At 33.7% G+C, this 144179-nt stretch overlaps 1 long non-coding RNA gene across 1 annotated transcript; it reads right to left on the bottom strand.

The window, feature by feature from the left end:
* Positions 1–27555: 27555 nt before the first annotated feature.
* Positions 27556–75494, bottom strand: LOC103098293 (uncharacterized). The gene is made up of 3 exons (XR_001623267.2): positions 75357–75494; positions 74635–74707; positions 27556–27923 (listed from the first exon to the last, which is right to left on the bottom strand). It is a non-coding gene; the product is annotated as an uncharacterized LOC103098293 (long non-coding RNA).
* Positions 75495–144179: the final 68685 nt, after the last annotated feature.

Here is a 144179-nt window from a genome sequence, read left to right as displayed (position 1 = left end):
GCATCACTTTATTCTAAAGAGAGATTATGGTGAAGAGAATGAAGGAAAAAGATACAAAAGCTGTGTGCTAAGTTTATTGGAGAAGTACTTTTCAGAATGGATTAATGCCCTTCTTGTTTATAAACAATAAATTACCCAGATTACTAAGATGAGTCTCTATAAATCTTTCACTTGATTTTGTGTCCAAGAAATTCAGCACTTTCAGTTCCAACACTCTCATACAATTGTCATTATAAATCACCAAAAGACCAGATGCAGCCTCTGGAAGAACATCTGCCATAATTTGGCAGATGGGTCCTGTAACAGACACAGAGAGAAAAAAAGAAAGGGGAAACATAACCTGGACCAGGACACCACTTTCCTTCCTCACCCCCACCAACAATTTTCAGAAGATTTAAACTCAATGTATATTTTAGCATCTGTTTTTTAACCAAAATGATTATTTCTCTTGATATTTATGATATATTTTTCTCTATTATCTCAAAAAGTGATATGTTTTACCATTCTGATAATTTGTGGAACCTTATGTAAATACATGAGGAATTTGTAATTATGTCACTGTAGAGGATATTCTCTACTAACAATTGGTCACGCAAATAAACTTATTAAATACCTACTATGTCCAAAGCACATAGATAAAATGATAAAGCTTAGGGAGTTTCTAATACAAATATAAATTAACTGGCATTTCCAAGGTTATGCAGTTGGTAAATATTAGAGGTAGGATTTGAACACAGGTGCTACTGATTATAAGCCTAGACAGGAACCAAGTTCATATTATGCTGTTCCTCTAGTTTATCTTTGAGTATCTATTAATATTTCTAATAGATCAATTTATTAAACTCCACTCAATATATCTTTATTTCTATCAGCCTCCCCTATTTCTCAAATTGTCCAAACTCCTTTCATGCTATGATATTATTATGTATATTTTATATTATTCTCCATCATTATCTTCTCCTTTTGCCTTTAATGTCTGCTGTCATCATATTATGTGACCACACTACTTAAGCTTTAGCTTCAGTATCCAACTTTCCAATGAATAGTCTGAATTAATTTCAAGTATTGACGGATTCAAATACCTTCTTATTCAAAGGATTATCAAAAGTCTACTCTAGCACCATAATTCAAAACCATCAATTCAGCTTTCCTTGTAGTCCAGCTCTCACAGCGGTCTGCTTTTTAGCATACCGTCCAGATTTGCCATAGCTTTTCTTCCAAGAGACTTTGTTTTGTGCCTGCAGTCACTATCTGCAGAGATGTGTAGAGCCCAAGAAAACAACATTGCCACTGCTTCCATTTCTTCTCCTACTATTTGCCAGAAAGTAATAGGACAAGTTGCCAAGTTCCTAGGTGTCTTTTTGTTTTTTTTTTTGTTTGTTTGTTTTTGTTTTGTTTTGAGTTAATCTTTTGTTTCCCATTTAAAAATTTAGAATATTTTTCCATGGTTACATGATTCATGATCCCCCCTCTCCTGCTTTTTCCTCCCCCTGTCTGAATCCAACAAGCAGTTCTACTGGGTTATACATGAATCATTGTTCAAAACTAATTTCTGTGTTATTCATATTACAATCCTTTAAAATCAAAACTCCGATCATATCCCTATCACATCACATGATGAATCACATATTTTTCTAATGCATTTCCATTTCCATAGTTCTTTCTCAGCATCTGGACATCATTCTTTCTCACAAGTTCCTCTGAATTGTCCTAGGTGATTGCTTTGCTGCTAGTAGAAAAAGTCCATTACATTTGATTGTGCCATAATGTATCAAACTCTGTGTACAATGTTCTCCTGGTTCTGCTCCTTTCACTCTGCATCAATTCCTGGAGGTAATTGCAGTTCACATTGAATTCCTCCAGTTCATTATTCCTTTTAGTACAATAGTATTTGATAACTAACAGATACCACAATTTGTTCAGCCATTCCCTAATCAATGGACACCCCCTCATTTTTCAATATTTTTACTACTACAAAGAGTATGGCTATAAATATTTTTGTACAAGAATTTTTTTTATCTCTTTGGGGGTACAAACCCAGTGGCTGGGTCAAAGGGTAAGCATTCTTTTAGCGCCCTTTGGGCATAGTTCCCAATTGCCCTCCAGAATGGTTGTACCAATCCACAACTCCACCAACAGTGTATTAGTGTCCCAATTTTGCCACATGTTCTCCAACATTTATCACTTTCTTTTGCTGCTATATTGACAAGTCTGATAGGTGTAAGATGGTACCTTAGAGTTGTTTTGATTTGTATTTCCCTAATCAGGAGGGACTTAAAACACTTTTTCATGTGCTTATTGATAGTTTTGACTTTATCATGTGAAAGTTGCCTATTTATGTCTCCACCATTTTTGATTAGGGAATGGTTTGATTTTTTGTACATTTGACTGAATTCCTTATATATATGAGAAATTAAACCTTTATCAAAGAGTTTTGTCATAAAAATGTTCTCCCAGTTTGTTGCTTTCCTTCTAATTTTGGTTCCATTAATTTTGTTTGTATGAAAACCTTTTTAATTTGATATAATCAAAGTCATTTATTTTACATTTTGCAATATTCTCTATCTCTTACTTGGTCTTAAATTTCTTCCTTTCTCCCTAATCTGACAGGTATACTATTCTATATTCACCCAATTTATTTATGATTTCACTCTTTAGATTTAAGTCATATTCCCATTTTGAATTTATCTTGGTTTAGGGTGTAAGATGTTAATCTAAACCCTAAGTTTCCCATACTGTTTTCCAATTTTCCCAGCAATTTTTGTCAAATACTGAGTTCTTCTCCCAAAAGCTGGGATTGTTGGGCTCATCACACATTAGGTTACTGAGGTCATTTACCCCTAGTCTATTCATTGATCCATCCATATAGATTTGATGATCACTGCTTTATAGTACAGTTTAAAAACTGGTACTGCTAGGCCCCCATCCTTCACTTTTTTTCATGATCTCCCTTGATATTCTTGATCTTTTCTACTTCCAGATGAACTTTGTTATAATGTTTTTCTAATGCTATAAAAGTTTTTTTGGTAGTTTGATAGGTATGTCACTGAATTAATAGAATAATTTGAGTAGGATTGTCATTTTAATGATATTTGCTGATCCTACACAGAAGCAATCAATTTTTCCCCAATTGTTTAGATCTAGTTTTAGTTGTGTGAAAAGTGTTTTGTAGTTGTGTTCATATAATTCCTGTGTTTGTCTTGGCAGATAGATTCCTAAATATTTTTATTGTCTAAGGTGATTTTAAATGATGTTTCTCTTTCTAACTCCTGTTGCTGCTTTGTGTTGGAAATATATAGCAATACTGAAGATTTATATGGGTTTATCTTGTACCCCGCCACTTTGCTGAAGTTGTTAATTATTTTCATTAGTCTTTTAGTTGATTTTCAGAGTTTCTTTAAATATACCATCATATCATTTGCAAAGAATGATAGTTTAGTTTCCTCATCACTTATTTTAATCCCTTCAATTTTTTTCTTCTCTAATTGCTGTTGCTAGTATATGGATGATATTAGAAAATATGTCTTGTTATATTAGTTTAGAGATAAGAAGTAGAGAAGCTGTCTTGAGAAAGAATTGGAGTTTCAAACAGAATTGAGACAAAGTGTCAGTTTCAAGTCTAATGGTTTTTCTGTGTGGAAGTTGGTCTCTGGCAGTTGGCAGAGTAAGACTCTCTGAAGGCTTGGAGGAGGTAATATCTTTGCTTCTCTCTCTCTCCTGTCTGAGGTAGAAGGAAAGGAGGAAAAGACCTAAAGGAGCTAAGTGTTTTCCTTTTCCAACCTAGGAACCACTAGTGAATATCTATTCCTGTTTTCATAGATTGTTTTATATCTGAGAAGACCAAAGAAAGACCTGGTTTTTGGTTTGGACTCTGAGTCTGCTAAGGCTCAGAGTCCTCACTTGGTTCTTGCTATGGCTCAGTCAAACAGCCTTTGTTATTTTTATAACTTGAAGACAGCATTAAGAATTATAAGGATAAGGGTGTTAATTTATTATAGAATAGGGAAAATTTGGGTTAGTCAGATCAGGAAGGATCAGTATAGCCTGTGGACAAAGGAGAAGCGGTTCCTTGCAAAACCAGGGAGTTTTATTTAGGTGGAGCTAGAATCCCTTAAAGTTAGAAATCCTTTTTTAATCCTTATATTTTAAATAAAAATCTTATTTTTATAACAAGAGTCTCTTTAGCATCCTTGCACCTGGTCTTGAAGAGAAGTTCACTTATAAGCTTTATGTCCCTGATATAAACTGAAGACACTTTCTAAGCCTAGCAAGCAGAGTATCTAAATGAGTTTATAATCAATAATCAATTCACTGCCTATTATTTTTACATCCATTGCTATTATTTTTTACAGTTTCTGCATTTATTTTTACACTAGCATTTCTAGAATATGTAATAATAGAGGTGACAATGGACATCCTTGCTTCACTCCTGATCTTATTGGGAACGTTTCTAATTGACCCCCATTGCAGATGATACTTGCCCATAGTTTTAAATATATACTGTCCATAATTTTGAGGAATCTGGGCTGGGACTCTGGTCTTTTCAGGTTTGAAATTTAAGGGGTGTGAGTTGGCTTGGACCAATACTTGCTGGGTAGTATCTCAGGGTCTCCTGCTTGATAGGGCTTAATCTCAGAATCTGGGAGAGCAGTTGTGGGGGGCTGGAGAGCATGGCTTGCTCTTCACTCACTGCTTTGCCTCCGGCTAACTCTGCTCCCTCTCAACCCAGTTCCCCAGATGATCTCTGCCTACCGTTTGGGTTTCTCTCTTTTGAGGTTTGTTTCCCTCTGTTTCTTTATTGATTCCTTCACTCCTGTATTTGTTTTGTGGTGATATTTTACTCTTGGTCAGAAAGGATTTTCTTGGTGAAGTGGCACTGCTCCCCAGTTACTCCTCCATCTTGGCTTCACCCCTGGAAGTCAACCTGTTTTTAGTTAATCTTCATGCTAGCTTTTACATTTTCCTCTTTCACCGTTATCAAGAAGGTTCTTAAATATTCATCACTTTCTGGTATCAGAGTGTTATCATCTGCATAACTGAGATTGTTGATATTTCTTCCAATGACTGTAATTTCAGCTTTTGAATCATTTATTCTTGCATTTCAGATGAGGTACTCTGCATATAAGTTAAATAAGGTGACAACATAGAATCTTGTACTCCTTCCCCAATCTGAAACCATTCAGTTGTTCCATATTTTGTTCAAACTTGTTACTTAGCCTGCATAGAAGTGACTCAGGAGACAAGTGCCATGATATATATGGTGCTCTCATCTCTTTGAAGATTTATCACGCTTTGTTGTAAGCCACACAAAGCCTTTAGAGTAATTAATGAAGCAGAAATAGATATTTTCCTAGGATCCCCTCATTTTCTCCATAATCCAGAGGATGTTGGCAACTTGGTCCCTGGCTCCTCTGACTCTTCAAAAACCAGAATGCACTTCTGGTCATTCTTCCTTCATATATTACTGGAGCCAAACTTACAGAATCTTAAGCATAGCCCTTACTAGTGTGAGAAATAAGCACATGTTTTTGGTAACTAGAAAAGTTGTTACATTGTTTTTCTTTAGGATAGAGACATTAAAACTATGATCCTCCATACCCCCACACCTCTGGTCTGCCAGTTTGGTGATCACCGTAGAGTTTTCCAAATTTGTTGTCATATTGAGCACATTCCTTTAACACTACCATCTACTAGGATTTGAATAGCTTAGCTGGAATTCCATCACTTCCACTATGTCTAGAAGTTTATTGTAGGTGATATTTCCTAAGGCCCACTTATCTTTATTCTACATGATGTGTGACTCTAGATAAGTAGCCATAGTGATTGTTGGTTTTATTGACTGCTTTTGTATATAGTTCTTCTGTATTTTATTACTATCTCTTCCAAATTTCATCTACTTAAGTCCCTTTAATTTTTGGGTTTTATTATGACTATTTTTGCCTGAAGTTTTTTTTTTTTTATGTCTCTAATTTTCTTGAAGAGATTTCTGGTCTTTTTCATTCTGTTATTCTATTATTTTCTTCTATTTCTTTGTTTTGTTCAATGAAGAAAATCTTCATATCTCTTCTTTCAATTGCCAGTAATGTTACATCCAGTTGGTTATATCTTTCTTTCCTTTTTCTTTTTATGTTTCATTTTCTTTCTTTACTCAAATATATGTAAAATCTCATGAGGAATCCATTTAGTTTTCTTGTCCTTTTCCCTTTGGATATAGTTCCAAAAAGAAATAAATTAAACTTAAATTATATATTTCATTTTTCCCTTTTTAATCAAACATAAAAATGTATTATTTTTTCCCAAAGCACTACATTTACTAAGGGAAATCATGGTAAAACATGGAAGTATGAAAAGGACTATCAAAAATAGGTTTTGTACAATAATATATGTATAACCCAGTGGAACTGCTTGTCATCTTCAGAATTGTGGAGTAAGGAGCAGGGCAGAGGGGAAGGTATCATGAATCATGTAACCATGGAAAAATATTGGACATTTTTTTAAAAAAGGAAAATCAATAAATAAAAGTAAAAAGAAAAGAAAGGAAAGGAAAAGGACTTTCCAAGATCATCTGATTCAACTTCTTGCCTATAGGTCAGCATATTGTTTTAGGTATAAAGTACTGTTTTGCTTATTTGTTTTGATTTGATTTCTGAGGGAGTTATTTAGTTCAGATGTCAAAAAGAGGACATCCCATGATCTTCTTTGTAGCTCATTCAACCCTTTAAAAGAATCATACAGTAAGGCTGCTTTTTCTCATATGTGTACAGAATTTGAAATGAAATTTGAGACTTAATGGATATAGAAAAGAGGTTTTCAATATATTTCATGTTTTAATACAAAATAAATACATATCAATATGAAGGTGTGGTCTGTGTCTACAATTTTATAATGTTTATGGGAAAATTATATTAGTGTAAGTCATGCAATATTTTTAATGCCTTGGTGGGATCAAATCATATTTATTTGAGCAATGATTATTATATTTTCAGAGCTCCATCTAACTCCTTACCTTCCTCTTTTTGGAATAATTATCTTTTGTCTTTAAATAATATTGCATATTATTGTGAATTTAACACTAACAAATTTTTTGACATTCAAAGAATAATAAGAAATTCATATTTGAATGAAAAGAACTTCAGTTGGGTAGTTTTTAGTGAATGTTAAACACAATAAAAAGCACAGTTTGTGCCCACTTCTAACTTCATCATCCTTCTTTGTATTTTTTAAATGGTTTATTGTTGCACTTTAAATTTTCATAGAATCTCTAACACTATTCTGTAAATACCACAAAACTAGCAATTCCTTCCTTGTACTTAAGAAATCAAGAAATGTAAATTGCATACTAAATCTTAAAACTTTTGTTTTTTCTATAGGTCAAAATCATCTTTTTTCTGATAACAGGTTTGTAGCATGACCCATTATCAGCATTGCAAAATCACAATTGATCACTACATTGATCAGTTACGCTGATTTTTCAAAGTTACTTTAGTTTACATTGTTGTGATAATTCTTTAAATTGTCTTCCGAGTTCTATTCATTTCATTATGCACCATCTAATACGTATCAACTTTGGTTTCCAAAACTATGTTGTATTCGTCATTATTTACAGCACAATATTCCATTTTAAACACATATATTGCTATTTGTTAAGTAATTCACCAGTTGATAACTATTTTGTTTTTGATTAGTTGCTCTAACAATTTTGTTTTCAATCCGTTGCTCTGTGTATGCAAAACTGTTATGTATATATGTCTTTATGTATGCATGTGTTTATGTGTAAATATTCATAGGCATGTCTCTATATGTGCATATGGCTTTTTTCATTCTCTTCTTAAACACAAGTGTATGTATTCACATACTGGATGTAGTCCTCTAACTAGTCAAAGAGTATGCACAATTAGAATGACCTTTTCTTTTTGGCAGTATAGTTGTAAATGGCTTTCCAGAATTATGAGACCAATTTATGGTTCCAACAGTGATACATTAGTTAATCTGTTCCTCTATACTTCCTCTAACAATTGTCATTTTGGCCTTTTGATGGAACAGTTCACATTTTCTTCTATATATTCATTGTTTTGACTTTTTTATGATTTTTTAAAGTCCTGTGGGGTCATTATCTTCTACTTCTCCAATTCAAATATTTTTAATTGCAAAAATTTATTTAATTAATTAATTTAGAATGTTTCTGTGGTTACATGATTCATGTTCTTTCTCTTACCTCCTCCCCTTCCCCCCCCCATAGCCAATGTGGCCAATGTGTAATTCCACTGTGTTTTAATTGTGTCACCCAATTTAAATTAAAAAATATATATATATTTTCTTCAGTGATCATTTTGGCTATTTTTTCCATTTGGCCAATTCTGCTTTTTTTTAAGTTCTTTTCCTAAGTAAATGTTTGTACCTTCTTTCCATTTTGCCCATTCTGCTTTTAAAAGAGGTCTTTTCTTTCGTGAAATTTTGAGCCTCTTTTATCATTTAAGCTGATTCTGTTTTGCATTATTTTCTTCAGTTTTTTAGTTTCTCTTTTAGTAAGATAATACTTTTTTTGTTTCATTCTTGATACTTTTTCCTGATTTTTCCTCCCCCTCAGTCTCTCTTTAACTCTTCTAGAATTTTTGTTGACCTTGGATTCAATTAACATTTTTCCTTATGGCGTTGCTTGTGGATGTTTTTATATAATCATCTTCTGTTTTTAGGTTTTGGTCTTCCTTGCCACCAGAATAGATTTTAATGGAATAGTTAATTTTTGGTTGCTCATTTTTTAGCCTTTTTCTTGTCTAAACTTTGTGTTAAATTTGGTTTCTGACCTTCTAAGGGTGGAGAGGCATGGTCCCAGACTTTAGATTATTTTCATGCTGCTATTTTCAGAGCTAGTTGTGAGACTGCAAATTTTTGGTGCTCTAAGGTATTATGATGTGAGGAGAGTGTGGTCACTCATTTCCTTGTCTCTGATATGGTATTTACCTAGAAAGACCACCTGTTCTCCTCTAGTCCTACACGCTAGGGATCCTATTGGCTGTCAAACTATGGCCAGGGCCCATACTCTTTTGTGACAAATCACAAGTGCTTTGCTGTACCATGAAAAGGTAACCCAGAATTTCTTATCAATAATAGATTTTTTTAATCACCCACTGCCAGCAAAAGGTTCCCTGTAATCTCTCTCCAACCATTGTCTGACCCCTTTAAATCTATAGACTAAAAGTTCCTAATGCTACTGTTGCTTCTGTTAGGGCTGCACTCAACACCCATTTCTAGTACTGCTGCTCATGCTATGTCCCAAGCCATTACCTACACTGGTGCTACAGATCTCTCCTGTGGATCTCCTAAATTATCTTAGGTAAGAAAAGAAAATGTCTCTCTCTGACCTTTTATTGGATCTCATGTTTCAAATTTGATGTGAAATATGATTTTTAAATTATTGGGAGAATCTATCTGGTTCATGATCATGTACTCCAGTGATACTTAGTTCCATTATTATATTTTTGAAGTAAAAATCTAATTGTAAGTACTAATCCAACATTTAGTGAAATGGGAAGGGAAATGCTAAGGACTAAAACTTTACACTTAGAGGAATGTCATTGGTTGGGGATGCAGCTATTTCAGAGAGTCTAGATCTCAGGAAGGAGACCCAATCACATTTAGATCTGTCTTCTCCCATAAATATTGGTAGTCTTGGGGAAATAAGAAGTTTAAAGTTGATTTCCTGAATCAACTTTAATAGGAAAAGAGTGCCCCATTCAGACTTGAAAGCATTATCATTTTATCAATAAATGCCAGTTTAACAAAAAACAAAACAAAACAAAACAAAACAAAAAAACCTATAATGGGTGTTAGCAATAAACTCATTTTTTTTTGAACTGAAGAGGGAGGAAATGCTCACATTGGGCAGCTAGACAGAGGGGGGAATAGAAAAATGTCCTCAGGTGCTGTGGAGAGGGGGAACAGAGCAGCCCCCTCTATGATACTAGGCACTTGTGCCATGGCTTCTCCAACACAGATATAGAGCAATAGAAAAATTGTTTGAGAATGATTACTGTATGTTCCTCTCTGGAAAAATAACTGAGAAACAGAGAAAGGGGCAAGATATAATTTTACATATACATATATCTTTTTTGTTAAATGATGCCTTATCTAATGAGGGAGGAGTTGGTAAGAAAGGGAGTTATCTGGGTATTTTAATGTAACAAACAAGTAAAAGACAAATTATAATTTAATTTAGTAAAGGCTTGAGTTCAGATCTTAACTCTGACACATTAGCTGTGTGACCCTAGTCAAATCATGGACCTCTTTCTGCTTCAGTTTCCTTATTTGCAAAATTGAGGAAAATATTGCCTACTTCAAAGGACTCTTTGGAGTATAACATGATATAGATAACATACATAAGGCACTTTGCAAAATTGTAAGTACCATATAAATACTAAATATAAATATTAGAGTTCTGGAGACTTAATTTATTTACTCAGGTTATAAAACAGGTGCCAGAAGAAGGACGTGAGCCAGGTCAGTTCTACATTCATTATGACAAATTGCATCTCTTAAAATATTGAATGAATGCCACCTATTGTTGGTAATGTAATCTATAAAAAAAAAAACCAGAGGATTAGAAGAAATTATTTCTAATATTCCCTTAAACTCTAACACCTTTTATTCTATACAATCACAAAATAGACACGTATATCACATGGAAAGCAGATTTGGAGAGATTATTAAAAATAAGTACCCTTTTCAAAATCATAATAAACTGTGTCCCTTGATGTTCTTCATTTCAGTGCCCTAAAGAGCTAAATGCATTGCCCATCTCTACTCCCAACTCTTGATTTATATTGTGTTAAGAATATGCAGATATGTGGATATGGATAAAATAACAATTGGATAACCCATGGATAAGGTAACAATTTTCCATATATTTTGAGAAGGCAAATGGGAAATTTTCTACTTTTTGCAAACACTAAATGAAAATATTTTATTATATAAATGGAGAAATAGACACAAAACTTTAGGTTGCTGATGACATTAAATCTGAATTATCAGCTACTGAAATTATTTTTAAGAACTTCCCTATCCATAAATATTACAAAATACAATATATTTATCTACAGATGTCATTGCAAAATTATTTAACTTTGCCTTATTTTTCCAATAGTTAAGTGGGACTCTTACTATGATGAAAATTTATATGCCTGTTGGGTGGGTGGGTGTAAGGCTATTTGAATGTTTCTGGTTCTTTTTCCAAGATTTCGGTCCAGTCTACAGTTTGTGAAATTTGAGTTTAAAATAAATAAACATATTTATTTATAGGAAGAAACATTAGGTATCTATGCAATTCTAATGAAACTAAGGAGGATATGAACATACATTTTTCATAAGAACAACAATTTATGATTCAAATAACTAATAAAACTAAAAACTCAAATTAAAGCACTCAGACTCAAATTCAAAAACACTAGAATTACAAAGATGATAAATACAATTTAAAAAAAGAAAATGACAATTGTTGGAGTGTCTATGGAAAGATAAGGATATTAATTCACTTTGACTGGAATTGTGAAATGGTCCAACCAATCTGGAGAACAATTTGAAACCGTATCCCATAATTCATTGTAACTCTCTGACTTGACAATGCATGCTAGGCATGAATCCAAAATATATTAAGCAATAAAAAGACATATGCACGACAATATTTATTAAATATTTTATATCAAAACAACTGAAACAATCTGAATAGAAAATTTTCTGTTCTCCAATATGGTATATAATCATAATGGAATATTATATTCCATTTTAAAAATGAGGAAAAAGATGGATTTAGAGAAACCTCAGAAAATTTGTATTAACTTACACAGAGTAAAATAAACAGAAGTAGGAAAAAAAAGATGTATGAAATATCTACACTATCATAAAAGAAAATAACTTTGAAGGACTTAAGAATTCTAATCAATTCAATGGCAAATGAGAGCTCTTACAAGACTGATAATGAATCATGTTTTCCAGCTCCTGGCAAAATAAGCTTGAGGTACAGAATAAGATATAAATTTTCTGACATGTCAAATGTGTGGATTTGTTTTACTTGACTAGATATAGCTGTTAAGAGAGAGAGCATTAATTTGATACATGGGAAAATCGAAAGGAAAGAAATATTAAGGAGGGAGAGTAACACACACAAAGAGGGAAAAAAAGAAAACAGCGACAAAATAACTTTAAAAGTACAAAGAAATAAATTAAGAGTTCTAGGGAAAGCAGAACAGTAATAACACTATGTTACTAAATTAAATACATTTTAAATATTCAAGCTGTACTTGAGATTCATTGTTTCACATGTGATCCTCTTTTCCTGTTTTTTGTTTAGCAAACAGGTTAGTCATGGATTGCTGGGCTGAGGTCACAGAGATTTCCTGTGTTTAATCAATCTCCACCTGCCCTCCTGATTTACTCTGGGCTCATTGCACTGGTATTATTTATCTTCTCAATAAGGAAACTAGGCTCCTTACAGCTTTAATTCCATTCTCACCTGGAATTATCAATGAACTATTCTCCTTTTCACCTGTATTCTAAGGGCATTCTCCAGCAAGAGGTGAAGGAAAGAAAATATTCAGAGTATAAACATCAGTAAGATCGGGAACGATGAGTTTTAAGGGGAGGGCAAAGGAAGGGAAGGGAAGGGAAGGGAGAGGATTCAGGAAGAAAGTGCAAAGAGGATAACCTCTAACAGAAGATTACTGTGGGTTCCAGGTTAAAAAACAAACTTGCCTAGCAAATTGAGAATTGATCTTTTGAAAGCAGAAAACAAAGGGAACCCAACCGGACTACCAAAGATGCTATAACCAAGAGGGGAAATGTGCACACTATGGATAGAGAAAGGACTTTGGGAACTCACATCACCAAAGTAGGGGAAGTTTCTTTAGCTACTTGTGTCCCCTAGGTTCATATCTCACTACTAATCTACTCAAGTTTGTCCTCATGCCTCCCTCTGGTATTATGTAGGAGGATATGTACAGTGACAGATGTGAGAATTGTGGGAATTACATGTCAGTATAAATCATCTTCACTTTTTTAATTAGCTGAAGATATTTTCCTGTAGGAAGTAAGGTTTCAGGATTTTGGCCAATGCGGATAAGCTGTCACATTGATCACGTTTGATGTCCTTTAAAATATATAACTAGATTATTTTTCAACTAACATGTATAAAACTGCCATATGTCTCAGTGTGTATATGAATGTGTGCATATTTCAACATGATCTAATCATCATTCATATTTACTTAAATACTTACATATGAATCGGAGCTGCTTGCGTGGGATCTGGAAACCATACAAAAAGGCCAAAATGCAATGGTAGTGGATATGCTCATGAAGGAGGTGAAAATGTTAATATTTCAGAAGCAAAAGAGAGGTAGTATCCAAGTGCTGTGTTCTCATAGTCACTGTGAGCTTTGCTTCAGTTGTTACTATTTATTCTCAAGTTTTTGCCATAAAATACCAGGAATGTAGAGCTAGTTCAATATTAGGAAAACTATCAATATAAATTATAATATCAATAAAAAACCAGCAGAAATATATGATTCTTTCAATGGATACAGAAAAGGCTTTTCAACAAAATACAGTGCCTATTCCTATTAAAAGCACTAGAGAACACTGGAATAAATGAAACATTCCTCATAATGATGAATATCATTTATCTAAAATCATCAGCAACCATTATCTGTAATGGGGATAATCTAAAAGCCTTCCCAATAAAATGTGGTGAAAATTTATTAGCAGAGACACCAAAAAGTAAAACAAAATCTCCAAGCCAAAAAGAAATAGGTTTATTGAGAGAGAGCCAGTCTCACAATAAAATTGGACTCTGGTTGACAACCAAAAACCCAGAGCCTTGTGAACAGCCTCCTTATATATCCAAAAACTTAAACAAAAGATACAATAATTGTTCAGATATATTTATAATTACACAAGAATTAATTGAGTAAAATCAAAATAAAACAGAGTAAAGGAAATGGAAAAATCAGATAACATGGGTGTGTTGAAACACAACTTCACATAGAAGAACAAAGGGAGGAGAAGTATCAGAAAACATTATGCATACTATATTATTTTTCTTGGAATTGGTTCTTCCAGAATTAAGTGATTACATTTTTATAAGTATTTAATACTTACAGGACTGAACTACTAATTGAATACTAATTTAGTTCCAAAAGTACTAAATTGCTAAAAAATTCTGATTCTTTAAAAGAATAAGAAAATGCTTGATATAGAATCATATGTGATTCAGATACATAAAATACTCCAGAAAGAATTAAATTAGGAAAAACTGCTGATTTAACATGACAAAATAACTTTATTTTGGAAAACCTGCTGATATTGCTATAACTGTGAGGCGGGGTACAGGATGTCACGTTCACAAAATCAGGAGTGAAACAAGGATGTCCATTATCTCATAGACTCAAGAGAAACATAAAAAGAATAATCAAGAAAGACAAAATTTAAAGAATTCAATAAGGTCAAATTGTTTATATTATAATGTGGAAAGATGATATTTATATTTCTTGAAATTTTATAGTGTTAGAGCAGGTAGAAGGAATAAAAATAGACTGAGGGTGTGGGATTAATATAAGATGATATGATATGCCAAAAATAAAAGCAAGGGGTGAAAAAAGGATGTACTGAGAGAAAAGGGAAGGGAGAGACAGAATGCAGTAAATTTAATCTCACCTAAAGAGGATTTAGAAAAAAAATATTATAGTGGAGGGTAGAGTGAGGGTGGTGATAGGCTTTGCTGACATTAGTCTCATCATAATTGGCTCAGAGAAGGAATAACAACCATTCTCATTCAGGGATAATAATCCTATCTCACCCTATAGAAAAGTAGGAGGAGAATAAGACAAGAGGTGGGATAACAAAAATGAGGGGGAATTAGAGGGTTGTGATTGAAAGTGAAACATTTGTGAAGAGGGAGGGAGTCAAAAGAGAGAGCAAGATTAAAAGGAGGAAATAAAATGGAGCAGGATACACATATAGTAATCAAAACTGTGAATGTGAACTGTATGAACTAATCCTTAAAAAGGAAGTGGATAAAAAAACAGAATTCCTGGATATGTTCTTTATATGAAACATATTTGAGACAAGGAGATACACATAGAATAAAGGTAAGGGGTTGGAGGAGAATTTGTTGTGCATCATCTGAAATTAAAAAAGAAAAAATCAGGGGTAGGAATCATGAACTGAGACAAAGATAAGCAAAAATAGATTAAATTAAAAGATATAAGGTACGAAATGACATCTTGATAAAAAGTATCATAGATGATGAAGTAATATAAATACTCAACATATATTCATCAAATGTTACTGTCTCCATGTTTTTATAGAAGAAATAAAATGAGCTTCAGGAAGAAATAGACATTAAAACTCTCCTAGTTGGAGACCTTAACTTCCTCCTTTCAAATCTAGATGAATTGAACCAAAAAATAAACAAGTTAGGCCATAAATACTGCACAACCAAATGTAAAAAAGCAGAAATATTAGATGCATCCTATTCAGATCATAACACAATAAAAAGTATAATCAGTACTTTATAATAAGGTGGGGGGACTCACTATGGGGGGTGGGGAATAGTACTCAATCAAGGGGGTGGGGCACAACATGAAGTGTTTAAAAGGTTCTAAAAGGTTCACCATCACAGTTCCTAGACAATGATTTATTTTAAATTTTTTTCTCATGTTTTTATTCTTTGGAGAGAGTTAGGTTGTATAGGCATAGAGTGGTTTATAAGAAGGAATAGGAAAGGAAAGAGAATGTTGGTAAAATGAATACATAAAGAATTTCAAGATTTAATGAAAAATGGCTGGGGAAAAACTGAAGTAGAAAAAAATATATAGCTTGGTTGGGATGTGGTCTATAAAAAGATTAATGAGGGGAGAGAATTCTCAACACTTGAATTCTCACTCTTGCCTGAAATGAAATCTTTAGTTTCCCCCAAAAGGAAAAAACATAGTGTCCCTTTGTTGGAGGAAGTATATGGGGAGAATAATGACACTACCTTTAGATATACTTTGTTTGCTGTATCTTATAGACCATTGGGGGAATATAGGAATTCAATTTTTAAAAGCTATAAAATATATTCAATTTGTTGAAAATTTGTATTATTCTATTCTCTCCTCACTACTATGTGGTATTTTCCTTAATTAACTCTTCCATTCCAAATTGATAATTGGTTTGCATTTGTATAGTCTTAATGTTTTCCTTGGGAATTAAAAAGCTAAGAGACTTGCTCAAGGTCAAGCAGTCAGCATATGCCAGAAATAAGACTTGAGCCTAGATCTGTCTGACATCAAAGACAACTTTTCTATTCACTACAAAATAATACCTATTCTGCTTCTTACACAAATCTAAATAGTTTCAAATTAAAATCAACTATATAATAGATAAATATATTCTACATAGAGTGGTCATTACCCAAACTTTATAATGATAGTCTGATTAATGGTAGCCAGGTATTCAATAAATACTAATATTCCTTGATGTAAGTAGAAAAAATAGTCACAGATATTTTGACATGTTTACTTGAACAAATTAAAAGAACCCCCAAGTGCTTTCAATGGCTATTTTTAAAGTCCCATCAGTCTGAGAAATGAGAGAAAGAATGTTAGCCAAATTCAAGATTAAGATAGGAAACAAAGGGAAAATAATAAATTTTAAAGATTATGAATTGAACAACAAAAGTAATTCAATGTTCCTACTATTAGTATTTGCCACTTGTGTTATAAACCAATATTAGTTTCTTTATTTCTCAATGAAATAAAAAATAGTAATTCAAGTAAATTAAAATATCTCTACAATCTGAATTTAGTCAAGGAATAAGGCTCATCAAATTTTTAAGAGAAAATGTTAGAAAAACATTGAAGTGTGGGCAATAAAAATACAGATAATCATCTATTCTTATAAAAGAAAGTTTTTATTATTCAATGTTTTATCACTGAATTTTATCTCATAAAATAGTGAAGGTCTTAAAATTTAGCTATTTCTCTTTTCTAAAATTGTTCATTCTGAAGGCACTCCATGGCTATTACCATTTAAGTGGCAATGATATGGTAGTTTATATCAGAAAGGGAATGTAAAATGCCTAAAGAGGCTCATAGCTTTTTTTCATATAATTTTGTTATATATGTCTGTCATAAATGGCCTTTGAGGGAAAAATTAGATTTAAAAAGTCAAAGAATCTTCAAGTTGGAAAGCACTTAAAAGACAGCCTAGTCCAACTTCATTGCTTGGATGCTATTTTTTGTGGAAGCTTAGTCTAGAGTGGTTTCATGAATTCCAGATACAAAATTCTTGACTAATGCTGATCAGGCCAATCTATTTCTGAAATCTTCAGTAAAGGAAAATAAACTGCTTCCGGAGGAAGCCTATTCCAACCTTTGATAACTTTAATTGTTTTGAGGGTTCATTAAATATTTGAAGACAGGTTAAATATCATCAGTTAGTTTTCTTTTTTTCCCCATTCTAAACATTGCCCTTTCTTTCAACTGACAGTTCCAAATCCCCCTAGAACCACAGGATCATAGATTTAGAACTATGAGGGGACAGAGAAGCTGGCTAGCCCAATTTCTTCATCCAACATCTAACTTAAAACCTAGAGAAGTTATGATCCACATCCAACGTTATACAAGTAGTAAGTATCAGAGCTGGATTTATTCAAACTCATGTTCTCAGAAACTGTTTCCAGCTTTATTTATATTGACACCCCCCATCCTGGCTGTCAACTTCTAAACATACTGGAGTTTCTTACTGTCTTTCATAGAGCTAGAGACAGCTAAGTGAGACTAGCACTGAATCTGAAATCACCCAAGTTCAAATTTGGCTCAAGCACTAAATAGTAATTAACAAATCAATTAACCAATATAACATCTATAAAATAAGTATAATAATAGCACCCACTTCATAGGATTGTAGTGAAGATTATGTAATATTTATAATGTGCCTTGTGAACTTTAAAGAATTATATAATTACTATGATTGTTGATTGCAGTGGTGGTGCTGTTACTATTTTACAATAAGGAACTAATGTGAAATTCGTGGTTTGCATCTGGTCTGACCCAATAATATTTGATTTTGTAATGTAATTTATTGATATTTAAATGGAAATTGTAAATATTTAATAGTTTTATACTTAATTTATCTAAATTTAAAATTAAATAATTTAAAATATTTAAATAAAATTAATATTTATGGGATATAATTATTTCAGAATTAGTAAAGGAAATATTTCCCCAAAACTTTCTGAATTGTTATGAAATGAATAATAATAATTGTTACATTGATTAATTTTAACTTAATTTTTATTTGATTTTATAAGTCAATTTCTTAATCAATATCATTATTGTGTTTTTTTGTAGACATCATTTGTAGTTGTAAGCTTCATCACTGCCTCTTGTAAAATTTTATTCAAAATCTCTGTTTATTTTAAGAAATATGTTTTGAATGGTCCTGACACTTTTCTGGTGCTTAAATTCTTTCTTTCTGGTTGTTTGCAGGAATTATTTTTAATCTAGAAGCTCTGGATTCCAGTTACATTATCATTGAGGATTTTCATTTGTGGTTCATGCTTTTCATGAAATCTATGCAGTCTCTTTCTCACTTTCTAATGATTTTTTCTTCCTTCTTTCCTTCCCTCCTTCCCTCCTTCCTTCCTTCTTTAATTCCTTTCTTTCTTTCTTTCTTCCTTCCTTCCTTCTTTAATTGCTTCCTTCCTTCTTTAATTGCTTCCTTCCTTCTTTTCTTTCTTTCTTTCTTTCTTTCTTTCTTTCTTTCTTTCTTTCTTTCTTTCTTTCTTTCTTTCTTTCTTTCTTTCTTTCTTTCTTTCTTTCTTTCTTTCTTTCTTTCTTTCTTTCTTTCTTTCTTTCTTTCTTCCTTTCTTCCTTTCTTTCTTATTTTCTTACTTTTTTCTTTTCTTCCTTCCTTCCCTCCTTCCTTCTTTCCTTCCTTCCTTCCTTCCTTCCTTCCTTCCTTCCTTCCTTCCTTCCTTCCTTCCTTCCTTCCTTCCTTCCTTCCTTCCTTCCTTCCTTCCTTCCTTCCTTCCTTCCTTCCTTCCTTCCTTCCTTCCTTCCTTCCTTCATCTCTCTGACTGGATTTCTAGATTTGTTGCTTTCAATATTATATATAGAGATAATGTACTTTTTTTCATTATTCTATCATTTTTTTCTTTGTTTTGTTTTGTTGTCACATGGAGTCATTTCTGACTGGTTTATTTTAATTTAGGGGTAGTTAATTGAATGGGCAGATTTTGGCACTTCTACTCAGCTGTATATTTTCTTTCTGAATTTTTTTTTCAGTTCTCTTAAAAAAAAAAGAAAACATTTTCCACTTCTCAATACTATGGTAATTATCCCCTTTAAGACACTAGTAACATTGTATCAACATTAAGTATTCTAGAATTAAATTTATCTACTCTATGTGGGTATCTCAAAAGCAATTAAGTACTCTCTTACTAGCTTAATAATTTTCAAAGAATTTTATTATCAATATGGTTTCTTCTTAGTTAAAAGTGAATTTTTCAGTACAGAAAAAAAGTAAAATGCAAATTAATTAGCTCTGTTTGCTTTTTGACATCACTTATGATTATCTTTACTACAAATTTTTTCCAACTCCTTATCTTAAATGCTCTTTTTTTTAAAAAATGATTTTTGTTTCTTTTGGTGTCCTTACAATTCAAAACTCATTCTGAGGCTTAGAAATCTTGACACTATATTTTTAAGTACTGTGCTAGAAATGTACATTCATCTTTTCTCCCTGATCTTTCTTCAGTTTTCTGTATATGTTTATTAAATCTAAGTTGCTTTGGCAATTTCTCTGTTTGTCTAAATTTATTTCTTCAGACAAACTACAGTGATTCCCTCAATTTAAATTATATCTTTTTTTATCTTTACAGTTTAGATATTGAAAACTTCCTATTCCTTCTTCATTAACTTCTTTTTAAATTCTTTTAAACTTTCACTTATATTGATCTCATTTTTTTGTCAAGCTTTTCTCTCTCTCTTTTTTACAAAACCCTTATTTTTCATTTGGTCAATTTCAAGCATTATTCCTTGGTTACAAGAATCATATTGTATTCCACCCTTCCCTGACCCAGCTCTTCCCTTAGCAGACCTGCAATTCTACTGGGTATTACATGAGTCCTTGATCAGAATCAATTTCCATGTTGTTGATGTTTGCACTAGGATTTCATGTAGAGTCTACATCCCCAATCATATCCTCTCAACCTATGTATTCAAGCAGTTGTATTTCTTTGGTGTTTTTACTCCCACAGTTTTTCCTCTGTATGTGGATAATGTTTTTTTCTCATAGATTCGTCCAAGTTGTTCAGGGTCAATGCATTGCCACTAATGGAGAAGTCCATTACCTTCAATCGTACCACAGTGTATCAGTCTCTGTGTATAATGTTCTCCTGGTTCTGTTCCTTTTGCTCTGCATCAATTCCTGGAGGTCGTTCCACTTCACATGGAATCCCTCCAGTTTATTATTCCTTTGAAAACAATAGTATTCCCTCACCATCATATTCCACAGTTTGTTCAGCCATTCCCCCATTGAAGGGAATCCCCTAATTTTCCAATTACTTGCCACCACAAAGAGCGCAGCTACGAATATTCTTTTACAAGTCTTTTTCCTTATTATCTCTTTGGGGTACAAACCCATCAGTGCTATGGCTGGATCAAAGGGCAGACAGTCTTTTATCGCCCTTTGGGCATAGTTCCAAATTGCCCTCCAGAATGGTTGGATCAATTCACAACTCCACCAGCAATGCATTAGTGTCCCCACTTTGCCACATCCCTTCCAGCATTCATTACTTTCCATAACTGTCATGTTAGCCAATCTGCTAGTTGATGATACCTCAGAGTTGTTTTGATTTGCATCTCTCTGATTATAAGAGATTTAGAGCACTTTTTCATGTGCTTATTAATAGTTTTGATTTCTTTGACTGAAAATTGCTATTAATGTCCCTTGCCCATTTATCAATTGGAGAATGGCTTGATTTTTTTGTACAATTGACTTAGCTCTTTGTAAACTTGAGTAATTAGACCTTTGTCAGAGGTTTTTCTTATGAAGATTATTTTCTCAATTTGTTATTTCCTTTCTAATTTTGGTTACATTGGTTTTATTTGTATAAAAATTTTAATGTGATATAATCAATATTATTTATTTATATTTTGTGATTTTTTTCTAGCTCTTGCTTGGTTATAAAATCTTTCCCTCCCCATAGATCTGATATGTATACTATTCTGTGTTCAACTAATTTGCTTATAGTTTCCTTCTTTATGTTCAAGTCATTCACCCATTCTGAGTTTATATTGGTGTAGGGTGTGAGACCTTGATGCAAACCTAATATCTCCCATACTGTCTTCCAATTTTCCCAGCAGTTTTTTTTTATCAAATAGTGGGTTTTGGTCCTATAAGCTGGGATCTTTGGGCTTATCATAGATTGTCTTCCTGAGATCACTTACCCAAAGTCTATTCCACTGATCCTCTTTTCTGTCTCTTAGTCAGTACCAAATTGTTTTGATAACCACTGCTTTATAGTATAGTTTGAGATCTGGTACTGCAAGGCCTCTTTCCTTTGAATTTTTTTTATTATTTCCCAGGATATCCTTTATCTTTTGTTCTTCCAAGTGAACTTTGTTATGTTTTTTTTTCTAATTCAGTAAAAAAGCTTTTTGGTAGTTCAATGGGTATGGCACTAAATAAGTAAATTGGTTTGTGTAGGATTGTCATTTTTATTATGTTAGCTCATCCAATCCATGAGCAGTTAATGTTTTTCCAATTGTTTAGATTGAGTTTTAATTGTGTGGAGAGTGTTTTGTAGTTGTGTTCATAATAGTTCCTGTGTTTGTCTCGGCACATAGATTCCTAAGTATTTTATATTGTCTAAGGTGATTTTAAATGGAATTTCTCTCTCTTGCTGCTGAGATGTGTTGGAGATATATAGAAATGTTGATGACTTATGTGGGTTTATTTTGTATCCTGTGACTTTGCTAAAGTTGTTGATTATTTCTACTAGCTTTTTGGCTGATTCCCTGGGGTTCTTTAAGTAGACCATCATATCATCTGCAGAGAGTGATAGCTTGGTCTCCTTATTGCCAATTTTAATACCTTCAATTTTTTTTACTTCTCTAATTGCTACTGCTAGTGTTTCTAGTACAATATTAAATAATAAAGGTGATAATGGGCATCCTTGTTTCACTCCTGATCTTATTGGGAAGGCTTCTATTTTATCCCCATTGCAAATGATGTTGGCTGATGGTTATATATATATATATATATATACATATATATATATAGTGTTTATTATTTTTAGGTAAGACCCTTCTATTACTGCGCTTTCTAGTGTTTTCAATAGGAATGTGTGTTGTATTTTGTCAAAGGCTTTTTCTGTATCTATTGAGATAATCATTAGGTTTTTTTTGGTTTGCTTGTTGATATGGTCAATTATGTGGATGGTTTTCCTAATATTGAACTATCCTTGCATTCCTGGTATAAATCCTACTTGATCATAGTAAATGACCCTCCTAATAACTTGCTGGAGTCTTTTTGCTAGTATCCTACTTAAGGTATTTGCATCTATATTCATTAGGGAGATTGGCCTATACTTTTCTTTCTCTTTTTTTGACCTGCCTGGCTTTGGAATCAGTACCATATTTGTGGCATGAAAGGAATTTGGTATAACTCCCTCTTGGCTTATTATGTCAAATAGTTTGTATAGTATTGGGATTAGCTAGTCTTTGAATGTTTGATAGAATTCACTTGTGAATCTGTCTGGCCCTGGGAATTTTTTCTTGGGAGATCTTTGATGGCTTGTTCAATTTCTTTTTCTTATATAGGATTATTTAAGAATTCTATTTGTTATTCTGTTAATCCAGGCAATTTATTTTTTGTAAATATTCATCCCCATCACCTAGATTGGCATATTTATTGCCATATAATTGGGCAAAATAGTTTTTAATGATTGCCTTAATTTCCTCTTCATTAGAGGTGATGCGTCCCTTTTCATCTATGATACTGTTAATTTGGTTTTATTCTTTCCTTTTTTTAATTAGATTTACCAGTACTTTGTCTATTTTGTTTGTTTTTTTTTTCAAAATACCAGCTTCTAATCTTATTTATTAGTTTCATAGTTTCCTCTCAGAATTGATTTCACTGAGAGAAAGGTTTAAGTATTACCTATTAGTACTCTGTTTCGCTCCTCCTTATAAGAGTATTCTTCCCCTCAACTTCCCATGCAAATCTTTGTGTGATAAAGATTATCCTATTTATTTTATTTCCTCAAGTATCTCTTGGTGCCATCCTCAATTCCCCCACTTCCCTTTTTCTTTTCTTTTTTTACTATATCATCTTCCAGAACTTATTACCCCAAACTCTTCTTGTGAATGATTCTTCTGATTACTATAATAGTGAATATAAGTTTTGAGAGTTATAAATAATATTTCCCCATATATTAATATATAGTTTGATCTAATTGTAGCCATTAAAGAAGAGAGTTTGAATAAAACGCATTTTCCTCTTTTCCCTCTCTTTCTCATTTACCTTTTCATGTTTCTCTTGATCTTTGTGTTTGGGTATCAAACTTTCCACTTAATTCTGGTCTTTTCTTTACAAATACTTGGAAATCTTTTATTTTGTTGAATGCCCATACTTTCCCCTGGTAGTATGTAGTCAGTTTTGATGAATAGGTGATCCTTGGTTGAAGACTCAATTCTCTTGCCCTTCTGAATATCATGTTCCAAGCCTTGCAGCTCTTTAGTGCAGAGGCTGCCAGGTCTTGTGTGATCCTAATTGGTGCTCCTTTATATCCAAATTTTCTTTTTTTTTTTTTTGGCTTCTTGTAGAATTTTATCCTCATCTTGAAAGCTGTTGAATTTGGCAATTTCATTCCTGTGAGTTGACTTTTGAGGATTTAGTGTAGAGGGTGTTCTATGAACTCTTTCAATGTCTATTTTTCTCCCTTGTTAAAGACATGTTTCTTTAACATGTCTTTAAACATGACATGTTTCTTGGATGATTTCTTGTGGTATGATGTCAAGATTTCTGTTTATTTCTGGATTTTCAGGTAGACCAATGATTCTCAAATTGTCTCTCCATGATCTATTTTCCTGATCTGTCATCTTCTCAGTGAGGTATTTTATGTTTTCTTCTATTTTGTCAGTCTCTTGACTTTTCTTTATTAGTTCTTGTTGTTTGCAAGATCTTTGTCTTCCAGTTGCCTAATTCTTGATTTTAACGTCTGGTTTTCCTTTTTCAGTTTGGTCTATCCTGCTTTTTGTGGCTTCCAGCTATTTCTCCAATTGGGAGTTCTTGTCCTTTAAACTGTTATTTTCTCTTTGAACTATTTCCCAATTTTCTCACCAGAACGCTTCCATATTTTTGATAAGCTCCAATTTAAAATCTTCAAAAGCTTTTGGACAATTTTCCATTGTTTGGAAAGTTTTGGTGCATTTATTTGAATTTCCTCTTCTATTTCCTCTGTAGCCTGGGTTTTTCCTCCGTAAAAATTTCCTAGGGTCAACCCCTGCTTCTTGCTTTTCTTGGTGGAGGGAGGTTGTTGTTCCTGGGTAGTATTTGCCATCACTGTGGAGGTTTTTCCTTCCCTTTTGAGTCAGAAATTTTAGTGATATGGACAGGCTCTCTGTGTATGGAGTTATAGAAGAAGGATTTTGCCTGAGGCAAGCTCTCAAATCGCCATAGCCTCCACTGTTTGCTGACCTTCTCTGCATCACCTTCCTGAAAGTGCCCACGGTCTGCCCTTCCCAGTCTGTCAGGGTTTCAGGTGTAGCTGCTCTTAGGGGTAGGTCTTTGGTGGTCTTAGTCAGCTGCCTAGGACCTAGAGGTGATTCTCACTCTCTCTAGAGGTGCCCCTCACTCTCTAACTGATTCTGGAGAGAGCTTGCTCTGACTTTCCTTTTTAAATATGCTTGCTTAAGTATACATCCTATAATTGCTTAATAGTTTCTCTTTCCCTTAATTATAAAGGAGTTAATAAATAACTTTATATTGAGAGAAATGTTTGCCTCACTTCTACTGCTCACTCAGATCAATAATGGAAAGACTTTGAGGGCAGAATTTGACTCACTGATAGTAATATTATCCTTTCTGTTAAACTTTTGAAACATTAAATTCCAAATATAAAGGGCCTGCTGAGGGTGGGGGGGAAAGAGAAGTGGCCACAATAGCCATCTCTTCTCTCTCAATCAATTCTCTATAGTTTTGTAGAAATCTGACCACAATCCAGGGATTTGATGAAATGGCTCACTATTGATAGTCAAATGAGATATAGACAAATTAATGGTTCCAATCTATACCTTGCAGTTTAAAAAAAAAGTTACATGTGAATAATTTCCTTCTCTCTCCCTCTTTAAGCAACTACAAAACAATTATTTTGTTTACAATTGCAATAATTCTGGCTAGATGCAAAGATTTAGGGTTAGACAAATTGTTTCTCCTCTCATTCCACACTTCTGTAAATGATCTCCCTAGATAAAGACATCACAAGCTGTGTAGTTAAGGATAGTCATTGTTGAAAGAATCTTATATTATTTCTTCCTTCTATAAACTTTAAGCTTAAGATGGCCTCTATCAAGGTTGTCAAGTTTGAAAAGGACTCACCTGGTTGGCATCTTCTGTGGTCTAATTGTTCTGATTTTTAGAACATATAAATGTAAGTCAAAAATGTAGTAAAAAGAGGACTAGACTTTGACCCAGCAGACCTAGGACAGACCTTTATTAGTTTTATGACCTAGATAACACATTTAAGATTCTCTGAGACTTTTGTTTTGCTATTCTGTAATACTTATCCTGGCTTGTTATAGAGAAAGCATTGCTTTGTCACTAACCAGGTCACTTTGGTGAAATCACCTATTATCTCTGTGCCTCAGTTTCCTCATATACAAAAATGAGGATGTATTATAAGATAAGCACTGCAGTCCTTCCAGATTTTAATTTTATGAGCTTATATTTTATAGCCTTTCATAAGATGATAGCTATAAGACAGATATTATTCACATTCTATCATTATTGTCCCAATTCTACTAGATGCTAATTATTCAATTTTGGGATGGGAAAATGTCACAAGTTTAATTCCCTGATCTGTAAAATGAATGAGTTGGAATAACTGACTTTGAAGAGCCTTTCCAGCTCTTCATGCCTGATGTCTCAGTTGATACCTGCACAAAGAAGAGTTGGTAGTCAAGTGAGAAAAAGAATGGGACACAGATTCTACAGGTAGTAGGGAGAAGTGTCTTAAAGGAAATTAAGAAGAAGCCTAATGAGCTTCAGAGATAAAGAGAGAAAATGAGGAGATAAACATCCTTCAGAGATGATCTTTGCCTACCTGAATGGTTTTCACAGACACAGGCAAACCATTAATTCCCATTGGCTAGAACATCTGATAGCATCATGTAATCTTTCTGACATAGAAGCATATACACATGTCATTGTCCAGGTCCCATCTCCTCTAATAGGCCTTCTTTCTTTTCACTTTTAGTCAATTTAGATGGTTTTCTTCTGCTAAATTCACTTATAATTGTCTTCAATACATGTTCATTTTGCATTTAGATATGCTCTGATTGCTTCATGGGCCTCAGCCTTGATTCTCCAACTCATTTGTGTGTTCTTTGAGAGTGGAGCCTTGTCATACCCCTTTGTGTTCTCACAGGATATGTACTGAATAAAGTTATATTACTTATTATGAGAATGATTGGCATTTGTATAGTATTAAGGTTTACAGAAGCAGGAAGGTGGCATGGGAGATAAAATGCTGAGCAAGGAATTGTGAAGACTCATCTTGAGTGTGAATCTGGCATTGGACCCAAACTAGTATATTAGATTGAATTCTAGGCCTCAAGACAGAAAGATCTGAGTTCAAAACCAGCATTGAAACATCAATGTAAATATAAAAAAAAATCCTTTAACTTTTTTCTGTCCAAGTTTACTTATTTGCAAAATGAAAATAATAATAAAACCTGACAGGGTTGTTGTGAGGATCAACTGAAATATTTGTAAAGTATCTAGCATAATGTCTGGGATGTAGTAGGTACTTAATGAATGCTTGTTTCTCTCCTTCTTTGGCATTATGGAATCTATTGAAGTAGCTTAAGATAATCTGTATCCACACTTAACTTATAATTGCATTGAGTCATTAGGATATATGAGACAATTTAAGGAAAAATCAAACCAGAACAAAGTAGTTACTACCTCAAGTGGTCCAGACCATCAGATTCATTGAAACACAAAGCACAAGGATAATAACAAGGACTGAAATAGTCAAGAAAGTATCAGAGAGAAAATGGGAATTGCACGTGGCCTTGAAGGAAAGGTAAAATTAGTTCAGATATTATGGGGAAGGTCTAGTGAGGAACAAGGGAATCTGAAGCAAGTGATCAATATGAAGAAAAACAGAAGTTTATAGGACTATGAGTTTTTCATATTAGAAGATAATCTAAAAAAAAAAAAAGAGAGAGAGAGAGAGACAATACCTGTCCTCTAGGAACTTCTGATCTAACTTAAGTAGGAGGGTAATCTTTAAGTATTGATTGGCTGTAATATGGAAGTTTTCAATTTGGTCTCTGTTCCCAGGTGTCAGAACTAGGAATAATGGATAGCTGTTATAGAGAGAAATAGATTCCAGCTAAAGAAAAAACTTCCCGAGCAATTAGAGGTGTCCAAAATTGGAGTGGACTCCCTTAGCATGTTCTCCTTGTCCCACCCTTTTATTTAATTTATTAAGTAAAGAATCAGAAAATACTTGCCAGGTATTTAGTAGATGGAGCTCTTATTCAAGTACGTGTTAAACTGGAGAGCTTCTGGGTTTCCTTCTGATCCTTGGAGTTTTTGAAGCAAAAGCCAAGAGAGTTGGTGCCTTTTCTTTCCTATGCCATGCAACCAATAGGGGAGCTAGGAAAAAAGGAGTGAAAGAATGCTTTAAAAGGAACCTAGGAATGAAAATGCAAATGCCTCATATTATAGATAGACAAATAACATAAACTGAAGGGATATAATAAGAATAAATCAAATAAACTAAATGATTTACTTTGGACAAAAACACAGATTAAATCTTTTCAATCTGAGGAAATCTTTTGCCTGTGAGGCATTAATCACAGATCAGTCAAGAAGTTCAAAAGCTTTTATTAAGTATTTTTCTAAGTGCCACATACTGTGCTATATTCCAAGAATGTAAAAGGCAGCAGAAAGGAATACCATTCCTGACCTCAAAGAGCATCCATTCTATTTGTCATTGATAACGCACAATAGAACTCTTAGAAGAGTTGGAAGAAGAATGGAAGATGAAGATGCCTGGTCACATGGGGAGGGAAGAGCAAAATGGAAAATGTCAGAGTGTCACAAGTGAAGACTAATGAGGAACGAAAATATTCCTTGTTGAGTCTTGGTCCTTCCAATGGAAGTTCAAGAAAGAAGCAGTCCAGCAGAGGGAGAAGCCACAGCAATAAAGACATTTCTAATGTATGACATCCAAGGCTGGAGAGAAATTTCAGGGTTAAGAGGTTTCTACAGTATATCTGAGAAGGTCCAAAGGCTCTCCAGAGGCCAGTCTGGAGAAAAACAAAGACATGGTTTGTAAGAGTGAAGTCTATTGTTGGCTTTTATCAAGTATCTACTTTATAAATTAGGAAACAGAAAGTTCACTAATATGATTAGTGAATATAATATATATAATACAAACATACATGTACACACATGATATATATGTGTGTACATGTATGTACATATGCTAGTGGGCCCATTCTCTAGCATACTTTTATGATACATCATTATCCCACCAGACTACCATGTTGTTGGGTTTTTTTTTTTTAACGTTTTTCCCCAAAGGCATGGTTAGGTAGAATACTTCTAAATTACATGATTCTTTTGTCTTGAAAATACTGATATAGTTCTTTTCAAATGATCTTCTTTGGGAAACACATATTGGACTCTAGGAAGATTTTTATAAGACTGAATGTTCAGATCCTACAACCTTGACAGTGAATCTAATTTTGGTCCTAGCTGTCATTAAACCTCATCTGTGATGGTACTTTGAAGGGTTATGTGGAGCTTCCAAAAAGGATTTCAAAATTCTTGTGACAACTTTAGAGAACGTGGGGAACTTGAAATGCGTTCAGCAGAGAGCAATGGAGGTGATTAAAACTTGGAAAATAGGAAATGGGGAGTTTAATGCAAAGAAAATCATTCAGCCCAGAGGGAAAATAGGAGAATAGGGACAAGGGATGCTGACCAGCTCTTCTCTGTTGAGGAGGATTTTAGAGGAGGAAATTGGATTAAATTTCAGGTTGGTTGATTTATGTTAGACTTGAAAAGGGACTCATTCCCTTGACATTAAAGGATAGTAAATATGGGAATGAGTTTCTGAGGGAAATTATGGAATCTATTTTCCTAAAGGAGATGGATTCTCACAAACCTTTAATGAAATAGGAATGGTGTTGACCGCATTACCGCTCAAAGTCCCAGTAATTGGATATTAGTCTTTGGGAAAATTTGGCCTCTAAACTAGCCCAGGTAGGGTCATTTTCATTTGAGAAATAATACACAACTGAGAGTGGAATATGTGGGTAGACTATATTATGAGTACTGACAATTAAAGGATATTGTGAAAGCAGGAAAGTTACCAATTCTAAGCCCAGGATATCCCAGAATAACTATACCTAGACTAAATTTACTTGGGCCTTTTGCAGTGGGGAGGGGAAGGTGTTACAATGAGCAGGATGCATTATAATGACTTATTTGAGGAATGATAGCTGTCAAAAAGAAAATATCTGCATTACCTGAAAGTCCTAGATTTTGTGCCATTTCTATCCATGTTATGATGAAACAAATATTGAAATTATTATGTAAAATATGAATGTTTTTCTCCTATGTTGGTTATTTCCCACAGATATGTCATATTTCTCTCAATTTCTATCTTGACATGAGACTTTCAATTTTCAAATGAAAAACAAAGTGAGTGTTTTTACACTATTCATTTATGTGTTATTACTGTAACCTATATACTTTATATTTGCAATTTAATGACTCAGTTGCCTAGTGATGATTTATTAATGAAAACTATGGGAAATCTCACTGGGAATTTTTAGTGTTTAATCTAGGGTGCTGAGAAACTGAATTCAACAGACTATTAAGCAAACATTATTCAGGGTTTATTTTTTCTCTGCCCAACATTACCTATTTTGTTCTGGAAGTAGTTGCCGATATAGAAGACATTTCTTTAAATTGTATGATTGGGTCTAAAGTATTCCCTCATGCTTAAATATTAAAAAAAAAAGGAAAATGTGTCTCAACCTGAAATTTCATTGGAAAAGAGAAGTCCTGTGGAGGAAACTCCCACTATAGATGCCATTGTTTTTCAACAAAGAATTGAAATGTTCTCTGGACACTGAAAAAATAAATTATTTGCCCAGGATCATGAGACATGTTGGTATTTATTTGTTTGTATCTATTTTTGTCTCTATCATCTCTCTATTATAACTATATTTTTATCTTTGTATCTCCATCATCAACTCTATCTATCATTTATATCTGTATTTTTCACTCATCTATCAATCTAGAAACTAGACTAATGCTCAGTTAATGGCATGATGAATTCAGCTTAGCAACACTTAATTTGTACACTCACACACTCACACACACACACTTATACACACATTTTAAAGCTGGTTGCTTCAGTTGGCCAAACCTGGGATTTTCTTTGAAGCTTTGCTTATTTGGAATCCTTCCGCTGGGCTTGATAACTTGAGTATCCCTTTTTATGTTGCTCGCTCATCCTTCTCACTTGTTTCCTAACTTTAGACTTACATTAGGGCTTGGTGCTGTGCACTCCTGAGAGAAATGCCTGAGCTAGCCCCATGGCTGCCCTCTTGGGGTTATTAAGTATCATAGAATATCCAGTGTTATCTCAGACTCCCAGAGATGCCACAGAGGGGATAGGACATGAAAGTGTCATTGCTTCTCAAGTGAACAGACAAAAATTAATGTATAATTTCTGTCCTCATCATCTATACTCTGAAATTTCTGATCTACTTTGGAGTCTCATCAGCATACCCGTCCTAGAGGGGAAAATGGAATAAAAGTAGATACTATTATTATCTCCATTTTACAAAAAAGAGAATTGAGGTTCACAAAGGTCAAGTAACTTTCCCAGGGTTGCTCAGCTAGTGATTCAATGGGAATGAACATCTTGAATGCTAAAAGGTACAAAATGTGGTCCAGGCACCAAATGCTCTGAGGACAATGACTTCATGAGATAACATAAACATTAAAACAATATCAAATGATTGAAAAAAAGAAAAATGTTAATTATTTTATACTGAATGTAATTGACTTAGAAAATAGATTGATGAATTATAATTTAAATCTCAAGGGATTAACTGAAAACTATGATCCAAGAAAAGAAGTCAGTATCACATTAAAAATAACAATATAAATAAAACTGTTTTTGATCTCTTAGAACTGGGAAGTAATAATAGAAAGAATCTACTGGTCACTTCCTGAAAAAAAAATCCCCAAAAGGAAAGCCCCCAGGAACATTAAATTCACTTCCCTAGTCAAAACCACAACTTCCAAAAAGTCAGTACGAAAAGAAAAATCAAGTATCAAGGCTCCATAATCAGAATCATAAATTGATTTACTCACCACTGTAAGGGAATGGAGAACATAGAATGCAATATTCCAGAAATCTAAGAATGCAAAGTTAAAACTATGAATAACTCAATAAAACGGAATCTAATTTTATAGGGGGGGAAATTGGTCTTTAATGAAATATAGAACTTCTAAACATTCCAGAAGACCAGAAACTGCATAGAAACTCTGAATTGCAAGCTGAGTTGTAAAAAGAAATATTCAAAGGTAAATATTCATAGATAATAATAAGGGTCTAAACAGGAATGAATTATTTATATTCTAATGTAGAAGGATGATAAATGTGTCCCCTGAGAATTTCAGCATCATCAAAGGTCAATTAGACAAGGAGTCAAAAGTGGTTTCATTATGTTGTGATTATCTTTAAAAAAAAGAAAGGGAAAACAAGTAATATAACCAGGGTTCAGGGTCAGCTAGGTGGTGCAATGGATAAAATACTGGACCTGCTATCAGGAAAGCTCAACTTCTTGATTTCAAATCTGCTCTCTGACTTTGGACAAATCATTTCACCCCTTTTTGCCTCAGTTTTCTGGAAAATGAGCTGGAGAAGTAAGTGGAAAACCTTTCCAATATCCTTCTCAAGAAAATACCAAATGAAGACTCAAATACAACTGAAAAAGGATTGAACCTTGGCAAAATCAGGTCACACCAACTGAAGCCTTTCTAAACAAAAAGAAGGGGAAGAATCACAGGATGATGAGCTTTACTTTCATCTGAACCTGAGGAAGAATACATGAACTTAACGATGCTGGTACAAAATTATATTTTATTCTTCAGGGACACAAATGGGAGAAAGCAGATGGAAGAATGGGAAAAAAGAAGCAATAGTTCTACGTACTACAAATTCTTTACTAACAATGTAAAGTATTTTATCAACTCTTATGATATCAAAGACCTGGAGACTGAATTCACACTAACCAAAGAGGGGGGTGTTTGAAGAAGTCATTGTTTATACTTTTTATGGAATTCGATTGTGCTATAAGAAAAAGTAAAGCAGGTGCTTTCAGAGAAATTGGGCAATAATTATGGCAACTGATGCAGAGTGATAGAAGCAGAGGCAAGAAAACAATGATGTGATGATGATAATGTTGTGAAGATAAATAACTTTTCAAGACTTGGGAATTCTAATCAACACAATGAGCAAACACAATTCAAAAAGACTAATAAAATATTCTCCCTACCTCATGGCAGTCAGATGATGTACTCCCAATGAGCACTGACAAAAAAAAATATATATATATATACATATAACACACACATATATATAGACATAAGTATTTATATATATATATACATGAATGCACATACATATGCATATATACACTGTATATATGATATAGTATATACACTATATAAAATTAGAGAAATACAAATGTACATGTACATGCATATCCACACACTATGTATCTATATTATGTAGATCCATGTGTCTAAAATCAAAGTCCTATTGAAAATACTCCTGAAAGATATCCCAAAATGAAAACACTCAAGAACGCTAGAGCCAAATTCAAAAGTTTTCTGGCCAAAGAAAAATACTTCAAATATCTAGAAAGAAAACTATATTGATAACTAAGTGTTTAGATTTCATAATTGGGATGATATAGGATTTTGCAGTCACCACTATAAAGGAATAGACGTGCTTGGGAGGCAACATTAAAGAAAACAAAGTCTATAAGCTTATCTCTATAACGAAATTACTCAATGAAACTAAGTATAATTATTCAGGGGGAAAATGAGGCCAAAATTGAAAGTGTGTAATCAAGCAAGACAAATTCTACATTATTTTATTGACACACATAGCTACGTATCTACATGCTCATAGATATTATTTAGACTGATATATTCCTCAGACTAGCTTAGCTCAAAGAGATAATCTCAAACAGTTGGGCACTGCTCATTCTTTTTCTTGTCATACTAACTCAAGAAGACCATCTGTTCAGGTACAGAGAAGTTATCGCTTTACTCATGAAAGTCACAATGATTGAGTCAGCTGTACTTTATTTCATCTAGTGGCCATACATAGATATTGTCCTATTTAAAGTCAAAATAATGCTATGTTTCTTTTTCCTTTTCTCACACATTCTCATCTAATTTACATAAACAATTTTTCTTCTCTTAAAGATACCTAGCCAACAGATGGTGCTGTGTGTATAATATTTTTATGATACTGTATAACAATAATATATAGGAGTGTGCGGATGTATATGCATCTGTGTGCATAGATGGGGGCATAAATCATGACTATTCAATTTAACTAAATTATTAGGCTATACACACATATATCTCTAATATATATACACATATACAAGTAGACTTATTAAAATATTTGTTAATCACTAAGAAGATGAAGATGAAAGAATGTGGTTGCTTTAAGGTTTATGAAGAACTTTACATAAAGCTTAGCAAAATCTATATACATTGCATTTTTAATTGAGTTTAAATATGAACTTCAGATCTTCTGCCTTGCCTCTCTCCTTCCCTCGTTTGTTTGTTTGTGCGTTTTTCTCAGTAAGGTATTCTTAGTCCCCTGATTTGTCCCCCAGTAGTTTCAAGACCTCATTTAGTCCCTTAGAATATAACGGCTCCTCCTGCCCCTCTTCTTTCTATATTTCCAAGCCTTGGGTGGCTTATCTACTCCAGAGGCAATCTTGTGTCTGGGAACACATCCAAGAAGGGTGATGACACGGAGAAGCCAGGAAGAAGTGAGAGATACAATGAGGACATGAGGTCTCCCCGTACTGTCTTGAAGATATCATGTTCCTGCAAGTGTGGCTTCATTGTCTTAAGCCAGGAACAAGCTGAGAAATCAGGAGTTTTGATGAGCTGCAGAGAGAAACATGGGGATTTGGGCTACATAATATGGAAAATCATTCAAGATTGTCAATGTCACACCCTTCGTCATGCGGGATTGGATGAGGCAGCTGGAATCTTGCTTCACTATAAAAAGTCTGTTTTCACACATAGGCATTGATATTCCCTTAGGCACCCAGCCTTTCTACCTAGAGAAAGGTATTAGGAGAGGGAGTTGTTTACAAAAGAGTCCAAGTTTGTCCTGTATTTCGGCATTCACTGCAGGCAGTAATGCCCAATTTCCCTTCCACGGGAAATTTTAAGAAACTATGTCTTGTCCTTGGGTTTCGACTCAAAGATTTTATACTTTCAGTGGTGGGGGTCTCATTCCCTCATTCCCGTTCCACACACTACTCCCAATTCTCTCTCTCTACCTCTTCCTCTCTACCTCTTCCTCTCTCTGTCTCTCTGTCTCTGTCTCTCTGTCTCTGTCTCTGTCTCTTTCTCTCTCTTCAGTTTACCCCACTGACCCCTGGTAAAAAGTTTGTGGACCCTTTCTGAGCAAAATGTCTAAATTGAAGAAAATTATCTTTCCTGTATTTAGAATCCTCCGTCTCCTACCTTAATTTTTAAAAATCTTACCTGTTGTTAAGAACTCAGTTGAGATGTCAATTCCTCCATAAACTTTACCAGATACTTTTCCTTTTGGAAATAATATTGTCTTTCCTGTTATTGTTCATTCATTGCAGCAAGAAAATTGCATCTTGATAAGTATTATAGAAAATGAAGTAATATCAGTGCTAAACATAAGCACCAAATGATATAACCTTCAGACTTTTAAAGGAAAAAATTTAATGAGCTATAAGAGGAAATAGAGAGTAAAACTATTCTAGTGGGAACATCATTTTTTCCCTCTCAATATTAGATAAATCTAACCAAAAAATAAACAAGAAAGAAGTTAAGGAGGTAAATAGAATTTTACAAAAGTTAGATCTAATAGTTATCTGGATAAAATGAAAGGGAATCAGAAGAAATAAACCTTCTCAGCACTGTATGGTCTCTACATCAAGAATTGATGATTAGATGATGAACCGGAGGATTTCTATGTGAACTGGAACGACCTCCAGGAATGGATGCAGAGTGAAAGGAGCAGAGCCAGGAGAACATTGTACACAGAGACTGATACACTGTGGCACAATTGAACGTAATGGACTTCTCTACTAGCAGCAATGCAATGACCCAGGACAATCCAGAGGAACTTTGTGAGAAAGAATGTATCCACATCCAGAGAAAGAACTGTGGGAGTAGAAATGCAGAAGAAAAACATATGATTGCTCACATGGTTCAATGGGAATATGATTAGGGTTTTGATGTTAAAAGATCGCTCTATTGCAAATGTGAATAACATGGAAAGAGCTTTTGAACCCAGTGAAATTGCATGTCAGCTTCAGGATGGGGGAGGAAATAGAGGTGGGAAAAATCATGAATCATGTAACCATGGGAAAATATTCTAAATTTAAAATAAACAAGAGAGGGAATTGAGTAAAAAACAATTGATATCAGGAAATAAAATCTTCACAGCCAAATGCAGAAAAGCAAAAAAAAAATGTGGCCTTTTCAGACTACAATGCAACAAAAATCATAATGAGTCAATGGAAAAGCAAACTAAAAATTAATTGAAAAAATTAATATGAATTAATAAGAAATGATAAAAGGGAACAAAACTACAAAGAAAGGTAGAAAGGAATTACATGGAATAACAGCAATAAACTCCAGAATGATTCAAAAGAAAAATAAAATATATAAGTATATTAATAAGTAAATAAGGATTTATTAAACGTGTTATGAATCAGACAGTCTCTAAACACTGGGGATATAAGATCCCAAAGATATATACATGGTATAGTATATAGGGTGATATTTTGAAATCAGATAGACCTAACTTCAAATCCGGTGTTGAAGTTCAAAATTTCTTTTTTATCCTAAGGCAGTCATTTATCTTTCATTTTCCCCAGTTTCTTCAACCATAAAATGGTGTTAATAATATCTATCTCCACGGTTCTTGTGAAGATAAAATAAAATAATAGCTGTAGAGTACTTTTCAAGCTTTCAATGACGAAGTGTTATATTATAATTTATCATTTCTTCATCATTATTTGCAAAAAAAAGAAAAAATATCTTTATTTGCATTGAGCTTACATTCTAATGGGATAAGAACAAATACGTATTAAAAACTATACAAAATATATATAAACACATGTATATATAATCATATAAAGAGCATATACAAATAGAATATATAATATACAAATGTATATATGTATATATCATACCAAAATTATTTCTGATATATGTAATACTTCATTGCCTTATTTTATACACAAATTGTAATATTTAATAAAGGAATTTGAAAAATAAGAGTGGATATGGCAAGCTATGTAAAAGTTTATAGCAATAATATAATAATTGATTATAAGGGAACTCAAATGCAGTGAGAAACTTTAATGGCAAAAGTAACACTAAGAGATTTTAGATAGCATGAATAAAAATATAACCCAGGAATAAAACAGTTAAAATAGACAAAAAGTAGAAGAAATAAGGAAAGAGAACAAATAATAACTCAGAAAATAGAATAAGAAAAGAATACAATGATTAATATATAGGGAGATTTATGGAAAATAGTTGAGATTTTGAACTAATTATTTAACTGAATGGAAAGTGAGAAGACATTGAAGAGAAAGAGAATCAAGTAATTCAATAAATAATTGAAAATTTCAAGAACAAGAGAAAATAATACAATTTGAAATTAATTTAAAATAAGTAATAAATTAAGAAAATGCAATAATTATAGGAAGTAATAAAATAACAATATGATACTTTAATGTGCTTCCTGCAGTTAGATAAACCTGACTGAAATGTTATCAAAAGGGAAAGCATACAACTAAGCAAATTACTTGATAACTTATTTTTGAAAAATGCATGATATCTGACAAATGGAATAATAAATGTAATTACCCAGCATCACAAGATACTTTATAAAAATTGAACAGATTCAAGAGAAAAAAGAGAAACCTTAAATAAATATAGAAAGATATTAAACACATCACTCATGAGTAATGCCATGAAATAATTAATGAATAAAATATAAAAGAACAAAGAACTAAACAATTAATATTAGTATCTTGATTTGTCAATGAACAAATCAGAGATATAATTAACAACTGTTTCAATAGAAAGATATTGATGTGGTAACATATTAACCTTTTTAAATGCAGCTAATGAAATCATAGGGGAAAAATTTTTCTTGCTGAAAACATTAATTTAAAAATAGAGGATTAATTAGTTGAATTGCAAATATCAAATTGAAATAAATAATACCAAAACAAAATTAAAGGAATGCAATTTAAAATTATTATAATAACAGATCAATTTAAAAAAATTAAAAAATCCATTAGAACCTGTAATGGAATTAAAAGCTAGTTACTTTAAAGGTCCGACAATATTGCAAACAAAACAGAAGAAATTATAATTATCACAACTTAATATCCATGATAATAATTCACCCACAGTAAGAATTTAGAAGAATAAAATTTTAGTTTGTTGTCAATCTTCAGTTATTTCAAATTTGTTCAATTCTTTGGGATCCCATTTGACTTTTTCTTGGGAAAGATAGAAGAATTGTTTTCCACTTCCTTCTTCAACTCATTTTCCAGATGAAGAAACTGAGGCAACAGAATGAAGTGACTTGCTCAGAGTCAGAGAGTAAGTGCTAAGCTTTTTTTTTTTTAAATTTTCAAATTAACACAATACCAAATAGTAGTTTTAAAGAATCTAAATTCAGAAAAAGAATATGAACTAAATGTAAATGCTGAAGGGAAAAATTATGCAGATGAATTCAGAGGATAATTTTCTTAACCTATCAATGCTTCTATTACAAAATTTGAAAAAAAAATTACAATTTTTTTTTCTATAAACCCTTACCTTCCGTCTTGGAGTCAATACTGTGTATTGGCTCCAAGGCAGAAGAGTCGTAAGGGCTAGGCAATGGGGGTCAAGTGACTTGCCCAGGGTCACACAGCTGGGAAGTGTCTGAGGCCAGATTTGAACCTAGGACCTCCCATCTCTAGGGCTAGCTCTCAATCCACTGAGCTACCCAGCTGCCCCCCAAATCTACAAATTTTATGAGAAAATTATTGTTATAATGCCTAGGTCAGAGAAAGAGGCAGCAATAAAAAGAGAATTGTAGACGTACATTATAAATGAATTGTCTCCTGAGAAACCTGCATATGGGTCAAGAAGCAATAATTAGAGTGGTGCAAAATGGAAAAAAAAAAGCATTAGAGCTCAGCATGGAACAACTGATTGTTGCCAGATACAAAGAGGAGTTTTATGAGGTCACTTAGTTATTTAACTTATATGCAGAGTCCATCATGTGAAATGCCAGGCTAGTTGAATCAAAAGCTGAAATTAATGTAGCCAGAAGAAATAGCAATCTCAAATATGCAGACAGTATTACTCTGATGGCAAAAAGTGAAGCATTAAGAACATACTTGAGGAAGTTAAAATAGGAGAGTGTAAAAGCTGGTGAAGCTTAACAGCACAACAAAAACAACTAAGATCATGGCACTTAGTTCCATCATTCTCTGGCAAACAGAGGGGGAAAATGGAAGAAAGGTTGGATTTTATATTCTTGGGTTCAAAGATCACACCATCCACTTACTGCAACCATGAAATTAAAAGGCACGTGCCCCTTTGAAGGGAAGGTATGGCCATTCTTAACAGTATACTTAAAAGTAGAGACATCACCTTGCTAACAAAAAACATGTAGTTAAAGCTATTTTTTTTTCAGAAGCAATATTTGGCTGTGAAGTTGGACTATAAGAAATAATGAATTAATGGTTTTGAGTCATGGTGCTAGAGCAGACTTTTGAGAATCCCTTAGACAGCAAAAAGTTCAAATGAGTCAATATTTAAAGAAATGGATCCAAAGTATTTATTGGAAAGTCAAATATTAAAGCTGAAATTTAAGAATTTTGAACACATAATAAAAGGACAGAACTCACTGGAAAAGACCTGACAATGGAAAAGTTTGAAAGTAAAAGGAGAAGGGGTTGGCAGAGGATGAAATGCATAGATAGAGTCATGGAAGCAACAGACATGATCTTGGAAAGACTTTGGAAGATCACAAAGGATAGAGGATAGTGGAGGATATTTAATAGATAAATGCATCTTATACTTATACATATAAATACTAGCTTCTTTAGTAATCAAGAACCAATAGAAATCTTCCCAATAGATTCAGAACTATAGAAAGGATTCTCCCTTTCCCAACTGTTATTTGACATAGTTCTAATAATGTTAGATGGCATATGAGCCAAGAGAAAATAACTAGACAAAGAGATGACATAATTATCACCATTTTCTAACAAGATAGTTTCTTCAGGAATCTCCAGAAAGTCATCAAAATACCTAATTGAGACAATTAGCAGATTCAGTAAAGTAACATAATACCAGCCTAGGTTTAATTACAAAACTTAAATATTTTTTAAATAAAAGAATAGAAAACAAACAAACAAACAAACAACCAGAAGGCTATTTGAGGATGACGGCTGATCTTTGTCCCACATTAACAAAAACATTTAGTTATATTCCAAGTAAATAACATGAGCAATGTTTTATATTGCTACATAAAATAGTAAAATTCATATTGAGGAACAAAAGATCTAGAATCTCAAAATGGAAATGAAAAACAAATGGGAAGTAAAGGGAAAGACTTTGAATTATACTTATAAGGTAGTAATTAGAAAAGCTTTTTGTTATGGATTAATAGTAGACAAATAGATCAGTTAGATCAGTCTACAATGTGGGAGACAGTTTGGTTACTAGAATCTTAAAAAGAGACAAAATAATCTTTCAGAGCTCACAGTTTAATGAGATTGGTGGAATAAATGAGATTGGTGGAGATAAGGAAGAAACAAATGAATTCAATAACTCAATGCTAGATAAACCTGACAATATAATTTAGGTAGGGGACAAATTTTCTATTTAGCAAGTATTATTTGGGAAAATGGAAATGAATCCAATAGAAATGAAATTAAGACAAAAGTCTTATCTTTTTCCATAATTAGCTCAAAATAGATACATGAGGTGACTATCACAGGTCATAATGTAAAGAAAAAAGATTCAAATGAGTCCATTTTCATTATTATGATTTGAGAAAAAAATCTTAAATAAGGGATAGAAATAGTCACAAAACATCAAATTGCATCAAAGAATCTCTGATAGTCATCTGATGTCTACAATGTATACAATTCTGAGAGCTATAGGAGACCAAAAGACATTTCCCAATAAATAAGAAATCAAGTATTTTAAAATATACTTTTAAAATTTTAAAAATATTTAAATGTTTTAGATTCTTGAATCTCTGATGATAATAATTCATGAAATCTCTAAAAATAAAAGAATGAGAAAGCAAAACAACTTTTGAGTTCCCCTGCATATCAAGCAAATTTGAAAGGTGAGAGAATAGATAATGTTGGAAGATTGTGGAAATATATATTGTGGAAATTATTCATTATTTGATAATCAATGACTCATGTGACCTTTCTGGAAGGTAATTTGGATTTACATTAAGAAATAAACAAAGGTATTGTAATCTATATCCCATTGCTATGTATATTCCCCAATGAGGTCAAAGATAAAATAATACATAGGAAGGTTTATATAATTGTTTTATGTAATGATAAAAACAATAAATAAAGTAAACACATTGTTCAGAGGAAGTCTAAAAATTGTTACTACATTAATGTGATAGAATATTATTATAGTATAAGAAGTAATACAATGGCATAGTAGATGACAGAGATTAGTATTAATTGAAATAAACTGAATAAGGGTCAAATATGACAGGTGATATAAATTGAAAAACCACCAATGGTGACCAAAATTCAGTGCTATAAAATACAGTGATTTGGAGCTAAAGGAGAAATAAAAATACCTTCTCTTCTATGCAGAGATTAGGGACTATGGACATTGCATGTTGCCTATAATATTGAGTTTGGTTTATGTATTGAATACTTTTGCTGAACTATGCCCCCTCACATTTTAATTATTTATTATAAAGAAGATAGCTCACTACTTATGTATATATATATATATATATATATACACAATGAGGATGAAATATGTATTTCATCCTCATTGTAGGTAGGATGAGAGAGAGATAGTAGAAAAAGTAGATGATTTAAAAAAGATAATTTTATAAGAGAATATATGAGTAAAATGTTATTCATGTTTATCAATGAGAGTTTTTTTTCATAAGTATTGATCATAGTCCACAGTTTGTAAATGCGTTCACACATCCTGGCGTAATAGAAAAAAGAAAGGAGTAAGGTAAGCAATGGCTGAATTTACTACATGCCTGTGGTATATAAATAAAATCCAGAATAGACGCCTGTCCTGTTGTCATTTAAACTTAATTCACTTTAATTCGATAAGCATTACTTTGTCTAATCCTTGCCAGTCATTGTTCCCCAAGTTGAGGATATAAAGCCAAAAACAAAATCCATCCTCAAAGAGCTTACGTTCTGCTAGTGTGTATGTGTGTATTGATGGGATAAATATCTACAAAAATAAATTATTACAAAGAAATATAAAGTACTTTCTATTTGTAGTCACAAAATATAAGACCTTTAGTCCATAATAAACATGTTTATGATTATTGAGTATGAATATATTCTCATAGAGAATATGTAGAGATTCATATATGTGCACATGCATTTCCATATTTCGAAAGCATCTTAGCAAACCCCCACACGCTATGCAGATCCCAAATCTCTTCCCTTCTTTTTGTTAAGGGTGCAAAGCATCCTCCTAATGAATGGAGCAATGAATGACTCACATGCCACACTTTGCTTAATCAAATATTTGCCCTTTGCGTTCCATTTGGAAACTGAAGCAAGTGCTGCTTTACTTCCTATCCTTCCAAGTGTGCTCTTCACAGCAGCCCATTTGGTCCCCAATAAAGATACATATGTACACGTGCAGATGTGCTGAGAAATGTCTGCAATGTGGCCTGCATTTTGGAATTTGAATACTGAATAACAAGCAGGCCTTGGAAGCTCCCAGAGCTTGGGACTCAGAACAAATGTTGTGGGCAGCTGGAAAATGTAGCGGGTCCTGGTCTGGTCTCTGATGAATAATGGAGGGTGTATTTAAAGGCATTTGAGGCGTGATTTAGGTTGCAGAATGTAATGAATTCAATCTTGAGCCATTTGATGACAATCAGCACTATTTAACAATTTTACAACACTGTATATACATTTTTTTTTTGGTAAAAGAGTAAAATACAAGACACTTAAAAATCGGCTTCCATCACAGTCTAATTGCCGTCCCATCTGTATCATTATATCCAGCCAACTCTGAATCATGGCTGAGGAACAGGGTTCTAGGAAAAGCCTGAGAAATTATGACAATTTTTTTTATTTTTAAGGCTAAAGTCAAAACCACCCATAAATTCAGAAACCCCCGCAATCCGTTATTGAAGGACTCATTACACAGTGGTTACTACTAGCCAGAATTTAGTACTTTCAGACCTAAAAAGCACTTACCAGGTATTAATCCATTTGCTCTTTGTATAAACCCTACCAAGTGGATAGTATTATTGCTCTGATTTGATAGATTTGGAGACTAAAGCTCAGAAAGGCTAAGTGACTTTCCCAGAATTAATCACACACATAGTAAGTGTCTGAGGCCAAATTTTAACTCATGTTTTCTGATTCTGACTGGTGCTTTAGGAATGGATTTTGATGATTCTGAAAGAGAAAATGGGGTTGACGACTTTGTGCAACTCTGCTTATAATTCACGAGTGATTCAAGATACCACCTCATGATGTCATCGGTCCTCTTCCAAATGGAAGGCAGACAACTTAGCTGTATTTGGGATGAAAAATAGTCTGGCAGAAATAGCCCGAACAACTTATCACTTTTCATGCCATGGTGATTTCTAAATGGGTTACATGACCCAGTAATAAGAGGTCATATAATTTTTTTAGATGAATGGGATGCGAAAGAGCATCCTTAATTTAATTTTATGATTTTGGAAAATTTTATTTGAATTTAGATTATTTTCCATGGTTACATGTTTTATGTTCTTTCCCTCCCCTCCCCCAACTCCTTTCCCATAGCTGACACACAATTCCAATGTGTTTTACACATGTCATTGGTCATGCCCTATTTCCATATTTTTGATATTTGCACCAGGATGATCATTTAGAGTGTATATCCCTCATCGCATCCTCATCAACCCATGTGATCAAGCACTTGTTTTTCTTCTGTGTTTCTACTCCCACAGTTCTTCCTCTAAGAGGTTATATAATAAACAAATTAGAGTAACAGAGAAGGAGATACTTTTTTGTACCAAGGCTAAGGCAAAAGTTTTGGGAAAATAAGGAAAAGAGAACATCATAGGTGAAAAATAGACAATTTACATAAAAATTAAAAGATTTTTGAAGAAGCAAGCAAAAATAATTAGGATAAGAAGAGGACATTAAATAGAAACATTTCTAGCAAGTTTGTTTAATAAAGGTATATTAAATCGATAGAAGTACATCATATCACATATGCATATGCATATACACAAATATATGTATGTATATATTTATGAATATGGTATTGAGGCAAAAACATAACAGAAGTGACTTTGAAAAAGATAAATGGTCTGGAGATATGGACAGATATGTCTCAAAAGAAAATGTTATCAACAACAAGAGTGAAAAAAAATTCTCTGATTAACTAATAAGAGAAAATAAAATTAAAGTAAATCTTAGTTTCTGCCTTACATTTTCCATAGAGCAGACTTCACTTAGTTCATTAGGTTCCTAATTTTTTCCCCAGATTACTTGTCTGTGCAATTTTCGATATGCTTCCTCATTTTTCCAAGAAAAGATCTAAATGATACATTTATGGACTATCCCCAATTGATAAAGAGGTTTATTTACCCATAGTAGGAGGATATTCATAGTAGGAAAAGAGTTATTCAGAAAGGATATGGTCTTGAAACAACTGAGTACAGCTTCCCTGAGTTGTTGTTGTTGAGCATTATTATTTACAAATTAGAAGTCAGGGTGTAGAGATTGGAACTCCTCATGGCCTGGCATTTTTATCATCTGTGGATCAGGAAGCTGCAGCATGAATCTAAGCCTTCAGTTGCCAGATCTAGTTTAGTCTTGAAGTTAAGACATCTTAATGAAATGAAGAAGCATTATTGGGAACTGGGGGGGGTGTCCCTTGATTGGGAAAGGGCTAAACAAATTGTGGTATATGATGGTGATGGAATACTATTATGCTGTAAGTAATGATAAACTGGAGGATTTCTATATGAACTGGAAGAATCTCCAGGAATTGATGCAGAGTGAAATGAGCAGAAGCAAGAGAACATTGTACACAGAGATGGATACATTGTGGCATAATCAAATGTAATGGACTTTGCTACTACAAGATACTACTGAGGGACTTATGAGAAAGAATGCTGTCCACAATGAGATAAAGAACTGTGGGAATAGAAACAGAAGAAAAACAAATGACTTATCATTTGCAAAATGAATAATATGGAAATAGATATAAGTAATAACATTTATATATCCCAATGGAAGTGCTTATTGGATCAGGGAGGTGGGGGAGAAGAGGGGAAGGAAAGAAAATGAATTGTGTAAACATGGGAAAATACTTTAAAAGTAAAATAAAATAATAAAAAAAAAAGAAACGAAGTAGTTTTCAGACAGGCAATCAGCATTTATTAAGTACTTAGTATGTGATAGACACTGTGCTTTGTACTTGGAATATGAAACCAAAAACAGGGGTGCTCAATTGAATACATAACATTAAAACATAGTAATAGATGTATGGATTTATAATATGTGCATATCCATGTGTGTATAATATACAAATATACACACACTCAGATTTTCTGAGAAGCCACCACATCATTAAAGGAACTGGCTGAGTGGAGGATGTAATGGAACAGCGAGACACTTGAGTCAGAGAGATTAGACTAGATATTAGGGGATGAGGAGTTGCATCAGAATGTTAGGAGTTTCATAGGAGAGAAAGGAGCTTTTACCAGAGATATTTTGAAGTTAGAATCAACAGGATTTGGTGACAGATATGTTAATAAATCTAGTTCTTTTGCATTTGAATCAGTTCCTTATAAATAATAGACAATAGATTTTCTTCAGAGTTTTTTATAAAGATTTCTAGTAGTTAGCTTTTCCTTCTAATTAAATTACATTGATTTTGTTTCTTCAAAAACTTGTCATTTCTATATAATCAAAATTGTCCATTTTACATTGTCACCCACGTTTTTTTCATTAACTTATCCACTACTGTGAAAGTATCCATTACTGTTAAAGTTTTTTCCTTCCTTTCTCTGTTAATTTGTGATGTGACCTTATATTTTTAGATCATGTATTTAACTGGTTCTTATCTCTATAGATGGTATTAATATAAGTCTATATGTAACTTCTACTAGTTTTCAGGGACAGTTTGCATTTGCAAAAGTCATGGATCCCTAAATCACGGGCCTTCCACTGACTCAGGTTTCTCCAAATCACTGTTTTCTCTTCATTATAAGATATGATATAATGTTGAGACTTCAAACTGGAAAGCCTGACAAATCATGACCGGGATATTTATTTTCTTCTTGACTTGAGCAGATATACTTAGACACCAAGTCTCCATTTCCTCATCTACAAAATAGAAATAATGCTAGCTATTCTCTACTCCACCATTTTCTGAGGTAAATGCTTTGTAAAAGGGCTATCTCACTATATCCTACAAATATTCTCCAAGCCCTTAAGATTATTCATCATCCCAGAAAGACAATTCTCTGTTATTAAAGCTTATACCAAGACAGTGCTATCTATACAAGTCTTTGTCAACTGGAAAGATTTCAGTTATAGGAACAGTGATGAATGCTTACATATTATGGAAGATTTCCAACAGAATCATCATTGGAAGACTCATTGCTTAGGGATGAATTATTTGGCTACAGCAACCCATGAAGCTCTTTAGAGAGGAACTGAAAGGTTCCAATTTGCAACACAGAAAGGTAAGTGCCAACTCTGATTATGTCATCTTCTGAATTATTAAAGTCTTATTATCATAAAACCATTTGGTTGGATTATGATTATTGCATTCATCATTTCTTCATTTTATTACCAAATACTCCAATTAATCAAAATATATCTATTGTTGCCATCTAAGCTGGGAATTTCTCTTCCCAAAGCATCTCTTTGTCCAGACACATACTTAAACCAAAAAGCCAAATATGGATTTATCTTTACTACCAACCTTCCTTTATCAGTAGGTTTAGAGAGCTTTTTTATCTTCTCCTTGGATTTTGCCTCTGAGTATCCTCTGCGTATTCTGTCAATTCATTACCACATCAAAAATTTCATCTTTGGATCCTCCATTGCAAGATATTATATGCCATTACAGAATATCATTGATAAATCTATAACATATCTCATTTTGTGTGTGTACACAGATACTCGTCTTATTTTGGACTATTAACTAATAGAAATGATTGACATCTATGGACAATTAAAATGATTCTACTCAAATGCCTAAGAAATCTGACTGGAAGTAAAATCATTGCTTTCATATGCTTCTGAAAAAGTGATAGGTTCCCTTTTGTGTCAAAGAATTAGAGAACATCAAAATCATTACAAATCTAAACCAGGATAAGATAGTGAGGACTCTCTTATATCTGAAAAAAACAAAATAACAAAACAAAAAAACAAAAAAAACCCAAATGTTGGGAAGACAGCTGTGTGGCCAGAGGCCAACCAAAACAATGTTGAAAGTGGACAACTTAAGTAAGAAAAAGTCCTTAATGTGTCATTTTATCAATAGAACATCAAAGAAAACTGTATTGCCTCAAAAGGACAAACCTTGTTTCTTAGAGAAAAAGACTATGCCCAACAAAGGAGATTTGGGTCTTGACTAATGAAAAGATATCCATGACACTGAGGTACAAACCGGGTGCCTCCTGCAGGTGACAACAGGGATTTGCAGGCAAAGAGACAACTCCATTCCTGAGAGCCACATAGAAGTGCAGAGGATTCTAAGGTGCTGCAACCAGAAGGTGACAACAGATATGTCTGGCAATACAAAACCGGGGCTAAGGGGAAGGGCAGAGTCTCCTTATCCTAGATTGTGGATAATTAAAACTTAGAAGATAAGGAGGTTTCTTTTTGTTGTCCAAATGTTCTACTTGGGCATCTCATGTTTTTTAACATGATTTTCCCATTGTTCCTTCAATAAAACTTGTCACAATTTCAAAGATTTCAGAGCAGAAAGGAACCTCCTGAACATCTAGCCCAAGTCATCATTTTACAGATGAGAAAACTAAGATACAAAATATAAATTATATTTAGTAACTGAATGTTGAGATTGTTTCTCATTTTTCTCATATTTAAGAGGTAATAATGTCTTCTATTATAACTGAGCCTATTTAAATGGGAATCCCAGTGAAATTATATTTTTTGTCTGATGTTTTACAAACTTCTATCCCTCAAATTCTTGAAATTTAGCCACCTGAGCTTCTTAGGTCAGAAGCCCTATCCTATGTTATTGCTCCATTTTCTCATCCTTAAGGAACTCAACCTTAACCATTTGAAGATGCTATGATTCTCCACCCACATCTTTCACTGTGTCCCCTGGAAACTTTCCACTGCTAAAAAAACTATTCCTTTCATCTTTGACCTTTTTCCTCTCACACTTTTTCCAACCTCTTCTATTTTTAGAAACCTAGCTCTCCCCCAGAAGATATAGTATCTCTGACATTGAATCTCTTATATACCCTTTCTATAGTAACTAATAATCTTCGAGAAGATGTATTTCTTGTTATTTACTGATTTCAGACCCTCCTGTCCTCATCATTCAGCAGCTTCTCCTGTTTCAAGTTTCACTCCAATCATTTGTGTTGTTCACTCTATATCTTTGCTTCTCTTTTTATGGGGCCATTCATATTGATGTCCCCTCAAAGATTTTCATTTTTCCAGTCTATGTTTTCTTAACTTGCCCTTCCACTCTTCTTTGCCCTTAAAGGTACAGTTATACTTTTTATCTCACTGTCATCACTCATAACTGTATGACCACCATGATTGAGAACTTTTAATTCATCTTTTGGCCAGAAAATTCTAAGATTATAAACTTTTCTCTTTTTCTCTTTTTGTCTCACTCCTCTTAAATCCAGTCTACAAGGTAACAAAAAAATAAATAATTCTATAGAAATATTTGCTGTCCCTATTTATTACCTCTGTTCTTGACTCAACTTCTTCTTTAAAAAACTCAACCCAATTCGTAGCCAATTTTTAATTCAAGCCAATTCAATTCAATCTAATTTCTTATCTCTTCATCTTTTTGCTGATCATAAATGACTGATTTAAAATTTTAAAAATCACATCATTGATTTCTGAATCCTTAAATTGGATTGGACATAAATTTTTTGAACTTAATTAAGTCTCTATTATTATCTGCAGTCTGAAAGCTAGTAAACAATTTGGAAAGGTCCTTTGAAATGTCAAAGAGCCACACTTAACATCTGAATAAGTTTGGGCCAGTGTTCTGGAAAGTAGGTTTCACTAAAGTCGAGAAGGACTTTCAAATGAGCTTCTTTCCTGGGAACCTGGCTATACAGTTGTAAGGCTACTGGTTCCTTTATCTTGTAATTGGACCCAATATTATCTTAATATTTTTGTTGTTTCACTTGTTTGATTAACAACCCAACCCTTCCCTCCCCCCCCCCCCCCCGCCAATCCTAAAAACCTATAATAAATCAGTGTAGCATAGTCAGGGCTCTCTCTCAGTGTGTGTGCTGATCTGCTGACAAGATGCCAAAGCTCTTTCTCTGTGTTCCTTGTCTGTTTGTTCAGTCTATGTCTCTCCTTTTCTAGTCCTTAATCTTTACCCATTACCCCCTCAGTTTTTAGCTCCCCTCCACAGGTAATAAAACCTATGCAAGAACGTTTTGTAGGGGGTGGTACTTTACAGAGAGACAGGACAGACAGATAGATAGATTGACATAAAGAAGGAAGGAAAAAAAGAAACAAATGAAGGAAGGAAGGAAGAAAAAGAGAAAGAAAGAAAGAAAGAAAGAAAGAAAGAAAGAAAGAAAGAAAGAAAGAAAGAAAGAAAGAAAGAAAGAAAGAAAGAAAGAAAGAAAGAAAGAAAGAAAGAAAGAAAGAAAGAAAGAAAGAAAGAAAGAAAGAAAGAAAGAAAGAAAGAAAGAAAGAAAGAAAGAAAGAAAGAAAGAAAGAAAGAAAGAAAGAAAGAAAGAAAGAAAGAAAGAAAGAAAGAAAGGAAGAAAGAAAGGAAGAAAGAAAGGAAGAAAGAAAGGAAAGGAAGGAAGGAAGGAAGGAAGGAAGGAAGGAAGGAAGGAAGGAAGGAAGGAAGGAAGGAAGGAAGGAAGAAAGGAAGGAAGGAAGAAAGGAAGAAAGGAAGAAAGGAAGAAAGGAAGAAAGGAAGAAAGGAAGAAAGGAAGGAAGGAAGGAAGGAAGGAAGGAAGGAAGGAAGGAAGGAAGGAAGGAAGGAAGGAAGGAAGGAAGGAGGGAAGGAGGGAAGGAAGGAAGGAAGGAAGGAAGGAAGGAAGGAAGGAAGGAAGGAGGGAAGGAAGGAAGGAAGGAAGGAAGGAAGGAAGGAAGGAAGGAAGGAAGGAAGGAAGGAAGGAAGGAAGGAAGGAAGGAAGGAAGGAAGGAAGGAAGGAGAAAGGTGATAGAGAAAAATTGATTGACAGATACAAAAGAGTTTCCAGGAGTCAGTCAAATGGAAATGACCCAGGGTCCTTAAGATGCAGTAAAAAATATGATGATAATGCAGCTTTTAAAGGTATTTATATTAGCATAATTACAACTTTCTGGTTTTGAAACATTTGACATACTAAAGAGTTTGCCTGTGATAAGGAACAGTTCTGTATCTTCAGGAGCTGTAGCTTTTGAGGAAGCAGGATCCACCACTTCTGGTACTCAGACAGTAGTCAGACACAGACATGTTGATAGTGATTTTAATTGCCTTACAAGTACTATCTTCTGTAGTTCCCTTGAAGTATTTTCCTACTTCAGCAAGATTCTATAGCAGGTCCTCACAGATTGGATAGAGTTCTATGTTTAATGTAGAGTCCTGAAAGTACCATTCCTCAGGTTTTTTTTTTCTGATTTGTCCTTACCTTCGGACAAAGATACTGATATTGGGCATTGGTCCTGGACACTTCTAGGACACCCGGGGGGGGAGTACAAAATTCCAGTGATGAGTTCATCTTTTTTTTTTTTTAACCCTCACCTTCCATCTTGGAGTCAATACTGTGTATTGGTTCTATGGCAGAAGAGTGGTAAGGGCTAGGCAATGGGGTTAAGTGACTTGCCCAGGGTCACACAGCTGGGAAGTGTCTGAGGACAGTTTTGAACCCAGAACCTCCCATCTCTGGACCTGGCTCTCCATCCACTGTGCCATCCAGCTGCCCCCAGAAGTTCATCTTCTTAAGGAAGGTGAAGGAATTTTCTCCTTACTCCACCAAGAGGAATTCCCTTTCTTTAGCTTTATCTGAATCAACTCTCTCTAGATAGGTTCACCCCTGCAATCAAAGTCCTTTCTCTTATAGAAAAGGTTTGCCAACTTTAGATCTGCGCCCCTATTCATCTGCTTGTTCTATTCTTACTTGTGCTGAGGGATTCATAACAAATGCATCTTAATCTCCACTCTGCCCCCAGTGCTTCGCCTCAACTCAGCTAGAAATCCTTTTTGAGTCTTTTCTGATTTACTCCAAGCACTCTCTACAGAAGCTACTCTAAACCTTCTCCTCTCTTTCCAGACCCCCACAGCACCCCTTCCCTTCCCTTTCAACAGAAATCTTTGCCCCCTGCTTAATTTGAACATTTGGAAATAAAAGTCATCTGCTGTTCATGTACTCTCTCCTCTATTTGTCATAAGGCTCTATGGGTAGTTTCACTATTTTTCTTCCTGTGCTTTAGTGTCTGAGGAATAGGTGAAGCTCCTCGCTGAGATCATCCTCTACGTGGCCTTTGAACTCATCGTCTCCTGTGATCTCTTGGACGGATTTCTTCCACATCAACTCTTGTCCATCTCTCAAGGTCCTGTCCTGCTCCCTACCAAGACTTGGGTTCAAATTCTGTTTCTGACTCCATATGTGTCATGTGTGCATCTATGTGTGTGACCTGTCGTCAATATTTACTATACCTGTTCCCTTTTCTTTAAAATGAACAATTTAGACTTGCTAATCATTAAGTGTTTCCGATTCTGAAATAATTTGTATGACAGGACATTTTATTGAAAAAATAAGGGGAAAGTCATGTAAACATCATACAGAGTCAACAATAAAAGCCCTAGAAGATGAACAGAAGCCACCTTCTCCCTACAAACTTTTTAAAGATCTAGTCACACAAATAAGCTGATTCTTGGGAATTTGGGCCCACCATGGCTATATCAGCTAACTTTCCATAGTGCCCTACATTGCCCTCTGTGATTGAGCCTGTTCTATTGATCTTTTTTATCAATGACTGATAAAAGATCTTAATAATCAATTTCCAGTAAAACAAACCTGGGAGACATTTTGATGAGTCAGGATTCAAAAAGGTCTATTTTGGCACCTAGACTATTCAGGTAAATCTAATAAAATAAGGAGTCAAAGAAAAAATGATTCTGTTTTATATGGGGGTTCCATTTGGGGTGCAACAAAATTATTTCACAAATGAAATTTGGGTGAGGTGCGGTTAAATAGCAATTTTGTAGAAAAGAAAGGAGCTTAATGGGTTTAAATTTCACAAGAGTCCAATTAAAAATCTCTGCCTCTTAAAGGCCCCTCTTTCCATCCTTAATATATGGGACTAGTTGTCACGTCTTGTATTTGAGCCAAATTGGGCTTCTTGGATTTCTTCATATATGGCACAATGTTTCCTCTCTCCGCACCTTCATTGTCATGAACTGCATCCCCGAAGTGTCCCCAGACCTTCACTCTACCTCTCAGCATCTCTAGTTGGCCTTTAAGATTCCGCTATAGCGATACCTTCTTTAGGAATCCTTTCCTGGTCCCCTTAGTTGCTAGTGTGTGTGTGTGTGTGTGTGTGTGTGTACATACATACACACGTATATACATGCAAGCCTATAAATCCATGTTTACATATGTGGATGTATATCCACAGTATATATGTGTGTATACATATTCCTATCTTGTATGTATAGACTATATAGATAACTCTTATACAAATACACATACATGCACCTATACCCAAATTATATACGTGCATATGTACCCCTGCTCTCTCTAAATACACTCATACATGTGTATGTATACACAGCTAAACACACATTCATATACACATAATTTATTTTGTAAAAGCATGTTTATACCTATTGTATATGTACATATATGTATTATAGCCAGGCAACGGCTTCGACAGGCCGGCTAAACCGTGTGAGGGCAGCCATCGGGTCGTCGACCCCTGGTGAACCAGGGCTTTGCTCACCCAGCATGTGAAGACTGCTTTGGTGAAGCAGGCGGAAGAAACCAACAAGAAGGTTCAGCGGCTGAGAGGGCAACGCAGCAAAGCACTGTGGAGTGCTTAGGACGTGTTGGAGCACAAAAGACAACACGGCCACCCAATGCAGCTGAGGAAGTCTCCAGGTGTAACAACTTTTCGTGCCACTGGACCCAGGCTTCCAACGCTGAGAGAGTGAGACTGTCTCTGTGCATCGGCTTTTCCACTTAAATCTCCTTCACGCACAAGTGTCTTTGTGCACAAAAATGCACAAAGACAATCGTCATCCTCGGTTCGAGAGACAACCAACTAACTATTGGTGTATATTACATATGTGTATGTATCTATATCTCAATGAAATGCCCGGAACATCGTGTCATTTAATAAATTCTTACTACTAATAATTAAGGTCACTAATATGGAAGAAGACAAAACTCCAAAGTCTGTTTACTGAAATGCCTTCATTTTGTAGATAAAGAAGAGGCGAGCCAAAGAAGGGAAGTGTCATGTCCAGGGTCCCACATGCAGGAAACATCCCACTCTCTTTTGGACCACAAATCCTCTCACTTTAAATCAATTTATTTTTATTTGTTACCATATGGGTACCATTTTTCATTATCTTATCATTATTCTCTTCTACTCAATGAAATTACCTGGTTTTTATAATTAAATGAAAGTTTTCAGACATAAGTCATTTTATGTAGATTTTCTGAAAATAGCCTTAGTATAACTCTGACAGCTGACAGAAGGATGCTGATGATTCTTACCTCCTTCTGTTTCCATAGGATTTTGACTTTTTCTACTGTCTCCATTTTAAAAGCAGTTTATTTCTCACAATTTTAAGATTATGAGTACTTGGTTTTATTTAAAAGGTTATTCTTAATATTTTCTGGATCAATATTATTACACTTATTATGTCTGATTGTTTTGGGGTCACTATCCTATCTATGATAGTCTGGTTGTAATATAGAAGATTGTTTGAATTCTCCAGTATATTTTGTGATTTCCAGTACATTTATTTTAGGGATATTTATCAACTGTCATTCCATGACACAGAATCCCTCCAACTTACAGTACATGTTATAATTATTCAGTTTACAATAATTTTATTCATTATCTATTGTTTCTCTGAATAATTCACATTGATCACTAAATTATTTAAGGTTGACTTATCTATAATTTCTCCTCATGATAAGCTGTTCTTGAATGTCTATCATGAAATTCTCTTCTTTGAAATAAAAGTATAAGATGCAAATTTTGTTTATGAAAGCCCTCATGACTTTAATCTTGGAAATTAGACCTTTCCTAGATTTCATGTGCCATTATTATTACCATCATCATCATTATCATTACCATTGTGTTGGAAGACAGAGGAGGAAGAAGAGGAGGAAAGGAAAACAAAGATTAAAGAAGCTTGACAAAAATAGAAAAAAGTCAAAGATAGTTTTTAAAAATCTCAATTATGACACTTTATATAATGTTTTTGAGAGAGAGAGAGAGAGAGAGAGAGAGAGAGAGAGAGAGAGAGAGAGAGAGAGAGAGAGAGAGAGAGAGAGAGAACTATAGAGTGTGGCTTTACTGTTCTTAGTCAAGAAACTAAGGCCATTTTCATGTTCCCAAAGTTTAGTTATTTACTTAATTCTCTAACTCTTTCTTCTGACTCCAATCATACCGTCTGAAGTGGGTAGAGCTACCTGCAGAATCCATGCATCACCCATTTGTAGTTCCTTAGTAAGGATTTTTTGTTACATTGGCCATACCAAGGATAATTTTCATTACTTGCCAGCATAAATTGAGAGTGCCATTTATTTTTTCAACTTTAAATTCCATGTTCCTGCACTTTTAAGAAGTATAATTGGATAATAACTACCTTAAGTATTTTAGACTTTTCAAAAATAATTCATATAAAATGGCTTTTTCTATTATTCTTGTCTTGATCTACTATATTGTTGTGTATTTTTCTGTAAAGCAAATATGAGTTTTCAAGAATGTCATAAATTCTTGAATTCCTACATCATCTACTTCATAATAGAACATCCAAAAGAGAAATCCCAAATGGGAAAAATATAAGAAAACCATTTAATATAATGGTTCCCATCTGGGACGCTGAAGAAAATTATTTTCTTAATGTAATGATGTGAAAGACCAAAGGCTATTTTTCAAGAAGTGTTTTCACATGTTTTGGAACCCAGAGTAGACAAGCTTATAGCAAAGAATAGAGGTTTCATTTTTTATTAAAAACTGAACTGCATTTGGTATTGCAAATATGTGGGTCTTTAAAGAATTTGTGGATAACTTTAGTAAGTGGAAAGAGAGGAGAGAAAGAAACAACAGACACCAATTTTAAAAGACAAGTGAAAACTCTATTAAAATTGTGAGAACTTAATAGTCTCACAACTTAAGAAAGTCCACATTCTTATGTTCAGCCTTGGCTTCATTAATGGTCTATTTAACAATCGCCCACAAGTGTAACATGTAACTGTTTCCAGTAATATATATATATATATATATATATATATAATCAAAAGAAATGTAAAGGGATCATATAAGAGAACTTTTGAATAAAATGTGAATTTTTGCCAATTTCACTTAATTTTTTGTGTATGATTTTTAGCTAGAAAAATATTTTATAAGTTTTTTGTTATGAAAGTGTTATGAAAGTTATGAAAGTCTTCTTTCACATGACTAAATGGAAACATGTATTACATTAGAACATGTATATAACCTATATCATATTACTGCTATCTCAGGGAGAAAGGAGGAGGGAGAAGGTGAGAGAACAATTTTTATTATTAAAAATTGCATCAACATTAAGAATATTTAAAAATAAAATAAATAAAATGGTAGCAGTTAGAATATAATTTTGTAGAAATTTAGGATACTATCAAGATCTTCTAGTAGAAATATTTCATTTTATAGATGAATAAGCTGAAGCCCCTCCCAAAAGAATGAGCCTAAGGTCACATGACAAATGACCAGTAGAGTCAGGAATAAAAATTAGGAAATACAGAAATTGGAAAAGATTGGCTAATCTTGTGTATCAAAATCTCTTACTTCACAGAAAAGGAATGTGGGGAGCAGAAAAACGAAACCAGAAAGAAAATGATGGAACCAGAGTTTGAACCTCGACCCTCAATTCCAAAAGTTCCTTTAATGACACCATGTTGCCAGACTACTCTCCTTGACCTCATGGAGGGACATATTCATGCTCTCTTTTTTACCAATGTCTCCAAAAAGGTTGCATCATCCTCAGCATCAAGAGACTAATTTTTTGAGCCACAGAGGAATATAGACTGTCTATTTAGATCCACACATCTATAAGTTTTGGCAGGAAAAATGATATTGCTTACATTGAGGTTATTCATCAAATTCTGCTATACTTTTTGACCATACTAAGACATTAAATATACACTAAAATTTTGAAAATTTATTTTTATAAAATTGAGGATGTTGAAACAATCATGCCATGGACTTTGAAAGCAAATAAAACAAAAGAATCAATTCCAGGAATACTTTGAAACCAAGAATAGCTCTGGAATAAGCAAAGGGGAACCTAATATGATTTCTTTTAAGAACTCATTCCTCCTCTTCAAGACTTTTCTATTTCTGCCATCCTTCCACTCACCCAACTTTCCAATTTAGCAGTCCTTTCTCAACTGCTTCCTTTCATTTACCACATAAATATAATTAAATATAATCAAGTCTTGTCATATCTACCCTTCATGAAATGTCTCACATGTATTACCTTCTCTCCCCTCATATGACTTCTATGCTAATTCATAATCTCTTTAGCTCTCATTTAGGCTATTGACTTGTACCCCTTCTCCTGCCAGTATTCGCTCATTGCCAATGATTAGTGACCTGGTTGCATTTAACCCCATTTGAAATCAATTAGAATTTATATAGCGATATTTACTGTGATGACATATCAATAACCAAACTAGAATATCCCCTGCCATTGCTTGCTTGTGGGAAGGGGAAGGACAGTTGTGTTCTATGCCATCCCACTTTAGTCTCCAGCAAAGGAAAGTTCATATTGAGCTCAATTGCTACATAGCACATCTTTTATTCCATTCAAGGTAAAATTAGCATAGTCACAGATCAGTTGCATTTTGAAAGGCCAGAAATGGCAGCATCTTGGAATTCCATGGAAGGAATCAAACCATCAGAGGAGACCAGCACCTGATGAAGCCACCAAGAGTAGGCAGAGGCTTTCTTAGTTCTGGTTCTTTAGAGAAAAGTGGAAGATGGTTAGCAAACCATCAATGTTACAGAATATTTGTACGTGTGTCAACGTTTCTCCAAGGCACGTCACTTCCTTATTGTCATGGATCTCCATGAAGTTGACAATCCAGCCTCTCCCACCTGGACAGAATGCATCAACGAAGAATGTTAATGGATTCTACATAAGTGCCAGCCCTGCTACACTTATTTAAAGCAGTTCAGTGGCCTCGTAAGGAATCTGCTTGGAGTTAAAATTTGACCTCAGACACTTGCTAATTATGAGAATTCAGGGAAACCATCTACCCTCTTTTTGTACTGGTTTTCTAAATTTTAAAGTGGGGATGGTTATAGCATCTAGCTTCCAGGGCTGTGACGATGAAATGAAATATTATTTGTAAAGCACTGAGCACAGGTCTTGGTCCATTGTAAGTGAAAAATAAATGGTACATGTACATAATGAGGAGGATGAGGATGAGGAGGATTTAAAAAATAATTACAGTTTAAGACGTCATCACCCTCCCCAATCCTCAGTGCCTAATGCTGGTTGATTGATTGAACTTAAAAAGGCTAAATGGAAGAATCAAAAGCTCTTTTAGGTTTTGGAATGTTTGTTAAATTTTAGTATAGAGACTTTATTGCCATAACTCATATTATGGGCAAAAAGATAACTCTTTTGGAAGCCCTGAAATGGAGATACATTTCATATAACTTAATATAGTCAGATGGAGACCTTTGGCATACACCAAACTTTGCCATGGTAAAATTTCAATAAGCTTCCAGAATAAACAACCTATCTTACCTGCAAAACCTTCTGCCTCGCTTGAAAATGTGAGTAACATCTATTCTGACTAGCTAGAAATTTATGATGATGAAATTCATTTTAGTAATCTGCTAATCCCATGGAGAAAATGATCTGGAGAAATGTATTCTAATAGATATGAGAACTCATTAATCTGGGAATGCTTTTTAATGATGCAATTTATAGTTCATTGATAGCTGCCATTTGGTCCTTGCCCAATTCTTCTCATCAATTTTCAGTGGGTCCATCCAATACACTGATATGATTCTTCTTTTGTATCTATCTATCAGCATCAGCATGTGTGTCTCTGTTTTTCTATTTGTCTCTTCATGTTTGTCTATCTGTCTTTTTGTCCCACATTAGAAATGTAGGAGGCTGTTCACAGGCTGATTACCACAAAAGTTCTGACTGGCACCCTTTCTGACATGGGCTTCTCCACTCCTCTTTAGGCAAGTTGGTAGAACGTTGCTCTCAGGGGCTCGCCATAGTGGTGTTGGATTTAGTGGACACCCAATTGACTTTAGCTTTGCTATAGCTTCAAACTTCTGAACTCAAGTGACTCATTATCCTTAGTCTCGACAGTAGCAAGGTTTATAGGCATGTACTTATAATGTTCCTTTAACATTACCTGAATACTAATACAGCTTCTATTCACAATTCAACAAATTTGCCTTGATATATATATATATATATATATACACATATATATTTAACAGGAGGAAGTAAGAAATGACCTTTAAAACATTATATTGTAATTTATTATTTTGAAGTTTAAAAAATGACATTGACCAGAGTAAAATTTTGTAAAATAATATCGCTTTAAAACAGAATTTTAAAGGCTCACTATTTTACCCTTTTTTGTTCTGTTTTTAATAATTTATTAGCTATGATTTTAGCCATGTGGTAGCTTAGCTTTATAAGCTTCAGATGTCTTATTCTATTTCTTAAATTATTTAATAAAATACTGTTACAATTATTTTCCATTTCTAACTAATAAACGTCTTTAGAGCAATTTATCTCCTTTTTCTTTTTTTTTTCTCCTAGGTGGCTCCATGAATAAAGTATTGGACTCGGAATTAGGAAGTCCTATGTTTAAATCTAGCCTCAGACACTGCCTGACCTCTTTTTGTACCAGTTTCATATGTAAAATAGGTAAAATAAAAGCACCTACAACCCCCAGAGTTGTGAGAATCAATTGAAATAATTTTTGTAAAGCATTTTGCATAATTCCTGGCTCAGAGTAAACACTATATAAATTTTAGCTGTTCCTGTTCCTGCTACTGTTACTACGATTACCTACTACTGTTAGCTAATTAAAAAGCAAGCTTCTTTATGTGATGCCTAAAAGGTCTTAGAGTCAACATATTTAAACCCCCTAAATTTAAATATCAGAAAGCTAAGGTTTATAATAGCTAAGTGGCTTGCTCAGAGTTGTACAAAAAATAACAGGAACAACATTTGAAGTCAGGTCTTCCTGTGTGACCCTGGCCAAATCATTTCTCCCCCTTCATCTTCAACTTCCTCATCTATAAAAAAGGGATAATAATTCTAGTTCATAGAGTTATTGTGAAGATCACATAAGATAACAAATGTAAGACCACAAATCTAAAGCACTATATATTTATGGAATCAATTTGGAAATGTATGCCTCCTAAACACTCCTTGCCTCTGGGGCCCCTCTACCTTCCTCTGCTTAGAGAGAGGGGAAAGTGGACACCAGGAACTCTTCCTAAAACTTCTCTATTCAATTCTGTCACACAGGTACCTTTCTTCATCATTTCCTCCATAGCTACTTTCTTTGATATCATTGTCTCCAGTAGCTCATCATTCTGCAAAATTAGATCAACTCAAAAACTCAAATTTCTTCAAGATGATTTTCCACTCTCTTGTTGCTTTTCAGCTTCTTTTCCCATTTCATTTTCTTCCATTAGATGGTGAACTTCCTGATGGCAAGGACTGCCTTATGTCTTTCCTTATATCCCAAACATTTGTACAGATGCCTGGCAGATAGTGCATTTAATAAATGTTAATATCTTGATTCTGAATTTTTTCTGTTGTTCTTTCTTTTTCTATTCAAAATCATTTTCTAGAGAATTTTGGTAGGAGTTTTGTTTTAGCCTTGTCTAGAAGCAGGAAGAGGAGCCTGAGTTCTATCTAGCCTGTTGATTCTGAGATTCCTAGAACTAATGTACAATGGCTACTAATGAAAAATATCCAATTGAAAAATAATAACAACAAAACATTCTAGAGCATATTCATTGACTATATTGCTACTGACTTCTAAGGGAAAATAATTCCGCCAGAATAACTGTACCACATGCTTCCTACTTTCATCTTCCTTAAGAGGAGGTTTTGCTTGCTACCAATTGCGGTATCCTGTTTTCTCTTCTTTCCAACTGAACCTGCGTATGTTTAACATGGTTGACAGAAAGGACTTCGAGGGGTTTTGCGAAAAATCCCCAAAATATCTCTTTTTCTATATCAGGAGTTATAAACACATAGGTGCAATACCCGCTCTTTGACGAGGAACTTGGTCAGAAGCCAGTTGATGATTGGAAAATTCAAGGTTTACAAAGAAGCATCGGAAATGGATATACAATATGGTACTGACTAAGAACTGGAAATGGCCCAAACCAGAAATAATTCCAATCTCTAAAAAGTTCCAGAGTTCATGTGTGAAAGAATAATAGTCTTTTAGACATATCTTTGGCCAGGCCTCCACAATTCTGCATAAGGTATGTTTTATAGAGTTTGAAGGAAAGAAGTACTTCCAACCAGGAGAAAACCCACATTCCTTCTGTGTATCGAAACCATTTCTTCAATCTGCCAACAACTTCACAAGAAGCTTTTAAGCATTTGGGAAATTTCCATTTTGGAGCTATGCAAAAGGCTGCAGACTTTCCACTCTCCCCTTCATCATTCAGACAATTGTAAAATTATCTTCTTAAAGCACAAATCATATCACTCCTTTGCTCAAAGGAGTTCATTTGCTCACTATAACCTCTAGGATAAAATTCAAAGTCAGACTGATACAAGGTACTATCTGCATTTCAGATGGATCACAAGTTAAGGTTGCCCATGATTAACTTTGACACCTATTCAGAGGGAATCTCTCTTCTATTTTGATTTTGTACTGAATCTCCTCCATTGTGGTCATAGATATTTTTGATGAGTATACATACATACATACATATACACACACACACACACACACACACACACACACACACACATATATATATATATATATATATATATATATATATATATATATATATATATATATATATATACTTGTTTGTCTTTCATTATGCCTACAATTAAATGTAGAGGGTTATTTCTCTATTTTATCTTCTGAAGACTCTTTAATGGTTTTGATTACAGGTGTGACACACCTTATTGTAAAATGTGTTTACAAGACAATATTTTGTTCTACTACATAAAATGCCTTTCAATAATCAACAAAAGGTAAGCATCATAAGATGTAATGTCATTCATACCTTTCCATTAATTATGAAAGTGTAGCTTTGTTGAATAACATGTGAAAATCCTCTCTTGTTCCTCATTAATATCCCCACTGATAATAACTTCAACTTATATAAAGGTGTCTTTCATAAGAATTGTATATAGATGTGAGAATAGCTATGTAAGTCAATAGTTGAGATTCTCTCAATTTCCTATATATGTGTATATATATATTTATAAGAGAGATGAGACGAATGAGATATCTGGATGGAGGAATAACATCAAGGAAAACATTTTTTATAATGGAGAGATGAGCATGTCTGTAGGTCTTTGGGAAGGAGATGGTGAAATGAGAGTTAAGGAAAACAGGAGAGAGGGAACAGAGAGAGAGAGACAGACGGACAGAAACATATTTAGAGAGAGGCATAAAGACAAGGTCAAAGAGAAATGCTGCTTCAGATATTGAGGTTAGGATCAAAGATAGAATGATTAACGCAACCAGTGAGAATTATCGCTTTAATATCAGAGAAAAAGAAAATGGAGTAGATGCTGCTGCTCACATGTTTTTAGTAGTAGAGAAGGAGAATGGGAGTGCTTACTCCATTTAGTTAAATATTTTTAGTATGGTAGGAATCTAATATATTTACTGTAACTGTGGATGTGAATTTTGTTTGGAAGAAATAAAGATAAACAATGTGAAGCAATAACTTTGGGGAATAAGAAACAAAAAATTGTTAATAATAGATTTAAAAGTATTATTGAGCAGAAGCAAGAATATGGCTGAGATTAGAAGCCAAAAATTGGCAGTGGATGAAATTAACTAGATTCCATGCATCAAACCTGGCAAAGGAATGTACAATAGCTTGTACATTAATTTTATTTCCGAAGGATGAGTATTTAGAAGTCAGGAATGGGACAATGTTAGAATGCAAATGATTCAAAATAGTTAGGGAGGCAAAGTAGCAGACCATGGAGTTTAAGGTTAAATATGGAAAGAAGTGAAGGATAGGAGTGAAGGATGACCTTAGAAAATGGAGGTGCATTCAGGGACTAGAGGTGAAGGCAACCCTAAAGAGCTGATAAAGAGAAGAAGATGTAGAAGGGTATAAGGCTTTGTTTAACAAATAGAGAATTTCAAGATTCTGTATCTTAAAAGTGTTGCCATTCTGAAAGATGATCACATATGACCTGTTAGTGTGCAGGTACACTAACAGTGTGAAATTGAATAGGGGAGGGAGTTGTGGAGGTTGAGAAATTTTGTACAGAATTTTCTTTGGGTAATTATGAATTAGTTTTTTTACTAATGGATAACTACAAAACTACTAATGGGCCATTAATATAAATATCTATATCCTTGAAAATTATGGGAAGGATGGAACAAGAGAAAGACTATGATCCAATTATTAATCTAATTGAGACAGTTAGAAGAGTGACCTAAACATTAAAAAATGACATCCATAAATATATGGACTACTTGGTATCAGTTTCTCTCCAAAGTTAAGGATCATAGTATCCAACAAACTTGGTAGTATAAGTGACCCAATACCATATCAAAAATGTTGAACTCAGAGGCAAAATCTCCAATGATGTTCATTTTCCCCCCTTTTACAGAAAGGTTTTTATGTTCTTTCCAAAACACTGACACCACATACCTTCTCATATCTGCTACTACCATAAGAATAAACAAAGTAAATCACAGACTCAACAGTAGAGGAGGCTGGACAAATAAGAGAAGTGATTCTACAACTAAGACTTTTTGGGTTATAGCTATTCAAAGGTAAATTCACTAAGATCACTTGGAGCATCAGTTAGTATAGAGGATAACCTGAGATGAAGGTTTCATATCCAAAATAAAGAACCCCCCCCTCTCTCTCTCGCTCTCCCCCCATATGTAACCATGTTCAATTTGAAATATATTTGTTCTAAAAAGCCATGTGCAATGGAGATTCACAATTTCATACATTGTCCTCTTTTCTCTGTTCTTTGAATGTGGAAAATATTCATGTATGCTAATGTTTATTGAGTTCATGGTAATACAAGAGAAGAAAATTTTAAAGTCAATGGAAAGTTGGAGAATGGCAATGTTGTCATTCTCTAAAGAGCCTGTAAGAACATATCTAATTTAACTACTATAGAAAGAATTTTACCTATGATGGCTGATGATAAGACAAAGAAAAAGGACTAAGATATTTGTGGTATTTTTTTTTCCCCTGAGAGATCTAAGTTTACCTCTTCTTGTGAAGAAATTTAGAGATTTCTTCAGATGAGACTATATGATATCTCAAGAAATCCAAATGATGAAGATCTCTCTGATATCAGCAGTTGTCCTGGAGAAAGTGATATAGGTGGCTGTGATAATGTTGATATATTATAAACAAATATGTAATTTTTCTTTTTATGCTGTAATGAAGTTGTTTATTTAAGCCTAAAAGATAAGGAGGGTTGAAAGAGAGAAATGAGCTTTCTGCAATTCTTAAATATAATTAATGGTGTGGGGAGCAAAGAGCTAATTTATTAATTATTATCATATGTCACACTTTAAATATTTTATGTGGAAATATAAGAATTGTCTTCTTAATTAACAGATGATGACAAGGAATTAGGAAATTTGGTAGTGGAAGATAAGGAAAGAGATGATAAATCGCCTCCCCTCAGATATGAAAATAAAACACTAAATCTTTCCTTCTCATCACCATGATTCAATCCCTTTGCATATTATTTTGGAACAAAGAGGAAATATATATATATATATATATATATATATACACATGCACATAGACACATGTGTTTGAGTGACTTGAGATCTATATATGTGTATCTATATTCATCTATATGTATTATGTAGAAATAGAAGTGTGTGTATACATATATAACTTTTAAATCAATTAATTTTAATATTCAAATTATCTCACCTAACCTTGAGAAGGCCAGTAATATAATATCATTTATATATGTTGCAAAAAATAAATGAAAGCAAACAATAAAAGAAAGGGTAAAAAGAAAGTGAAAAAGTATATTTCAATTTGCACTAAGTTCACTCTCTGGAGTTAGATAATATTTTTTTTCCATGGGTCTTTTCAGATTGTCTTGCATCACTGTTATGCTACAATAACTATGTTTCCCCATAATTTATCATTAATGTAATATTGCTGTTACTGTATACAATAACAGTTTTCCTAGTTCTGTTCACTTTACTTTGGAAAAGTTCATGTAAACTTACCTAGTTTTTCTGAAACCATCCTTTTTGTCATTTCTTTTAGCACAATCGTATTATATCAGACTCAAATACCACAACTTATTCAGCCATGTCCCAATTGGTGTGCATCCCCTCAATTTCAAATTCCTAAAAAATACTTCTTCACACATATGTATATATATATATATATATATATATATATATATATATATATATATATATATATATACATACATACATACATCTTCCACAGTTCCTTGCAGAATTTTCTGGTTTAACACTGTGTTCCTTAGAAGTAAATAGTTTTCAAATAAAAAAAAGGAAGGTAATGCATAAGCTTTTTTTTTAATCTTGGTTTTCAGATAGTCTAATAATACTTAGATTATCTCTCCTAGATTTATTTTACAGGTCAGTTTTCCAAAGAGTTATTTCACATTTTCTTTTGTTTTTCATTCTTTTGACTTTGATTATTTATTGATTTCTCATGGATTCATAAGTCCAATTCTAATTTTTAAGTCATGATTATATTAAGTGAGCTTTGGTACCTCTTTTTCCATTTGTCCAGTTCTAATTTATAAAAAGTTCTTTTTCTAAATAAGTTTTTGTACTTCTTTTTCCATATGGTCAATTCTGCTTTTCATTAAGTGTTTTCTTCAATGCATTTTTGTGTATCTTTTTTTCCATTTGATCAATTCTTCTTTTTAAGAAGTTCTCTTCATTGTATTTTTGTGCCTCTTTTACCAATTGGTCGATTCTATTTATTAAGGCATTAATTTATTCTGTATTGTTTGTACCTCCCTTACCAAGATGTTGATTCTTTTTATTTCATGATTTTCCTATATCACTCTAATTTCTTCTCCCATTTTTTTCTTCTACTTCTCTTTTTGGATTTTTAAAACCCATTTTGAGTTTCTCTATTAATTCTTTTAGACTTGAGAACAATTTTTATTTTTGTTGGAGGCTTTGGTTATAGCAGTATTGGTTTTGTTATCTTCTTCTGAGTTTGTTTTGGTCTCTGTCACCAAAATAAGTTGCTTTGTTGAGTTTCTTCTTTTGTTGTTTGCTCATTTTCTAGACTGTTTCCTTTCTTTTAATTTAAAAACTCCAAAACTTGGGCTTTGTAACTGTGCTGAATGGAACGATGTAGTATGTGGCAAACCTAATAAATCAAACCCTACATTAGGTATTCTTATTTGAAAAGAAGTTGTGGGAGAAATAGTTAGCATATATCTATCTATCTATCTATATTTACATCTATATTTATATCTATATTATATCTATATATCTATATCTATATCTATCTATCTATCTATCTATCTATCTATCTATCTATCTATATATATATATATATATATATATATATATATATATAAACTGATGATGATGGTGATGGCATGTTGAAATCATTCCTGACATGGGATATTGCTATAATTTCTCATACTAGATCTAGTTATGCTAGTTGGACATGCATAAAAGGGAGTTTAACATCTAATGAGAGGATTTATGGTAAGTTTTCTCACATCTTTTGACTCACTAAACTTGTTGCCCATGAAAAGTTTATTTATAGCTTAGGGTAAGGTTCATATTTAAGTTTCCTCAGCCAACAGTATAAAAGTACTCACTATATGAAGTGAATCAACTAAGGAATAGTAATTTTGTTCACATAATATAAAAAGTAATCAGCATAAAAGACTCATAATTCACAATTTAAAAGGTAAAAATCATAACAGTATTCAGTAGCAATTGTGATAGTAATTAATGTTTTAGTTTGCTTGGCAGATATTATTTAAATATTATTAGAATATAATATATTTTGAATGACTATTAATTATTTAATATTTTACCTTTTTTCTGCAATACCAAAGTACTACAAATATATGGTAATAAAATGATTGAGTTTGACTAATTTTGGCGGTACTCTACAAGAGTTCTGCAATAATTTCTAAGGTCTCTTCCCTTACCAACATTTGGATACTACTTAATATAACTGATACTAAATATCTTAAACTAATAATATCAGCTCCATGAGAGAAACTCTTTCACTCAAGATCAAAAAAGATAAATTACAATCACTTAACAAAATTTCTTATGTTTCCACTTTGTTCCAGGTATCATTCTATGAGCCCAAGAGTGTAAATCCAATGCATGAGAAAACCCTTTTCATATGATGAGGTATAACTGCTGAATGTGCCATAGGTTCTTGGAGCCATTAGTGAGAGTTGGGTGAGATATGAACACTAAAGGAAGATTAGCAGCCCTGAAAAGGGCTCAGCACATCCTTGTGTCCCACACACCACTCTCAAATGTTACAAGTCAAAAGGAAATATCCACAAATTTCTACAGGGCATAAAATTGTATGAAAGAAATGAGGGCTGGTAAGAGATAGAGGAACACTAAAAATGTACTATCACTGAGAAGGAAGAGTGATTTCCTTAATCACTCAAAAACTCAACAACAATCGTGAGAAAAAAATTGCATTTTAAGTAAATACGTTCTCTGAGAAAAGGTTTATATCTTAGTGGACTGCATCCTCCCTCTTTCAGGAGATGGTAGGAAGGACAAAGGACTAAATAAAAAATGATTTTGCCTTAGGACTGAAGAATGATCAAAATGAGAGTGAGCTTAATGACAAAGGACACAGAGTAGCTCTCAAGAAACAACACTGTTTGATCAAACTACCAAAAAATATTTTATAGAACTAGAAAAATAATAACAAAATTCATCTGGAAGAACAAAAGGACAAAAATATCAAAAGAACTAATAAAAAATATGAAGGATGGTGGTATAGAAGTACCAGATCTTAAACTATACTACAAAGCAGTAATCATCAAAACAATCTGGTACTGGCTAAGAAATAGAAGGGTGGATCAATAGATTAGATTAGGGGTAAATGACCCCAGCCATCTATTGTTTGATTAAGCTAAAGACCCCAGCCTTTGGGATAAGAACTCACTATTTGACAAAAACTGCTTGAAAAATTGGGAAAAAAAATATGGCAAAAATTAGATGTAGATCAACATCTCAAACCCTAAACCTTCAAGATAAGGTCAAAATGGATATATGATTAAAACATAAAGAGTGACATTATAAGTAAATTACAGAAACATAAAATATTTACCTATCAGATCTAGAGAAGGTAAGAATTTAGGATCAAACAAGAAATTAAAACCATTACAAGATGTAAAATGAAATGATTGAGAGCATTTTTTCATATAACTTATTACTTTGTCTAAAAACTGCTTGTTCATATCCTATAATCATTTATCAATTGAAAAATGACAAATTCTTACAAATTTGACTTAATTATATGTATATTTGAGAAATGTGGTCTTTATTAAAGAAACATGCTGTGTATTTTTCACATTTATGATTACTCTATATTTCTCTCCATTCTATCTTTTTTATCCTTCTGACTCTCTCCTTTCACCCTGTCCATTTTCCATTTTGTTTCTTACTACTGCCTCCCCTAAAATATCCTCCCTTCTATCACCTCCCACCCTCTTCCCTTATCTCCTCTCCTTCCTATTTTCCTGTAGTCAGAAATATTTCTATACACAACAGTGTATGTAATTCTCGCTTTGTGCCAATTCTGATGCGAGTAATGTTCAAATACTCCCCCACCTCCCTCATTGTACACCCTTGAATAGTTTTGAGATGATTTTCCTCAGTTGGATATCTTGCCAAGTTTTCATAAGTCTGGTTTATACTCAATTTTACTCTCTTGTTTATGAGATGATACTGCTTATATCTATCTAAATCCTCTTTCATAATTAAAAAAAAAACAAATTTACATTCTAACTCAGTGTTGCTTTTGGCAGTCAATTCTTTCCATTTGCCAAGTAAATCAGACGTTTGTTAGCTAAGACACTTTCTGGATTGTTTTGGTCTTTTTATTTTTACAATTCACTTACTTTGATTAAACCTCTGGATAAAATTATTATAGGAGGTACCAATGTCATTCCTATTTTCCATTTCCCTTTTTTGATTTTAATTGCTTATTGAAGTATTTCAAGGTTGAGTGGGTTCCATTGACTGCCACATCTTTTTTTTTTCATTATTATTTTTTGTTTATTTTTATTTTGTGCAAATTCTAAACTTAGCTCTAACTAATTGATGCTATGACCTTGGAGAAGACAAAGAGGGACAAGTTAAGTAACAAGTCTTTTCTATTAAAATATATCTCATTCTACAAGCCCATCATCATGACACTTTTTTCAAGTGTTCATGATGTAATCTACAATGTTGGAACTCTTTCTTCCCTCTCACTCCACATGTTAACATGTATTTTTCCCAAGCAAAGTGACTTAGAGCAAGTCACTGGAAAGAGTCCATGTACCTCAGTCCATCCTGAGCAGGGCATGAGCAGAAACCAAGACAATACAAGACAATTAGCAGTGGGAGAAAAGTCTCCTTATAGATCATCAGGAATAGAGAGTTTGGGCATGGCCCAGAGCAGGCGGCATTTGGAAGAACTCAAACCAACAAGATTTCATCTCAGTGGGATTAGGCAGAAGCAACACAACCCAGCTGAACTAAATAGCTACAAATCTCCACATAGCAGGCCTTAGCAGAGTGCTCAATCTGAGACCGAAAAAGCAGGTATAAAACAAATGCAAGACAATATTCTCTCCACCTCAGAAACAGAACTAAGCTTCTTTATATAGAAAAAGTTAAGGGGAATCCCTCCTCAAAAGATAATATCATTAATATTGTGAAATTAATTAAATTAATATTATTATCATTAAAATTAATCTTTGAGAAATATGATGCTCAATTTTTATATAAGTAATCTTGATGCATTTAGCTATAAAATAAAATAAACATAAAACTCTCTTTGCCCACTCTTTTCTTCTCTAAGGAGTACTTCTGAACTTTCTTTCTACACAATTATAATTAATATGACATTGTTTTTCTAGTTTTGTCTATCTACCAGTTGTTGGAAAATGATCTCAAAATTAGACAACCAATAATCAAATTAAAATTTATAAACGACCTAGAAACTGTGTGAGTTTAACACTATCTGTCCCTTTTTCTATCATTCAAACATTGTCATTTGAGTACAAGAAGATATAAGCAAAGGATTGAGGCACTTCACAATTTTTTTTCTTTGTTGCACAGATTTCTATAGGCAAAAATACAAATCATCAGTTAGCCAGCCTCCTGGAGACATGCCTTTTTGGAGCTAACTAGGATATCCTTTAAAAATGATTTGATCAGTTACCATATTCAAAGTTTTCCATCATGGTAGATCCTGACATAGCATAGGCTTAATGCAAAAGCTTAAAAAAAGTAACTAAGAATGCTCACAAATGTCACTAATAATCACCAGTGTGTGACACAGTGCAGAGATATGAATGTGATTTTTGTCCCCTTATTTTTAAGGGCATTTCAACAAGGGAGATCAGTTGAAAGTGATGAAATAGCTGTGATTTTTAAAAAAGCACAAATAAACTCTAAAAAAGGAGTAATCAAGAGATAATAAAGTGGAAGAAATAAATAAGAAAAAAAATGGAGCCAGGGAATTAATAGAGATAGCTTCTTTTAAGCATTGGGCTGTGAAAGGTAGTACTGAGATAATGTACTATCTTAAGGGAATAATAAGATGAGGTGAAGTTTTTCTTTTTTTTTTTCATGTGGAGGATCTGGACATGTTTATAGATACCAAGGAAAGAGTAAAAAAAAAATAGGGAAATATAACTTTGAGATTTGTGATATTGAAATCACTTTAAAAGACTGATATATATTAATTTAAGGTCGCCAAGGAATTCAGCTATGTAATTCCTAAATGAAACACTCAATTCAGCTGCCAATTTTTTTATGGTGTCTTAATTACAAACAGGAGGAAGAAAGTACTACAGGGAGAGAGAGAGAGAGAGAGAGAGAGAGAGAGAGAGAGAGAGAGAGAGAGAGAGAGAGAGAGAGAGAGAGAGAGAGAGAGAGAGAGAGACAGTGAGACAGAGAGAGACAGTGAGACAGAGAGACAGAGTGAGACAGAGTGAGACAGAGAGACAGAGAGACAGAGAGAGGGAGAGAGAGAGACAGAGACAGAGACAGAGACAGAGAGAGAGACAGAGAGACAGAGAAAGACAGAGAGACAGAGGGAGAGACAGAGAGAGAGAGGGAGAGACAGAGAGACAGAGGGAGAGAGAGAGACAGAGAGACAGAAACAGAGAGAGAGAGAGAGAGAGAGAGAGAGAGAGAGAGAGAGAGAGAGAGAGAGGGAGGGAGGATGGGAGGGAGGGAGAGAGAGACAGAGAGACAGAGAGACAGAGAGAGAAGGAAAAGTGAGAGAAGGAAAGAGGTTTTAAATACTCACTCTGCTCAGGCTGAGCCAAAGTGGGGCTTTATGGCCCTGGATAGCCAAGGCAAGGAAAGAGATCAGTCCCTATCACTCAGGCGACCAATCTGGAGAAAAACAGTCTGCGGGCTCCTCCAACTCCAAGCACCAGCCTCCAACTACCTCTCACCCTCCTCACAGGAAGTCACGAGAACTCCAGAAGCTGTCCTCTACCTCACTTCTTATATCTCACATGTGCCAATGGTGGCTCTAGCTCGACCAAGGACCACCCAGAGGTCTGTCCTTTTTGCACATGTCTGTTGAAGGCCATAGTCTCAAAACAATTAAATCTTGAGTTTTGCTGCAGCCCTTCCTAATCTTGTTACCCTGAGTAGGGTGGAGATTGTAGTTTCCAAACCTGATTTTGTTATTCCAAGTATCTCTATTGTTATTGATCAGGAAATAGAAAAATCCGATCTTCTAAAGAATGGTCTGAATAGGGTGGAGTAGTTTTGAAATTCACAGATTTTTATCATACCTACACAACTGGAAAAAATAAAAAGCGGGGGTAAGATGACAAACACTGGAGGACCTATGGGAATCAAGGACCCTAATGAAACTGTGAACTACTACAATCAGAAAGCAATTTGTAGCTATGCCCCAAATACTGTTATATGTATACTTTAACTCAGTGACAGCTTAACTTGGTCTAGGTCAGTGATGGTGAACCTTATAGAGATGAAATGCCCAAACTTCTATCCTCATACTGCATGTGAACTACCTCTTAACCCCAGACAGGGGAGGGAGGAAGCTCTCCCATTGGGCTGCTGAGTAGAGGGATGGATGATGAGAGAAATATCCTTAGAAGCAGTGAATAAGGGGAAAGCAGCAACCCCTCTGGCATGCATTCTTTATGTTCACCAACACAGGTCTAGACCACTGAAGGGATAAAAAAAAGAAGCAAAAAAGGACTCATATGTACAACAATCTTTATCACAGCCCTTTTTTGTTAGAAAAATATTACAAAATAGAATAGTTGAATAAGTTATGGTATATGTATATGGTTTAATGCTATTATACTCTAAGTAATGAAGAAAGAGATGATTTCAAAGAAATTTTGGAAGACTCATATAAATTGATGTCAATTATAGTGAGCAGAACCAGGATAAGAACTTATATAATAATGAAAATATTGTAAATACAAACAACTTTGAAAAACTTAAGAACTCAGATAAAAAAAATGAGCCACCCTAATTTCAGAGGAGTCAAGATGAAATATGCTACCTATCTCCTGTTCGAGAAGTGAAAGACTGGACCTCCGGAAAGATACCAATCATAACAGAAGGGCCCCAGGGCAAGAGATCTGAGGACAATATCTTACATTCTCCATTTATAGTTTCTGGTTCTTTTTGCAAGGTAGTTACCAAAAGATTTTTTTGAGCATCATTACTGGAGAAGAGAGTAATTAAAAGAAATACAATAGCTATATATATATATATATATATATGTATATATACATATATATATATATATATATGAAGAACATCTACTTGGAAATAAGATTAAATAAGAATAAGATTCTGCTTAGTCTCTGAGGGCATAGCTAAGAGGATGAAGTTGAAAAAAATGTAATTAGGAGTTTTGTTAGGAAAAATAATACTAGTAATTATAGCTCTGAAAAAGTAATCTGGTTTGTCTTGGGAAGTATAGGTTTACCCCTTTCTAGAGATTGTCAGGAAAAGGCTAAATGACTCCTTGCCAGAAATGTTATTCAGATAATTCTTGTTCAAATCCAGATTAGACTACATGCCTCCCAGATTCTGTGATTTTAGAATTAGTAATCCCTTAAAATATTGGAAATAGTGATTTTAGTGTAATTCAGATCCAAAGGACATAGCCCAAAAAACAACCATGACTTCTGAAGTAAATGTTCTGGCGCTACAAGGCCTTATATTTTGAGAAGTTAAAATAATCAATAGTTTTATAGCCAAAGTCTTCCAAACCATACATGCAATTGGTCAGATAAATGAGAGATTCCCTATAGCTAAATCAAAACTATGGTGCAATTGGCTTATTCATTTTCATTTGATCCATTCAATAAAATTCATGAATTCAAGGAAATACTTGATTTAACAGATTTTGTTTTGCACTGACAGCCATGTTATTTTCTTCTGAGGAAGAGTGGATATATATATATATATATATTTTTTTTTTTTAAATACAGCCTTGTCATAGTGCACTGATCTCCCACTGCATACATCTGTAGGACAAGGAAATGGTTAGTTTGACAGGTGAAAACATTCTTCAGAAGACAAGTATCTCCATCTTCCATCAGGAAACTAACAACTTAATCCCTTCTTCAAGGATGAAGCCCCTTAAAATGACAAAACTATTATATACACCTTTGACTGACTTCATTTTGAAAACACTAAACTCCAAACATTCTGGTGAACTACTGCTACGAACAAAGAGAGTAAGATAAAACTAACTGTGATGAGAATTTGTATTAAATGTTATATTTTCTGACCTGTTCGTGGAATTAGGAAGGAAAGGAGAGAAACCCAGAGAGATAAAGTCAGAGAGACAGAGACAAAGACAGCATAGAGATACAGAGATAGAGACAGAATTACAGATAAAGACAGAGACAAAAACAGAGAAACAGAAAGACTGAGGCAGAAAGACAGAGATAGAGAAACACAGACAAAAAGGAGAAAATGAAGAAAGTATCAACTATGCTTCATGTTAAAGCCATATATTGACAATTATGAAATTATTTTCACTTTAAAAATATTTTGCATTTTCAGATCTCATAATGAAAGTAAACTGTCCATTGAAAACTCAGTTCAGGTAGGTCAGATTTGTTTTTCTCTTTAATGTATTTATGTTTCATTTCTATACTGCTTTAGTGAGTGGCTGGGGTTATTTTGTCTATAAATAAGCAACTGAGCACTTGAATAAAGTAATTTCCTATCATTTTTCTCAAGAAACAAAACAAAACAAGAAATAATCATGTGTGTGACAAATGATCTTTAAAAACTTTTTCTGAGGCCATTCTGTTTTTGGAAAAAATCTTTTCACTTTTGATCAATATCCATTCCTATTTTATGGTTTAGAAAACTTTCCTAGAGTTACATTTTCAGCTTGTATGGTTGGTCTGACCTGATTTTTCCTGAACAAAACTAAGTGCTAATCCTGTGAAATCCAACTCTCTATTACTTCTATATTTTCAGATTATCAGGAGCAATGTTAAGATCCTGCACCCTACAGATGGAGGAAAAAATACTGGCAAAGAAAGAAATAGCCACTTTGACCTGAGCATGTTTTTCTATCAGCCTAGCATGTCAGATGTTTTTGGATGAAGTTCATAGAACAATGGGAGTTGGAATTCACTCAGTCATTTGCTAAATAAAATAAAGCAGCAAGATCATTTGTTATTATCAATTTTTAAGGACTTATAATAGGGTTTTCATGAACCATTTAATATTATATTTTCAGGATACCAGAAAATATTCAACTAATTTTCTATCACTCTCCACCTTCCTCTCTTAGTTCCTAGTGTTGACATGATTTAAAAACAGATTCTGTCATCAAATTAACACAACTAAAAAGCTTTATTTTTCCTTTAAGTGAAAAAAAAAACAACAGGAATTTGTTACCTGCAGAAGGTCTGTCTACCATATCATCTGCTTCTTTTTCTGTTCTCTGAACCTGAAGCCAAGTCATATGTTTCTGAAACACATACAAAGAAATCTTTTTGAGGGTAAAGCATCAGAAAAAGATGCTGATAGGAAAGAGGAAAGTAGAATAGAAGCTGAAAGGAGATATGGGGAATACTTTAGTTTTGTACTTTTCTTTTTCTTGTTCAGTTTTGTTTCACTCATGTCATATGTGATTCTTCCAGACCGCTTTTGAGGTTTTCTTGGTAAAGAACCTGGAGTGATTTGCCATTTCCTTCTCCAGCTCATGTTTCAGATGAAGAAGCAAACAAGGTTAAGACCTTGACCTGTGTCACATAGTAGTAAGTGTCTGAGGTCAGATTTCAACTGAATCCTGCATTTTACCCGCTGTACCAACATATGCCCTTAGAATAGCACACAGTTCCCTGTAAAGGAGAAAATTAAATCAATGTGCTCTAGAAAAGAATTGGAATATTATCCATATGAAAGCCTACTTAACTCAACAGTGTACCAATGAAAAATTTAATTAATGTTTATCTATTCATAATTAATTTTGTAAAAATTTCCAGATTTATAACATCCTTGGAAAGCACAGGCAGGATGTTTATAGAATACCAGAGTTAGAGACAAGCCACCAGAAACCTAAAAAATTCTTTTAACAGTTGCATTGTTCAATTTACTTTTTCTTAACCATCACCTACCTGGCTAAAACTTTGTTTGGTGATGCTGCTTGTACTCTGCAATCATTCAGTTATTCAGTTAAAGTCACCAAGCCATTCATTTGTCACGTATTTATTGATCACATATTGTGCAACTAGTACTTTGCTAGGCACTTTAATGATGCCCTACAGGTGAGAAAAAGATGAAGGAGCAATATAAGAATAAATATGGAGTCGATCTGCTAGCTCTTATCCAAACAGAGAGAAATATTGTGCACAAAGGGGTAAACAAAGTATAATAAAGGATTCTTGTAGGAAGAAATCTTTGTATTGGGTCTTAAAGGAAAGGATAGACAAAGAGTAACAGTCATGAGTATTTAGACAGGAGTTAGCCAATCTTCAAAAAGAAGCAGCAAAAAAAAAAATTGATTTGACTTCAGTGAAATGTCTGCACAGTTAAGTATTCATGTTCAATAAGATTCATTCATTTGGTAATATGAGAATACGGATGGTTTCAAATTCAAAGCAAGGTTTTATATTAAGTGACTATCTGAACATCCATGACCATGAAATGAGACAAGGAGTTTCTAAGTATTATTCAGCTGGAAATGTTCAATTACTTAAGCCTTCATATTTAAGGCAAATGATAGATTTATGTCTAAGTACATGTTTTTACAAGAAAACTTCTCTAATGCTTGGCCATATAACAAAATCTATGGCCAACAGCAAATATTCCAGTCCCTGACATCAGCATTAATTGGAGCTAATTTTATTCTTCTGTGTCCTTTCATTTAGTTAATTGACTTGTATATAGCTATAGCCAAGGCTTTAAGGAAGGAAGGTGAAAGTTTTACTTAATTAAGTCACTTCCATGGTGCAAAGTCAAATTTTTCCCCTAAGAGCAAAGTCCTTGATCAAGCTTGAGATTTTTTAAATGTAAATATGTTTATTGCATTAAAATATTCAGTCATATCCCTCCCTTCCCTTCCCCATTAGGAAAGGGAACATTTGACAAAAATGTATATGTATTTATAAACCAATGTCTTACTTATTTCTATTTTTCAGGGTTTTTTTTGAGGTAGACATTATTTTATTGAGCTAGAACAAATTAATTTCATGAAAATATTTTAAGTGATGTGGTAAGTAAAGGAAGATGATTTTCTCCATTGGAATAATTGAAGTAGTATATATACCAGTAATAATAAAAATAATACTTTATATTTGTGTTAATATTTTTAAATTATCAAAGCATACTAAGATGTATTATTTCATTTTATCTTATGCATAGGCATTACTAAATAATATTTGAAAGAGGATGAAGTTGAAGCTCAAAGATATTAATCTGATTCTGGTTGTCAAAGTATTTAACAGTATTAACCAATCTTTCACCCAGTATCTTCTGGTCTTTACATAGTCAAGAGAATTATTGTTAAGAATTTTATTTCAAGTTTCATGATCTCACTCAAAAATGAATGAAACAAATAAAGAAGGCATATTTAACAGTCACTCTTTTTAAAAAAAATCTGAATAGAAAATAATGTTCTCGGGCAGAAAAATTTATGTGACACAAGGCAGTATTTCATCACAAATGGTTACCTATCTATGACCCACATCATGGTATTCTCTCCAGTCTTGGACAATAGTTACAAAATCTTTCTGACCCCTACTAGCCCTAAAATTGTGTTACTTTTGAACCCTGACTTGACCCAACACTGTTTTCTATTTACTCTCCCAGGTCAAGATTTGATATAGAACTTAAATCCCCTGGATGATTTTTCCTGAGCCATTGCTAATTGTTCTTAATCACTAGCAGCCACTGAAGTAAGATTCTTATAGAAATAGACTATTTAACAGAAAAGCTGCCATTTAGGGTAATAGGAAAAGAGGAGAAATAGGCGAGGGCCTTCTGAAATGGGGAATTGATGTTTCTGGAATTGTTTATGTATTGCTTAGCTCAATTGTACCATAGTATAGATTATAAATATAGTATAGATTATACAATTAACATATGTGAATATATTTAAGTATATAGGTATATATCTATATATTTTTCTATTTATAATAATAGATAAATATTTACTTTTAGCAAAAGAAATGATAAAAGGCAGAAACAAAAAGTCTGAAAATGGTTCTTAATTATATCTGTGGATGCAAGCCATATTCAATTATTATTATGTTGGATTTTGATTAAATTTATGTACATAACAAAAAGTTAGGTCCAAATATCCAGTGCTCCAAATCAAGAAGAGGAGATCTAATGGGACTCAGACAACCCACAGCTTTTCAGTATATGTTACTATCCTTTTCTTCCATCTTCATCTTTGGTTTTCATGAAATCTGAACATGGGGGTCTATTTGTTGCAGACAATTATTCTGGTTTCTCTTTGCCCATGGAGACAGAAAACAGAAGATTTTGTTCTATTGGGCAGATAGGGGGTGCTGTTGGTTAATCTGGGCAGATCCTGTGAGGCTTTGACAGGTTAAGTGGATATTCATGTGATTTAATGATTTTTGAAGACTATTTGCAAAAGCTGCCATAAATTTGTCCTAGTGTGTGGCTTCTTTTTATGTCTGCATAATCTCATCTGAAAGATGAACAATTGCTGTTCATGTATGTAGCCTGTATTTAGCTGAAAATGAGATTTCCATGGGTGTAGCAAATGTCCAAGATAATCATTGTTTTGGTAAAGACAGGAGTGGTATCCAAGGATCTTGGCAGCTGCTGTGGAGGGGAAGCAGGAAATTTCAGTCTCCTGTGGTGTGACTTTCCCAGCAGGATTTGGGGCTTGGTATAATGAAAAGGATATGGAGGAACACCCCACTGTACAAGATGCAATTCACATGATGCGAAATGGGCAGACTGGTCGACATAAGGGAGATTTCTCATGAGAGGTATTCGTGGAGGGAATGGGCTTCATTTCTTTCCCCAGCATTAGCTAGTGTGTTGCAGTGGAAGGAAGTCAAGCATTTGCCTACAAATTAGCCAATTGGCCTTTTGACAGCTTCTATTTTTCTCCATTTATTTTAACCCCATTGTTTAGTTATCGTTTAGCTGATTCTTTCTCTCCTTCTTCCTTTTTATCTCTCCCCTCTTATGTGCTGATCTTAGAATTAAAATTTAATTAGTCAATCAATCAGTAAGTATTTATCCAGCACTGACTCTGTGGCAGATAGGGTGTGAGGCATGGGGAATACAAATATTAATTACTAACTCTGCTTCTTCACTTCAATTTATGATCTAGTTGATTAAGATTAGTATTTAATATCCCAGAGATGTGTCCCAGTTGATATTCCAGTCATCAGCAAATATCAAACTTTCTAAAATATAGGCTTTTGAAGATTTCTGGGGCTAAAAAATTTATCAACTTGTGCTCATATTGGGAAGAAATAGCATCTCTGAATTTAGGTTAGTCCTCAATTGGTGTACAATCCATTACTAAGTCCATGTTCAAAATGATTGGTATGCCTTGACAGATCATTTATTTTGATATCACAGCCTTTGATATCCTACAGTTACCTCTGCCTTCTAATAAGGTGTTTGCATAGAGCTCAAAAGCAATTTTTCTAAAAATGAATAAATAATTATTTATTTTGTATGTAGATATTTTAGATACTACCATTAACATCTTTTGAAATATTGCTTATTTTCATTATTTCATGTCAGATCTTTTCCTGTCTGAAATCTTCTTCAACATGAGAAGGGCCAGGTACATCAAGTAACAACAACAACAAAATAATTATAATTTTACTTTGAAAAACCATTTTTATCTATCACAATTTTCTTTGCTTTACAGATAAAACTGCTGATAGTAATTTGATACTGACTGGTCTTTTTAAGCTATCTTAAGTTTTGCTCCCTAATCAATTCCTTCCCACCCCTAAAGAGATGTAAAGTCTTTGAGGGCAGAAACTGTTTTGTTTTAGTATTTGTAGTTCTGATACTTAACATTATTCCTTACAATTGTAGGGACTTACTAAGTACTTATAGAATGTATCATTTCAACCTTATGATTTGGAATTTTATCCCCATTTTATGAGATGGAGAAGCTGTAGTTTATAGTCCTAAACATATTGGAGTCCTAAACATATTGACACAGGTAATGAGTTATGGAATGTGATGCTTCCTCCTGGTCATTATATTACAGTACATTGATTTAGGATGAAACCTAGGATAGTATAGGGAAAATAGGGAATAAAGGTAAAAATTAGTGTAGTAAACATATGTTATATATAGAAAAGACCTCTGAGAGTTTTCCTCATAGTTCTAAGACTGGAAAAGATCATTTCCTGCTGTCAAAAAAAAAGCCTACCTCTGCTAAACAAAATTGTTGCATCCTATTTTTTTGCTTTAAATTTCTCATTTTTGATAAAAAAAATATGAGTATAAATGGCAATGCATGTCTTGGAATGTGTAATATACTATAATAAAATTATCTTAACCTCTAATTGTTTATAAGTAAGCCACCTAGTTCTAATGTTTCTTGATTTTTCTGTGTAAAATGGGAAGGATAATATTCAATTCCTATTAACTTTTTGTATTTATTTTTATTTTTCCTGATTACATCAATACAATTTTTAGTGAATCATTTTCTGACATTTTATAATACATGTTCTCTCTCCCCCATCTCTCACACCTCTTCAATTTACAAGATGGAAGATATGATATAGGTTGTATAAATGTTATCATACAGTACATATTTTCATGTATGGACAAGAAGACTTATACTAGAGAAGAGATAATACAAAGAAGAAAGAGATCAAGTACATGACATCTCTTAAGTGTCTTTAAGGTGAAGGTCATAATAATTAAAGGCATGCTTGTTAGAAGAATTCTCATAGAAGAAATTCTCTCTGCCTCCAATTTGAAGAAACTGAAAATTAGCAGCTTTCAAGTCTGGAAGACTGGTTCAATTCCTGAATTCAACAAATAGTACCTCTATGTTTCTGGACAAGTAACTTAATCTATTATGAGAATCGAGATAAATTATTAGAGTGAGTTGCAAAAAGTTACTAATCTGAATAGGAAGAGAATATACAGGTACACAAGGTGTTATCTACTGATTGAGAAAAAAATAGGAGAAAGGGGAGGTTGTCATCCTAGCATTAATAATATGAATGTGGTAACTCCCTTTAAGTCATTAAAAGTTAAAATGATTGATTTGATTAACTTGAAGGAAAGATTTGAAGTCCTAGGTATTTGTCAATGATAGAATGAATAATTCAAGTAGAGAAAAATAAATTGATAGGGTAGATTTTGCCATTCTTCTTGATGACAGTTTTGTTATAAGACATTCTTCTTCTGGAAGTTTATATAAAAATGTAGACAAATTTTGACACCAAGAATATGCTTGTATTTTACTTCAACAGCATTTTGTCATTTCCAGTTTAATCGGTGTTTGGAAATCTCCAGAGACTTATTGATTCTGAATGAACTATTATGAAAAAATTCATTTGCAAGGGAAATGTTTGACACAGTGAATAAGGTAACATTTATGCAAAATTCAAAAAATGGAATTGTGTCATCTGTAGTCTTTTATAAATATTTATGATACTAATTACAGAAATTTGTTCCAGTTTGCCAAGGAATAGGCTAACCAAAGCTCATTAGGAAAGCAGTAAATGTAGCAAGCAGCATCTTATTACAGCTATAAACTAAGACTGTGGTATTATGCAAAAGGTTTAACTTAAACATCCTCATACAAATTATCTAAGGAAGTATTGAGTGAAATGGGAAGGGGAAAAAAGCAGGCATAAAAGTAGATATAAACACTACATCTTAATATTTCAGGATGCTGCGTTAATCATTTCAATGATAATTTATAAAGGCATGGCTGCTGATCACCTGAATCTCTATCTGCCTCTGATTTATATTTGATGAGTCCAATCTTTGCATCAACACTTTTCTTCCTCTTGTGATATGGCTTATTAATCACCATACATCCAAAAGCAGAATTGCATCTTTTTTTTTCAGATGCTGATTGATTTTTGCTTGGAAAATATTTTTCATTTCTTTGCAGATGTCTTCCATGAAGGTCATGTATCTATGGTGATCACATATTTTAATCCTTTATTTTTCTTTTTAGATGGGCATTGCTCTTGAGTAAGAGATAAATGGATACGAGTGGATGATCACTGACTTTTTTGTAACCATTATAATAGATGTAGAACCCAATCAAATGAAAATATCTCCATTAGTAGAGTCAGGTACACAATTCCATGCTTCCATGAGAAATACTTAACAATTTCATATTTATCTGTCTATATCAACCAATTATCAATTAATCAATTACTATTTACATATATATGGAAGTGATCACAGAAGCCATTTAAACCAACATTATCCTTATTATATTACTTTCTGCCTTACAAACTATACTAAGTATTGGATCCATGACAAAGGAGAAGTAAGGACTAGGCATTTGCAGTTTCCCAAGATCATGCAACTATGAAATATCTGAAGCCAGATTTGAATGTGGGACTCGGGGCTTCCTATTTCTAGACCTGACTCTCTATCCACTGAATTATTGTTGGAGATTTTATTTTTTTTTGGGGGGGGGGGGCGAGAGTGTTGTTTTATTTTGTTGTTGAAGTTAAGGAAACTGAGGGCTAGGAAGGTTAAGTTACTTGCCTAAAGTCATCTTAAAACTTCTTTGACCTTCTATAATCTCATGTAACAATTGTTTCTATACACATTTAAATCATAACTACATAGATTGTTTGTTTTGGAGAAAGAAATACTAAATATTTAGTAATCCAGAATTGGAAATACCAAATGAAATAACATTTTAACATGTCAACATTTTCACAAGCTTTGCAATGTAGGTTTGTCTAGAAAAGTAAAAAAAAAATGTGACATCTCACAAATACCTCCAATACAATGTTTTCTTTGGAAAAATTGAAAGAAGAAAGTCAAGGGGAAAAAAGAGATGAATAATCAAAGAATAAACTATTTTATTTCAAATGAGAAGCAGCATGGCATAATGAATGGAGAGGTATTCTAAGAGATTTCTCAGTTCAGATCATAGCCTGTGCTTCTTATTTGGTTAAAACAAAGCAAACAAAACACCAAAAATTAATTTCAATATTCAATGAAAAGAATCTTAGACAAGAATGTATATTTCTTCCCTTTCACTAGAGTCTAGAATATTCCTGGAAGGGTGATAGGAAGCAGAAGGAAAGAGCCTTTAAATTAGAAAAGTATCACTAGAAAGAGTCAAAAAGGGAGAATACAGTTTTTATCATTTCTCCTCCCCAATAATTTTGTTCTTCAAACCTAAATTCTACTCTACTCTTCAAAGAAAGAACATGAATATGAAGGAATTGATCAAATATGTAATTTCAGATATAGTCCAACCATGAAATGAATAGGAAGACATGAAACTAGTCAAAAGGAGGGGAGAAGTAGAGAGAAAAGGTAATCCTTCTTAAGAAGAAATAATTATTGTAGTCTGCACTAAGGCACAACTTCAAGACTTGGTTCCCTGATGATCTATTCATTTTTTCTTTGCTTTATGGTTGTATATCTTCAACTGCAGCCAAACTTCTAACAAATTCATTTTTTAAAGTTATAGGCATAGCCTTTTTATATTATCTTCATATGTGTTTTATTTCTCCTCCTCTATGTAGCCATTCAACTCTTGTAACAAAGAATAAAAAATAAAGAAAAAAAACATTTGAGTAAAAACAAAGTAACATATTAATGAATTCTGGTGGTGTATGCAATATCCAACTCTCTAAAGAGAGAAGAGAGGTCCAGTTACTCCTTTTGGCTAAGCTTGATGTTATAATTATGCAGTGTTTGATTTTGTTGTTGTTATTGTTGTTTTAATTGACCTTTCTATTTAGATAGTTATAGTCATTATCTTAGCAGCTTCATGAGAATAGACACCAGTGGCAATCTGGAAAGAGAAATATGAATGGATCCGGCAAAATTGCAAATTTTGGGGGAGGAAGAATAATTATAAATAATATGAAAAACAATTGATACTTGACAGATAGTGAATGATTTGTACTATCTTAATATCTGAAAGGCAATATATGGGATTCGAAATACTGCATATGATTCTATAAAACAAAAAAAAATGACAAAAGGATGATCTAGGATCTGATACTAAATTTGTCCCTAAATCATGCAGTAGATCATTTCACCCATCTTAGACTTTGATTTCCCATTTTGAGATATTAACTTACATTAAGGTCCTTTCAGATTCTAACATTTCAATATGAGTTTGGGCTGCTGGGATTTTTTGTAGTACTTCCATAAAAGCATTATTAAATTAAATTAATACTGGAAAACTTTTAGAGTTTACCAATACAATGATCCTTATAATGATTTCTCTGGTTTGAGAACCTCTAAAGAATCTATTCTCCAGCACTGGTATCTTATCCAAATGTGCTATCCTGTACCATATCACAGATTTCTTTTTCTGACTAATCAAGTTTTCTTGGGGTGGAAGGATGTAGGATATGGCACTGCAGAATTCTTTTTGAAGTGTTATTTTAAAGTTGCTATAGAATGTTGAGTTAAGCTAAGATCTTTCTCTTCTCTGCCATCTTACCTTCACCTACAGAAGCCTCTGATCATTTTTCTTAGATATATTTCATTCTTTTCAACAACTATGCAAAATAGCTTTTATGGTAAGCATTCTAGTAGGTATATGATCTAAAATTTTAATTTAAAATTTCAAAGAAATATTGCTGATATAAAATATTGCTAAAATAGAGAATAATCAACGAATCTATCTGGAATACTATATCTAAGAGTAACTAATGTTTTAGAATAAAGATATGAAAATGATTAAAAGTTAAAAATAAGAGTTATTAAAAAGTAATTTATTTAGCTCAGATGAACATGGTTAATTGATGGAAATTCCCTTGATCCTATATATAGAAGAGATTCAGCTTTTGTTCACTGTCTTCTGCAAAAACCAAAATCACACAAAAAATCATTTCCTTCCTGCTGCCGCCTCCATTTTTCTCTTTATCTCTAATGTAGGCACACACAAAATTTTTATTCATGTGTGCACGTATATGTATACATGTGTGTACATATTAACATGCATGTGTTTACATAAATAATAATACAAACAATGGGTTGTGTTTACATATGCCATTTATTATATGTGTGTACATTTATGACATGTTGTTTACATATGTTGATATGCATATGCATATATAGAGAATTATGTGATATATGGGAATATTCACATACTCAAAAAGAAAGTATAAAAATATATAATACATATGTGAATATAGTAGTATATAGAATTATGGTGGGTGGTATGGTGGTATGTTTTAATACCAACGGCACTGACTTGAAGGGCTTAAATTTTTTTTCTATAGATATGTCCAAAGAAATTGACTCAAATAATAGGATAGGAAATTCAAATTAAGGATTAGAGGAACAAAAATAACAACAACAAAAATGCATTATTCGTAAAGTGTATGCTTGAGTGATTTCAGACAATTGGACTTGGAAGGGAGATAAAAAATTAGGTTCTGCTGTATAAGGGAATATATCACCAATGCACATAGCTGTAATACCCAATATCATAAAAGACAAGCATTGAGGGGATTTTTAAAAAGTACACTATGTTATCAGATAGAGAAGATCATTATCAACTTAAATCATAAAGGAATTATATGAACAACCTTAGGTTTTAGGGAGAGAAGATATAATCAGATATTTTTGTGGTGTAGAATTCAAGCAAGGGATAGAGAGAAATGAGATAAAAATATGATGATGGTATCATATCATGAACAATCTTGAATATCAGAAAAGGAACTTTTAAATTTAGTTGATGAGCAATAGAATATTTTAAATAGAAGAATGACTTGAGAAAATTTTGACATAAAAATTGCACTGTAGTATTTATTTGCTTTTGTAGACGTCATTTATTCTTTGGGAAATTCCATATACAAAAGAAATCATAGGTCTCCTCCAGACCCTCCAAAAAAATGAGGGAGAAGGCAAATTCATGATAAATTCTAATTTTTCAAATATGGGAGATCAATTGAATAATTATGCCATAGAAAGAAATAAAAATCAAAAAAAGGTTTAAAGGAAAAATAATGAGCTTAAATTTTAAAATATTGAATTCAAGGTGCCAGTGAAGCATTCAGATAGAGATATTAAATAAATTCAGAAAAGAAATCAAAGAAGGTGATAAAAATTTTTTGAGTCTTATGGAGATTATAGTTGAAACCTTGGGAAAGTATTAGGTTTGTAAGGAGAAGACTAGAGTCCTAAGGACATACTTTGAGAGAATATCCACAATTAAGCAGTCAAGGAGAAAATAACCAAAAAAGTTCCTTGAAATATAGGAAATGAGTGAAGATAATTCAATATCTCTGATAGAATAAGTGACCAACCATGGGAAATTTTTTTGAGTATAATCTAGTGAATAGTGCAAAAGCACATAATCAGCAATTAAGTGATTGTTGAATTGCTAAAAGGAATACTTGATGTAGAAGCTTGGTTACAAGTAGCTGATCAGAGAGTAAATTTGAATGAGAAAAGCTTTGTACAACCTATATCATGACTTGTGCAAATAACATTTAAACTTCCACTGTAGATTTCTGTTGGGATGAAATTAATTACCACATTTTATGTAATTAATTCTTGTAATGTCATCAATTTGAATATATGCAATCATTTCAGAGGATTCATGATTCTCACCATTGGTATCAAGTAGAAAACTTTTTCAAGGCTATTAACTGAAGGGAAGATTTAGAAGGGACTAACTAAGTTGAATAGATATGTCAAAGGAAGCTCCTTTTTATTTATTTTTATGTTTTTATTATTGATCATTTCTGTAGCTTGATGGGAATAAATCAACAAAGAGGAAGAGATCGAGAAAGGATAAGGAAAAAAAGTATTTTGGTTACTCACTACTGAAATGAGTTCCCTATGGAATAAGTACAATTTCTTTTTTTGGGAGCCATTAAAAAAGGAGAGAGACACTAAGAGAGGAAAATGCATTGTTAATTAATTTTTCGTGTTTCTTTGATGCCTATATTTTTTATTCTGGATTTTTTCCTTTGTTTATTTATTGTTTTAGGCCTATGGTTTCATTGGCATGGTGAAACCACATCATCTAAAAAAAATCAGCAATTTGTGTGCATCTTAAATTTTAGTGTTTCCTGGAGTAACAAAGAAGTTAAGTAATTTCCAAATAGTAAGTCATATTTTATATATAATCACGGAGAAAACTGATTCTTCAACAAAGTTTGAAGCATCATGTATTCACAAATTTACAAATTGAAATGGCATAACAAACAAATAAAATATGGCTAGTATATTACATTAGGAAAAATTACATCAAGGTTATATTATATATGTTTATGTATATGTAAATGTATACATAGTGATTTGCCTGAACCTTTCCAGTTTATCATTCAAAATCTGGTATATTCTTGGCAGGCTGTAAAAGATTTTTGAATTAAGTAATTTAAAAGACTCAGTATTTGTAGAAAATATCAGAGTATGTACAATATCCAGTGTTATACTGAAAGTGTTTATCTTTCTGAAGTGAAAAAAGAAGTCTATTTACTTAAATATTTACAGAAGCTAAGAGCTGCCAGGAGCATTGGAAGCCAAATTTCCTAATTTGTGCTTAGTCTAGAATCCCTCCTCACAACATCCAACAAGTGATTTTCCACCCACTGCTTGAAGATCTCAAAATCAGACCTCTGGATCAAGCACACTAAAATTATTCCTTCTTTAACAAAAACTCTTTTGTTCTTGTAGTATTCTCTTGTCCCAAGCAGACATACTTCCTTTCCTCTGTAGGGTATATTCTTCAGTCCTTTCACTGTACTTGTTGATCATATATAAACATCTCTAGTGTGTTTATCTACCCAAAATTTGGAATCTGAGGGAATGACAGTTCCAGTTATCTTTCTAGACTGGAAAAAGAGACCAGTTAGATCTACTAAATCTTTTTTTTCTCATTCCTTTTATTAGTAAGATAAATTTAATCTATATTTATCATATCTTAAAGAGTGAAATGGAAAGTTGCAGGCAAAGTAGTTTGGACTAGAAATTTTGAAATGTCAATTGAAAAAAAAATCTCTTGTTCATGGGTCATCTACCTTGGAAGTAAGAGAGAGAGTTTGCTTTTGCCCTTTGATGTATGAGGATCCATGAGATAAACTGTGGAGAGAAGATATTAAAAGTGTACAAATGGAGATTTTGAGCCTTTGGACTTCATCTCCCAGAAGCCCCTTAATATTTCCCAAAATTCCATTTATACAAAAGTGAGATCTTCTTGTGAGGGGCCAACATAATTATTTCCTATCCTGGATGAGGAGGAACTAGAGAAGACAGAAAGAAGGAGAACAAAAGCTCTTTTCTGATAAAGTTCTTTTCACATTTATCTTCAAAAATGTATTATTGAGAAGAGGCTTTATTTGGTATCTTGTGACAAATTAATAGTTCAAGAATAATTTTTAAAAAATGAAGACAAATCAAGACATATTATAAGGTATTGAAGTGACCCTGGCCTTGACCTTTTCTACAGTAAAATATTCTAAATAATTATCTATATCTGTTTGTTATGAATTTTATTTTAAGATAATTTATATTAGACTATTTATTGTGTATTTATAAAAATTCATGGTTTGCTATACAATAATAAAAATAATTACTATTATGAAAGTAGGTTTATTAAATTACTAAGATTTTATTAATTGGAGTGAAATTAACTAATTAGTGAGATAGTAATTGACATTTTATTAATGAGTAATAAAGTATACAAACATACCCCTGGATCATTTTCAAGCACATAATGATAAAAATTTTCAAGGGATAATGAATAAACTGTCAGATTGAGGAATTAATATACAACAAATTAGCGTGGCAGGAATCCCCTCTTCCCACCCTTATCAATTTTTTATGTTATAAGAAAATAACATTTTATACAAATAATATATATATCTGTTAAGATTGTTCTGACGCAATATATTGAAGAAGAAAAAGCCAAGAATTTGTTTTTATTCCAAATTAAAGAGTGATATATTTAGAAAAGTAAGAGAAAGTCAATTAGTTTACATGTATGGCTGCCCATCAATGATGCTGATATTTTGTAACAATATTTGGCTCTTACCAATAAACCAATGGGAGTTATTGATGTTATTAATACTTCTGGTTAACTATTACAAGAGCCAAAAGATTCCTTTAGAAACTTGTGTCAAACTGAGGAAGCAAGGCAGATAACTATTTCACTGTGTCAACTAAATTGAAGTATATATTTTTCAGATAATTTCTGTTGTTTTATTTGATTTTCATGATTGTACAGAAAATTTATACTTTATTCCTTTATTGGGCATTAAGTTTTGGTCTTATCTTGTGAGGGGATGTGGGTTTGGGAACTGGTTGCTTCTCTGGCCCATGCCTATGTTCCCCAGCCATATCAATAATGAAGCTCAAGCTACATTGGCCTTCAACATCTCCATGGATGGAGGGCTACAGGATGTGCTGATGTCCAAACTGGGGCCTAAGGATACCATGAAGATACTTGTTTCCAGGATGGAGACATCAATCCCACCAAAAATGTCAGTGTGCTGTTACATGAGATGCCCATTCAATTGCCTACAATCTCCGTGATAGCAAAAATAGCTACAATCCTGGACGACCTAGCTGGTAATGACACTACTTCAAATATTATCATTATTGGAGAGCTGATTAAACAAGCAGATATCTATATCTCTGGAAATGAATAACATCAAATAATGATGGGAAGGGTTTAAAGTTGCAAAGATGAAAGCACTTGAACTCTGAAGAATACATAAGAAATACTTGTTGACACAGCACAAATGTCCTTGCTCACCAAAATTAAAAATGACTTGGCCAAGGTGTTAACAGAAGCAGTAGTAGACTAAATTTTGCATGTCAGAAAACTAGTTGAATCTGTGATATTTTTATGTTGAAATAAAAAAATTAATTTGAAATTGACACAATGTTGATAGTTTTAGATCATGGGATATGATATTGTAATATTAAAAATAGTTGAAGAGGTTTGTTTAAATTATTAGAAAATAAAAAATAATAATTTTGGATTTTTTAGGAACATGTAGATGATACAGAGGAACTAGTAATAGCAAAAATGAAATTGAGTATAAAATAAAGAAAAAAATAGAACCAAAAATAAATGTGTAAAGATTCATTCAAATGATTTGCTGTTATTAATAAAAAAGGAAAGATGTAAGATGATCAACTATGACTGATTTAATTATTGTCAGCAATAATTATGCTGACATATTCAAGTATCTAGGACAACTCCAAAGGATTCATGTTGAAAAAGCTTATCTCCTGCCCTAGAAGGAACTAATTGTCTGAATGCAGATTGAAGCATACCATGTTCCACTTTATTTCCACCATTAATTTTTTCTAGTATAATATGTCTTCTTTTACAACACAATAGACATAAACATGTGCTGTATATATGTATAACCTATGGAACACTACCTGCCATATTGGGGAAGGGAGATAGATAGTAGGGGAGGAGAGAAGAAAGACCAAAAAAGTTAGAAGTTTTTCATTTAAATTGTATCAACATGTAATCTGGAAAAATAAAAATTAAATTAAAAAAGGGAATAAATTAATGTTCTTTAGGGACTCACACAAGAGATGGTATAGTAACCCTCCTTAGAGAAAAAAGGAGAAATATGTAGAAATTGGGTTTTCCACATGGTAGGATAATCATGGATTCTCTTGGATGACTTAAAGTTCAACTATTTGGGACATTCAGGGCTTGTCAATGAATACACACCAGGAGAAGGGGAAGTAAGTCATCATTATTAAGAAATGGGGAAGTCACAATCTGTCACACTGTTAATCAGAAGACCAAAAAAGAGTATATATATACATAGATCAAGGATGCAGGAAGAGATCATCTGGAAACTGTCAAATACATTAAGGAAGATTGTTGTGTAATTCCCAGTACTGATGAAGTGGAAGTAGCCATAGCTGAAGTTCTCATTGAACATAAGCCCAACTATGAAAGGAAGAGTAAAATCTTAGGCTCATGTATTGCTCATTATTCCTACAGTTATTGCTCAGAATTCTGTTTTTGACCTTCAGGAACCACTTGCTAAGGGTACAACCTGAACACCCAGCATCAGGGCAACTACTTGTTGTTTTGAAGACAGGTGAGCCAGTTATTACAGCCAAAGGTAACATTTGGGATAACTATTGTGTCTGGTTGCCAGTGTAATTAACTCAATAATGAAGGTGCTACAGAATTCAAAGTGTATGTCTAGTAATGGAGTTTTTATTCCTTGCTCCAAAGGATTTGCCAAAGAAAAAAAATGTCTTTCTTAATATTGCACTAAACCTGGTCTCTAAAATTGTAAGCTTCTAAAATTGATTACGGTATTTATTTGTTTTAATTGCACTGAAGCCTATGATTATAGTTAGAATTATTTTATTCTCTCTCCCCATCAAAGAAAAGAAAATTAATTGTTGATATTCTTATAAATTATGTGACAAAAAATACTGTTTGTTTCAGTCTCACATAAAAGCATGAACACATGCAGTTTTATAACAATGGAGAAATGATAGTATAGAAGCAGAGATTCTTTTCCTGTTTCTCTTTGTGGGAGTTTCAATAGATGTCTATAAGCAGAAAATGATATACTATACATTGTATGTAACTGGGTTAAAAATTAACTTGTGCAAATGTAGTCGTTTCCCAATTATATGTCTAAATAGTTATCTGTAACATTTCTTGGTCTTAAATATTATTGAAATAATTTGTTATGCTGAATTATATTTGTTCATGGTATTAATAAGGCACTTTTGATTCTAATATAATGGGATATGGAAAAGAAGAGTTTTCAATAGTTTTACAACTTCTACATTGGACTTCATACATAATAGGTTTTTAATAAATATATGCTAAAACCAAAACAAATAGCTCCATGGTCCTGGGAGTCATGTGAACCAATTAGCTCAGGATGGTGAATTAAGATGCAATTCATTCATTAAATATTTACCATTAAGATGTGCTAAAGTGCCATATTTATATTCATCTAAGGGTTAATAACATTTATTCTATGCATAAAAGTGAGGGAAAATTGTTTACTTGAGGTATAAAATGGAGAAATTTTCAGACTCAAAGCATTAAAAAGTGGCTTCATTTTTTTAGTTCCAATTCCCATGATAATAGAGGAATTCCAATTTAAATATAAATGCAAAAAAGATGATAAATAAATAAATAAGCTAACTAAAATTTCTAAAGTCAAATACAATTGCTTTAGGGATTATGTGGCTTTTAGGATATGTGTATTGCTCCATCAAAGTGGTTTATTGTGAAAACTCTGAGACTCATTGTGGGAAGAAAAACTGAATTTAAATGTTCTATAGGTTAATTAGAAATTGGGGAAATTTAAAAGGTTGAACAATGCTGAGGATTAAAGTTAAATTTTGTTAGGTAAAAGAAATATTGGCTGGGAGAGAGTTTAAGATGATAAAAAGGAAGATAATTCATGAATCATTTATATTTTCCCTTTTAATATTTTGTCAGACATATATATCATATCTAGAATAAACACTACATTGCACACATATAAATAAATCCATCATGATTTGCATATATCTGGCCCATCTCAGCCTCAGACATTAGATTTTAGTTAATATGCATCATCTGATCTCAGCTGGTTTATTTGGCTTCTGACCACTCCCCAGCAAATGGATACCCAGCTCAGCTTTCCACCTGAACTCTTCCCCCTGTGGAGAGAAATTTCAATCACCATCCCCTACTGAGATAGCTATCCTGCCCACCTCAGTCCCAATTCTGATACTGTATTATTGAGCCAAATGTATTTTCTGGCCCTGAATAGCAAGCAACTAGTCAATAATTTGAAACCAGTGGGTGCTAGGGTTAGGTGAAGGATCAGAAACAGATGGATGGAATATAAGGATTTTTTTCAGTAGCCAGGACTACAGAAAGTTTGCCACACTATGAAAGACAGAAAAGGGACTATATTTCAGCAGCAAATGGGAGCCAGGATGGCAGCACAAAGGAGGTGCTTGATAGAATGTGGCTAAGAGGAAGTCCAGCCTCTGACATAAGTCAAAACATCCTCAACCTCAAACCTCAAACTAGTTCAAGTCCTTTTGTCTTGCCTCAAAATTACATCAGTTTCACTGGGATCAGTCTCTTTGAACTTGTGCTCCATAGGCACTATGCAGTTGTTCTGTGCGTCTTTAGCACTGTAAAGTGGTTCTTTTGTATATTCCCTTCTTCTGGAATCAGACAGAATCATGAAGCAAAGTCCCATAATTTTTCAACAATTAATGGCATCATTTTTATAGTCTAAAGCTTTTGAGTATGCATTAATATTAGAATAAAGCTATTTTAAACTTGTATTACTGCAAAATCAAAAAAAGTTAAAGAAAAATCTTCTCAATACTGTTGATATGTGCTTTAAATACAAAAAGGAGAGAAAAATAAAACTCAGATGCTCTACTGCACATGCAAGGAAAGACAATAATCAAAAAGTTTTAAAAATAAAAAATATATATAGCTTATAATCAGTGACACACTGTGTCAGCCAAGTAAAGTTAGAATACAAAGATTCCTCGCTAAAAATGATATCCATTTTCTTTTTAACATGGCCATGAACCATGGTGTATGTACTATAAGAGAAGATTTGCAAGATTTGAAGAGGCAAGCTGGAGAATTCTATAGGAGAGGAGAAGGGCAGGAAGGAGAGAGAATTCTGAAAAATAGAGAGGAAGTAAGCTGATCTGGAAAGCTGGAAAAGATTCTTCACCTCTCTGAGATGCTACCAGGAATGTGGGATGGGTAGATCTCTGAACCAGCATTCATCTACTCCTGTGAAAGCTTGACCCAATACCCCAAGAAGTCAAAAGTGAATAAGACTTAAACTGGAAGCTGTTTACTAGAAGGAAGATTTCCTCCAGATACCCTAAAGTCCTGGACTGGTTACAGCTGCCAAGTCAGTTAGAGCCAGGACTTCTTCTCTAACTGACCCCAGGGGGTCAGATCAACAAAGCCTGACATGCCAAACTTTTAGGAGAATGGGTTTCAGTTATTCTAGGGACCCTCTGCTCCCTCTTCCCTTCTGTCTCATTTCTAAACTCATCTGCCTTACCCCTTGCCTTGTTCCCTTAGAATAAAATAGTTTTAATAAGAAGAAATAACTAACTCCATCATGTCTAGAAAGAGACTTGAAGTTGCATGGAGGGAATTAACATTCCTCTCCCCAGGGAGAAAGAAGCTCACTGTACCAAGCCTGTTTAGTCAAGGTCTCTGAGGGAATAGAAGTTAAGGTCTTGACAGACAACCAGAGTGGGGTTTGTCAGGGAGAGCTGAGAAGAATCCATCCTCCCTCTCTACTTGACTCTATTCCATCTTTACCTTCCTCTGGTCCTAACATAGCAGGGAAAGAAGATTCCATTCTCTCCCTGTCCTCATTACTGGACCCTCCCTGTTTTTATATATATATATATATATATATATATAATAGTACATTATGCTTTTCAGAATAAAAAAGTAATTCTGTAGATAATTCACATTCAAAGAAGTCTCAAGGCCCCCCCAAATTCACAATAGCCCAGTTAATTATAATAGCAAACAAACCCACTCATATTTCATATAAGTTCCTATGTGACATAAAAAAACCTTTGAACTGATGGATATTCGTCACAATTTTTACAGATGTGGCCAATCATTCAACCTTGGCAAATATATTTTTAAACAAAGTAAAACTTATTTGGGTCTAGAACATCACCAAGAAATCTAGATTGTTCTGGTGGAAGTAAATTAAACTGAAGAGTTAAATTATTATGCATGCACAGAAGCTCTTTTTGACTTCTTGCTTTATATGAACTTTTTATCTTTAATACAACATTATTTATAAAATATTTATATATAAATATAAAATATATCCATTCAGAAACCACTAGTTTTCTAAAATTATTTCTGAAGACCCCTTAAAATTACAATTTAAATTCTTATCTCACTAAATTCTCTAAACGTTGTATGTAGCTTTTGATGAAGTCCATCCTTCATCATCTATGTGAGAGTTCATAAAGGCAATATGTGATCTTTGATGGATCTAATGATAAGGGTTTGGGCAAGATGTTCATAGGTTTGTACAATGATATTTTGTTCTTCAGCAAAGGCAAAGGTATGAATAAAAGATCAATATAGGCAAAACATAGTAGCTTAAAATGATTCAGTATTATAGAAAGATATAGATTATATTAATACAGATAAACTTAAAAAATTTAAACTTTAAAGCAATCAGTAAATACAATAATGTAAACAAATGAGAAGGTGCAGGCAGGCAATGCAGTCAAAATCCTTTTTACCAATTACAATAGACTTGTTCTATATGATAGGAAGAGATTAAACTCAAAATAGTTAGCAATAAACTTCCAGATCTCTTTTAAAGTTTCCTTCCCCTCCCCCAATATTTATTATCTACTTGCATTTCTTTTGTCAGAGCTCTTAAGTTCATCATAGTGAGGAAGAATTGAATTGGACATCATATGGAGGGATCTTGCATTGGATGTATTGTAGAGGTTGGGCAGACCCAATTGTGAAAAGTGAATAGGAAGATGAATCTCCCCCCTCTGAATATCAGGATTATTCAAGCTAAATGCAAGGACAAGTAATAAATAAAGACACTCCAAAACTTTGAGCAGCTTGAGCTGTATAAGACTCTGTGGAAGTGGAAGCTGTTTGAGTATTATTCCTCAAAAAAATACCAAAAAAAGCAGAATGAGTTCTGTTCACAGAGTAAACAATTTAGGGGGCAAAACTCAAGAGAAAACAATAGCATATTTGCATATGAAGGAATGGTATTTTTTTCTTTGGTGTCTTGAGTCAAGAAAGAGAAGGGGAAAAAAAGGTTTATTTCTCAAAAAATGACTTTAAATCCACTGATTTGGACTAACTGCCCTCCTTATGAAAAACCTCGAATAACAACCTTCTAAACCAGAAGTTTAGGATCAGCTTAAAAAAAGTCTGCTTGGAAACTAAAGGGGGTAGGTTTCTTTGCTCCAAGTTCAAAAATGGCTACAGGAGGCTAGAAAAAACCCATTTGGAGTGTGGAAAGGGATTGGGGTGGAAAGTTTTTTGGTAAGTCATCCTCTGTGCAGAGACTTGACTCAGAGATAGTAGTGGGAAGCAGCAGCAGAGCAGCACACTGGACATATGTGCTTGGTTGCCAGGAGCAGTGGGGCTGGGAGGCAGGAAGACCTGGCCACCAGGAAGAACACTGGATCAAGCAGGTGGCAGGAAAACATCAGTGGGAACAGGAGAAAGGCAGCATCCTGGGATAGGAGCTGGCAAACCCAACCACCAGACCCACATGGAGGGCAATGATTGGGCAAACTTGCTATCTTTAATATAAGGCTATCTGCTCGAAAATGTTGATAATTTGTAATTGCTTGATGGTAAGCCAAAATGTAAAGATTAAAAATTAATAATCAATAACTAAGTATTATATTTTTAAAGTGTTATTATTAATAACTATATAAAAGGAAGTACATGAACTCAGCCTCATCATGTGAAACAAAAGGGTGTGGGAGGAATTACAACCAGTTAAATACCAATAATGTAATCTCACCAAATTGGAGCCACAGAAGAAATTATAGAGAATTTGGGGAAATACTAAGGATTTCTGGGGAATGAAGTCAAAGTTACAAAAATCTCCATTTTTACAATTCCTTTTCTAATTTTTGAAGTTGCAAACCCAATTCCTTGATCTCTTCTCTCTCAGTTTTGTTGCTACAGGCATTCAGAGGTATAAATTTTCCCCTGAGTACTGCTTTGGCTATGTTCCATAAGTTTTTATATGATGTCTCCTTGTCATTCTCGTTAATGTTTCTATGATATTTTTAACCACCAGTTTTGAAGAATTAGATTACTTAGTTACCAAATAATTTTAAATTTTCCTTTGCATAAACTCTTAAGTACAATTTTATTGCATTATGATCTGAAAAAGTTGCATTTTATTTATGCTTTTCTGCATTTGTTTGCAATATTTCTATGATCTGTCTTGGTATACGCACGAGGTACTACTGAGAAGAAAGTATAGTCCTTTTTATCCCTGTTTAGTTTTCTCCATATATCTATTAACTAATGTTTCTAGCATTTTATTGACTTCCCTTACTTATTACCAATTGAATTTTGGTTCAATTTATCTAGTTCTGAAAGGGAAAGGTTGAGATCCCCCACTAATATTATCTTATTATCTATTTTCTCCTTGAGCTCCTTTAATTTCCTCTTTAGAAATCCAGATTCTCTACTATTTGGTGCATAAATGTTTAATAATGATAGTACTTCATCGTTTATAGTATCCTTTAGCAGAAAGTAATTTCCTTCCTTATCTCTTTTAAACAGATCAGTTTATACTTTAGCTTTGTCTGGTATCATGATTGCTAATCCTGTTTTTTTTTGTTTGTTTGTTGTTGTTGTTTTTGTTTTTACTGTAGATGATGCATAATAAATTCAGTTGGAGGATTTTTCCTTGAATCTGTGTGTGTCACTCTGCCTGAAATATGTTTCTTATAAACAATGTTTAGTAGGATTCTGGTTTTGAATCCACTCTGTTTTCAGCTTTCATTCTATGGGTGAATTCATTCCATTCACATTTAGCATTATGATTACAACCTATTTATTGCCCTTCATCCTATTATCCCCTTTAGATCCTGCTCTATTCCCTTTCTCTCTGTTCTTATTCACATGCATTTTGCTTTTTGTCACCCCCTACTTCCTCCTCCCTCCAATTATCTCCCTCTTCTCTTGTCTTCTTCCCCTTCTACTTCTCTGTTGGATAAGATAGAGTTCTATGTTTAGCTATTAATCTGAAAATAATGAACAAAGGAGTGGTGAGGCCTTAAGCTCAAGGCAGAGAAGGCACTATTTTAGGAGGGGAACATAAATTGGATCTCCCTGTTTAGGTCACTTTCATTCATAAAGTAAAAATTCAATTTTAAGAGAGTATTCACATGAAATAAGATGATAATATCATTCTGCAAGTTAGCAATGTGGTGATAAAGTCTTGTGACTAGATGGTATGTGGTTGAGAAATGTTGCAGGATTTGCATAATATTAACTAACATTTAAACTGTCCCACAATTTGACTCCAAAATTTATTTCCAAGCTAATCCCATGTTGTTTTCCCTTCCTTCCCCAATCCTATATGCTATTTAAAACAGTTTACTTGTCATTCTCTTTATAAACATTTTGTCTCCTTTCTCTAAGACTTTGCATGGATGCTTCATGTGACTTATGTGATGTCTCCTCAAGGGAACTAAGGCTGGGAATTCCATTTGTGATTTTGGTCCTGGGGGTGACACTTCCCAAAGAAGGAAGTAAGGCAATTTACCAATTTCATGACTTATTTTGCCACACCTCAATCTTCTAACCCCCTGCTGAGAGAAGACGTCTTTCTCCTTAAAGTCTAGGGAATGGATAGATTCTGCTACTCGATCTATGAAGGTCCATAAAGAATTAACATGTAATTAATATGTGTGTTTGGGGATTTAGGAGAAGCAAGACACATGAGAATTATATAGGGTCAGATCCCATGCTCAGAACTCCAAAGTGCATTCACAAGTCTTAAAAATTTGAGGGGAGTTCTTCCTTGATTTACCCCCATTATAGATGGAATTTTTAGCTTGCTCAAAGGATCAGCTCAAATGCCATCCCTTACAAAAGTGCTTTCCTCATTCCCTGACTGACTAATGTAACTCAAATTACTAATTTTTTGTATATGTTTTTATTTACATGTATCACCTACCCACAGGCTTTCCTTTAAAATGTAAACTTCTTGAGGGCAAAAACTATTTCATTTCTATTTTCATGTTGTCACTGTTGAGTACAGTGCCTAGCATAGTAAATTATTAATGCTTATTGAAGTACGGTATGATAGAAAAAATACTGGATTTGGAATCAAAGAATAAGGGATACAATTCCTCTTCTGTTACTTATTACCTGACTTATCTCAGACTATAGAGTTTATTTAGACTTCAGTTTCCTCATCTGCAAAATAAAGGAGATGAATTCTCTTAGTAACCTCATTAACTCCCACAGATAAATGCTCAGTCTGTATATATCCAGCCCCAGACAATTGCACAAGCTAAGCCCCTGATCCTTAATCTTCTATCAGATATCTCAAACTGGATGTTCTAAAGGTATCTTAAATTCAAAAATATGTAAAATCTCACTCTTTACATTTTCCCTTCTACATTGCCTTCTTCCAAACTTCCATATTTCCATAGAAGGCACCACTATACTTTGATTATTTGGTGTCTTCCTAAGCAATAAATCAAATTCCCTAATTATGCCACATCTTTCATTGTCAATCTTTTGATCCATTTTACTATTTTTTTTCTCACTACTCCAGGACTGAAATTCATCTTCTTACTCGAACCCATACCTGAGGGACTCTTTACTAGGTAAGAATGTACCAGATGCCTTTCCCTCCCAGATGCTATCATATATGCTTTAAGATAAACATTATATATAATAAGAATAACCAAGTATATATGTGCAGTTTTTACCTATGAAAAAAACATTAATATATAATTTCTATATGCATATGTTCACACATATGTTGTTTCTCTCTTTCTTTCTCTTTGTCTCTCTTTAAATGTAATCACCTTTAGAATACTATTGTGCTCAAAGGAATAATGAACTGGAGGAATTCCATGGGGACTGGAACAACCTCCAATAAGTGATGCAGAGTGAAAGGAGCAGAACCAGGAGAACATTGTACACAGAGACTGATACACTGTGGCACAATTGAATGTAATGGACTTCTCCATTAGTGGCAATGCAGTGATCCTGAACAACTTGGATGAATCTATGATAAAAAAAACATTATCCACATTCAGAGGAAAAACTGTGGGAGTAGAAACACAGAAGAAAAAAAAACTGCTTGACCACATGAGTCATTGGGGGTATGACTGGGAAAGTAGACTCTAAAAGATTACCCTACTGCAAATATTAATAATAAGGAAATGGGGGATGGATGGCACATGTTAAACACAGTGGAATTGCACATTAGATATGGGAGGTAGTTGTGGGGAGGAGAGAGAAGGAACATGAGTCTTGTAACTATGGAAAATTATTCTAAATCATCTAATTAAATAAAATTTAAAAAATAAATGTAATCACCTTGAAGAATAGCAGTATTTCCCTTTTGTACTTGTGTTCTCACAGTGTAGCACAATATCTGATATCTAAGAGGTCATTATTAAATCATAGGCTAATTGAGGTAGCCTGAGAAATTAAACTACTTTAGGACATTACTTCTTTAGAGAAATATATGTTGTGCTACAAACAGCTGATTTAATGTGTTAAGAACTGCCTGAATATATATATATATATTAATTCTGAGAATTGAATAACTGATATCCAACTGTGGTATTTTTCAAAAAAAATATCAGTGAGAAAGTTAAGAATGTTTGATTTAGATTTCTTGCTTTGAATTTTATAGCAGATAAGACCATAAGGTGACTGCCTACTTTAAATGTCAGTGTTACCTTCTTGTTGATTAGTTCATAGCATAATCATTTTATAAAGGTCTACCAAAGAGTAATGAAATGATATTTGATTCCATACTGTGACCAAACAGTATGGGGTAAATAATTATGAAAGGAAGGCAAAATATTTGCAGCAACATGAAGTACATCTTAAAATATACATTATCATGGATGTGTAGGAATATAGGATATTTAAATACTTTACATGTTCTAAAATAGAACTGTATTTGTTGTGCCATTTATTCTTTTGAATTAGAATTTTAATTTGGTTTCTTTTCATTTTAAAATGTTTGAGATTTTTACTGAGACTACTTCATTCAGCAAATAAATGTTTCATAATTTTACTCTTTTTTGCCCTATAATCATCGGTGTTCTTTAGAATCATTTACCTCATTACTCTGCAGTAGCATCCCTTTGATATTCCTGCTATTGTGGCAAAATTCATTAGTAATTCCTTAGAATGTCTTTCCTAAACCTTCTATGTAGTTAGCTGCCATACTATTTATCTATGTCAGTGAGGTCTACCAACTTTGAAGCTCTTATCTTAATACCTAGAAAAAAAATGTCTCCTTAGGAAAAGTCCCAACACTTCTATCTTTTATAATCAACTTGTTCTCCATTATTAGAAATTTTTCAATATGAATTTTTGTTGGCACAAAACATGTTGCTGCTGAAGAAAGACATGTCTCCACTGCTGTCCTCTACTTCAGGATTGCGGAGCTGAATTGAGATAAGAATCAGTGAATAGAAATCTTTACCTCCTTTTGCTATTCAATTAAAAGAATATATTTCAAATTTTTAAAATGTCTTGAAGATTTGGGTCTATGGGAAATGTAGGAATGAAATTCCTGAGTGAAAAAAAATTAGAAACTCAACATAGGACAAGGAAAATTTCTATAATCTGGCGGTATGGTGTGTGTGTGTGGGGTGGGGGGGTCTGCGAATGAAGAGAGTAGAGCACTAAGCTATTTCTGAAATATAGTTGACGACATATATTGTTCCTTTGAATTTTAGGTAAAATGTATATTTAAATTTATAATGGAAGGGAAATAAATCATCACCAACACTACCAGTTTCATTTCAACCTTTTTGATCTTACTCATTAAAGACTTAATTTGCATGGCAACTAGAAATAATTGGACAGATAGGCTGTGTGTGGGGAAAAACAAACAAACCAAATACCTATTGACTCAAATATATTTACCTTTTTTCCATTCTTTTATAATTTTGATATGTGACCTACCTGGAATGATTTAAAAGGAAGTCATCTCAACAGTCTAAAAATATAATGGAAATAAAAAAAAGAATTTTGGACCATACGTCATATAAGAATATAGACTGATGAAATTTGGAGGAAAATACTATAAAAATTGACTAAAAAGATAAGTTGAATGTCAGACTAAAGGCTGCTGGCTGCTTTTCTTGTGTGGCTACAATATTGATGGAGTATGGATAAAATAATTTTCCCTTCTTGTTTCTACAATGGGTGGTTATGGATTGGAGTCCAAAAGACCTGATTTCAAATTCAGATTTCTACACCATTTGGGTGACCCTTGCCAAATCGTTTAATCTTTCACAGTGTCAGTTTCTCATCTCATAGATGAGATAACACCCAGGGTTGATTCAAGGATCAGGTAAAGTAATATTTGTAAAGTTCTTTACTAAATTCAAGTCATGATGTAAAGCTTGATGATGATGGTTAAAGGGAAGGGACTTCAACATCAGGATTAATAAAGTTGATGAAAGCAGGAGAAAATCTAAAGCTACAAAACAGTTCAAATCAGCTTACAGCTGCAGAAAACAGCAAGTAGCTCAGTGTAGACATCTAACAGGGGAGTGATGTGGATGAGAATAAATCAGCAAAATACCCTTGCTTATCAGAGAAGGAAGTTTGATTGCTAATATCATCCGATGACATCAATGTCCAGTGACATCATCAGAGGTCAGTAGGAGCATTGTGGCATTAAAGGAATGTGTTACCAGGTGTTCCCTTTATGTGTTGATCTGGGAGAGTGGATTCAAGTCAACCACTGTGCATGAGATAGCATTCTTTTGACTTATTTTGCCACGTGATTGATTAAATTATTTTGTATTAAATTAATGTGCCCTGTAATTGGTCTAAGTAAATGAATTATGTCAGTAGGAAAAGAAGCACTTCAGTTGTGAGTTGATGTTAACCCATAAAATTCTGTAATCCTTGGATAGCCTTCTGGGGACTGTGTATGAGTGCTATATCATCAACAAGATGTTCATATAATCTGATGTCGTGCTTCATTTTTATCTGTTTTATGACTCCATTTTGAAAATACTGAAGTTGTTTTAAAGGTATAAATTCATAGAAGACTAGTAGTATAAGGGACCACAGTTTCACATAATCATAAAATCTTAGAGCTGGCAGGGACCCTAGAAACAGCAAAGGCATATAATAGCTCCATGTGGAAAATGCCTTTCCACATGGTGTGAAGTGGGCTTCTACAAGCCATAGTGTGCTCTCTATCATTTTAGTAAGAACTTCAACTTGCATAAACACTTGAGAATGTTGTAAAAACAATTCCAGTTCAAGGAAAATTTTACTTGATTGGCTACTATACTTCTTTCCAGATAAAATTTTCTGATTCTGAGATCCTGAATCCAGTTTTCTCAATTTAACATGAAAAAAAAATGGGGTTAAGAAAATGGCTAGTTCTGCTTTAGTTTCTTTAAACATGCAGCACAATTTAGCAGTATTTTTCTATGCACACAATGAAGCCAAGTCTCAGGTTTCTTAGAGATAGGTTTGGTCTTCTTGGGAAGCCATTTAGAGTGGTGTTTTCACAACTTTATAAACAGTTACTTGGTCGTACCAAGTGCTTCTTGGAACCATATGGTTTTTCCATGATCAAACATTCTCTATGAATCGTAGCCACTATATCCCATCATAACCTCTGTCATATAACCATTCTAGCTATCAGTTGGAAGGTAATTTATAATCATTACATCTCTATATCTATCAGGAAACTTTCTGTAAGAGAGAGAAAATCAGATCCAGCAATGCAAAGTGTAAAAGAGAGAAAATCAGATCCAGCAATGCAAACGAACAGTCCAAGCATGGGAAGGGCAAGAAGACTCAAGATTCCAGAAAGGAACAGATGAGCTGGGGAAGTTGAAACTGCCAGATCACTCCTTCTTGTGAACTCTCCTGGAGTGGAGGGTCTGAGAAGAGGATCTCTGAGACAGAGGATCCCTCTGAACATTGATGAACTTCCAGTGAGCCCTTAAATCTCTCTGGGTCCAGCTGAAGACAAAAAAAAGTGGACTGGGACTTTATAGAAAGCTGTCTACTAAGACGATTTCTGTCTATCCCCAAAATTGTCCTGGACTTCAACTCTTAGCCAGATTAGCTTAGGAGGGAGGACAAACCCAACAACTGACCAAAAGGAGGGTCAGGAAGACAGACTGAATCCCTCAGGATTTGTGGGGTCAGTTGTTAAGTCAAAGGGATTTCTATCTCCCACTTTTCTCACCCCAAACCCTCATTCCCTCTGCCTTGTGAGTTCCCAAGAATAAAGTGTTTTCCCTTTAGATCAGATCTACCTGCTTTCTAACATCAAGGAAGGGGATTGAAGATTTGGGGAGAATCATATATTTCCCCCCAAGTAAGAGAGCTAGCTCCATACTAGGACTGAGGAATAATTCAGGTCTCCAAAGGGAAGAGTGGAGTTGGGATATAGGGAGGATCCAGAGGCAGGAAGTTTACGCTGTCTCTCAGCAAGAGCCAAGATCCAGAAGGGAGGCAGTGAGTCCTTTCTCTAAGACATTCTCCTCCACTCATTAACCTCCATATCCCAAAACCTGATCTCTGAGGAGACATATTCTGTCCCTCTGGAAGAAAATGTGTGCTGTCTAGGGGAGGATCAGTCTCTGCATTTCTTTAGCTCTGTCACACCCCTCTCTCACTTTCTAGTATGAGTGTATGTGACCTTCTTCTAGTCATATATTACATTTCTTTGAAATAAGAATTAAAAAAAGCTGAACAAGTTTTAACCAAATAACATGGAACTGAAATTGATTCTCTCTTAACAGAGTAAATATCACACTATTGATGTTGTAGGCATCCTGGAATCATATTCCTAATACTTAGACCACCAAATTTTTAGTGCAAAGTACAATATTGTAAGAAAAAAATAATAAAACGAGGGGGAATGATATGAAATACAATTAAAACAATGCCATCTTGAACTTTACCAACAAATAACTGATGGGATATATGAAGGAAAATACATAGACTTTGAACTCAATAATTTTGCACAGACATTTAATTGATGTAAATACATTGCCATCACAAGGAAATCAAAGGGGTTTAAAAAGCAACTTATTCACCAAACACTTGACTCACTTGCCAAGAAGAGAGGGATGGCAGGCAAAGGCAATATAAACTCATTGATAAAATATTATAATTAAGCAGGAAGAGTAGAGTGGACTGGATTGCCTTTGGGAAAATGCAAATCTCTTTTAATGACTGTAAACATCTCCCTGAAACAAAGGCACATCTGTTAAATACCAGCTTTCTACCAAAGTAGTTGTGTGGCTTCAAGTCATGGAACTTCAAGTCTGTCTCTGGAGAATGATAAATGCTAACATTTAGAGGGCCATTGAGAAGCACATAGTTGGGTAGGAGTGTGCTGTGATATAAAACAAATAAAAAACTTTGAAGAATTAGAGAAGAGTATTCCATTAGGGAAATGTTTAATCAAAACAAAAAAAAAAAAGATGATAAATTGGTCTTTGTAATGCCAGGAAAAAAATGAACAAGGTATACAGAAGATGGGTTTCTGCACCAAATTCAGAGAAGGTCAAGGACAAGAGTCATGCAAAATGGTCATGTATAGATGGGGTGTGATTTGCATTTTGGTTTGGACATAGGATTCACAGATATCACAAATCTAGTAGAGTATCTGAGCATGTCAAAATGTAGTCTGTTTGCATTTGGTGATCTTGAAAACCTTTTGTTATGACCTTAATAAATGCTTCTTGAGTGAATATTGTCCTTTTGTATAAGGAAGGTTTAAGGGAATTTTGTCTTGTTCGATATTATGCTCACCTATAAAGAATCAGATTATTTTAAGATTATAATAATTTAGACATATGTCAATTCCATCATAGACTCTCTATGTCCATAACATCATTATTCTCCTATTTTTCCTTTCTCTGCTCTCCATAAATTCATATAAGTCTTACCATGTTTATCAAAAATACTACTGGATAATTTATTTATCAATACATTGTAAACTACTCATCTTCACCAGGAACCTCTCTAATTCTCTTTTGTTGACCTATATTTTATAATATCTCCATATGTGGACAATATGCTGGTCTCTGAATTGAATGAGAAGCCAGAAAGGTTTGGTAGTCATTGCAGAACTTCTCAGAGCTTTTAATGAATCCCAAATCTTCTCTGACATAAATGTTAATCCTTTTAAAATTGATATTCTTCCAATGATGTTGTATTAATATTCTCTCAACCATAATTTCACAATTTTTGTAAATTTGAAAATCACAGTAATGTTCCATGGACAAAATTCCTTTTTATATTTTATTTCCCTTATTAAGTATGTTTCTAATTATGAGGGACATATGAGAAAGAATGTTATCTACAGCTAGAGAAAGAACTGTGGGAGTAGAAATCCAGAAGAAAACATGATTTAACACTTGTTTATATGGGTATATGAATTGTTTTTTTTTAAACCCTTACCTTCTCTCTTGGAGTCAATACTATGTGTTAGTTCCAAAGCAGACGAGTGGTAAGGGCTAGGCAATAGGGGTTAAGTGACTTGCCCAGGGTCACACAGCTGGGAAGGGATTTTGTTTTGTTTTTTTAATTACTCTATTACAAAAATGAATAATATGGAAAAAAAAGTTTTGAGTGGCAATATATGTATAACGCAGTGGAATTGCTTGTCATCTCCAGGAGTGGGAAGGAAAGAGGGGAAGGAGACAACATGAATCATGTTACCATGGGGAAATTTTTTTAAAATAAAATTTAAAATATGAAAAAAGAGCAAAAATAATGTTTCTTAGTAATAGAGACTAGTATCATTTTTTTTGTATCTCTAGTAGTGTTTGGCATACAGTAAAATTTTTTTATCGTTCATTTATATGATTACTTTTATCTACTTTATATCTCACCACATGCATAGAAAATATTTATTCTGAGTAATCACACATTGATGTTCATTTTTTCTCATTCCCTGAATGATTGCTGACTATTCTTCATTTCATTCCCTTTGAGCACATATGGCAATTAAGGTATGGGGCATTTTAAAATTCAAAATGATTTGATTATAGAGACTAGCCTGGGGAGCTCTGTTTGACATGGTTTTTTGGTCACATTTAAGCATTTTCATGAGTTAGTTGGAAAAGAGATAATTTTTTGAACTGGAGGCAAGATTTTATCTCTATCTCCAAAGAGCTTATAATCTTATAGAGATAAGACCAGCTAATATGTGTGAATTGGTATCACATTTCTATTTAATCTAATAGGAATAGAAATATAGCAGAGATGTACAATTTCATTGATTTAAATAAAATGCTCTCTATCTACCACTTAGTTTGGAAACTTATTAGAAAGTTTCTTGGAGTGCTGAGAAGTTAAGTTCCTCTCCTTCCCCCCCCCTCCCCAGGGTGATCGTGTCAATAAATGTCAGGTACTTGAATGCATCTTTTTCCTGTCCAAAATTAGTTCTTTTTATTCACTATACCATGCTGTCCTATTTTTTAAAAAGTAATTAAAAATGGGCAGAGGGAGTCATCACATATTACAGTACTATCAGTTATAGGTAATTAGTTCACTTCTTTCCAGAAAATGTTATGATCATAACTGAACCTTCAGTTATAAGTGATATCACCCTCCTTTGCCAAAGTTCCCAAAGCATATCATAAAACACACTCACATTAATCCCATACTCTAATGTGAAATTTGTTATCATTTAAAATACAAACTAAGATTATACTATTCTATTTGTGTAAGGGGAATGGAAAAAGGCAAATAGTATTGAGCAAATAAATGTGATATCCCGATTGAAAAAGGGTATGAACTGGCAATTCTCAAAACAAATTAAAACCATCTTTAATCATATGGAAAAATGCTCTAAATCACTATTTTTTGGAGAAATGCACATTAAAACAATTCTGAGACACCGTCTCACACCCATCAGATAGGCTAACAAGACAAAAAATGAAAATGCTGGAGGGAATGTGGAAACATCAGGACACTGATATTTGCTAGTGGAACTGTGAATGGATGCAACTATTCTGGAGAGCAATCTGGAAGCATGCCCAAAAGGCCATAACATTGTGCCTACCCTTTGACTCAGCAATACCATTAATAGGTCTGTATCTCAACGAGATTAAAGATAGAGGGAAAGAACCTATCTGCACAAAAAGTATTTATAACAGCTCTTTTTGTGGTAGCAAAGAACTGGAAACTGAAGGGATGTTCCTCAATTGGGGAATGGCTGAACAGATTATGGTCTGTGTTTTTAATGGAATACTATTGTGCTAAAAGGAATAACAAGATGATCACGCAGACACCAAAAACCAACCAACCAACCAACCAACCCTGGAGAAACTTACATAAAATGATGCAAAATGAAGTGAGAAGAACCAGGGAAATGTTGTAAATAGTAACAACAATACTGTAGGATGATCCACTGTGAATGCTTTAACTATTTAACAAGGCAAACTCCAAACATTCATTCCACAAAAATAAATAAATAGTATCCACCACCATAAAAGAAATTGATGGAGACCAAATTCAAATTGAAGCATATTATTCTTTTTTTCCTCCATTTTCTCTATTGTAAGCAATATGTGTCTTCATTCACAAGATAACAAACATGGAAATAGGTAATATATAATAAAACTAAGTGTTATAAATAATATATGAAGTGAGGAATGGAATTTTTTAAAAATATGAATTACCAAGTTCTTTCAGAATAAATGCATTTATTTTCAACTACTAAAAAGCTGCAGATTGTTCGCCAAGGTTCATGCTTCAAATCATTTTTTTAAAAATAACAAAACTGAGGCTAACAGAGGGAAAGTGCCTTACTTTTACATTTGATACCATTATTAACTAGAAAGAAGTGTTTGCTTTATATCTCTGGACCTCACAAAAATCTGAGGCCTGGGGGAAGTTATTCAAAAATTGTTGGACCTACTAAGTATTATGTTAGGACCTGGGAGCAATTTAATGTTTAGATCAGACAAAGCTCATTGACGTTATACTGTAAAGTAAGTGATTCAGACTACTCATAACTGGGACCTTGACCTTTTCCAATCAAACTGAGTTAACTCATGTTACTATTTTCCCTTTTTAATTCTATTATGCCTGAGGCAGGGATTTTATAATTAAAGTGAAAAACAAGTCAAGTCAACAAGAATTTAAGTGCCTGATCTGAACAGTTCTTTGCCTTTTAAAAGTGAAGAATGTCTTACAAATTCCTTTTGTTTCTAGCTAACAATGTCTATAACAGCCAGAAATGAAACTAATAAAAATTAAACTAGTTATTAATACAGTCTTTTACAATGTTATCTGCAAACACACATATATAGCTGAATCTGTCACCTCTAGAGAATCCTCATTCAATTTGAACTCTGAATTATACTTTCTCAGTGCCCTGGCAAACACCTTTGGAAATATGTTTCTCCTTTTGTGTCTCACTTTGCTAACAGTTGGACAGTTGTGAATCAAAGTGATGTCTGTTTCTACTTCTCTTATAGAATTTTATATAATTTTTACATGTACGATGGTGGAAGAAGAGTCTTTAAGATAATTTTTTGCATAATTGAATTTTTTTCCATTAAAGATAAAAATTGGAGTACTGAAGCATCTCTTAAATGAGATCCAGTCACCTAAATTGATTTGGCCAAACTTTCTGTATGGGAAATACTAACTGAATGAAGATTATACATAAGATGATGTGGGCTTGCATTGATTACTACTCATCTATGAGTGTATGATGCTGTTCCTCATTCATTCTCTGCTCTACATAAATTAAAATGAGTCTTTCTATCAAAAGTACTTTTTTTCCCATATTTTTCTCTTCATTAGCAATATTCTGAAGTCTTCTAATACTTACCACAAGCCTCTCCATTGTCCACTGGATTATATGCATTTTAGATTGATAATGAGCTCATCTCAGAATGCTTGATTGTCTTTGGAAAATCGTTCTTTGATTTCAGCCCCAAACTCTGTGCCACAAAGGCTCATCCCTTTAAAAACAAATATCCACCCAGTGACAGTGTATAGATTTTTTTAAAAAACAGCATAATCTTTGGTGGTTCAGTGTGTAGAGTGAAGCCAAGAAAACTCATCTTTCTGAGTTCAAATCTAGCCTTAGCTATCTGACTGTGGGTCAGTCACTTGGCTCTATTTTCCTCAGATCAAATGATCTGGAGAAAGAAAGAGCAAATAGTATCACTCTTTGCCAAGAAAACACCAAATGGAGTCCTGAAGAGTCAGAAGCTACTAAAAAACGATGAAGCAAAAGCAACATAGAGAGCTCCATTTATAATGATTTCACCCGTAAGTGAGGGACCATACTCCAAACCCGTAGCAAAGTGGGGTCATAATGTAGCTCAAAGGAAGACAGAATAAATATCTCCATCTTCTTTTCCCTTCGTCTTTCTCTAATAGAAATTTTAATACTTGCCAGGAGGAGGAACCACTCTTTTATACAGAAATGAGGGGTCCTGGATTACAACTAAATCTATCTGGTCCCTTAAAAATATTGACCTAACAAGTTATTATCAAGTTCAATCCAAATTCTAATTGCTTTGTCTCTATTTGGGCAGTGGGAGCAGGTAAGCAAGACCCCAAACTTGAGGTCCAAAGCTTGATCCTTTCGCTGTGAAGTATTAGTTCTACAATGAACAAACAGTAAAAACCAAAAGCAAGCAAACATTTAACCAAATCAGAGTAAAAAATAAAATCAGAGAAGGAATACATAGGAAAATACAGCGAAAGAATTCTCCCACTGAGAGGGAGATAACTCAGTTCAAACAAGACGATTCTAGATATCAGCCAAAAGGAAACTACCTGAAGTCTCTATTTTAATTAGCTAGGATTGGGACATGACGAAAATTATCCTCTTCCATCTTTCCTCTCGAAGGTGGAAGCCAGTGGCTCTGGACTCCAAGCTGGAAAAATCCCAAAGGAGACTTAAAATGGTTCTCCCACACTGGTCAACTCTGTCCCTGGTCTCCCATATTACAGAGCATGCACCTCCATTGGTATGAAGGGATTTAATGGACTTTGGGTTGGGGATTACATGAAAACTACAGATTAATCAATAGGAAATGGAGAGGATCATAGTTTATATGAACAGTTTAGACATATTACTAATGAAAAATGCAAAGAAGCAAATATGAGCATTTTGGTAAGAATGAGAAGACACAAAATGATTTAGAGAAAGAATTTAAACAAATATGGTGAAAAAATGTAAATAAAAACAATACGGAAATTTCTCTAAACTCAGATTAAATGCTACTTGGATGCAAAGAAAAAATATGGAGACATACTTCCCTCCTCCAAGAAGGTCAAGGCATTACAAGTATGTACAATTGTATATATTATCAGATATGGTGCCTACTTCATTTGGTTTCACTTAATTAGGGATATAGAACTTATTAAGAAGTGATTTTGATATAAAATAGGAATAATACATGTTTCAAGAATACTTTTATGTGGCAAAAAAGATGAGAGTATATAATAGGAAAAGAAATTGTTCGTTTGTCATTAGTGATGAATAAATGACAAATAGTTGACATCCTCCACTAATACCCCCACCATGTCCAGAGATCTAGAAGAAAGTTCTCAAAAATTCAAGTAAACTCCCTGTGAAAGATTTTCAGAAAGATTAACGGCCAAATGTCACACAAAATGAAGAGAAATAGATGGGTTTGGATTTTAATTCTTAAGGGCATTCCCCATATTGAGATTACCAAGTTCTCAAACTATTAAAAGAATGTTTTTACATCATCTAAATTTATGACATATTTTACTTCATAAATTCATGGTGGGAGGAAAAAAGGAATTCTCTGATATAGACTCTCCCAGTATGGAAAATTTCTCTCCCAAAACTATTTTTTCATTTATAGTCTTAGATGCTTCTCTGAGGCACTGAAAATTTAAATGAATAGTAAAGGAGCACATGGACATTTTTTTGATAGGACTTCAACCTAGGTCTTCTTGAATCCCATGCTAACTCTCTAGCCAATATCTTATGGTGCTTCTAGTAAATATTGCACTATTTTAAAAATATGGTCCTTGGGCTGTTATCCTTTAAAAATAGGTTGCAGTTGTAATGCTGTTGTGATAGATCTATGAATCAAAAAAAGCACTTACTAAACAATTATTCTGTGCAAAGCATTGGGGATACAGCTTGTGAGTAGACAATCCCTGAACTCTAGGAGTACTCATTCTAATAGGAAGAAACTAGAGATAGAGACTTTACTTTAGGTTCCACAGTTTTCAATTAGGGTACAGTAGCAAGGGCCTAGATGATGTTAAACCAAAGTGAAGAATAAATTTCATGGTCTAGTAAAGGTGAAGTTCATCCCCTATAAAAACAAAAAGAGAGTTGTTGAATATGAAGTTTCTTCTCATTTTTCCATAGAATAGCAGAAATGAAAGAACCTGACCAGACTATTCATTTTACAGATAAAGGAAATTAAGTCACAAAGAAGTCATGCTACTTGTCCAAGTTCTTTGCAAAATGATGAAGCCAAAACTTGAGTACAGTCTTGAGGACATTTGGTTCAGGGGAACTTCCCACTCTGTCCTTCATTTCATCATGTGCTGGAATCAGAGCTTTCCATGCCAAAGGACTATTGTCACAATGCTTCCTAGGAATAGAGTTAATGAAGAAAATATAATTGCCAAGCCAACAACAACCATATCACCAAAAGCAGCAATTGCCAAAATTATAAGAAAAAACTAAACAAAATATCAGAAGATTAAGCTCCAATTATGACTTCTTTAAATTAAATTCCTTGAATAATTTTAACAAGGCCTAGAGGCCAAAATTAAGTTGAGGTACAAAATCTGAGGCCAGAAATTTTATTGAAAGGTTTTAATCAAGCATTTTTGCAAAAAGTCCCTTTTGTTAATTTGGGGGGTAAAGTTGGGAAAAGGAAGAGACTCATCAATCCCACTCCACTTAAAAAAAGTCAACTAATACTGGAAATTTAAATCTGAATAATATAATGACTATATCATTGCAGTAACAGCTAGGAAGATCTGGATTGTTTCTTAACAAGGAGGATCAGTGAAGGCTTCTTTATTGAAATAACATTTGATCTAAGCTTTAAAATGAAAGAGAGAGAAAAGATATTCTACTCATAAGAAGCCACACAAATAAAAGAGATGAATCTGTTCAGAAAATGGAATATAGTTAAGTTTGCCTAGAATGCAAAGTGGAGTATATATCTCTATCTCTATCTCTATCTCTATCTCTATCTCTATCTCTATGTCTCTATGTCTCTATGTCTCTATGTCTCTATGTCTCTATGTCTCTATGTCTATGTCTATGTCTATGTGTATATCATGTGGAGGGTGCTGAGTGATAACAGATAAAGAAGACAGTGCAAAAGAACAAAAAAGGCATCTATAAATGAAAGATATAGAAGACTCAGTATTTAAAAATAAACTATATGTTACAAAGTATTGCCATAAAACAATGAGCTTGTGAAATACTGTCTTAATACTCTAAAACTCTATTGAGGACTGAGGAAAGCTTAATCCATTGTTGTATGATGCTCTTTCTGAAACTAGCACTAACTTTTCTGAAACTAATAGCCTCAGAAAGAGAGTTGTTTAGAGGATTAGAAAAGTAAAGGATTTGGTCACACAAACAGAATGTATCAGAGAAGGGACTCATTACATCAACCTTTACTTGACTCCACTTTTTATATTTTCTAATTCTGTGCTAATGAGGGAAATGTATCAACACAATAAAAAGACCTTTTCCTCAGGACTTACAAAAAAGTCACTTGACATCAAATTGTACCATGTCTACTCAGAGTATGTTGAAGTAAAAAAATGAGCAAGCAATTTTTAAATAAATAAATGAAAGTTGTCTGCAAAAGCAATAGCAAAGACATCTCACTAAGGAAAAATGTCATTTTACTTCCAACACCAATCCCACAAATCCAATGAACAGAATCGTTTAGGCTCCAGTTGTTTTCAGACTTTTGTTCTTTTGGAATTGATCCAAAGCAATGGTGCTATAAGTTTCTCTAAATCCACATGCATAAAAATTAGTAGAATACAAAGAAGGCAGATGTGCTGAAATGCTTTAAGCAGAGAACATTTCCTTTAAAAGTAAATAATTAAAATAAAGACAAGATAAGCATGGCCAGGATGAGAGGATGCATGCAGAAGTGTGACCCAGTATGGTAAGAATGAATTTAGAAATAATAAAACTCAGAAGGCAACAATAATGAGTTTTTTTTTATTTTTTTTAAAAATTTATTGGAAAAAAAAGATCATCAAGTGGAGGCATAGCTGGGCAGCATTTTATCTGGAAGCCTTAATGAGCTGCAATTTGATATGTCATGAGTTTAACATGGCAAAAAATAAACTATTTTATTCGTATTTTATAATGACAGAAATAGTGTCCAAGAAAAAGTTGATAGTCCTTTGGTCAGGCCATAACTGAATAAGAGATGTAACTATAGTCAGCCACTAGATTTTTCCAAGTTTAGGGAATAGTCCAAAGATCGGGTATTTGATCCACACAAGAATTCTAAAGACTTTCTGACAGGTAGTTGTATTCTTGCAAGGACAGGGACTGAAAATTAGCATTGCACAGTAGAGAACTGACCTACAGAGTCAAGGAAAAGTGCATTGAAATTCTTTCTCTGATAAATACTAGAAGTGTGATCCTGGTCAAATCTCATAGTTTTCTTGGCATTCCAAGCAATTAAGTATATAAGATGCAAAGAAGGTATCAATTTGCATTAGCAAAGGAAGTTCCTCAACCAGAATTCTATACCAACAAAATCACAAGTCTGGTAGGAAAAAGATATAGAGTCAGCAAAAGGAGGAAGGGTATCCAAGACTAGAGTTGATTATCGCTTGGTCAGGCTATATTTGAAGAGGAGCTCTAGTAGGGAAAGAGTGGAGCTATGGCTATGAAGTTCCTGGAAGTGGAGGAAACCAAAATGGAAAAGTGAGACACCATATTTTTTCATGGGATAATCTCTCTCTCTCTTTTATTCTAGAAATCTTTTCTGACTCTTAAAATTTTTCCTTCTGAGCACAGTTTTTCCTATTGTTCAGAGCCCAGCAATAAGGAAGGGGATTCAGTGTGAAAATATGAAAAATTAGAGCACAGAAATATTAATGTAAGAGAAGGAATAATCACCCAAAAAATAACTGCTTCCTAAATCCATATGGAACACATATGGAAAAAGATATTTTAATCATGGTAATTTATACCTAGAATTTCTTTTGTAAGTTTTACTGAAAACTTAGGATTTTATTTCTTTTCCAAATATATATTTACTTTTTACCATCCCCTGAAAGTCATTCATTTTAACAAAGAATAAAAGAAGGAAAATAATTTTCAGCAAAATTAACCATTGTATAAACCACGTATGATATTAAAGACAAAATTAAAATTATAATTCTCCACTCATATAGATAGAAAATTTATATTTTTCCCTTTTTCTTCAATATCAAACATGCCCATAATAATTATACAGCATTCAGCTTAATTTATTATTGTTTTTCTTACCATTTATGTTTGTTGTTGCCAGTCTGAATATTATTTCTTTAGTAGTTTGCTTTGCATTAGTTCATATATTTTCCAATAAGTTTTTCCATTTTCTTCATATGAAATAACATTTCATTATATATAGATAACCCAGTATGTCTAACCATTTTTCAATCAATGAGTATCTAAAATATTTATAGGATTTTTTATTATAAAAATACTGTTGTAATTTTTTGAATTTACCATATTTCTCTTTGAATTCCTTGGCTATATATTTCTATGTGTAATCTCAATAGTAGTAGTAATAGTAGCAGTAATATACTGTGTATATTACCATGCAAAGTGTATGGTTATTTTATTATTTTAGTTACTTACTCAGCATAATACTAAATGACTTTTCAGAATAGTTGTACTTTTTAATTAATTATTTTTAAATTAATTAATAATTATATAGTTACAATCATTATATAATTAAGATTTTTCATGGACAATATCTTTCAGGAATCCTTTCAACATTGACTATTTCCTTCTTTTGTCATTTTTACTGATTTGCTGTGCACAAGATGAAATGTTATTTTTTTATATTTCTCCTATTATTAGTGATTTAGAACAATATTTTATATAGTTTATAGTTTGTCATCATTTTGAAAATTTCTTGACACTTGGACTTTCAATTTATGGAAGAATGCTGGACTATTAAAATATGGGACATTTCAATGATTACAGAGATTCTTTACCACTTTGTCTCAATTATCCTATATATGTCCTATTATAACAAAAGTTCTATAAAATTGGTTTATGTTACTTTTGTCTATCTCCAGAACTTAGCACAGTATCTAGAATGGAGTAAATACTTAATAAATGCTCATGTTATTATGTCTATTTATTATATCTATGTCTGTGTAATAATTAAAGTCCACAATTCTCATTTCTTTATTTCCAACTCCTTCTATACTTTCAAAGCCTACCTCAGATACCATCTCCTTCAAGAAGCTGTCCCTGAGCCCTGTAGCTAAAATTGTTATTTCCCTCTGATTCTTCTTTAAACTTGGATGGAACAACTAATTAGACAGCCAACTTGGTTAAAAGATACACTATGAATGTGACATTTTCTGTATTCAGATATAATGAAAAAGTATGAGGAACAGGAAGCAAATCTTTATAGTACATTTATTAACTTCAGTAAAGTTTTTTATACAATTAGCAGAGCCAGATCTAGCAGCTTCTAAACAACTTCAACAGTCTAAAGAAGTTTATCAGAAGCCTCTAGTTTCATCCGGAATGTGTTCGGTTGATCATTTCCGAACAGATGGCATCTTTTCTGATTCATTTACCTTCACTAATTCAATTCAGCAATTATTTATGGAATACCTATTATGTACTTAGCACTGTGTGGAGGAAAACAGAAAATTTCTAAGTTTAGAGGAAAAAAATAGCTTATGAAATAAATCATGAATTTTCACACAGTCATTTAAATTTTGAAAAATCTTTTCCAAATAACATGTAGGTAATATTTTCAATATTTTTTTCTGATATATTGAGATCCTTACTTTTGCTCTCCCTCTAAGCCCTCTCCCTTCTCCAAGAAGGAAGGTATTATTATATAGGTTGCATATGTGTTATTACACAACATATATATATATATATATGTGTGTGTGTGTGTGTGTGTGTGTGTTCATCATATTGTGAAGGAAGGTGCAAATTGCTTTCACTAAAGAAACATTCATGAAGGAAAGAAAGTGAAGAATAGTATGCTCAATTCTGCATTCAGATTTTGTCAGGTCTTCTAGAGCAATTGTTAGCCTTTTTTCATCATGAGTCCCTTGGAGTTGTCCTGAATCCTTACATTACTGCTAATAGTTATGAAATCCTACATTATTCTAATTACTATGTACACCATTCTCCTGGTTCTGCTCACTTCACTTTGTATCATTTCATATAAGTTTTCCAGATTTTTTTTTCGATCATCTTGTTTGTCATTCATATACCACACACAGTTTGTTCAGGCATTTCCCAATTTATGGACATATCTTCGGCTTCCAATTCTATGCTACCAGAAACAAACCAGCTATCTCTCTCTCTCTCTCTCTCTCTCTCTCTCTATATATATATATATATATATATATATATATATATATATATATATATATATATATATATATATATATATATATATATATGTATGTATGTATGTATTGCACGAGTGCATCCTTTTCAACTATCTTTCATTTCTTTGGAATATAGACCAAGTATTAATGTGTCAAAGGGTATGAACAATTTGATGACTCTTTGGGCATGGTTGTAAATTGCTCTACAAAATGATTGTATCAATTTACAACTCTACCAACAATGTATTTATGTATGAATTTCTCTACATGTCCTGTAGCATTTATCATTTTCCTTTTCTTGTCATATCAGTCAATTTGATAGGTGTGTAGTACCTCAGAGTTGTTGCATTTCTCTAATTAATAGTGATTAGGAGCATTTTTCTCATGAATAAGATAATTTTAATTTCTTCATATGAGAATTGCCCATTCATATCCTTTGACCACTTGTCAATTGGTGAATGCTTTGTATCTCAATTCCCTATATATTTGAGAAATAAGGCCTTTTTCAGACATTTGCTATACTTTTTTCTCAAGTTTGTTGTTTTTCTTCTAAATTTGGTTGCATTGGTTTTGTTTGTGCAAAAACTTTTTTAATTGAATGCAATCAAAGTCATCTATTTTTCATCTCATAATGTTTTCTATGTTGTGTTTAGACATACATTCTTTCTTATCCATAGATTTTACAGGTAAACTATTATATTTTCCTCTAACATTTTTAATGTTTCACCCTTAACTTTGTAATATTCTAAGTCATACATCTATTTAGATTTTATTTTGGTATATGATATGAAGTGTCTGTACTTACTTTCTACCATATTTTTTTCTAGTTTTTTTTTTCCAGCAATTTCTGTCAAATAGTGAGATTTTCTTACACAAATGTAGGTCTTTGGGTTTGTTATACATATTAAAGGAGCAGTTTACATATAAGAAACTATTAGAAAACAACAGAGAGCTAACAAGATAACAGAGTAGATAATGTTAGGCTATTCTACCCTCTCTTCGTCACATCAAAATAGCTATTAATGTGCCTCCCCACCAAAAAATATAACTACACAAAAGGAAATCATTTAGCAAAACAAACATATTAAACTAAAAATATAAAGCATTTAAATAATAAGTACATGATCAAAAAAGTCCCTAATAAATTTAATATATATTAAAGAAGAAAAGAAGATGGTGTGAAAAATCATAGAAAAGCTATAAATAGAAAAATAAGGGAACCTCAAGAAATATCAGAGAAAATTTAAGAAACCCAAAGTTTGATCTGAAAATCAATACATTGATCAAATAAAGGCCTAAAGATAAAAATTAGAGCTCTTTTAAACAGTAAAAACCAAACATTTTTTTTAAATAAATGTTTGGAAATTTTCTTAAACAGTAAAAAAAAGTGATTGGAAGATTTAAAAAATGCAGAGTTGGAAGAAGAAATGATAAATTAAAAGATATCAAAATTTAAAGAAGAATTGTGCTACTTAAATAACAAAAAAAAGTTGACCTTGAAGACAGTTAAAGAAACAATATAAGAATGATTAGTCTCAAAGCGCCTGAATAAAAGGTCACATTACCATTTATCAAAAAATATACAGGGTATCTATGTGGTTCAGTGGACAAAAAGCCAGATCTAGAGATAGAAGACTTGAATTCAATTTGGCCTCAGATATTTTGTAGCTGTGTGATACTATGTAAGTCATTTAAACCCAATTGCCTAGGTGTTGCCACTCTTCTGTCTTAGAATTAATACTTAGTACTGATTCTGAGACAAAAGGTAAGGGTTTAAATAAATATGCAAAATAATTGTACAGAAATGTTGTGGAGAAGATGACAATGTGTCCATTGATAGAATGAACAGGTGAAAAGCAACTCAAAGTTCCTTTAAAAAAAGAAGAAGGCTCCAGGACTTCAACATAAAACTTAAAAATTGTGCAGTCAAAAGGAGTACATTCACACACCAGTGAAAATGAATCCAAATAAACAGCATTATTTCTTGCCTAAAAGAAATAAAAGAAAAAATGTAATTGGATATCCCTTGAGTTACTTTATACTCCTAGAATAAAGCTAAACTTAACTTCAATGAAAACTGATGGATTTTTAAAAGGAGGAAAGAAAAAAAATTTGGAAGACAAAAATGAACAGAGTATTTGGTGTACAAATCTATCAAACTACAAATCTATTAAAATAAAAACTTTAGAAATTGTATTGTCAATGTTCAGTCATCCAACTATATCTGATTCTTTGAGTTCATGGTGATGAAGGGTATACCAAGTCCCTCTGTCCTCCATTATCTCTCAAAGTCTGTCCAATCTCATATTTATTCTTTCTATGAAAACATCTATCTCACCCTCTGCCCTCCCTTTCTCCTTCATGGGCTTTTTCAATGAGTTTTTTCTTCTTTCTGTGGCCAAAGTATTTAAGTTTCTGATTTAATATTTGACCTTTCAGTGAATAGTCTAAATTAATTTTTATAAGTATTGACTGGTTTAAGCTCCATGCTATTCAAAAGACTCTCAAAAGTCTTCTTTAGCACCACAATTCAAAAGGGTTGATTCTATGGTTCTCAGCTTTCTTTAAAGTTCAATTCTTTTGGCCATACATTGCTACCAAAGAAACTTAAGATTTGATCAGTGATGGCAAACCTTCTAGAGACAAAGTGCCCAAACTGCAACTCTCATGCCACATGTGAGCTCCATCATCCCTTGCCACAGACAGGGGAGGGAGAAAGTGGTTCCATTTGGCAGCTAGTCATAGGAGTAGGTGATGTGAAAAATGTCTAAAAGTACAAGTGGAGAGGGGGAAGAGAGTAGACCCTCATAGCATGTTCCAACATGCATGCCATAGGTTTACCAATACAGTCCTAAGATATAATCTTGAAGAGGCACACAGAACCAAGGTACTGGGGCATTAGGACTTCCTCCAAACTAACAAAAGAATGGTGCTTATGTTGATTTTTGAAGAGGGGGAACAACAACCTGGTTACATCAAGATCACTGAAGCTTGGGAAAGAAACACTAAACAGGGGTGATTAAAAAGTACTTAAAAGTTTTTCATCTTTAAAAGTAACTACTGTGTGGGGGAGAAGATCTTAGAATTTATTATCCTCTTTCATACTCAATCATTCAGTTTCTGAGAATGAGGCAAGAAAAATTCAAACTTAATTCAGTCACTTTGAATTCTTTGTTTTAACTGAGAGAAAAGTCTGGGAATAGTCAAGCTGAAGAGTTCTTGAAGACAATGTCAAATTGTACTAATTATTAACTTTCTTGAACTTTCAATTTGTCTGAAGTCTAATGAGAGAAGAAAACTATTTATGGGCCCAGACTATAAAAAGAGACAAATAACATAAATGGAGGAAAGTGATGGGAGAGATTAATATTTCTTGGGGTATTTTCACAGTTAAAGATTATTCAACTAGGGAGGAACTAAGGGAATGAAAGAACCACACACATCTGGGGTGAGTAAAAGAGATGAGTTTAACTTTTTCTGAGGTTACTTAATAGAACTAATAGAGGGAATCTGTAGACAAATCTCACAAAAGAAAAATAAGAATTATTCTAGAGAATTAGTGGAATGGTCAGAAAAATAGCTAATAGACAAAAGTGAGGCAGTAAGGATTTAAGTGCTTACATGTTCTCAACTAAATACTAGGTATAAAAAGAAAGATAGTTCCCCTTCTCAAAGAGCTTACATTTGAATGGGTAAGATAACACAAAAGGGAATTGAAAGTGTAGGAGTCAGAGGAATGGAAAATACCTAGTTGTTGGTGCAAGAGGGTGGGCTAAAAAGGAAGGATTCTGGGATGTTGTTTGAGTCTAGAAAGTCAGAAGAAGAATTAGGAAGAGAATTAAGGCTGGTTAGTCTGGAGGCCTCTCTAAAATGGAGAGTTAGGGAGGATTTTACCAATGGGAGAATGAAGTTGCTATGGCAGATAGATTCCACAGTGAGAATACTCTAGGTATTGAGAGAGGTTCCAGAGTGAGGGTACACAGCAAAGGTATAGTGTTGAAATTCAGAAAGTCAGAAGCACAATTAAGAGGGAAATTACATTGGCTGGCCTGTAGCCCCTGTCCAGAATGGAGAATCTCAGAGGAATGCATCAATGAGAGAAAGAGGTTAGTATGACAGATATTACATATAATGTGACAGGCCCAGAAGGTTGGAGAGGGAGTACATGTCAACTGAAAGAGAAAGATTCTGAATCAGACTCAAGATCTCCAATTTCTTTTTCAAGTAGGATGTTCTCTCCACTTTACCATGCAATATCATGAATATATATAATATAATAATAATGTATATAAATATATAATATAATATAAATTCATATATATTCATATATACATATATAAAAGTAAGAGAGAGAAAATAGAAAAGAAGAGAAGAGAATAGGAAGAGGAAGAGAAAAGCTGTGTAGATATTCCTAAAGTCATAATCTACTTGTCATGGAAGAAATATTGTATAAGGATCATGGAAAAAGCAACTTCATTAATTAATATCAACTTTACCACCAAACAAACAATAATTATACTACTAATGAACCAACCACTCATACAAATCTGCATCAAACATGTTTATTGTCATTGAAAGAGAGGAGTCATACACACACATACACACAGAGCACATGGGAGTTGGATAGATCTAAGCCCAGAGAGGAGGACAAGAAGGTTGTATCTATTTTACTGTATTAAGGAAAGGGGAAGGAGGGCTTAAGGGATTGGGCATAAAGTTATACACTTTTCCTAAGCACAAAAGATATACTGTTAAACATCTGAAATGCAAACTAATACACAACTTTGATAACATAGAGGGAAATGAGGCACTGTTCAGGATACTCTGAACCCTTGTGGTTAGGAATATGGCACAATTTTCTTGTATTCACTATTAAAGTAGTTAGAAGAATTATTCATAGGTAGAGACTGGGGTACTAAGTGGTTTAAAATTATATGAAAGAAAGAAACAAAGAAACAAAGAAAGAAACAAAGAAAGAAAGAAAGAAAGAAAGAAAGAAAGAAAGAAAAAGAAAGAAAGAAAGAAAGAAAGAAAGAAACAAAGAAACAAAGAAACAAAGAAACAAAGAAAGAAACAAAGAAACAACGAAACAAAGAAACAAAGAAAGAAACAAAGAAACAAAGAAGAGATAGAAGATGACGCCAAGAGAAACTTGAAGGAATAAGAAAATTAGGATAATCTATAACACACAAAGAAGCACATGGGAGAGGGAGGGGAAGAATACTATTATAAGGAGAGGAAGAGAGTGCTAAAAGATAATACTCAAACTTACTCTCAGTGGAATCAGTTCTGAGAGGGAAGATCATCTAGATCCATTGGGGTATTGAATTCTATCTTACTCTATATTGAAGTTGAGAGAAGAAAATTAAGGGGGGGGGCAGAGAGTTAAAAAAGGGAGGGAAAGGGATAATTGATCCTAAAAATAAAAGGGGAATAAAAAGGGAAGGGGAGGAAAGGGAAGATGGGGAGGGAATCAATACTAGGGAGGAAGAGTGTGTGGGGTAGCTTTAAAAGACCCTAAAGAAAAATAAGAGGAGAATAAGAAGGGAGGGGGAGAAAGCAAAATAAAGTAAGTGTGGGGATTAGGGGAACTGATTAAAAAGAGAACATTGGTGTAGAAGGAAATGGTGAAAGAAGAAAGGGCAGGACAAGGAATGAAAATCAAAATGTTGGGGAATACACAGGTGGTAATCATAACTCTGAATGTGAATGGGCTGAACTTACCTATAAAATAGAAGGAAATAGCAGAGTAGATTAGAAACCAAAATTCTACCATATGTTGTCTATAAGAAACAAACATGAGGCAGGTAGACACACCCAGGGTAAATGTAGCATACCAGGTATATTAGCATCTTGAAAGTATTTTTGATGTATTGATATTGTATCTTATATGTTCATATACCAGATTCATGGTCATTTTACTTATTGATTATTGTATTTACAAATCTTCAAAACAAAGGGCAAAAGAATTCCTGAGCAGGACAATATTTGCCACATGGTCCTAGATCCCAACTTGTTAGACCACATTCCTTATCAAGTCCCATATTTGTTTAACCTCCTCCTCTTTAATTACGTGATTGTCAATTGACCCAATTTTAAAGCCTATGCCATGTCACATGTTCATTAGTTACCTTCTACTCCACATTCCTAAACTCTCCAATAAAAGTCTGAGGCCATATGTAGTGCCCTCTCTCAATACCATCAGAAGGGCATGGCAAGATGTAGGCCATATTTTTTAACTCCTTGTCTTTGGGCCTTTGTCTCTCTCTGTCTCTGTTCCATCCATTTTTCCCTCAGTTTCCAATCTCCTTCTCAGGTGTCCACCCACAAGAATTTTTTTAAACCCTTACCTTCTGTCTTGGAGTCAATACTGGGTATTGGCTCCAAGGCAGACGACTGGTAAGGGCTAGGCAATGGGGGTCAAGTGACTTGCCCAGGGTCACACAGCTAGGAAGTGGCTGAGGCCAGATTTGCCACAAGAATTTTAATATATAACTACAGTAGGTTACAGTAAAGATAAAGGACTGGGGAAAAAAATCTATTGGGCATCACCTGAGAAAAAAGAAGGCAGGAGCTGCAATCATGATATCTGACAAAGCCAAAGTAAAAATAGATCTAGTTAAAAGAGATAGAAAAGGTAATTACATCCTGATAAAAGGCAATATAGAAAAAGAGGAAATATCAGTAATCAACATGTATCTACCAAATGGTATAGCATCCAAATTTCTAAAGGAGAAACTAGTGCAGTTGAAGGAGGAAAGAGATAGGACAACTATACTAGTGGGAAATCTGAATATTCCTCTATGAGATCTAGATAAATTGAACCAAAAATAATTAGGAAAGAAGTAAGAGATATGAATGAAATCTTACAAAAATAGAGTTGATAGATATGGGGAGAAAAATAAATAGGGACAAAAGGGAATACACCTTCTTCTCAGCAGCATATGGTACATTCACAAAGATTAATCATGTACTAGGGCATAAAAGCATGGCAAACAAGTGTAAAAGAAGAGAAATAATAAATGCAAACTGTTCAGATCATAATGCAATAAAATAATAATTAGGAAGGGCACATGGAAATGCAAATTGAAAATTATTTGGAAATTAAATAATATGATTCTCCAAAATTGGTTGGTTAAAAAACCAATTATAGAAACAATAATTTCATTGAGGAACATGACAATGGTGACATCATTTCAATATCTATGGAATGCAGCTAAAGCAGTACTAAGGGGAAATTCATATTATTGAGTGCATCTATCAACAAATTAGGGAGGGCAGAAGTAATCAAATTGGGCACACAAATTTTAAAACCTGGAAAGTGGAAAAATTGAAAATCCTCAGATGAAAACTAGAGATCCTAAAAATTAAAAGAGAAAGTAATAAAATCAAAAGTAAAAGAATTATTGAATTATTAAATATTACTAGAAGCTGGTACTTTAAAAAAAACAAATAAAATAGACAAAATATTGGTCAATCTAATAAAAAAAGGAAAGAAGAAAACCAAACTAACAGTACCAAAGATGAAAAGGGAGACTTCACCTCTAATGAGGAGGAAATTAAGGCAATCATTAAAAATTATTTTGCCCAATTATATGGAAACAAATATGGCAATCTAGGTGATATGGATGAATGTTCACAAAAATATAAATTGCCTAGATTAAGAGAAAAAGAAATAGAATACTTATATAACCCCATATCAGTAAAAGAAATTGAAAAATCATCAAAGAACTCCCTAAGATAAACCCCACAGGACCAGATGGATTCACAAGTGAATTCTTTCAAAAAATCAAAGAACAGCTAATCCCAGTAGTATACAAATTATTTGACAGAATATGCAAAGAAGAAAATCTACCAAATTACTTTCATAACAAAAATATGGTACTTATTCCAAAGCCAGGCAGGTCAAAAACAGAGAAAGAAAACTATAGTCAATCTCCTTAATGAATATAGATGCAAAAATCTTAAATAGGATACTAGCAAAAAGACTCCAGCAAGTCATCACAAGGATTACTAATTATGATCAGGCAGGATTTATACCAGGAATGCAAGGATGGGTCAATATTAGGGAAAACTTCCACATAATTGACCATATCAACAAGCAAACCAACAAAAATCACATGATTATCTCAGTAGATGAAGAAAAAGCCTTTGACAAAATACAACAGCCATTCCTACTGAAAACACTAGGAAGTATAGTAATAGAAGGGCCTTTACTAAAAATAATTAACAGTATTTATCTTAAACGATAAGCAAATATCATCTGCAATGGAGATAAAGTAGAAGCCTTCCCAATAAGATCAGCAGTGAAACAAGGATGCCCATTATCACCTCTATTATTTAACATTTTACTAGAAACACTGGCAATAACAATTAGAGAAGAAAAAAAATGAAGCTATTAAAATTAGCAATGAGGAGACCAAGCTCTTTGTAGATGATATGATGTTCTACTTAAAGTATCCTAGAGAATCAAATAAAAAGCTAGTGGAAATGTACCATTAGCAAAGTTGCAGTATACAAAATAAACCCATATAAATCAGCAGCATTTCTAATACTTCCAATTCTTCCTGGCAGCAAGGGTTAGAAAAAGAAATTCCATTCAAAATCACCTTAGGCAATATAAAATACTTAGGAATCTATCTGCTGAGAAAAACAAAGGAACTATATGAACACAACTAAAAAGCACTTTCCACACAATTAAGACTAGATCTAATAATTGGAAAAACATCAATTGCTCATGGGTAGAACAAGCTAACATAATAAAAATGACGATCCTACCCAAACTAATTTACTTATTTAATGCCATACACATCAAACTACCAAGAAACCTTTTTTTTTTTCTGAATTAGAAGAAACAATAATAAAGTTTATTTGGAAGAAGTAAAGATCAAGACTATCAAGGGAAATAATGAAAAAATTGTGAGGGAAGGTGACCTCGTAGTACCAGATTTTAAACTGTGGTCATAAAAACAATATGTTAATGACTAAGATACAGAAGGGAAGATCAGTGGAATAGAATTAGGGTAAGTGACCTCAGCAAGACAGTCTATAATAAACCCAAAGATCCCACTTTGGGGACAAAAATCCACTATTTGACAAAAACTTCTAGAAAAATTGGGAAAAAGTATCAGAAAGATTATGTTTAGATCAACATCTCCCACCCTACACCTAGAGAAACTCAGAAAGGGTGAATGCCTTGAATATAAAGAAGGAAACTATAAGTAAATTAGGTGAACACAGAAAAGTATACCTGCAGATCTTTGGGAAACTAAACATTTTAATACCAAAGAAGAGTTAGAAAAAATTCCAAAAGGCAAAATGAATAATTTTGATTATATTAAATTAAAAAAAAGTTTTTGTACATACAAAACCAATGAAACTAAAATTGGTAGGGAAGCAACAAATTGGGGAAAAATCCTTCTAACACAAACCTCTGACAAAGGTCTAATCACTCAAATTTATAAGGATCTAAATCTAAATCTAAATCAATTGTAGAATATATCAAGCCATTCCCCAATTAATAATTGGGCAAGGGGCATGAATAGGCAATATTCAGATAAAGAAATCAAAAGTATAAATAAGCACATGAAAAAGTGTTCTAAATCTCTTATAATCAGAGAGATGCAAATCAAAACAACTGAGGTATCACCTCACACCTAGAAGATTGGCTAACATGACAGCAATGAAAGTAATGAATGCAGGAGGGGATGTGGCAAAGTCAGGACATTAATGCATTGCTGGTGGAGTTGTGAATTGATCCAACCATTCTGGAGGGCAATTTGGAACTATGCCCAAAGGGCGCCAAAAGACTGTCTGCCCTTTGATCCAGCCATAGCACTGCTGGGTTTGTACCCCAAAGAAATAATAAGGAAAAAGACTTGTACGAGAATATTCTTAGCTGCGCTCTTTTGGTGGCACAAAATTGGAAAATGAGGGGATGCCCTTCAGTTGGGGAAAGGCTGAACAAATTGTGGTCTATGTTGGTGATGGAATACTATTGTGCTCAAAGGAATAATAAAGTGGAGGAATTCCATGGAGACTGGAACAACCTCCAGGAAGTGATGCAGAACGAAATGAACAGAACCAGGAGAACATTGTACACAGAGACTGAGACACTGTGGTACAATTGAATGTAATGGACTTCTCTGCTGGAGGCAATGCAATGATCCAGGACAATTCTGGGGGACTTGTGAGAAAGAGTGCTATCCACATTCATTTGAAGAGCTTTAGAACACACAGAGGAAAGACATCTGCTTGATTGAATGGATTGATGGGGATATGATTGGGGATATAGACTCTAAATGATCACCCTAGTGCAATTATTATCAATAGTATCAAAGTGGATCTTGGTGTATGTAAATTCCAGTGGAATTGAGCATCAGCTACAGGAGGGGTGGTGTCAGGGAGGTGTGGGAGGGAGCATGAATCTTGTAACCATAGAAAAATATTCTAAATTAATTAATTAAATAAAATTTAAAAAATGAAAATAAAAAGGAATTTGGCACAATTTTCAACAGGAAATATATCTCTACCTTATTAGACTGATCTTATTATCCTAGGCAATTCTATATTCATCACAAAGCCATTAGAAACTTATTAACCCTCCACCTACCCCCCATTTTTCACATGTTTTGTCTGAAGAGATATTTCCCTTTAATGACCAATGAGGAAAAAAACTTAGAGAGACATAATTTTGGTCACAATCTGTTGTGAACATCTTTACACATGTAATAATTGAAGGAATTGTAGAGGATTAAAGAGGTACAAGGGATTAGAAAGGGTTTATCACAAGGAATGTAGGAGTTACAGGGACAGAGGAAATATGGATGCTGGTGAGGTTAAAGGAGAGAGATACCCACTGCTGAGAGACTATCTGTGAAAAATGGGGTTCCCAAGAAATGGGACAACTATGATAGCCTCAGAGGATGTCTTCTTGTATTCTCTACTGATTGATGTTGAAGATACCCCAGGGCAGGTAGGCAGGGACCCTCCTGAGGGACAAGCCTCCCCCTGACCAAGGTCTCCCAGCAGGGGTCCAATAAGGACCATTTATGGTTGAATGGCTGTCCTTAGGTTCTGCTCCCTCTATGTTCTCCTGAAATGATAGTTTTCCTTTTATGTGACTGTGGGTTATTTAAATAAAGATGAATTTAATAACAAGTTTGGATAGGGATGGTATCAGGGTAGAGGGAAGAGGGGTTCCCTATACTTTTTCCCAGATTGGGTTTGAGTCTTTCTCAGCTTTTTAGCTGAGGCCAGGCCTCAAAAGCTGGTGGAGGGTTTCTTTTATTCCTGTCTATACTAATCTATGATAACTTTCTTAAGTTCAAAATCTTTAGCAGAAGACAGCAAGAGGAAGAAAAGTTTCCGACTTTCAGAGCTGGTTGGGCCTGTCTCCTCAGGCTAGTGCCCTAAAGGCCAGCCTTAAAGTTCAAACCTCTCCCCTTAAAACCTTTTGTTTAATTACATGATAACAGGAATCCAGGTAGACAACACAGTTGGGAAAAATTCAGGAATAGAGGTACTTCTACTGTCATCATTGTCAATATCTTCCCTCCAACATTCCAACTGCTGTTTGCTCCACCTGAGTGGCAGAAAGGCCCAAAGTTTGATTCAGTTTTCCTTTCCACACAAAATAGCTTTGAAAACATTGACAGAGGAATTCACTATACAGATACAATAAAATAAAAGGCCAAAGCCTATAATAATAGGTATTAACATTAATTAACATTAATCCTTTTTGCATTTAATAGCTCATTGTAAATGTTGTTAATTTTCATCTTGGATGTCAGATGCCCTGTGTTTGAGGAAGAAAGGAAGGAAGGAAGGAAGGAAGGAAGGAAGGAAGGAAGGAAGGAAGGAAGGAAGGAAGGAAGGAAGGAAGGAAGGAAGGAAGGAAGGAAGGAAGGAAGGAAGGAAGGAAGGAAGGAAGGAAGGAAGGAAAAGAAAGCAAACTTACTTCTTTGGATTCAAGTAACTTGTAGAAATTCCTTAGATGTTCTTGCTAAAATCTTTTACAAAGCAAATCTCAATGCAAATGAGTACAGGTACAACTGGGAGCTTTGTCATCTTCTACCCAATTCTATGTCACAAATCCAAGGTATACTGAGAAGAGTGAACCTGTTTGAAGGACTGGTATAATGAGTTAAGGAATGATATAACAGCTCCTAGACAGCAAACAGCAGCATTGTGAATCAGATTCTAAGAACAAACCAGTGTCTAAGTTCCAATTCTAGCTTTATTTGAAGCCTGCAGAGAAATAACCTGTGAAAGGATGTCTGACTGGGTCATCTCAAAGTTCCTCTCCAACTCTAAATCTCTGATTATGAACCTTCATTCCTGACTCATACTATTCAAAGGCTTTTTCTGAACTAAATCCTAGTACTCCCACCATCACCATCACTTCTGAACCCCATCTATGGTATGGCTTCTTAGGAAGACCTTGCTTTCAGCTGACTCACCCCACTTTGGCCAGCTCTAACACTGCTCTATCACCACATGCAGAAAGGCAAATGGAAAGGCAGTAAAAACAAGCTTCATCTACTTTATTTGTCCCCAAACATCCCAGAAAGTTCCATGTCCTGAGAAGTACTTTTCCTGTCTCTTGTAACCCTCGTCATTTTTGTCATGGCCTCACTTAGTGAGTAATAGATATGGTAGTCATTCTATCAGAGTAAGTAGTTGATTCCCAGGATGCAATTCCATTGAATTGTCCACAGGAACATAGAATATAGCAGGATACTCCAACGTCTGCTGTAGTGCAAGCTGAAATATTGTCTTGAAAGTGCAAACTCAAGTAATGTGACATAACTATAGAGATAAGGGAAATCACAGCAGCTTGCAAGCAAGTCTGGCATGAAGGTAGGTATTCCAAATGGAATTACTCTTCAGAAACAAAATCTTAAGACTTGCTGCAAGTGTAAAAGGCATATTCACCAATAGTGACAAACCTTTCAAATGTTAAAGAAACAATTTTACAGCTACCCAGGGAGAAAAGGACTCTGAGAACCATATTCATTTTTCCTCCATCAAACTGTCATGTTCAAAAATATAAAGTGTTGTTATAATATTTATAAGAGAATTATACTAATTCAAATAAAACAAAATAATGTTCTCTGTAGTGAGCAATTAAAAGAATTCAGGGTTTGGAGAGATAATTCTGACTCTGACTCCTGTTGTGTCACTTTTAATACATAAATAAACTAAACTCTCTGGGTCTCAGTACTCTCCATTCAAACACTCTTTCCTCTAGGATCTTGTACCGTAATCCACTATTATCTGTGTAAAATGAAGCCATTCTGGGGAACTTTTGTTTTGTTTTTGGTAAACATTTTCACCAGTGTTGCTCAAATGTTCCAGGTTCATGTGATCATTAATCTGATCAAATGAGAATCAGTTAATCATAGAAATAGTCCTGGGGTGTAGGCTGTTTCTAAAAATATAAGCAGGAATGACAGCTGTTTATTGGATAGATGTTCAGCACTTGAAACTTGAAGGACTTTTTAAAATTCTTAATAGGATGAAAATCTGATATGTATACATCCATATTACATAGATACATCTACATACAAAGTGCTTAATTATATTTAATTTAATATTAAATCTATTTGATCAAATATATCAAATTTCTATCCTATTATACTATCACATGTGTAGATATGTTTGTATTTTATATATACATATATATATATATATATATCATTCCTCTAGGAATGTGCTTTTTAAAAAGTAAAAAAAAAACGAAGCTTGTTAAATTTACATGTGTTTTCTTAGGGGAAATGTCTACTTTCAATTTATTTTTATTTTTCTTTAGAGATATCAATTCTATAGGGAGAATATTACTAATATTTTTGTTTGATAATAGGAATGACATTTCCTTAACTTACACTTTGCTGGGAAAAGAGCCAATGAGGACAAAGTATACATCTGGAAAGAGACATCTTTCATTACACTATTAGGGGGCATCCATCCAAATTCCAAAATCCCTCTGGGAATCTAGAGTGATTTGAAGTTCAACAGGGACATTTTCTTTCTTAGGTTCAGAGGGCAGGCTTACAGACACTTCAGAGGCACTAAAAGTGGGAGGAGAAAGGAATCTTGAGAGAGAACATTTCACATTTATTCTTGGAGCAGACTAGAGAGAATCTGAAGGAATGTTGCCAGAATTAGTTCAGAAACAAACTTTGCTGAGATTCTCCTGAGTTAGTCTTAACATAAAATGGAATTCTCAGAAGCTTTCTGGAATACCTTTGAGTTCTCAACACTAAAATCTACACCCATGAACTTGGATACAGTTATGATTCTATACATTTCTAGAAATGGCACTCATCATGATTTTCCTTGACTTGTGATTAGCTCAGGAAAAAAAAAGCAATCAGGATTTTTTATTTAACAATCCTAGCTGGAGTCTGGGAATAATGAGGATCAGCTTCTTCCACAGTGTACCCCTCACCCCTTTTGAAGATACATTGACCTTATGCAGGGAACATTTGAAGGAGTTTTGTTCAAGTAATCAATATATTTCTATATTTATAAGTCTAATCAGGGCACATCTGCTTTCCTGGTAACAGACTATTCAATAAGAGTCACATAATCAAAATTATAAACTTTATTGCATTGATTTTTTTGTTCTGCTTGTTATTCAGTCCACAAAAAATAATTAAATATTTTCCTTTTAATAACTACAACTTGACACAAAATCATTTCTTTAGGAAATATTTCCCTGATGTAAGGACTATGGCATCTCATACTCCCAGTACTGCCATTTCTCATTCTAATTATTAGAATTTTACAAGTCTAAGACTTGCTTTGAATGTTTTCTTCTTAAAACATAACAGCTGTTTCCCCAGGCCACATATAGAAAAGCCTGTCAGCTATCTTGAACTGTCCACAATGCAATAGCTACAGAGATAGAACCATATCAAAAAGGTCTCTTTCTAACATTATATATGTAGGATGCAGTTTCATCTATAAATATAGCATTTCTTTAACTTCCACGAACTCAATTTCTTCACTACAGATTTAGGAAAGAATTCATTCATTTAAATAGTTAAAATGAAATTTGAAAGCTTGGACTAGGGGGAGGAAAAGATGCTAAGTTAAGAAAATTGGAGATTATAGAATCATAGTTTCAGTACTAGGGGTCAACCAGTCTAATCTTAAAATTTTATGGAGGAGAAACCTAAATTCCACAGAGATGAAGTAACAATCCCCATGATGCAAAAAGCATCTTATTCTTCACTAATGCTTTCTTGATGAATTGCTAAGAAGTTATGACAGCGAATCCTTATCTGAGAGATTTAGCCATTTTCCTTAATATTATTCATATGTTTGTATTAACTACACTTGAAGTAGGACATGTACCTGACTAAAAGCCAAAGTATATTTAGACAGCATTTTATAAAGCGCTTGCCTACATTACCCCTTTTGACTTTCACAACAACACTATGAAATAGGGAATGCAATATTTAAGTAGGTTAGTGAAAATATGGAAAAATATCTGAATACTAAAGATTCTTTGTCCCCAGAAGAAAATTTCCAGGGCTCTCATTCTGTACTATATTCAATCTTCAGTAAAATCATAATAAGAAAATGAAAAATATCCAAGATACAAATGTAATTAGTATAGTTGTATTATTTTTATTTGATGTGTAATTGAAGATTATCTCTTATATCAATGATGGAGAACTTATGGCACACATGCCAAAGATGGCACACAGTGACCTCTCTATGGGTATGCATGCCTTCCCTGGTGGAGCTGGTCCCTTCCTCCTCTTCACTGTGCCTCCCCACCCTTCTCCACTTGCTTCTTCCCCTGAGTGGAGCACTTGGGCCACTCCCCTCCATTTCTTCCTCCCCTATCTGACCTGGGGTTCCCTTCCTCCCTCAGGAGAGGAGGCAGGGGTTGAGGGAGAGACTCTTTCTGGTCCTTCAAGGAGGAGCAGGCCAACATGTGAAACTGCCCTGGTTGGTGGGAAGGGAGAATAGTGCCTGAATAATCCCTGGTCCCATCTGATTTGGAGCCTGCAGAGTCTCCCATGCTCCCTCTTTGGGGCTCTTCCTTTGCTTTCAAGATCCAAACCTCCTGGGGTAAAGCTCATTCCAAGTCCCAAGGAGGAGCCCCCTGCTGCAACAAGAACCCCCTCCACTTTCTGGGGGACCATCAAGATCTCCCTGCAGTGACCCCAGTCACTCCACAGAGACCCCACCACTGGGATCAGCTTTACCACAGACTTACAGACTTTGCTGTCTGTGCATACACTTGTGTGGAAAGAGGAATTAGTATGTTATTCTCAAATATATTAGCAATATTAATATCTCCAAAATGAATATGGCTAGGACCCCAGTAGGAGATAGTAAACAGATCTTTCCAAGACAGCATCCCTTGCAGGATAAGACTATCACCCACAGCATTCAGAATGTAGTGGCCTCTTCATTACCTTTGGCCTGAGTGAGACAGAAACAACAGTTGTCTTTACTATCAGAAGCAACCAGTGTCTTTACTTATACAGAGTATTTTGGGAATTTAGGAATGTCTTTGGAGTTTATACATTAAAAATGTTTAAAACTATAGTCTAGTGATATAGGAATAAGTATTGGAACCTGAGCCTAGGCTAATATCCTCTTCCCTGTTCTATAACCACCTTCCCCAGTTTTTTTTTTTTCCCCACAAGCAACTGCTTTAATTTGTATTCTTAGTCCCTTTACCAAGTCAGCCCATTCTATGCAATTTGCATTCAAAGGGTTACCTGCCTAACAGAGACAAGGTGGGCTAGAAGATCTGAAAAACACAATAGTGACTTGTCAGAAGTAGTGATCTCCCAATAATCCCTGCACCCAAAGTTTATCCTAAACTGCTCTGGGTTTGGATGCATACTAAGAACCTGACTTCAACTCCTGACCATTTGCTAAAAAGGTTAATTTGGAGGAAACACCCTTCAGGAACATTGGAACTTAAAATTCCACTTTACATATCCTTATGCTGCATTGTGACCCACCCACCTTACTGGGGAGGGAGGAAGCACTTCTATTGGACTGTTGGGGAAGGTGGGGAGGGGAAGGGGAGAAGCCCAGCTGTGCTTCCCTCTGGCTTTCTAATTAGGAAATCTGGTAAAATCTGTGCTACAGGGATGGGCACACTGTGTCCTTGGATTACTGAATCCATGGCATAATGATCACAGAGAGGTCTGGCACACATGCCATATGTTCCCCATTGTGGCATTAGATGAATGAGGATATGAGAACAAAGACTTTTTTGTTTGTTTGTTTTTTGCCTTTCTTTGGAATTTCACCACTTAGCACATATCTGGCAGGTGATTATAAATGTGTACTGACTCTTAGACTGACTCATTCCCTTAAAAAAAAAAAAAAAGACAACCTCCAGTCTAGTTCTCCTCTATCTTTCTTCCAGTAGCTTTTTATAATATTATAGAGGTCATTATTTCTCTCCTACAACCCAGGTGCTTTGGTGGCTGCTTACCTATGAGTTCATGCCCATGTACAGCATTATTGAACTTGAGTCAGGACTTAGGTTCTTTTCCTGGGTATAGAGGGGACCAAAGAACATTCTAAAGATGGCCATTTCTAGCCTTAGAAGTAATCTTATGAATGAGAAAGGTCAGAACCCAGGGTACCTGTGAGAAGAGGAAGAATTATCTACTGCAACTTTGCTTTTCTTTGGGAACATAGCTATATATAGGAGGCTTAGTTTAAGTTTATAAATCACTTTTATTTTTTAAAGTTAATTTTGTGTTATTTCAAAGTTCTTATGGAGTGATAAAGAGCTTGTAATTTTCTCATATATCCTTCAGATCATTCCCTACAATGACTAATAAAGAGTACTAAGCCAAGTTTTGATTGGGAAAGACAAGAAAAAAGTTACAGAGAGGTAATTTTTGTAGGTGAGGGCAGCTTAGGAAGACAAAAATCAAGGTTTGAGGTCATTAGCATTGAGGCTAGTCAAAAACATGGTTGCAGTAGTACCACAACAAGGGAAAGCAATGATTGACTCTGTTGTAAACACCATTGACAAGGAGGAGCCCAGCAACCAAGGACAATAAAAAAAAAAGACTAAATACATGGGCAGAAAACAAAACAAACAAACAAAAAAACAACTCAGGTGATTATACTAGTACAGGTATAGAAATTGGTCTTATCTGGAAGTTCAGTCATCCATTATGCAGTTTTAGGTCACAGTTGTAGAATATGTTAGGAGCAATCACAATTAGATAGGAGCAGAAACCCATACCTATTTCTGCCCAAAAATAGTGTAGAGAATCGATTCTTTCTTTTAAGCCATGTCTGTAATAGAAAAACAAGGGCAGACTAAAATTAAGGGAAAGTCAGTTATTTAGTAACTCTCTACAGGTTATCTGTGAATGAGCCTAGAAGTAATCTATGGAAATTCAACCACATACCAGTCAAGTGACCCAAACTGATCAGTATTTTGCTGACCCTCCTATCAATAGATAGACCTTCCCTCAGATCATACTATTTTGAAAAAAAACAACAATTTGTCAGTCTCTAGAATGAGCTATAAAAGCTAAAAAAGGGTATAAAAGACAGAAACTCAGATGAAACAACCCCCCCACCTCACCCCTCTTTGGCAAATAGAATCAAATATGGACATAAAATCAAAATTCAAGAAGTAGATGTGAAACATGAGGGGAAAAATGAATTTAATCATAAAAACTACCATGGTGACAGAGAAGCTCAAAATACAAATATAGAAAAAGACATGTGAAAATACCCACAAGCAAAGTCTCAAAAGAATTTAATTTGTACACAAAACAAAAAAGATTTCCTAATATAATAATGAGATTATAAAGAGCAAAAAAAAAGCAAATAGGAATAAGAATGTTAAAAGATACATTGGAAAAAGAAATAAGAAATATGTAAGAAAATAATGAGATGAGAAATAATATTGAGGTAATAAACATGAGTTTAAAATTATTGAGGAAAAAAAGCTTCTTAAAAGATCAAAATCAATAAAAACACAAAAAAGATAAAGAATAACTAATGAAAATAACTCCTTAAGAAAGCAAACATCTCAGTGAGAGTCCAAGGAGCAATAGAACAGTAAAAAACAATCTTTTTTAAGTAGAAGAAAATGTGAACTATCTTATTGTAAAAGCAAGTAACATAAAACTCATCTAGGAGAGATAACTTAGGGATTATTGGATGACCTGAAATTAATTTTCAAGGAATTAAAGGAAAAACTTCCCAGATATCCTCAAAACAGAGAATAAAATAGACATTGAAAGAATCCACCAATGACCTCATATAAGAGATCCCAAAATTAATACTCCGAGGAATATTATAGTCAAATTGTAAAGTTCTCAAGTCAAGGAGGAAATATTTCAAACAACCAAAAAACAACCATTCAAAAATTGTGTAACCACAGTTAGAATCATACAACATTTACCAGCTATCACATTAAAAGAGCAGAGGGCTTAGAGCTGCATTCCAGAAGTTAAAGGAATTAAGTTAATATATAATCCTAATATATAATATAAAAATGCCATATCTAGGAAAACTGTACAATACTTCAAACGAAAAATGAATATTTAATGAAATAGAGGGTTTTCAAACATCCTAGAATAATAAAACAGAAATAAGTAGAAAAAGTTTTTATTTATACACAAGGACCAAACGAATCACAAAAAAATAAATAAATAAATAAACATGAGTGAGAAATCATAAGGAATGAAACAATAAGGTCAAATTGTTTAAGACCCTTTATGGGGGGATGATACATTTAACCTCTCAGAATTTTATTATCATTAGATCTATATGAGGGAGTATACTTAGTACAAGTGCAAAGTCTTTGATTAAATTCTATTTAGTTGAAATTAGTTCAAAAGGAGAATGGAAGGGCAAGAAAGAGGCATACACTGGCAGGAAGAAGAAAGGAGAAGAAGAAGAATGAGGAAAATTAACATAAATGAAATAGATGAAGGGGAATTTATACAATGAGAGGAATGAATTATACTTGAGCCTCACTCATATAAACTGGTTCATGGAAGGGGAAAAATAAGCACACACACAGATATACCTCCATATATGTATATATATAATATGATATAGAATTATATGATATAAAACTTCCCAAGAAGACATTAAAAGGGAATACAATTTAAAAAAAAAAGGTCTGCCAATAAAGAAAGGTAGATTAACAAAGGCAATGATCAGAAGCAAAACAAATTCATACTATTAAGCTAAAAGAAATAATGAACTGAAGAAATTTCATGTGAACTGGAATGACCAGAAGGAATCCATGCAGAATGAAAGGAGAAGAACCAGGAGAACATTATATACTGAGACTGATACACTATAGTACAATCCAATGTAATGGATTTCTCTACTAGTAGCAATGCAATGATCCAGGACAATTCTGAGGGACCTATGAGAAAGAACACTGTCCACATTGAGAGAAAGAACAGTGAGAATAGAAACACAGAAGAAACACAACTGCTTGATCACATGGATTGATGTGGATATGATTAGGGATATAGACTCTAAATGATCATTCAAGTGCAAATTTCAATAATATAGGAATAGGTCTTTATCAATGACACATACAAAACCCAGTGGAATTGCTAGTCAGCTATGGGAATGGGTTTAGGGGAGGGGAGGGAAATAATATGATTTTTGCAACAATGGAAAAATAATCTAAATTTAATAAAATTTTCCATATTAAAAAATTCCTGACGAGCTGACAGGATAAAAAAGCAATAGAAGAATTAATATACGAGAATACGATGGATTAAAATTTAGTTACCAATCGTAGCAACGAATGTAAATGGGACAAAAATGGAACAAAGCACAAAACAGAAACATAAAGAAGAAAGGATTAGAAACCAGAATCCAACATTAAGTTGTTTATAATAAACAGAAAGTTGCACAGAGAGTTAAAATAAAGGGCTGGAACAAAATTTATTATGTTTCAGCTGAAGTAAAAAAGGCAAGGGTAAAAATTGTGATCTTAGGCTAAGCAAAAAAAAAAAATACACCTAATTAAAAGATATGATCAAAGAAGCTGCATTTTACTAAAAGATACCATCGACAATAAATCAATATAAAAATGAACATGCACACACAAAATTGAATAAAATCTAAATACTTGAAGGAAAAGTTAAGTGAATTATGGGCAGAAATGGACAATAAAAATTTGAGTTGGTGACTTTAATTTACCAATCTCTGACTTATATAAATCTAACAAGAAAATAAACAAGAAAAAAGTAATGGAGATAAAAATAATTTTAGAAAAGTTAGATATGACAGGCCACTAGATAATTTTAAATGAAAACATTATAGAATATATCTATTTCTCAACTTCACATAGAATCTTCAATTGAATTTAAAATATTTAAACATAAAACACTCAGAAACAAGTACAGAAAAGCAGAAATTTTAAATAAATCCTTAAAGTTTATAAATGCAATAAAAATTACATTAAATGGCTTTGGAAGGATGGACTAAAATTATACAGAAATCTAAAAACTTTATGCTAAAGAATGAGGGGATTAAAGAACAAATCAAAGAAATAATCAATAATGTCATTAATTGTAAGTACAATAATGAAATAACATACCAGATTTTGTGGGATGTAATCAGGTCACTATTTTCTCTATCCATCTCCCCTCTCCATATTGAGAAAACAAGACAAACAAAATCACTTTAACAGATATGTCTTGTCAAACAAAATAAATACCTGCATTGGCCATGTCCTTCACCCTTTCCAAAAGTAAATGTCTTCATTCATACTGAGTACATCACCTTTCTATTAAAAAATGAGTAGAATGTTTCATTGGGAATTCTCAAGGATTATGTGTGGTCACTGTAGATGGGAATCTCTACATCTTCCCAAATTGTTTCTCTTTACAATAATGTTTTTGTTATATAAACTATTATACCTGGTTCTACTCTATTGACTCTGTCAATTTATATATCATCTTGTTTGTATGTAACCATACTCTTCATAATTTATACAAACCCAGCAGTGCTATGACTGAATCTTTTTAGCAACCTTTGGGCATAATTCCAAATTGCCCTTCAGAATGGTTGGATCAATTCACAACTCCACCAGCATTGCATTAATGTCCCAACTTTGCCACATCACCTCCAGCATTCATTAATTTCCTTTGTTGTCATGTTAGCCAATCTGCTAGGTGTGAGGTGATATCTCAGAGTTGTTTTGATTTGCATCACTCTGATTATAAGAGATTTAGAACACTTTTTCATGTGTTTATTAATAGTTTTGATTTCGTTAACTGAAAATTGCCTATTCATGACACTTGCCCATTTTTCAATTGGAGAATGGATTGATTTATTTTACAATTGATTTAGCTCTTTGTAAATTTGAGTAATTAGACATTTGTCAGAGATTTTTGAAATGAAGATTGTTTACCAATTTGTTGCTTCCCTTCTAATTTTGGATGCATTACTTTTGTTTGTACAAAAACTTTTTTAATTTGATGTAATCAAAATTATTGATTTTACATTTTTTGTTTTTTTCTACCTCTTGCTTGGTTTTAAAGTCTTTCCTTTCTCAAACTTATGACAAGTATACTATTCTGTGTTCACCTATTTTGCTTATACTTTCCTTCTTTCTAATCAAGTCATTCACCCATTCTGAGTTTATCTTGCTGTAGTGTGTGAAATGTTGATCCAAACCTAATCTCTCCCATACTGTCTTCCAATTTTCCCAGCATTTTTTATCAAAAATTTCAGAGGTTTTTGTTATGAAGATTATTTCCCAATTTGTTGCTTCCCTTTTAATTTTGGTTGTATTAGTTTTGTTTGTACAAAAACTTTTTAATTTGATTTAACCAAAATTATTGATTTTACATTCTGTGATTTTTTTTACTAGCTCTTGCTTAGGTTTAAAATTTTTCCTTTCCAAAAGATCTCACATGTATACTATTCTGTATTCACTTAATTTGTTTATAGTTTCCTTCTTTATATTCAAGTCATTCACCTATTCTTAGTATATTTTGGTGTAGGTTGTGGGATGTTGATCCAAACCTAATCTCTCCCTTACTGTCTTCTAATTTTCCCAGCAGTTTTTATCAAATAATGATTTTTTGACCCCAAAGCTGGGATCTTCCTCCATAAGAAGGCAGGTAATATGATATAGGTTTTAAATATTTCATCATATAATAAATATTTCCCTGTGTGGAAAGGAAACTAAACTAACAGTGGTGGGGGAAGGGGGCAACTGGGAGTGGCAGTTGGGTCTTGTGACTAGCACTTCTTTCCTGCTGGGGTGGAACTTGTTTCCTGGTGTTGGAGGAGAGAGGAGCTTGTTTAGCTCAGTCTGGAGTGGCATGCTCTTCTTGGTTCAGTCCAAAGATACAGACTTCTGAAGGTTAGAACTGTTCTTGTTTGCTTTCTGTCTACTGCTAAGATTCTGAATTAGACAAAACTGGACTGATATAGAGTAGACGGGAGTGGGAGAGATATCAGACCCCTGGTGCTTCTTCTCAGCAGGGGGCATCTCTCTCCTTTGCCTCACTGAGCAATATTCCCTGTCCCCTCAACTCCTCCATACCCCCATACAAACCTCCCTTTAACCCCATTTTTCCAATCCCATTTCCTCTATCATTAAATATCACACCTGTTCATTATTTTGTAAGACTATTTGAGCTCAAAACAAATGGAAATCGAAATCACAGCACCTTCATCTCTAGTCCATATGCTTTTCATAATCCACTTTTGAATTGTATTCCTATGTCTCCTAGTCTCCTGGTCCACCTCTCTCTTTCCCTTTCCCTTTCTTTCTCTTTTTTTCCATCTTCTCCTCCCTCTTCTTCCCCCTCTTCTCCCTTTCTCTCTCTTTCTCTCTCATGTTTAAGCTACCATTCCCAAGTTGGTAGTTTTCCTTCCCACTAGACTAATGGTATGATTAAAGCCTTATACTGGTGGGGTCAATTAGGGGATCTCATACATCCCAAACCAATTCAGGAGAAGAATGTCTTCTGCCACAAAGAAAGAATTATCCAAGGATCACTAGTTCCCAAAGAACTTCTGAAAGGCAATATTCAATTCCTCTGAACATTCAATAATTCTTATTTTATCAATTTGTACTGAAGAGTGCTTCAAACTTAGTCCATCTAGAACATTGTAAGTAAAGTTGTTAAAAAAATACATTGAATTGAAAATCAAGGCACAGGAGGTTTTGGGTTCAAATCTAGCCTCAGATACTTCCCAGCTATGTGACCCTCGGTAAATCACTTAACCTCAGGTGCCTAGCTCTTCTGCCTTAGAACCAATAAACAGTATTGATTTTAAGGTGAAAGGTAAGAATTTAAATTAAAAAGACACCCATTGAAGTTTCTTGTTTCTAATCCCAGTAAAGAGGAATAAATAAAATTAAAAGCTCTCTTTTGGTAATATTCAGAAAAACAAAAGTCAATCTATACTTCTTCAAATCACCAAAATGTATGGTACCATTAAGACATTATTTCTTGGTGACTCAGAAATTAAAACTTGGAGGGGGGTAGCAAATTTAAGCAGTGCAGTGCTAAATTTGTTGGCAACAAATGTCCCAATTAATTTGAAAATAACTTATTATAAAGTCAATGGGTCAAATAATATTAGTCTTATTTTTTTTTAGTTTCCATTTTCTTCCTGTGGGTATAAAAATGGAAGCAAAGGATACAATTTAAATATCAAATATCAAAACTCAAATAATTCAATACAATTCAAAGATGATTCTTTAGGATACCCAGAGACAATGTTATTTGCTGCTTATACTTTTTGTGAGTCTTGATTTCAATCAGGGGAATCACCAGTATTTGGAATGGATCTTTCCAAGTCTGTTGAGTTTCCTGGTCCACTGAAAATTCTGGATATATATCTTATTTTTAGCAATAAAATCATGTAATGAAAAGTCCAAGGGCCAAGTCTATACTGTAACCCCTACATTGTTAAGTTCTCTCAGACTATTTTGTAATTCCTATATTTAAGAAACAACGAAGTTTCTCTTCCCAGTAATGACATTAATATACCAGGAAGATATTTTTTTCCCGTATTGGTGGATGACTAAAAAGCATTTCAAAAGGAAAGTTATAATTCCCACCTTAGTCTGTTTGGAAGATGAAATAAAACAAGGGGGATAGTTCAAGTCATTTACTGTGGGTCTGAGTGCACATTTTGCAAATCATGGTCTTAAGTTCTTTGTTGATACCTTAACCTTGACCAAGTCTCTTGATGATAAGGGGTAAGAAAACTAGAAGCCACTTCAAGCCAAGAATAAATTCGGGCAGTGAATTGAGACCCTTTGCCTGTGTCAATGCAATCAGAAGGGACAAAGTGGGGTGAGATCTCTAAAATAATTCTGACAATGAATCACAGGATAGTCTTGGAACCAAGAAATGTTTTGATCCCATGAGTGAGATGATTAACAAGTCATACTCTATAGTGCCTAGACTTAGGTATGCATACGAAATCCATTTGCAAATTCTCAAAAGAAGTTTAAGCTAGTTGATTAGATGCCTGACAAGGAGCATAGGAGATAAAACTATGCACAGAAATAGGGGTAATCGTGGAGTGACTCACATTGCTATTATCATTATTTTATTATTATTAATAATAATAATTATTATAAAATATAATGCTATTATTTAATATTATTTAATGCTATTATGTAACATTTTCTGTGCCTTCATGATGGATAAAATAGATATATCCAGTGACAGAAGGGCCAAGGAAAGAGTGGTTTGCTTTGATACCTGCTTTGTGTGAAAGTGTTATTTCCACTTTGCAATTTTGGAATCATTATAATATAGAGAGAAATCAACATTATCGGAAGCAGAAAGATGAAATGTGCTGAGCCTCAAGGGCAGTAAATTTGGCAACAGCATCAACAGGATGGTTACCTCTTAAAAGAGGGTTAGTCCCATTAACGTGGGCAGGACAATGTGTAATGGAGCGGCATTAGGAAGCTGTAGGGCAAATAAAAGTTCACTAATACATTGTGCATTTGCAGTGATGGAATGACAATGGCATAACAAGAGTCAGTATAGATGACTGCACTTTGTCCATAAACCACAGCACAAGCTTGTTTGTAAAAGTAATGGATTCAGCAAGTTGGGCGCTGCTGCCCAAATAGTGTCATGGTCAGAGACCACAGCAGTGCCTGTGTAGCAAAGGGCATCTCTCAAAAAGAGGAACACTCAGTATATAGGATGTGGACTGCGTTTTGCAAGGGGTGCCGTAAAGGTCATTGCTAGGTCTCTCTCTCAGTCATACCTATCAGAGAGGAAGAGAGAGGGAACGTCATGGAGAGGTTCCCCTACATTAGAAATATCAAGGAGTAAAGGGTCAGGTTGAAAATTGAACACTGTTTCCAGGTACATTTTCTTTGCCCAATAAAATTACTTCATCCCTAGCAAGCCTCTTATTTCGGTTGATTTGACTGCAATATCTCCATGAGAGAGCCTTAACGTCATAGGAACGCGGTATTATATAAATGAGTCCCCTAAAACCAAGTCACATACTTTAAGGAGTCTATGAGAGGGTAGTGGCTACTTTCTCAAGTGGAGCAGAGCCTTTTCAGCCACTGAATCTAACTGAATGCAGCAATATGGGGCAGATGGAACAGAGTCCAAGGGTGTGAGAGAGCATCCCTGAAGCCACTATCTTCTGTTTGTGTTCAAATAGAGAGTAGGGCTTTCTGTCATCTAGAAACCCCATTGCTGGAACAGATAGCAGGGCTTTCTCCAGGTCAGCAGGGTAGTAAGATATTCATTCGGGTTGTGAATGTTATTTTTGAGGAGGAAAACCAGAGGCTTAGTGATCTCACCAAAGGCTGGAATCCACTGGAGGCAATATGCAGATGCTCTCGGAATAGGAAACAATAGAGTTTTCATCATGGGACCTGATAATTATTGAAGAGTCTATTCATGTTTTACAGAAACAAAGAGAATGCCATCAGACAAAACAAAACTGAGGTCCTCTACATAGTGGAAATGCTACTGTGGATAATGACTGTCATTTTGACAGACTTCAGTGTTGAGTGTGGCTAGTAGATCAACACAATGAATCAGAAGTAAGCCCTGGTACAATGATGGCATCCAAATCTTGTTATAAGATTTGAGAGCCTAGAATGGGACTTTATACATATGCATGAGGTTGACAAGCTCAACTCTACTGTGAAGTACAAGTCCAAATGAAAGTAAACAGGGGCACCTAGATGACTGAGATGACTAACAAAAGCTGAGCAAAGATCTATCACAGTAAAGCCATTTCTCAAGGAGTTGAGAATCATAGCAGTGTTGGACCCTATAGGGTATCACACCATGATATGAGCATTAATAGTATATAACTTTTGCACAAAGTGAGTAACAGGTCTTGGACTTGGCTTGGGTTTATTCATAGGGAATAGTGGAATGTTGCAAAAGTATTTGCATGAAGCAATAATGGTTTCAACATCTTCAATGGCCTCCCAGAACAAAGGATATTGAGA

This window comes from Monodelphis domestica, chromosome 7 (assembly GCF_027887165.1).
Source record: "Monodelphis domestica isolate mMonDom1 chromosome 7, mMonDom1.pri, whole genome shotgun sequence".
Lineage (NCBI taxonomy): Eukaryota > Metazoa > Chordata > Mammalia > Didelphimorphia > Didelphidae > Monodelphis > Monodelphis domestica.
Note: the sequence above shows the minus strand (reverse complement) of the source record. Positions and strands in the feature narration are given on the sequence as shown.